We start from the raw sequence: 118,148 nt of genomic DNA on the forward strand, positions 1-118,148 counted from the left end.
GGGTAGGCTGACAGAAATGTTAAGTGTTAGATGTTAAGGCTGACAGAAAGAGTGGGGATTTGAATCCTGGTCTCCCAAAAATCCTAGTCCAACACTCTTTAGCCACTCTTTAACCCCACACATGATAGACTGCATCTGGAATTGGAGGCTTCAGCACCGGGGCTTGAAGATAATTTATCTCTGTCACAGGATCAAATCATCTTAAAAGCCCCAGCGTTCCTTGCATTAAAAGTGGGCAGGTTTCCTTTGTGACAGAAAGAAGGGACTGGTTAGCACTCCCCCTTGGTATTGACAGTCTCTGCCAGGTACATGTCAGGCCCCTTCCGCACATGAAGAATAATGCACTTTCAAAACACTTTCAATGCACTTTGCAGCTGGATTTTACTGTGCAGGACAGCAAAACCCACTTGCAAACAATTGTGAAAGTGGACTGAAAGTGCATCATTCTGCAGGTGTGGAAGGGGTCTCAGTGTCCCTTGCAGGGGGTCCAGTGTTTCTGCCCCACCCCCACCCAGACCAAGGACAAGAGAACTTCCACAGGCCTTCATGCCTGGCCAGACATCCACCACCAGCAACAGTAGGAACCAAGCACAGTAGGAACCAAGAAAGGGGTCTTCCCAGCATTTATTTGCCATCTTTCATTTCACATTCTTGGAGTGGAAAAAATGGCTAGGGGGATCAAACCGGCTCAGCCGGCTTCCTGAGACAGATGACTTTATTCTGCCCTCAAGAAACCTTCCTGGTCGGCTGTCCAAATGTTAAGGCAAGAGAACTGATCAAGCAAACATCCTGTTTGTTTTTCCCTGCCCAGAAAACCAAGAGTAGCAGTTTTTCTCTAATAAGGCCCCTTCCACACAGGCAGAATAATGCACTTTCAATCCACTTTCACAATTGTTTGCAAGTGGATTTTGCTATTCCGCACAGTAGAATCCAGCTGCAGAGTGCACTGAAAGTGGATTGAAAGTGCATTATTCTGCATGTCCGGAAGCAGCCTAAGAGACATCCAATGGCTTTTGTACTACAAATAATAGTAAAAATAATATGCTGCACTTGACACACCTTCAAATTGACAAAATCAACATCTGCTGGATTCAGAAGGCAGCCCTGCTGGGATCCTCATGAATACTAGATACATTACAACTTCCTAGGCCTCTGGGTGAGGCTCAAATTGCAACAAAAAGGCCAACAACCATCTAAAGAACTGGCAGCTGTGATATTAAACAAAATGTAATCATCATCTAACCAGAAGGCCTTTTCAGGAGCTCAGACTTAAGGTTAGGGTAGAAAGTTACTACAAGAGTCCGGCCTTTTCCTGGGGACCCTGTTTTGTGATACCCAAATACAATCTTTTTAGGGACCACCATGCAAAGCTGAACCACACACCCTTTATCATTCCAGAAGGATTGTCCCGTCAGCCTGTTGCAGCAAAAGTTAAGCACAAGTGCATTTAGCACCTTCAAAACTAGGGTCCCTTCCGCACACGCAAAATAATGCGTTTTCAAACCACTTTCACAACTGTTTGCAAGTGGATTTTGCCATTCCGCACAGCTTCAAAGAGCACTGAAAGCAGTTTGAAAGTGCATTATTCTGCATGTGCGGAATGAGCCTAGCATTATTCCAGAATGAGGGAGCCATCGGTCTCTTTGTGTGTGGTTTTTTTAAAGTTCACCCTGCAATGTGGTTGTTGAATCATAACTTTCAAAAATAAATTTAAACTGACTTGACAAAGAAGGCTCCCAGTCAAACGGGTGGGGGGGGGGGGGCACATCCTGTCTCTTTAACCAAGGTCCACTGGGATGTTATTTAGACCTGAAAGCTTTAACTGCCCTTTCCCCCACACACTGAATTTCTATGTTTCTCCAGGACTGTTGGCATCCCTGAGGACAAGCTGCTTTGTGGCCAGGGTGGCTTGGGAAGAGGGTTCCAGCGACTCCCCTATCCCAGACCCCCCCAGACCTCCTCTGCACTCCTGACGTATCTTAAAATGTTCCCCTCTAATACACTGTGCACCAGTGCAAATAAAATAAAATTACAACCTCTATGACAGGAGTCTGCAACCTGCGGCTCTCCAGATGTTCATGAACTACAATTCCCATCAGCCCCTTGGGGGGGGGGTGGGAGGGGGGGGGGGGGGAGGGGGGGGGGGGGGGCGGGGGGGTGGGGGGGGGGGGGGGGGGGGGGGGGGGGGGGACAGGGGGGTGGTGGGGGGGGGAGGGGGTGGGGGGGGGGGGGGGTGGGGGGGGGGGGGGGGGGGGGGGGGGGGGTGTGGGGGGGGGGGGGGTGGGGGGGGGGGGGGGTGGGGGGGGGGGGGGGTGGGGGGGGGGGGGGGTGGGGGGGGGGGGGGGTGGGGGGGGGGGGGGGTGGGGGGGGGGGGGGGTGGGGGGGGGGGGGGGTGGGGGGGGGGGGGGGTGGGGGGGGGGGGGGGTGGGGGGGGGGGGGGGTGGGGGGGGGGGGGGGTGGGGGGGGGGGGGGGTGGGGGGGGGGGGGGGTGGGGGGGGGGGGGGGTGGGGGGGGGGGGGGGTGGGGGGGGGGGGGGGTGGGGGGGGGGGGGGGTGGGGGGGGGGGGGGGTGGGGGGGGGGGGGGGTGGGGGGGGGGGGGGGTGGGGGGGGGGGGGGGTGGGGGGGGGGGGGGGTGGGGGGGGGGGGGGGTGGGGGGGGGGGGGGGTGGGGGGGGGGGGGGGTGGGGGGGGGGGGGGGTGGGGGGGGGGGGGGGTGGGGGGGGGGGGGGGTGGGGGGGGGGGGGGGTGGGGGGGGGGGGGGGTGGGGGGGGGGGGGGGTGGGGGGGGGGGGGGGTGGGGGGGGGGGGGGGTGGGGGGGGGGGGGGGTGGGGGGGGGGGGGGGTGGGGGGGGGGGGGGGTGGGGGGGGGGGGGGGTGGGGGGGGGGGGGGGTGGGGGGGGGGGGGGGTGGGGGGGGGGGGGGGTGGGGGGGGGGGGGGGTGGGGGGGGGGGGGGGTGGGGGGGGGGGGGGGTGGGGGGGGGGGGGGGTGGGGGGGGGGGGGGGTGGGGGGGGGGGGGGGTGGGGGGGGGGGGGGGTGGGGGGGGGGGGGGGTGGGGGGGGGGGGGGGTGGGGGGGGGGGGGGGTGGGGGGGGGGGGGGGTGGGGGGGGGGGGGGGTGGGGGGGGGGGGGGGTGGGGGGGGGGGGGGGTGGGGGGGGGGGGGGGTGGGGGGGGGGGGGGGTGGGGGGGGGGGGGGGTGGGGGGGGGGGGGGGTGGGGGGGGGGGGGGGTGGGGGGGGGGGGGGGTGGGGGGGGGGGGGGGTGGGGGGGGGGGGGGGTGGGGGGGGGGGGGGGTGGGGGGGGGGGGGGGTGGGGGGGGGGGGGGGTGGGGGGGGGGGGGGGTGGGGGGGGGGGGGGGTGGGGGGGGGGGGGGGTGGGGGGGGGGGGGGGTGGGGGGGGGGGGGGGTGGGGGGGGGGGGGGGTGGGGGGGGGGGGGGGTGGGGGGGGGGGGGGGTGGGGGGGGGGGGGGGTGGGGGGGGGGGGGGGTGGGGGGGGGGGGGGGTGGGGGGGGGGGGGGGTGGGGGGGGGGGGGGGTGGGGGGGGGGGGGGGTGGGGGGGGGGGGGGGTGGGGGGGGGGGGGGGTGGGGGGGGGGGGGGGTGGGGGGGGGGGGGGGTGGGGGGGGGGGGGGGTGGGGGGGGGGGGGGGTGGGGGGGGGGGGGGGTGGGGGGGGGGGGGGGTGGGGGGGGGGGGGGGTGGGGGGGGGGGGGGGTGGGGGGGGGGGGGGGTGGGGGGGGGGGGGGGTGGGGGGGGGGGGGGGTGGGGGGGGGGGGGGGTGGGGGGGGGGGGGGGTGGGGGGGGGGGGGGGTGGGGGGGGGGGGGGGTGGGGGGGGGGGGGGGTGGGGGGGGGGGGGGGTGGGGGGGGGGGGGGGTGGGGGGGGGGGGGGGTGGGGGGGGGGGGGGGTGGGGGGGGGGGGGGGTGGGGGGGGGGGGGGGTGGGGGGGGGGGGGGGTGGGGGGGGGGGGGGGTGGGGGGGGGGGGGGGTGGGGGGGGGGGGGGGTGGGGGGGGGGGGGGGTGGGGGGGGGGGGGGGTGGGGGGGGGGGGGGGTGGGGGGGGGGGGGGGTGGGGGGGGGGGGGGGTGGGGGGGGGGGGGGGTGGGGGGGGGGGGGGGTGGGGGGGGGGGGGGGTGGGGGGGGGGGGGGGTGGGGGGGGGGGGGGGTGGGGGGGGGGGGGGGTGGGGGGGGGGGGGGGTGGGGGGGGGGGGGGGTGGGGGGGGGGGGGGGTGGGGGGGGGGGGGGGTGGGGGGGGGGGGGGGTGGGGGGGGGGGGGGGTGGGGGGGGGGGGGGGTGGGGGGGGGGGGGGGTGGGGGGGGGGGGGGGTGGGGGGGGGGGGGGGTGGGGGGGGGGGGGGGTGGGGGGGGGGGGGGGTGGGGGGGGGGGGGGGTGGGGGGGGGGGGGGGTGGGGGGGGGGGGGGGTGGGGGGGGGGGGGGGTGGGGGGGGGGGGGGGTGGGGGGGGGGGGGGGTGGGGGGGGGGGGGGGTGGGGGGGGGGGGGGGTGGGGGGGGGGGGGGGTGGGGGGGGGGGGGGGTGGGGGGGGGGGGGGGTGGGGGGGGGGGGGGGTGGGGGGGGGGGGGGGTGGGGGGGGGGGGGGGTGGGGGGGGGGGGGGGTGGGGGGGGGGGGGGGTGGGGGGGGGGGGGGGTGGGGGGGGGGGGGGGTGGGGGGGGGGGGGGGTGGGGGGGGGGGGGGGTGGGGGGGGGGGGGGGTGGGGGGGGGGGGGGGTGGGGGGGGGGGGGGGTGGGGGGGGGGGGGGGTGGGGGGGGGGGGGGGTGGGGGGGGGGGGGGGTGGGGGGGGGGGGGGGTGGGGGGGGGGGGGGGTGGGGGGGGGGGGGGGTGGGGGGGGGGGGGGGTGGGGGGGGGGGGGGGTGGGGGGGGGGGGGGGTGGGGGGGGGGGGGGGTGGGGGGGGGGGGGGGTGGGGGGGGGGGGGGGTGGGGGGGGGGGGGGGTGGGGGGGGGGGGGGGTGGGGGGGGGGGGGGGTGGGGGGGGGGGGGGGTGGGGGGGGGGGGGGGTGGGGGGGGGGGGGGGTGGGGGGGGGGGGGGGTGGGGGGGGGGGGGGGTGGGGGGGGGGGGGGGTGGGGGGGGGGGGGGGTGGGGGGGGGGGGGGGTGGGGGGGGGGGGGGGTGGGGGGGGGGGGGGGTGGGGGGGGGGGGGGGTGGGGGGGGGGGGGGGTGGGGGGGGGGGGGGGTGGGGGGGGGGGGGGGTGGGGGGGGGGGGGGGTGGGGGGGGGGGGGGGTGGGGGGGGGGGGGGGTGGGGGGGGGGGGGGGTGGGGGGGGGGGGGGGTGGGGGGGGGGGGGGGTGGGGGGGGGGGGGGGTGGGGGGGGGGGGGGGTGGGGGGGGGGGGGGGTGGGGGGGGGGGGGGGTGGGGGGGGGGGGGGGTGGGGGGGGGGGGGGGTGGGGGGGGGGGGGGGTGGGGGGGGGGGGGGGTGGGGGGGGGGGGGGGTGGGGGGGGGGGGGGGTGGGGGGGGGGGGGGGTGGGGGGGGGGGGGGGTGGGGGGGGGGGGGGGTGGGGGGGGGGGGGGGTGGGGGGGGGGGGGGGTGGGGGGGGGGGGGGGTGGGGGGGGGGGGGGGTGGGGGGGGGGGGGGGTGGGGGGGGGGGGGGGTGGGGGGGGGGGGGGGTGGGGGGGGGGGGGGGTGGGGGGGGGGGGGGGTGGGGGGGGGGGGGGGTGGGGGGGGGGGGGGGTGGGGGGGGGGGGGGGTGGGGGGGGGGGGGGGTGGGGGGGGGGGGGGGTGGGGGGGGGGGGGGGTGGGGGGGGGGGGGGGTGGGGGGGGGGGGGGGTGGGGGGGGGGGGGGGTGGGGGGGGGGGGGGGTGGGGGGGGGGGGGGGTGGGGGGGGGGGGGGGTGGGGGGGGGGGGGGGTGGGGGGGGGGGGGGGTGGGGGGGGGGGGGGGTGGGGGGGGGGGGGGGTGGGGGGGGGGGGGGGTGGGGGGGGGGGGGGGTGGGGGGGGGGGGGGGTGGGGGGGGGGGGGGGTGGGGGGGGGGGGGGGTGGGGGGGGGGGGGGGTGGGGGGGGGGGGGGGTGGGGGGGGGGGGGGGTGGGGGGGGGGGGGGGTGGGGGGGGGGGGGGGTGGGGGGGGGGGGGGGTGGGGGGGGGGGGGGGTGGGGGGGGGGGGGGGTGGGGGGGGGGGGGGGTGGGGGGGGGGGGGGGTGGGGGGGGGGGGGGGTGGGGGGGGGGGGGGGTGGGGGGGGGGGGGGGTGGGGGGGGGGGGGGGTGGGGGGGGGGGGGGGTGGGGGGGGGGGGGGGTGGGGGGGGGGGGGGGTGGGGGGGGGGGGGGGTGGGGGGGGGGGGGGGTGGGGGGGGGGGGGGGTGGGGGGGGGGGGGGGTGGGGGGGGGGGGGGGTGGGGGGGGGGGGGGGTGGGGGGGGGGGGGGGTGGGGGGGGGGGGGGGTGGGGGGGGGGGGGGGTGGGGGGGGGGGGGGGTGGGGGGGGGGGGGGGTGGGGGGGGGGGGGGGTGGGGGGGGGGGGGGGTGGGGGGGGGGGGGGGTGGGGGGGGGGGGGGGTGGGGGGGGGGGGGGGTGGGGGGGGGGGGGGGTGGGGGGGGGGGGGGGTGGGGGGGGGGGGGGGTGGGGGGGGGGGGGGGTGGGGGGGGGGGGGGGTGGGGGGGGGGGGGGGTGGGGGGGGGGGGGGGTGGGGGGGGGGGGGGGTGGGGGGGGGGGGGGGTGGGGGGGGGGGGGGGTGGGGGGGGGGGGGGGTGGGGGGGGGGGGGGGTGGGGGGGGGGGGGGGTGGGGGGGGGGGGGGGTGGGGGGGGGGGGGGGTGGGGGGGGGGGGGGGTGGGGGGGGGGGGGGGTGGGGGGGGGGGGGGGTGGGGGGGGGGGGGGGTGGGGGGGGGGGGGGGTGGGGGGGGGGGGGGGTGGGGGGGGGGGGGGGTGGGGGGGGGGGGGGGTGGGGGGGGGGGGGGGTGGGGGGGGGGGGGGGTGGGGGGGGGGGGGGGTGGGGGGGGGGGGGGGTGGGGGGGGGGGGGGGTGGGGGGGGGGGGGGGTGGGGGGGGGGGGGGGTGGGGGGGGGGGGGGGTGGGGGGGGGGGGGGGTGGGGGGGGGGGGGGGTGGGGGGGGGGGGGGGTGGGGGGGGGGGGGGGTGGGGGGGGGGGGGGGTGGGGGGGGGGGGGGGTGGGGGGGGGGGGGGGTGGGGGGGGGGGGGGGTGGGGGGGGGGGGGGGTGGGGGGGGGGGGGGGTGGGGGGGGGGGGGGGTGGGGGGGGGGGGGGGTGGGGGGGGGGGGGGGTGGGGGGGGGGGGGGGTGGGGGGGGGGGGGGGTGGGGGGGGGGGGGGGTGGGGGGGGGGGGGGGTGGGGGGGGGGGGGGGTGGGGGGGGGGGGGGGTGGGGGGGGGGGGGGGTGGGGGGGGGGGGGGGTGGGGGGGGGGGGGGGTGGGGGGGGGGGGGGGTGGGGGGGGGGGGGGGTGGGGGGGGGGGGGGGTGGGGGGGGGGGGGGGTGGGGGGGGGGGGGGGTGGGGGGGGGGGGGGGTGGGGGGGGGGGGGGGTGGGGGGGGGGGGGGGTGGGGGGGGGGGGGGGTGGGGGGGGGGGGGGGTGGGGGGGGGGGGGGGTGGGGGGGGGGGGGGGTGGGGGGGGGGGGGGGTGGGGGGGGGGGGGGGTGGGGGGGGGGGGGGGTGGGGGGGGGGGGGGGTGGGGGGGGGGGGGGGTGGGGGGGGGGGGGGGTGGGGGGGGGGGGGGGTGGGGGGGGGGGGGGGTGGGGGGGGGGGGGGGTGGGGGGGGGGGGGGGTGGGGGGGGGGGGGGGTGGGGGGGGGGGGGGGTGGGGGGGGGGGGGGGTGGGGGGGGGGGGGGGTGGGGGGGGGGGGGGGTGGGGGGGGGGGGGGGTGGGGGGGGGGGGGGGTGGGGGGGGGGGGGGGTGGGGGGGGGGGGGGGTGGGGGGGGGGGGGGGTGGGGGGGGGGGGGGGTGGGGGGGGGGGGGGGTGGGGGGGGGGGGGGGTGGGGGGGGGGGGGGGTGGGGGGGGGGGGGGGTGGGGGGGGGGGGGGGTGGGGGGGGGGGGGGGTGGGGGGGGGGGGGGGTGGGGGGGGGGGGGGGTGGGGGGGGGGGGGGGTGGGGGGGGGGGGGGGTGGGGGGGGGGGGGGGTGGGGGGGGGGGGGGGTGGGGGGGGGGGGGGGTGGGGGGGGGGGGGGGTGGGGGGGGGGGGGGGTGGGGGGGGGGGGGGGTGGGGGGGGGGGGGGGTGGGGGGGGGGGGGGGTGGGGGGGGGGGGGGGTGGGGGGGGGGGGGGGTGGGGGGGGGGGGGGGTGGGGGGGGGGGGGGGTGGGGGGGGGGGGGGGTGGGGGGGGGGGGGGGTGGGGGGGGGGGGGGGTGGGGGGGGGGGGGGGTGGGGGGGGGGGGGGGTGGGGGGGGGGGGGGGTGGGGGGGGGGGGGGGTGGGGGGGGGGGGGGGTGGGGGGGGGGGGGGGTGGGGGGGGGGGGGGGTGGGGGGGGGGGGGGGTGGGGGGGGGGGGGGGTGGGGGGGGGGGGGGGTGGGGGGGGGGGGGGGTGGGGGGGGGGGGGGGTGGGGGGGGGGGGGGGTGGGGGGGGGGGGGGGTGGGGGGGGGGGGGGGTGGGGGGGGGGGGGGGTGGGGGGGGGGGGGGGTGGGGGGGGGGGGGGGTGGGGGGGGGGGGGGGTGGGGGGGGGGGGGGGTGGGGGGGGGGGGGGGTGGGGGGGGGGGGGGGTGGGGGGGGGGGGGGGTGGGGGGGGGGGGGGGTGGGGGGGGGGGGGGGTGGGGGGGGGGGGGGGTGGGGGGGGGGGGGGGTGGGGGGGGGGGGGGGTGGGGGGGGGGGGGGGTGGGGGGGGGGGGGGGTGGGGGGGGGGGGGGGTGGGGGGGGGGGGGGGTGGGGGGGGGGGGGGGTGGGGGGGGGGGGGGGTGGGGGGGGGGGGGGGTGGGGGGGGGGGGGGGTGGGGGGGGGGGGGGGTGGGGGGGGGGGGGGGTGGGGGGGGGGGGGGGTGGGGGGGGGGGGGGGTGGGGGGGGGGGGGGGTGGGGGGGGGGGGGGGTGGGGGGGGGGGGGGGTGGGGGGGGGGGGGGGTGGGGGGGGGGGGGGGTGGGGGGGGGGGGGGGTGGGGGGGGGGGGGGGTGGGGGGGGGGGGGGGTGGGGGGGGGGGGGGGTGGGGGGGGGGGGGGGTGGGGGGGGGGGGGGGTGGGGGGGGGGGGGGGTGGGGGGGGGGGGGGGTGGGGGGGGGGGGGGGTGGGGGGGGGGGGGGGTGGGGGGGGGGGGGGGTGGGGGGGGGGGGGGGTGGGGGGGGGGGGGGGTGGGGGGGGGGGGGGGTGGGGGGGGGGGGGGGTGGGGGGGGGGGGGGGTGGGGGGGGGGGGGGGTGGGGGGGGGGGGGGGTGGGGGGGGGGGGGGGTGGGGGGGGGGGGGGGTGGGGGGGGGGGGGGGTGGGGGGGGGGGGGGGTGGGGGGGGGGGGGGGTGGGGGGGGGGGGGGGTGGGGGGGGGGGGGGGTGGGGGGGGGGGGGGGTGGGGGGGGGGGGGGGTGGGGGGGGGGGGGGGTGGGGGGGGGGGGGGGTGGGGGGGGGGGGGGGTGGGGGGGGGGGGGGGTGGGGGGGGGGGGGGGTGGGGGGGGGGGGGGGTGGGGGGGGGGGGGGGTGGGGGGGGGGGGGGGTGGGGGGGGGGGGGGGTGGGGGGGGGGGGGGGTGGGGGGGGGGGGGGGTGGGGGGGGGGGGGGGTGGGGGGGGGGGGGGGTGGGGGGGGGGGGGGGTGGGGGGGGGGGGGGGTGGGGGGGGGGGGGGGTGGGGGGGGGGGGGGGTGGGGGGGGGGGGGGGTGGGGGGGGGGGGGGGTGGGGGGGGGGGGGGGTGGGGGGGGGGGGGGGTGGGGGGGGGGGGGGGTGGGGGGGGGGGGGGGTGGGGGGGGGGGGGGGTGGGGGGGGGGGGGGGTGGGGGGGGGGGGGGGTGGGGGGGGGGGGGGGTGGGGGGGGGGGGGGGTGGGGGGGGGGGGGGGTGGGGGGGGGGGGGGGTGGGGGGGGGGGGGGGTGGGGGGGGGGGGGGGTGGGGGGGGGGGGGGGTGGGGGGGGGGGGGGGTGGGGGGGGGGGGGGGTGGGGGGGGGGGGGGGTGGGGGGGGGGGGGGGTGGGGGGGGGGGGGGGTGGGGGGGGGGGGGGGTGGGGGGGGGGGGGGGTGGGGGGGGGGGGGGGTGGGGGGGGGGGGGGGTGGGGGGGGGGGGGGGTGGGGGGGGGGGGGGGTGGGGGGGGGGGGGGGTGGGGGGGGGGGGGGGTGGGGGGGGGGGGGGGTGGGGGGGGGGGGGGGTGGGGGGGGGGGGGGGTGGGGGGGGGGGGGGGTGGGGGGGGGGGGGGGTGGGGGGGGGGGGGGGTGGGGGGGGGGGGGGGTGGGGGGGGGGGGGGGTGGGGGGGGGGGGGGGTGGGGGGGGGGGGGGGTGGGGGGGGGGGGGGGTGGGGGGGGGGGGGGGTGGGGGGGGGGGGGGGTGGGGGGGGGGGGGGGTGGGGGGGGGGGGGGGTGGGGGGGGGGGGGGGTGGGGGGGGGGGGGGGTGGGGGGGGGGGGGGGTGGGGGGGGGGGGGGGTGGGGGGGGGGGGGGGTGGGGGGGGGGGGGGGTGGGGGGGGGGGGGGGTGGGGGGGGGGGGGGGTGGGGGGGGGGGGGGGTGGGGGGGGGGGGGGGTGGGGGGGGGGGGGGGTGGGGGGGGGGGGGGGTGGGGGGGGGGGGGGGTGGGGGGGGGGGGGGGTGGGGGGGGGGGGGGGTGGGGGGGGGGGGGGGTGGGGGGGGGGGGGGGTGGGGGGGGGGGGGGGTGGGGGGGGGGGGGGGTGGGGGGGGGGGGGGGTGGGGGGGGGGGGGGGTGGGGGGGGGGGGGGGTGGGGGGGGGGGGGGGTGGGGGGGGGGGGGGGTGGGGGGGGGGGGGGGTGGGGGGGGGGGGGGGTGGGGGGGGGGGGGGGTGGGGGGGGGGGGGGGTGGGGGGGGGGGGGGGTGGGGGGGGGGGGGGGTGGGGGGGGGGGGGGGTGGGGGGGGGGGGGGGTGGGGGGGGGGGGGGGTGGGGGGGGGGGGGGGTGGGGGGGGGGGGGGGTGGGGGGGGGGGGGGGTGGGGGGGGGGGGGGGTGGGGGGGGGGGGGGGTGGGGGGGGGGGGGGGTGGGGGGGGGGGGGGGTGGGGGGGGGGGGGGGTGGGGGGGGGGGGGGGTGGGGGGGGGGGGGGGTGGGGGGGGGGGGGGGTGGGGGGGGGGGGGGGTGGGGGGGGGGGGGGGTGGGGGGGGGGGGGGGTGGGGGGGGGGGGGGGTGGGGGGGGGGGGGGGTGGGGGGGGGGGGGGGTGGGGGGGGGGGGGGGTGGGGGGGGGGGGGGGTGGGGGGGGGGGGGGGTGGGGGGGGGGGGGGGTGGGGGGGGGGGGGGGTGGGGGGGGGGGGGGGTGGGGGGGGGGGGGGGTGGGGGGGGGGGGGGGTGGGGGGGGGGGGGGGTGGGGGGGGGGGGGGGTGGGGGGGGGGGGGGGTGGGGGGGGGGGGGGGTGGGGGGGGGGGGGGGTGGGGGGGGGGGGGGGTGGGGGGGGGGGGGGGTGGGGGGGGGGGGGGGTGGGGGGGGGGGGGGGTGGGGGGGGGGGGGGGTGGGGGGGGGGGGGGGTGGGGGGGGGGGGGGGTGGGGGGGGGGGGGGGTGGGGGGGGGGGGGGGTGGGGGGGGGGGGGGGTGGGGGGGGGGGGGGGTGGGGGGGGGGGGGGGTGGGGGGGGGGGGGGGTGGGGGGGGGGGGGGGTGGGGGGGGGGGGGGGTGGGGGGGGGGGGGGGTGGGGGGGGGGGGGGGTGGGGGGGGGGGGGGGTGGGGGGGGGGGGGGGTGGGGGGGGGGGGGGGTGGGGGGGGGGGGGGGTGGGGGGGGGGGGGGGTGGGGGGGGGGGGGGGTGGGGGGGGGGGGGGGTGGGGGGGGGGGGGGGTGGGGGGGGGGGGGGGTGGGGGGGGGGGGGGGTGGGGGGGGGGGGGGGTGGGGGGGGGGGGGGGTGGGGGGGGGGGGGGGTGGGGGGGGGGGGGGGTGGGGGGGGGGGGGGGTGGGGGGGGGGGGGGGTGGGGGGGGGGGGGGGTGGGGGGGGGGGGGGGTGGGGGGGGGGGGGGGTGGGGGGGGGGGGGGGTGGGGGGGGGGGGGGGTGGGGGGGGGGGGGGGTGGGGGGGGGGGGGGGTGGGGGGGGGGGGGGGTGGGGGGGGGGGGGGGTGGGGGGGGGGGGGGGTGGGGGGGGGGGGGGGTGGGGGGGGGGGGGGGTGGGGGGGGGGGGGGGTGGGGGGGGGGGGGGGTGGGGGGGGGGGGGGGTGGGGGGGGGGGGGGGTGGGGGGGGGGGGGGGTGGGGGGGGGGGGGGGTGGGGGGGGGGGGGGGTGGGGGGGGGGGGGGGTGGGGGGGGGGGGGGGTGGGGGGGGGGGGGGGTGGGGGGGGGGGGGGGTGGGGGGGGGGGGGGGTGGGGGGGGGGGGGGGTGGGGGGGGGGGGGGGTGGGGGGGGGGGGGGGTGGGGGGGGGGGGGGGTGGGGGGGGGGGGGGGTGGGGGGGGGGGGGGGTGGGGGGGGGGGGGGGTGGGGGGGGGGGGGGGTGGGGGGGGGGGGGGGTGGGGGGGGGGGGGGGTGGGGGGGGGGGGGGGTGGGGGGGGGGGGGGGTGGGGGGGGGGGGGGGTGGGGGGGGGGGGGGGTGGGGGGGGGGGGGGGTGGGGGGGGGGGGGGGTGGGGGGGGGGGGGGGTGGGGGGGGGGGGGGGTGGGGGGGGGGGGGGGTGGGGGGGGGGGGGGGTGGGGGGGGGGGGGGGTGGGGGGGGGGGGGGGTGGGGGGGGGGGGGGGTGGGGGGGGGGGGGGGTGGGGGGGGGGGGGGGTGGGGGGGGGGGGGGGTGGGGGGGGGGGGGGGTGGGGGGGGGGGGGGGTGGGGGGGGGGGGGGGTGGGGGGGGGGGGGGGTGGGGGGGGGGGGGGGTGGGGGGGGGGGGGGGTGGGGGGGGGGGGGGGTGGGGGGGGGGGGGGGTGGGGGGGGGGGGGGGTGGGGGGGGGGGGGGGTGGGGGGGGGGGGGGGTGGGGGGGGGGGGGGGTGGGGGGGGGGGGGGGTGGGGGGGGGGGGGGGTGGGGGGGGGGGGGGGTGGGGGGGGGGGGGGGTGGGGGGGGGGGGGGGTGGGGGGGGGGGGGGGTGGGGGGGGGGGGGGGTGGGGGGGGGGGGGGGTGGGGGGGGGGGGGGGTGGGGGGGGGGGGGGGTGGGGGGGGGGGGGGGTGGGGGGGGGGGGGGGTGGGGGGGGGGGGGGGTGGGGGGGGGGGGGGGTGGGGGGGGGGGGGGGTGGGGGGGGGGGGGGGTGGGGGGGGGGGGGGGTGGGGGGGGGGGGGGGTGGGGGGGGGGGGGGGTGGGGGGGGGGGGGGGTGGGGGGGGGGGGGGGTGGGGGGGGGGGGGGGTGGGGGGGGGGGGGGGTGGGGGGGGGGGGGGGTGGGGGGGGGGGGGGGTGGGGGGGGGGGGGGGTGGGGGGGGGGGGGGGTGGGGGGGGGGGGGGGTGGGGGGGGGGGGGGGTGGGGGGGGGGGGGGGTGGGGGGGGGGGGGGGTGGGGGGGGGGGGGGGTGGGGGGGGGGGGGGGTGGGGGGGGGGGGGGGTGGGGGGGGGGGGGGGTGGGGGGGGGGGGGGGTGGGGGGGGGGGGGGGTGGGGGGGGGGGGGGGTGGGGGGGGGGGGGGGTGGGGGGGGGGGGGGGTGGGGGGGGGGGGGGGTGGGGGGGGGGGGGGGTGGGGGGGGGGGGGGGTGGGGGGGGGGGGGGGTGGGGGGGGGGGGGGGTGGGGGGGGGGGGGGGTGGGGGGGGGGGGGGGTGGGGGGGGGGGGGGGTGGGGGGGGGGGGGGGTGGGGGGGGGGGGGGGTGGGGGGGGGGGGGGGTGGGGGGGGGGGGGGGTGGGGGGGGGGGGGGGTGGGGGGGGGGGGGGGTGGGGGGGGGGGGGGGTGGGGGGGGGGGGGGGTGGGGGGGGGGGGGGGTGGGGGGGGGGGGGGGTGGGGGGGGGGGGGGGTGGGGGGGGGGGGGGGTGGGGGGGGGGGGGGGTGGGGGGGGGGGGGGGTGGGGGGGGGGGGGGGTGGGGGGGGGGGGGGGTGGGGGGGGGGGGGGGTGGGGGGGGGGGGGGGTGGGGGGGGGGGGGGGTGGGGGGGGGGGGGGGTGGGGGGGGGGGGGGGTGGGGGGGGGGGGGGGTGGGGGGGGGGGGGGGTGGGGGGGGGGGGGGGTGGGGGGGGGGGGGGGTGGGGGGGGGGGGGGGTGGGGGGGGGGGGGGGTGGGGGGGGGGGGGGGTGGGGGGGGGGGGGGGTGGGGGGGGGGGGGGGTGGGGGGGGGGGGGGGTGGGGGGGGGGGGGGGTGGGGGGGGGGGGGGGTGGGGGGGGGGGGGGGTGGGGGGGGGGGGGGGTGGGGGGGGGGGGGGGTGGGGGGGGGGGGGGGTGGGGGGGGGGGGGGGTGGGGGGGGGGGGGGGTGGGGGGGGGGGGGGGTGGGGGGGGGGGGGGGTGGGGGGGGGGGGGGGTGGGGGGGGGGGGGGGTGGGGGGGGGGGGGGGTGGGGGGGGGGGGGGGTGGGGGGGGGGGGGGGTGGGGGGGGGGGGGGGTGGGGGGGGGGGGGGGTGGGGGGGGGGGGGGGTGGGGGGGGGGGGGGGTGGGGGGGGGGGGGGGTGGGGGGGGGGGGGGGTGGGGGGGGGGGGGGGTGGGGGGGGGGGGGGGTGGGGGGGGGGGGGGGTGGGGGGGGGGGGGGGTGGGGGGGGGGGGGGGTGGGGGGGGGGGGGGGTGGGGGGGGGGGGGGGTGGGGGGGGGGGGGGGTGGGGGGGGGGGGGGGTGGGGGGGGGGGGGGGTGGGGGGGGGGGGGGGTGGGGGGGGGGGGGGGTGGGGGGGGGGGGGGGTGGGGGGGGGGGGGGGTGGGGGGGGGGGGGGGTGGGGGGGGGGGGGGGTGGGGGGGGGGGGGGGTGGGGGGGGGGGGGGGTGGGGGGGGGGGGGGGTGGGGGGGGGGGGGGGTGGGGGGGGGGGGGGGTGGGGGGGGGGGGGGGTGGGGGGGGGGGGGGGTGGGGGGGGGGGGGGGTGGGGGGGGGGGGGGGTGGGGGGGGGGGGGGGTGGGGGGGGGGGGGGGTGGGGGGGGGGGGGGGTGGGGGGGGGGGGGGGTGGGGGGGGGGGGGGGTGGGGGGGGGGGGGGGTGGGGGGGGGGGGGGGTGGGGGGGGGGGGGGGTGGGGGGGGGGGGGGGTGGGGGGGGGGGGGGGTGGGGGGGGGGGGGGGTGGGGGGGGGGGGGGGTGGGGGGGGGGGGGGGTGGGGGGGGGGGGGGGTGGGGGGGGGGGGGGGTGGGGGGGGGGGGGGGTGGGGGGGGGGGGGGGTGGGGGGGGGGGGGGGTGGGGGGGGGGGGGGGTGGGGGGGGGGGGGGGTGGGGGGGGGGGGGGGTGGGGGGGGGGGGGGGTGGGGGGGGGGGGGGGTGGGGGGGGGGGGGGGTGGGGGGGGGGGGGGGTGGGGGGGGGGGGGGGTGGGGGGGGGGGGGGGTGGGGGGGGGGGGGGGTGGGGGGGGGGGGGGGTGGGGGGGGGGGGGGGTGGGGGGGGGGGGGGGTGGGGGGGGGGGGGGGTGGGGGGGGGGGGGGGTGGGGGGGGGGGGGGGTGGGGGGGGGGGGGGGTGGGGGGGGGGGGGGGTGGGGGGGGGGGGGGGTGGGGGGGGGGGGGGGTGGGGGGGGGGGGGGGTGGGGGGGGGGGGGGGTGGGGGGGGGGGGGGGTGGGGGGGGGGGGGGGTGGGGGGGGGGGGGGGTGGGGGGGGGGGGGGGTGGGGGGGGGGGGGGGTGGGGGGGGGGGGGGGTGGGGGGGGGGGGGGGTGGGGGGGGGGGGGGGTGGGGGGGGGGGGGGGTGGGGGGGGGGGGGGGTGGGGGGGGGGGGGGGTGGGGGGGGGGGGGGGTGGGGGGGGGGGGGGGTGGGGGGGGGGGGGGGTGGGGGGGGGGGGGGGTGGGGGGGGGGGGGGGTGGGGGGGGGGGGGGGTGGGGGGGGGGGGGGGTGGGGGGGGGGGGGGGTGGGGGGGGGGGGGGGTGGGGGGGGGGGGGGGTGGGGGGGGGGGGGGGTGGGGGGGGGGGGGGGTGGGGGGGGGGGGGGGTGGGGGGGGGGGGGGGTGGGGGGGGGGGGGGGTGGGGGGGGGGGGGGGTGGGGGGGGGGGGGGGTGGGGGGGGGGGGGGGTGGGGGGGGGGGGGGGTGGGGGGGGGGGGGGGTGGGGGGGGGGGGGGGTGGGGGGGGGGGGGGGTGGGGGGGGGGGGGGGTGGGGGGGGGGGGGGGTGGGGGGGGGGGGGGGTGGGGGGGGGGGGGGGTGGGGGGGGGGGGGGGTGGGGGGGGGGGGGGGTGGGGGGGGGGGGGGGTGGGGGGGGGGGGGGGTGGGGGGGGGGGGGGGTGGGGGGGGGGGGGGGTGGGGGGGGGGGGGGGTGGGGGGGGGGGGGGGTGGGGGGGGGGGGGGGTGGGGGGGGGGGGGGGTGGGGGGGGGGGGGGGTGGGGGGGGGGGGGGGTGGGGGGGGGGGGGGGTGGGGGGGGGGGGGGGTGGGGGGGGGGGGGGGTGGGGGGGGGGGGGGGTGGGGGGGGGGGGGGGTGGGGGGGGGGGGGGGTGGGGGGGGGGGGGGGTGGGGGGGGGGGGGGGTGGGGGGGGGGGGGGGTGGGGGGGGGGGGGGGTGGGGGGGGGGGGGGGTGGGGGGGGGGGGGGGTGGGGGGGGGGGGGGGTGGGGGGGGGGGGGGGTGGGGGGGGGGGGGGGTGGGGGGGGGGGGGGGTGGGGGGGGGGGGGGGTGGGGGGGGGGGGGGGTGGGGGGGGGGGGGGGTGGGGGGGGGGGGGGGTGGGGGGGGGGGGGGGTGGGGGGGGGGGGGGGTGGGGGGGGGGGGGGGTGGGGGGGGGGGGGGGTGGGGGGGGGGGGGGGTGGGGGGGGGGGGGGGTGGGGGGGGGGGGGGGTGGGGGGGGGGGGGGGTGGGGGGGGGGGGGGGTGGGGGGGGGGGGGGGTGGGGGGGGGGGGGGGTGGGGGGGGGGGGGGGTGGGGGGGGGGGGGGGTGGGGGGGGGGGGGGGTGGGGGGGGGGGGGGGTGGGGGGGGGGGGGGGTGGGGGGGGGGGGGGGTGGGGGGGGGGGGGGGTGGGGGGGGGGGGGGGTGGGGGGGGGGGGGGGTGGGGGGGGGGGGGGGTGGGGGGGGGGGGGGGTGGGGGGGGGGGGGGGTGGGGGGGGGGGGGGGTGGGGGGGGGGGGGGGTGGGGGGGGGGGGGGGTGGGGGGGGGGGGCAGCCTGAAAAAGTTCTAAGAAAAGGAAAGGAACTAAGGTAAGTGTGGGAAGGGGGGGTGCTGTGGAAGGGCACTGCAGGGGGGGCGCGGGGGAAGGGCCTGGGGGCGATTTTTCAGATGCTCCCGGGCGTGCACCTGGTGCACGGTGCCCCCCCCCCAGCCCCCTTGTAGCTCTGCCACTGATACACTCTCAGCCTAACTGACCTCACAGGGTTGTTGTGAGGATAAAATAGAGTTGAAGTGAATTATGTAAGTCAGCTACAGCCTCTACTGGGGAGGAAAATGGTGTATAAATGAAGTAAATAACTCAATTTAATCTTGAATTAGCCAGATTTCAATCACTACACCTCCCTGGTTCTCAATGAAAACTACTGTGTTAAATTAGTTTCAGTCTACATAAATGGGTGAGATTTGTTTGATCAGACTATGCCAAAAGAAATCTCTTTCAGAAAAACCAAAGTGAAAAAAGGGCACAATCTTAACTCTTTCTCATTCTGTTCACATTTCTTAGGAGAAAAGAAAAACCATAAGTGGTGCTGAAAAGAATTAGAAAAAGAATTGAGGTTCTCTTCTAATTAAACGGGGTTGATATGACTATGGCCGTGGTGGCGAACCTTTGGCACTCCAGATGTTATGGACTACAATTTCCATCAGCCCCTGCCAGCATGGCCAATTGGCTATGCTGACAGGGGCTGATGGGAATTATAGTCCATGACATCTGGTGTGCCAAAGGTTCACCACCACGGGACTATGGTTTCATGAATAATAATATTACAATGTAGCATTTATGAAGCACCACCCAAAGCAGAGTTACACTGTTCTAAATGCTAGATGTCAATGGGCTGTGAAAGGTGGTACTTTCTATAAGATCAGGACTCTATCAATCTAAAAACTGCATGGTAGTAATTACTATGGTTTTTTTCTCAACATAATTTCACATGGTAGGTGAAGATTATGTCCATTTTACAGTTGGAGCAAAACAGGGAAGGGCTGGCCTGTGGACTTGTAAGACTTCTACATCATAGTTCCCCCCCCCCCCACCCCTTTGCTTTGGGTTCCAAACTGATGCATTTTCAAAGGTCCCACCTGCACTATTTTCATGCAGCTGGTCTCTCACTGGTAATTGCTATAGCACTATAATGCAACCATGCTAAAGCTCTGATACTGTAGCAATTAGCAGTTTTAAGATAAGTCCCCAGAAAGCCCACTGGGGTGCTATGGTGGTGAGGAAATGGTGGCTGGCAGAGGGAAGTGTGAGAAAATTCTTGGGCAGATACTGCATTGCCCATGTGAGTGGCTGCGCATGAGCAACAGAAGAGGAAGAGAAAATGTTACCTTCTCACCAAGCGGAAGCATCATAGGCATTTCCAGCTCTCTAATCAGTAAGTGCCACTGATTTGTCAAAAGCTGGAAGCAGCTTGGTTATGATGTATCACTGATGGTGCTGTATTTGTTGCTATATCAGCACAAGATATCAGTATGAGGGTGTATCAGCCACTATCGCGTCACCGCTGCAGCAGTTGAGAAAGCAGCAAGCCAAGTCTCCCATACCTCGGTTTATTTATTTATTTTGTTTTGTTAAATTTATATCCCGCCCTATCCCCGTTGAGCTCAGGGCAGGTTACAACATAAAATAAACAATGGATAAAATCATTTAAAAAATTACAATATAAAGATAAAGATACAAATATTAAAACAATAAGCTCCAACTCCAATTAATAGATTCAGATGACTAAGTAATACAATCCCCAGTCTCCTCCCCCTCCACTCCTTGCACCCCTCCAACCCCCCCACCCCACCCCCAGGGCTGAAAGGAGATGATCTTCATTATTCAAACTGGCTGGCTAGTTGGAAAAGCCTGGTGGAACAGCCAGGTCTTACAGGCCCTGCGGAACTGCGGAGCAGCAGTGGCGTAGGAGGTTAAGAGCTCGTGTATCTAATCTGGAGGAACCGGGTTTGATTCCCAGCTCTGCCACCTGAGCTGCGGAGGCTTATCTGGGGAATTCAGATTAGCCTGTGCACTCCCACACATGCCAGCTGGGTGACCTTGGGCTAGTCACAGCTTCTCAGAGCTCTCTCAGCCCCACCCACCTCACAGGGTGTTTGTTGTGAGGGGGGAAGGGCAAGGAGATTGTAAGCCCCTTAGAGTCTCCTACAGGAGAGAAAGGGGGGATATAAATCCAAACTCTTCTTGTTCTCTTCTTAATTCCTGCAGGGCTCTCACATCACTTGGAAGCTTGTGCCACCAGGCTGGAGCCAGGGCTGAAAACCTTTTTCAACCACCTTGGGAAGAGAAAAACGCAGCAGCCGGCCACCTTGGCACTCCATATGTTATGGACTACAATTCCCATCAGCCCCTGCCAGCATGGCCAAGGCAGGGGCTGTTGGGAATTGTAGTCCATAGCATCTGGAGTGCCAAAGGTTCGCCACCACTTAGACTATGGATTGCTCACTACAACTGGGGAAATGGTGCCTCATGAGAGTGGGAATGTCCAGAAATCCACAGGTTCCCATGGACCCCTACTTCAAGAAAGACAGGAAGAAATTGAGAAAACCCTAGCAGGAGTCAGAGGTGGAACAGATGTGCAATGCAGTCATCAGGAAGCTCCAAGAAGAAGTGCAGCATGTTGAAGGCAATATGTCGTCCCCGTGGAAGAAGGCTTTGTGCCTACAGCTAATGGTTTGCATTTAGGTTTTGTCTGGTCAGGGAACAATTGCTTTTAATGCTCCAGCCATGAGGACATTAGCGTTGATCCAGCCAGCATTTTTTGCTTCTCACCACAGTTCCAATCTCAAGCAGGTTTCGTGATCCTCAGCAGAGCCTCTTTGTGTGGTCAAAGGGAATCACCCCTCCCTTCATCACCAGAAGAGAAGCTGGTGGCATCCAACCCATTTACTGCGAAGGGAGCCCCGCTGGACTTCGCAGTGCTGCTGTGTGAACTTGTTTAGGATTATGCAGCATGGCCAATATTGTTTCATTCCTCTCCTCAGCATGGTGTCATGTTGGATTAGGATCTGGGAAGACCCAGTTTCGAATCCCCCACTCTGCCATGGAAGCTTACTGAGGGATTTCGGACCAATCACTCTCTTTCAGCCTAGCCTACCTCACAGGTCTGTTGTTGTTGTGAGGGTAAAGTGGAGGAGGGGAGAATGATTTAAACTGCTTTCAGACCCGTTGGCGAGAAGAGTGGAGTGCAAATAGTTCAGTGATGCAAGTGACACTTTTTAAAAAGAGTAATTTAATGTATGTTTTTATTGTTTATAATATGTTTGGAAACCTCCTTGAGCCCATGAGGGGAAGGGCTGCATACAAGTTAAATACAGTAGAAAAATAAAATAGTGTTTCCATGAAATGATATCATATAAGTAATAGAATATGGTAGGCAACGAGATTGACTTTCAAACACTTGGGGCAGAATTGTTCAAAATATCTATCATAAATGTATGAGCTTTGATGAGGGAGGGGAATATTCAGTAATATAACATACCAGCTATGAATATTTATGTCACTGTATATCATTTTTCCTAATGTTGTTTTTGGCAACCTTAAACTGGAGAGCATTTGGCAAGTCTCCCATTTACTTACGTATCTCATTTATAGTCTTCTGTACTCACTGAGACTCGAGCCGGGTTACAGAATTACGACCCCAGGTTCTACTGCAGCAAAACCAGACCTATTCTGCTGTGTCTCCATGACATTTCTCTTATATTATCTGTTTTGATTACCTACAAGGTGGCAGGGCTGCCCCCACTTGCTCAACTAATTAATCTAAGTAGTGCCCAATGAATCTGTCAGCTAATTGATTCAATTTAAATATAATTCCATATGATCAACAATTTACTGTGACCCCCTTTTGGGGGATACTGAAGGAAGTACATAAGAACAAGCCTGCTGGATCAGACCAGAGTCCATCTAGTCCAGCACTCTGCTACTCGCAGTGGCCCACCAGGTGCCTTTGGGAGCTCACATGCAGGATGTGAAAGCAATGGCCTGCTGCTACTGCTGCTGCTCCTGAGCACCTGGTCTGCTAAGGCATTTGCAATCTGAGATCAAGGAGGATCAAGATTGGTAGCCATAGATCGACTTCTCCTCCATAAAACTGTCCAAGCCCCTTTTAAAGCTATCCAGGTTAGTGGCCATCACCACTTCCTGTGGCAGCATATTCCAAACACCAATCACATGTTGTGAGAAAAAAATGTTTCCTTTTATTTGTCCTAATTCTTCCCCCCAGTATTTTCAATGTATGTCCCCTGGTTCTAGTATTGTGAGAAATAATGTACAATTTAATAATGCATAGCACTCCTGTTATTCAAATGAAAGGTCATCTTTTTCATTCTCTGTTGTTGTGAAGGTGAATGAAGTAATGATTGTGAAGCTGCATGCTTAGAATTGCTCCAGGAATGCCCATAGCAAGATATGAAGGGAGCTGAATAAGTGAGATGAGAAAATGTGTGAAATAATTTTTAGGAACAGGACTGGGTAAAATTTCTGTGTGCACTCTTCAGCCTGCTGGCCTCTGATTCATGGAGGTTTGAAATAATGTACAAGAGATTCTTTTTGACGACATACAAAAATGGGAGACATGAAAATCTGACTTTTGTTATGTTTCTTACTCTCTGTGGAGTAAATTAAAAACATCCCTTAACAAAGGACCATTACACTCACACACACAGCGCCCACCATAAACAATAAATACTACTAACATAAAAGATTGCACTGCATTTTATGATCCAACTTGTACATAAACCCTACACTTGAATACATGCACTTGGAACAAGGACATTTTCTACCAACAACAAAATGAAACTTATTCACTGTGCATCTGTTCTCGTCTTTGGCAGATCTGTTAGAACTTCATGGAAATCTATTTATTGTTTTACAACCGCGTGATCCTCGCCATTATCTGAGCAGCTTTGCGAGCCAGCAAGAAATAATTTGGGCATGGAGAAGGCAGGAAGATATATGCCAAGATATTTGATGAAACTGACTTTAAACCTGATTTTCAAAACAAATGGCAAAAATGGTCACAATATGTACAGAAACAACGTTTGCATTAATTATATAGCTTGTGAAATTCCTTTTTCAAATTAACATTTTTTCCTTTATTAAAAAAAAAGAAAGAGGGGGAAAAGAGAAGGCAGGAAGTATGAGCTGAAGGTCTAGCGCCCCTAGTGGCCACTGCTGCCACCACGGATATTTGAACGGAATTCTTTCGCAGGATTTCAGTGTGCAGATCTGGTTTTTCCTCTGGGCTTTTTAACCTTGCCCTCCCCCGCACTGCAGAAACAATCCGGAATACATTTGTACCCCGCCTGGAGTCCCTCAGGAGGTTGGCGGGATACAAATTGAATGAATGAATAAATGAATGAATGAATGCCTTAGTTGGAGGGTTGCTGTTGGTCTGAGGTTTACAAAAGTGGAGAATGGGGCGGGGGGATCAGACGCAAATAAGATTTCAGAAAAGCCACGTGGCAAGTCCTGTTCCCCAGCAGTTCCCCTTCCTCCCCTCCCCCTTTTGGGGAAACCAGAAGGCTCCCCTCGCATCTTTCTTCTCTGCCGTCAGCCCTCAAGTCAAGCGCTTGGTCGGAGGCCATTCGACGGCGCGTACGTTTCCGTCTGTGCTTTCTGGCGCAGTCCCAGCTGGCCCCGGACCGCAGCTAGAGGCAGCCAGAGCTGCTGCCGAGCCAGAAGCGCCCACGCAGCGTGATTGATGAACTCTCTAGCCGGCCGGCCTCTGTGCCCGGCGAGCTGCCCCTGGCAAGCGTGAGAAGACCTGTTGCAGCTCCTTCGAGGGTTGACTCCCCACTGGGTCCTCTTGGATGCAGGCCAGAGCCCAGAGAAATCCGAACTCCGGCCCGGCGGTCACAACTCCGCCCCCCCCCCCACACCTCCCAAAGCGGCGCAGACCTCCAGCCCTTGCGTTGCGGGCGGCCGTGCTGCCCAGAGCTGGCTGGGTTCTCGGGGCGCCCCCGCTGTTTTCCAACCAGCAGTGGTGCAATGGTTAAGAGTGGGTGCACTCTCATCTGCAGAAGGGGGTTTGATTCCCCGCTCTGCCACTTGAGCTGTGGCAGTTTATCTGGGGAACTAGATTAGCCTGTGCACTCCCACACACGCCAGCTGGATGACCTTGGGCTAGTCACAGTTCTTCGGAGCTTTCTCAGCCCCACCCAGCCCACAGGGGGTTTGTTACGGGAGGGGGAGGAAGGGAAAGGAGATTGTAAGCTCCTTTGGGTCTACTTGCAGGAGAGAAAGGGAGGATATAAATCCAACTCTTCTTCTTCCTCCTCCTCCTCCTCCTCCTCCTCCTCCATGGGCTATGAGGGCCAACAGGGTGAAGCTGAGCCAGCAGCCTCCAGCTATCCTGGCTTTCTTTTCCCTTTTGATGCCATCCAGTCACAGCTGACTTATGGCGCCTCCTACTAAGGTTTCCAAGGCAAGAGAGGCTGGGAGATGGTTTGCCATTACCTGCCTCCACCTCTCGCCCCTGGTACCCCTTGGAGGTCTCCCAACCAAACACTAGGCAGGTTCCAGGCTGAAACTATGTGACTGACTGGCCCAAGGTCACCCAGCGAATGTCCATGGTGTGAGTGGGACGTTTCCCAGATCCTGGTCTGACACTTTAGGATCCCACTGTCGGCCTGGTTTGTTTTGTTTTCATGCCACGGCTGCAGCTCCATCTTCTAAAGGATGACTCTGCAGAGTGTCGCAGGATGGCCAGCGAGGGTTAGTGCTGGCCAAAACTCATCCATTTATGAAAAATATTTTTGAACCATTCTGCCCCCAGTGTTTGAGGGTCAATAATAATTTAATTTATTTATTTTTAATTGTTTCCAACATATTCTTTGCCTTTCTCTGGATGAGCTGCTGCATGCAATTTATGCGCTCTGTACAACACCTAAATACATTTGTGAGTCCCAACTCACTTTCATGCAGATAGCGGAGGAATGAATTGTGACTCAAGAAAGCCCATACGAAGAAGTCCTTGCTATGAATCTTGAAAGGACATTTGTTTGGCTAGGGCTGACTAGCGGGGCGGGGGGCTCCTCTGTCTTCTGGGTCATGTGAACCTTCCCAGCCAGGGCAGCCAACATCAAAGAGCTTCCGGAGCAGGGCTTCATGCTCTGTGTGAAAACGCCCCTAGAATCTCAACTCTGACCCTTGGAGCCCAGCAACTGAGGGGAGGACCCTGCTGGGCCAAAAGGATGGCGAAGAAGAAGAAGAAGAAGAAGAAGAAGAAGAAGAAGAAGAAGAAGAAGAAGAAGAAGAAGAAGAAGAAGAAGAAGAAGAAGAAGAAGAAGAAGAAGAAGAAGAAGAAGAAGACGCAGAAGAAGAAGAAGAAGAAGAAGAAGAAGAAGAAGAAGAAGAAGAAGAAGAAGAAGAAGAAGAAGAAGAAGAGTTGGATTTATATCCCCCTTTCTCTCCTGTAAAAAGCTTCAAACGGGCTTACAACCTTCTTTCCCACCCACCCCTCACAACAAACACCCTGTGAGGTGGGTGGGCCTGAGAGCTCCCGAAGAACTGTGACTAGCCCAAGGTCACCCAGTTGTCAAGTGTTGGAGTGAGTGCACAAGCTAAACTGGTTCCCCAGATAGGCCTCCACAGCTCAAGTGGCAGAGCAGGAAATCAAACCCCATTCTCCAGATTAAAGTGCACCTGCTCTTAACTACTACCACCACACTGGCAATCAAGGAGAGCCGAAGAAGACACCTTGGTGAACATTCTTGGATGGCCAGGAAGAGCGTTGTGGTGGAGCAAGAGGGTTACTGGTGACAGCTCCTCTTCTTGGGTCACAATAAACCAGTTCCTTTTAAAGGGATCCCAAGAAGGTTCTGGCTTGATTAGCTGCAGCAAAGCAACCTTGTTCTCCAGGGGCGGGGCAGGGGGCTGCGAGGCCATTGAGAGGAGCATGTTGAAAGTGATAAAGCAGCGGATACTCGAGAGTAGACTACTTTGTAGAATGCAATGCAGAAACAACTGACAGGCACACAGTCAACGGTGCAGAAGTTCTATTTATTGCTACAACTATCAAAGTGCTTCGCCAGACAACAGGTGTTTGCAGGCACCCTCCTGAGTTCTCTGTGCCAACTATATACAAAACAGGTACCAATCAGGTGCACTGGTCTTATCAGTAATGCACACGTTACTAACATTGCACACGACGCTGATTTTGCACTCGGCACTTGTCTAGGGGTTGACACATCTGTCATGTAGATTTTGCTCATCTACACATGTCTTTTTTGACAGGTTCTAGCAGAAAGTCTCCCAAAGTGAATATCTGTTCAGGAGTTGAAGGCTTCAGTCTGTTCCCTGGGAAAACAGCTCTTCTGAATAACCTGGGACTTCTGAGTAGTCTTTCCACACATGCAGAATAATGCACTTTCAATCCACTTTCAATGCACTTTGCAGCTGGATTTTACTGTGCGGAATAGCAAAACAATTGTGCAATGAAAGCACATTATCCTGTAAGTGCGGAAAGGGCCTTAAACTGGGCTAGGTCGTCTTCTCGTTTCAGACTAATCTGGTAAACTCCTCCAGAATTCTTGTGTCCCTGCGGTGAAGCTGGACCCAGGGGGCGTCTGCTGAAAGGCTGCAGGAAGGGTGGGATCCCTTGAACAAAAGATTTCCTTGGAGTGGGGGTGGGGGGGAACGCAAAATGACCCTGGTAACTCTGGAGGAAATACCTCAACCTGTCCTGACCCCAGCAGAGTCTTCAAGCAACGCTGAAAGGGAAAATCGCTCCCCCCCCCCGCCGCCCCCTTTAAAACTGTTCTGACCTTTAGTTATTATCCTCCTTTCTCACTGAGACTCAGATATAGTCAACAGGACTGCACGTGAAACAGCTGAGACAAAGCCCAGCCATTTGAACGGGACACAACCGTGCAGAAGTTACATGTGCCTGTTACAAAGAGAATGTGGTGGCAGGATCTCTAGAGTGCAAATCTTGGGCAGATTCCACCTGGGGCAAAAACAGCAGTGTGAAAACGGTGTGAAAACAGTGTGAAAGGGTTTAAAAACGGTGTAAAAGGGTCTACACAGTTTTCACACCACTGTTTTTGGCCCATGCGGAATCCGCCCTAGATTAATTTTTGAGGAGGCCCAGGCCAACACACTGGGGTTTCCTTACGAGTAAAGATGTAGCAGATCGGCATGCGCGTTATTTTGTAGGACTCTGCAAATTAGAAGAAAGAAGGTTTGAAAGTGGATTTTGCTATTCCACACAGCTGCAAAGTGCATTGAAAGTGGATTGAAAGTGCATTATTCTGCATGTGCGGAAAGGGCCTACATTTTTTTCCTGAGACTACTGGCGGGCAGGGGCAGGGGGGAATTCAAATATCTGGAAGGTGAAGCGGCCCAGTTTGGTAGAAGTTTGTAAAAAGTTTAAGCGGCGCAGCCTAGTTTTAACACTTGGAACAGAGACCCAGAAAAGCATCTCAAAAGCCCCCCCCCCCCCCGCGCATCTCATTACTCTTGGCAATAATTCACTTGGCGGATTCCAGCGCACACGCGCCCCATTGGGCTTTTCCTTCTCTCCCCTCCTACGCAAATAACTTCAGGGGGAGACTTACCATGATTGACAGGTTTCCCCACCCCCCTCCAGCGTCGACTAACCTCTCTGGCAGCGTCCGAACGGCAGCAGCCCCTCTGCAGAGCTTGGCCAAGGCCGCCCCCTTCCAAGCGCCCGGTTTTGTTTGGCGGCTGTGCTCAATGGTTTGGAATAGATTTCGGTCTCCCCCGTTGCACAAAGCCTTTATCCTGTCCCCTTCGGCCTTGCCAAATCTGCCGCAGCAGAAGCAGCCGGGTCGGTTCGAACGCCTCCAGCGGCTCCTTCCAGCAGCCCTTGGGGGGCAGAGAGGCCAGACAGGAGAGGAAGGAGCGAGCCAGCCAGGGCAGGAGGCCAGAGGGGTGCAAGTCTGGTTTGGTTCCGCCTCCCCAAACCCGCTGAAATGATTTGGACAACTTCCGAATACAAGTGTGGAAGAAGAGGAAGAGGAGGAGGAGGAGGAGGAGGAGTTGGGTTTAATATCCTCCCTTTCTCTCCTGTAAGGAGACTCAAAGGGCTTTCAAACGCATTTCCCTTCCCCCTCCCTATAACAAACACCCTGTGAGGTGGGTGGGGTTGACAGAGCTTGGAAGAACTGTGACTAGCCCAAGGTCACCCAGCTGGCTTGTGTTGGAGTGCACAAGATTCTCAGGTTCACCAGTGGCAGAGCGGGGAATCAAACGCAGTTCTCCAGATTAGAGTGTACCTGCTCTTAAGCACTACACCAGGCTGGCTCTGGAATGCTTCCCCCCTCCCCTCTCCATCCAACCCCAAAGGCCTTGCCTACGGTCAGTTGACTCTTCGGATGTTTACTGAAACACCCCCCCCCCCCCACACACACACACACTCAAGAGTTCAGCCGGGCAAGAGCGCAGGCTGTGTGCTTCCGTGTGCTTCTGAGATCCACAGGACGTGTCAGTCTTTTGATGCTGCCTTAGCGGGAAAAGGTAGAGTCACTTCGCAGTCTAAATCATCGCCTTGCTGCTGATTTTTCAGGTGCAGATTCTGAAGAATACAAAGGGGACCTTCCCCTGAGTAAACGAGCATAGACTCAAGCTGGATCTGCCAGACTCCTAAATCAGTAATCTAATTATTCCCCACCTCTCAAGGGGAGCAGAGGCGCTAACCTGTCTGACTCCTATCCTGCCATTGCAATCCTAACAGAGCCTGCTGTTGACTGAATCTTTAATCGTGTGTTAGTTGAAACTTCCTTTGACCTCAGCGTGTTTCATATGTGAGCTTTTTTAATCGACTGTCTGCTAAAGGTAAACATTGCAAAGATACCTTCTGATTTCCTGAAGGAAATGAGATGAAGAGAAGCATCTCCATTGTGAAAAAATGAAGATCCTTCTGGGGAAAAATCCTAAACATAGGGTTAGCAGAAGGGGGCTGACATCTTACCAACATCATAATTCCAGAGGGTTACTGGGTGAGTCTGTATTTGCAAACACAACAGGAATCTAGTGACATCTTTAAGACTATCCTTCCAGAGACAGACACATCTAATTAAGCGAGCTTTAACTCATGAGAGATGGAAAAAATGCTGTTAATCTCTACAGTCCTGCAACATTTCTGCTCTATTTTCCAGTCTTAGATCACTTTGCAACCATGTTTCTATCACGTGTTTTCATCACAACCAATAGGTGGAAGAAGAAGAACAAGAAGAACACCAGCAAGAAGAAACTGGTTATAGATGCCTTATTGAGAGATAGATGAGATTGGTTCTGGTGGTTTTTCCAGCTGTGTGGCCGTGGTCTGGTGGATCTTGTTCCTAACGTTTTGCCTGCATCTGTGGCTGGCATCTTCAGAGATGTATCACAGAGGGAAGTCTGTTACACACTGTGTCCAGAGAGAAGGGAATGTTTGGGGTATATATTGTCCATGTCCCAGGGTGGGGAACCAATCAGTAAGTGTTTGCGTGGAACTTGTTATGCAAAGATGTGGTTGATAGTATTGTGTTGTGGGTGAGGCTTATCAGTCCAGGGAGTGAATCACCTTTTCATGCCCTGCAGCAGCAGCAGCAGTATTGATGAATGCAAATCTGGTGTTTGGGTGGAGTCCATTGTTCATGAACTTATCATGCCCTTGGGGTTTGCTTTTGGTGATTTTAAGTACTGGTAGTCAAGCTTTGCTAATTTTCAAAGTCTCTTCTTTCTTATTGAAGTTGTCTTGGTGTTTGGCTTCCCTGTGCAGTCTGACAAAGTAACCTTCTGGATTGACCAGAATGTTAGCGTTTTCAAATAAGATGTTATGTCCAGTTTTGTTTAAGACATGTTCTGCAACTGCAGATTTTTCAGGATGGTTAAGCCGACAGTGTCTTTCGTGCTCCTTAATACAAGTTTGAATGCTGCATTTTGTGGTTCCTATGTAGACCTTTCCACAGCTGCAAGGTATGCAATAGACTCCTGCAGAAGTGAGGGGGTCTCTCTTGTCCTTTGGTGAGTGTAGCATCTGCTGTGTTTTCCTGGTGGGTTCTAAATATGGTTTGTAGGTTATGTTTCTTCATCAGTTTCCCTATTTGATCAGTGATTCCCTTGATGTATGGTGGAAATATTTTTCCTGTGGTGGGCTGTTTCTCCTCAGTCCTCTGGGTTTCTCTTGGTCTTAAAGCTCTTCTGATTTCTGTGTGGAGTAGCCATTAGCCTGCAGAGCCCAGTCTAGATGATTGATTTCATCATGGAATTTTCAACTGGACATAACATTTTATTTGAAAACACTAACATTCTGGACAATTCAGAAGGTTACTTTGTCAGACTGCACAGGAAGGCCATTGAAATTCACAAACACCAAGACAACTTCAATAAGAAAGAAGAGACTTTGAAAATTAGCAAAGCTTGACTACCAGTACTTAAAACCACCAAAAGCAAACCCCAAGGGCACGCTAAGTTCATGAACAATAGACTCCACCCAAACATAGGATTTGGGTTCACCAATACTGCTGCTGCTGCAGGGCATGAAAAGGTGAATCACTGTCTGGACTGATAAGCCTCACCCACAACACAATACTATCAACCACATCTTTGCATAACAAGTTCCACCCAAACACTTACTGATTGGTTCCCCACCCTGGGACATGGACAATATATACCCCAAATATTCCCTTCTCTCTGGACACAGTGTGTAACAGACTTCCTTCTGGGATACACCTCTGAAGATGCCAGCCACAGATGCAGGCAAAACGTTAGGAACAAGATCCACCAGACCACGGCCACACAGCCCGGAAAACCCATCAGAACCAGTTAAATCCGGTTGTGAAAGCCTTCAACAATACATAGATGAGATTGTTTACAACATTTCCACAACCAGAAATACCTCCTTCATCTGCAGTTAAGGCAATCAGTTGCTTCTAAATGATGGCTAATAGAAAACGAATTTTATGTGCAAAGAGTGGGGGTTGGGATTAATAAAGTGGACTGGGCATTGACATCCTTATTGGCTCAAGAGTTGGGATGAGTCAGTGGCCTGAATTCCAGATGATCTCACCTGATCCTTTTAGCTCCGACTGTGGGTGCAGATGGGTCCAGTGTCATTTCTTTCATGCATCCAGCGCAGAAAGCTTATGCCAAAATAAAATGTGTAGCCTAGGCACGTTGTTGGCTTGGGTCCAGTTGGCTGTAACATCTCTGTCTACTGAACCCCGCTGTGATGTATCTACCTGATGTCAGGTTTCTCATCCTACCCAACCTTGTGTGGATTTTGCTTTCCAAACCGTACAGATCACAAGGAGTGGGGAAAGTACTACTAAAGAGCAAAGAAATATGGACATGTTGCCAGGTTTGTTTAACCAGGAAGTTTTCACCCTCACACATACATACAGAGTTACTGGATCTGAAATAAAAGAGGGAAAGTTTTTTTTTTAAAGACACCCAGTGTGGTGTAGTAAATAAAGTGTTGAACAACATGGGAAAATCAGGCTCCAATCCCCACTGTGCCATGGAAGCTTGCTGGGTTACCTTATTCAGGATAAAGATGACACCAGATCTGAGGATTCATCTGCCATTTCCTGACCCATGTTTGTTCCTGAATACTCTACTTGGGTTCTAGTGCCTTGGGGACAGAACTAAGTGGGCACCGGGACCCCAACAGAGCATTCTAGAACAAAGATGGTCCCAAAAATGGTGGATGGATTCTCAAATCTGATTTAATATTTGGATTGGCAACCTCCAAGGAACATCAGGTGCGTGATGTGAAGGTAAACAGTGGCAAACTGCTTTGAAGGTCTCTTGCCTAGGGGATCACTATAACTCACCTGCGACTTGACAACAAAAGTTTTGTTATCCTCAGAAAAGAATATGACATTTCAGCCTGGTTTTCATTTGAGAATGAACCTGTGAATCTTTATTATATGGTTTTAATTTCCTGAATTTTGTCAAACCAGAGTGTCCTGTAATAATTTAATATACATCCGCCCAACAGCCCACCCAGATCGCAGGCACAAGATCCATTGACTTCAATGGAGCACATTTTTTTCAAACAGGTGTTTTGCTGTGCAGTTTTAAACATAGTTAGGCCTGACAAAGTCAATTGACCTCAGTGGACTTAGAAAAGCAGAACTCTGCTTAGGATGGTCCAACGGATTGTGCACCCAGGGTGGGCGTGAAATAAGGCTCCACTCTTATGCACCTTTATTCGGACTCGGTGGGACTCCCTCCCCAGTGCTGGATGGTCAAATGGAAGCGTCCTAAAAATATACATTCCCCCCCCCCTTTCCGTCACTGCGCTTTTGGAAGGAGGGGGGAGACCATTTGGATATCTTCAGTGGCGGTCACGTTATGTTGCTTTGACCAGAGGTTTCCCCCGTTGGGGGTGGTCTTGAAGCCCATCTCCCTCACCCCAGGCTTTAACTCTCGACCCTCGTCCACAGACCCCGCGGCGGAACCAGCCCGTGCGCCCCGCAGCCGGGAGGAACCTCTTCAGAGGGCTCCTCTTTTACGCATCTGGCGAGCGCCGCCTGCAACGCCTGGCGCGCAAATGGCTCCCCGGCCCCTTTGTTTGAACGCGGCTCTGCTCGCCGCGGAAGAGAAGCGAGGTGGGTGGGGGGAGGCAGCCGGCAGCAGCCCCGCCCGGCCAATCGCTCCGGCACAGCGTCTCCCCCCACCCCCACTCCCACTCCCACCTCCTCGAGTGGCGCCTTACCCGCCGAGGTTGCTTAGCTACAGCCTACAGGGCTGACTCCAAGCCAATAAGGGGGAAGGCTGGGAGGAGGAGGAGGAAGAGGAGACCAGCTCTCGTTTCTTTACCTAAGTGTGGGAGTTATTATTATTATTATCCCCACTCAGGGCTGGCCGGCAGGAGAGAATGCGGGCAAGTACAAGGGAAGCCCCCCCCCCCCCGCCTTTCTTTTGGAGAGGCAGAGCCCTGACCTATCAAGGGGTTCCGGATTGGGTTCTTTCACTTTTAACAAAACCCTTCGCAGTTTGCTGGAAGCTGGCTAGCCCATTCCTCAAAACAAACGACCCCTGGGAAATTCGGACTGTCCTGTTTTGGATGGGTTGCTTGGTGAGTCTGGAGTAGCAGAAAAAAAAAGTTCCAGGCGGTTCTGGCTCGAATTTTTGATCCAATAGTCCTGGAGCCCCGTTCTTCCTTTGCGTGGGATTTTTTCCTAGCTACCGACAGACAGAAAGACAGACAAAGAAAGGGAGGGAGGGAGGGAGGGAGAGAGAGAAAGAGAGAAAGAAAGCTAGAAGGCAAGAAATAAATAAATAAATCTCTTTTGCAGTCAAATCTGGACACTGGAGATATATTTATGCTTTCTTTTCATGCTATATTTATGACATTGCCCGGATAATAGCATTTCTACCCCTGTTGTGGCACCACTGGGGTCAGGCAGGGCTAAACTGTGGCTGAGATGAGTCTGGTTTGACTACAACTCTAAAGAGAAGCTGGAGCTACACCTGAGGACTTACAAACAGGCTTTACTTAGAATTTAGTCCCCTTAAAGCCAGATGGGTAATTCTATAGAAACAAGTTTATTATATTTCTGCTGTTGGGGAAGGCTAAGGTAACATTCCTACAAGACATAAAGGTGAAGGGTTTGAGAACTATGAATCAAGGACGTCACACACACACAAACATACACTTTCCAATCTAAAAGTCAAAAAAATCCAGAATCAAGTTCACCTTGACACTTTGGGATCCAGGTTAAAAAAAAGGTAAAGTTTCCCGTTCAGTCAGTCTGTGTTCGACCCTGGGTACTACTGTGAGCAGTGATTTTATAGGCAAGCCTCTTTGTGGGGTAGTTAGCCATTGCTTTCCCCTGCTATTCTTTACCCCCTAGCTATGAGCTAGGTACTCATTTACTGACCAAGAAATGGATGGATGGATGGCTGACTGTGTGAGTGGCAGTGCAAGCACTCAACCACTACTCCACACGGCTCCTTTGGGATCCAGGGTGGAAGTCTAAATAAGCACCATTTCATAAAACCATGGCTGATAGTGACCCTCTGACCAGTTTAGGATCCGGCTTCTCCTGCGAGAGGCCAAGCCAGGCACAGCCTTTCCAAGTCTTCTCAAAGTGTCCTTTCTACCCCAGGGTTGGACCTGGCCTGTGGAGAGGCCCGCTGCCTTTCTGAAAAGGTGCAAGGGAGGGGAGCCAGGCCTGTTTACAGCACATTTCATTTTATGCAGATAATAATCCAGATGCACAGGCCAAGGGAGCTGGGGGTTTGGGGTTAGGCATGAAACTGGGATGAAGTTGTGAAGACAAGGGGTCAAAAGCAACAACGCTTTGTGCCACCTGTCAAAATCTTCAGGAGTTTGGCCACCAGCAGCAATAGAGTGCATACCCCTCCCCCCACCCATTGGCACAGGTTCCAGAGCAGTTTACTTGGAAGTAAGGTCCAAGGAACTCAATGGAGCTTTCCTGCCAAGTAATTTGTTTAGCTTCAGAATGTTGAATGGCTGGTCTCATGCAGAAGGAGGGGGAGGGGCAGGAAAAGAGCCAAGGGAGAGTCGCCTGCGATAATTGGACTCTGGCTAAATGGAGGAGATCTTAGAACATCTCCAGCAATACATGCCCCCCCCCCCCCCCCCACCACCACCACCTCATGAAAAAAGCTGAATGGGAGACTTGCATCCTAGTAGAATGTCTGATGGTGTCTGCCATGCTGGTCCCACCCCGTTCTATTCCATTGACTGCAAAGAGATGACAGCAGTTTAGCTGCGACCAGAATTGTGAAATAAAATGTTCTGAAGTCACTCCGGATCCTCTAGCCTGCCTTGCAGTTCCCCACCTCATCCTGACCACCATCATAATCTTTATCGTTTTGCAAAACAAGTCCCTGTCCCTGCCCTGGAGGGAGTTTTTATAAATTCTCTGTCCCCTTTCCCTGACTTTGAGAGAGAGTAATCATGCAGGCGGGCTCAGACCTCCATAGACCATTCTGGTGTGGGTTCCATTCCACCCGGGCCTCCCCAGTCCTGCAGACTCAGCAAATGCCCACTGAGCAACATGCCACACCATAAAGGGCCTACTAGGTTGGAGTCCTAAGGCATTGTTTTGATTTCTAGGAGCTGAAATTAAAATAGGCCCTGGAATAAAGAACAGTAAAAAAAAACCCGTTGGCTCTCCTGAGTGTTTCCTAGAAATAATTTCTTTTCTTCTCCCTCCGAAGCTCCCCCAGTTGTGTGAACTGATCGTCTTTGTCCCCAGTACCAGAGGAAACCAATTAGGTCATAGGGAAAAAAAGAAGTCGTTTTTAGATCCAGAAGTGGTTAAAATATGCCTTCGTTTGAAGCTGTTTATTCTGTTTTGTGTACAGATCTACAACACTTGGGTAAAAGAGAAATTTAAACAAAATGAAAAGGATTACATTTCTCTCTCTCTCTCTCTCTCTCTCTCTCTTTTCTCTCATTTGCTAACATGGCATTTTAAAAGGTACCGAATGGGACTCTTGTATATGTCATCATCATTGTCCAAGCCAGACTCGAGTGTAGGAGTTAAGCTGCTCATACAAAAAAAGAAAGAATTGCAGGAGTCGCCACACAAATGGAGCTGTATTATTAGTCAAACAGAAAAGTGAGATTTCCTTAGAGTTCTGCTGGGAATTCAGAAGCTCTGGATCATAATGGAAGCCTTCTTTTTAAAAGAGAGAGATAAGGAACGCTTCCTCCTGGATTAATGGGCATGTATCGTTTCTAACATGTACCTAATGCCACTTGTAGGTTGAGAAAAGCTTTATAAATCCTGTAACAGATTAAACAATAGGGTATAAATAAAGAGGAGGGGGACAGGGGAGATGTTTGTATTTCTTATCCCTTAAAAGGCTAGGGACAGAAACGTTTGTTTACGCCAGGATTGTACCAAATGTCTGCTATCGAAGACTATATTAAATATTGATAGAGCTAATTTCCTAGCTTGCAAGACATTCTGAGCATTTCAGAAGGGTTTATTTGTCTACAACCTACAGCACTCTGTCCTTTGTAGATAACTTGATTGTCAATATTTCATTCAAGGTTTTCTTTTTTTTCCCCCTCTCTCTCCTTAACCAGCAAAAGTAAGTTTGAGTCTCCAGTGACCTGTGTCCAAAATGGATTTGTTAGCATAAATAAATGGTAAATCATAATTATTATTCAGTGAAATGGACAGTTGCTTGCTGAGTTGCTATGGAAATCCTAATTCCATCCACACTGTTGTATTGTTCAAAAATCTTATAAGTGTGACAGTTTTACTTTCCTTTAAGGGGGGGAAACCCCAGAAAAAATAGGTTTTTTGCAACTTGCAAGAAATTGTGTTTTTCACAGTCCCCACCCCCCACCCTCAGTTGTAGACCACAATTCAGACAACTCAGAAGTGACAAATTATTAAGGTAACTGAGACACTCCCAACCTGAATAGGGTTTTTTTAAAAAAGAATTCTAAATGAAGGATCAAAATCGTTCCAACAAATCTGAAATAAATTGCTTTTTTTTTTAAGGTCAGGGCTCCCTGTGTAATGCTTCAGTTTTGTGTTAATTTATGACTTGACTTACAATTTGCTGTTTTACTTAATCCTTACACAAACTACAAACACCAGCCACTGTTACAACTGTTCAAAACTACTCTTTCTATTTCAGACCAAATATACTAAATAGGTGAAAAATGTATAGCCACCAAAGACCTGAATCAATCTTCCCAAGTTGGGGGGAGGGAGGGGGGCAATCGAGAAATTACAAATATCCACATAAATACATAGAAAAAGACCGGGATTAAATAATCAATGATATAAACAAAACCCGAAACAAAGCAAAGAAACTGCTCCTCTTAAAATAATAAATACATCTTATTCGAGTCCAACGCAATCTTTTACATTCCTGAAGAAATGTTTATAAATTAACTTCTGGGGAAATGTCTCCAGTTTGGTCCCAATAGTTGCAAGCTCCTCATCAAGAATCAAATTCTGTGGGAAAAAGGAATACATTTCTACAACTTACCTTCTGGTACTGTCATGACCGGATTATGACTTCCTCGTGGGTCTGTGATCAGAGAGTGTTTTTTGTTTATTTATTTTTTAAAGGCGGAATAATGGATATTGCACTGTCATGATTTTAAAAGGCTTAAAATGCAAAAAAAAAAAAAAGAACCCTCCACAAATAATAATAATTTTCGTCAACCCAAGAGTCCCCAAAGAAGAGAAAAGATTGTGTCTGGCCGTTTACTGAGGAGACCCCAAAATAAATCCACTAATAGGCTGTTCAAAGTAATGCTTGTGGGGTGGGGGTGGGGGCAGTGAGGTAATTTAAAGGAGTACATGTCAAAAACCCTTGCTTCCTGACTCTCTCTCATTCTCTCTCTCTCTCTTATTCTCTCTCTCTCTGTCTCTCACTCTCTCCGAGAACCCATTCGGGGCTACTACAGATGCGTCAGTTTGGGGGCTTCCTGAATTCTTCCCTGAGATGTATGATGAGAAGTCAGATCTGTGTAGGTGGGGTGGGGGTCGCAGGGTCCGTGGTGGTGGTTCCCGGGGATCTGAGCCGCGCAGCTGTAGTCCACGCTGGCCGAGGACGGGTGGGGGAGGTGGCTGATGTTGAACATGGGGCCGGAGGCCGGCATGGAGTCGACAAAGTTCCCCCCGACGTAGACGGGGCTGCCCTGCAGGCTGGGGTTGGCGAAGCCCCCGTTGCTCTGCATGGCGTGGTGGTCGTACTCGGCGCCCGGGTACCTCTTCTGCTGGGGGGGCAGGCAGCTGCCCAGCGGCGCCGTGTAGGCGGCCAGGCCGTACATGTTTTGCTGGGACTTGGCGAAGGAGGTGGGCGAGGGGGCGTCGTAGGTGAGGCTGCCCACCGCGGGCAGCTGGCCGGAGTAGGCGACGTGGTTGGGCCCGCTGAGGGGCGGGCTGCGGTCCGGGGACTGGCCCACGGGGGAGTGCAGGATCCCTTTGGCTTTCTGGTCCTTCTTGTACTTCATGCGCCGGTTCTGGAACCAGATCTTGATCTGGCGCTCGGTCAGGTTCAGCAGGTTGGCCATCTCGACCCGGCGGGGGCGGCACAGGTAGCGGTTGAAGTGGAACTCCTTCTCCAGCTCCACCAGCTGCGCGCTCGTGTAGGCGGTGCGGACCCGCTTGGAAGCCGGCCCGGGGGGGCTTTTGTCCTCGCAGTTCTCTCCTGCCCGGGAGGGAAGACGGGGGTGGGGAGGGGAGACAGAAAGAGCAGGTTGGTGGCGAGGTTGATTCACAAAACTCGATAAGTGATCCTGCAGCGGGGGCGGAGGGGGGGGGGGCGTTGCTTTGGCACCCGAGCACGAGCGAGGCTTTTTCATGCCCCCATTTGAAAAATCGCTCTCATTCACCTAGAGGGAATCAGGCCACTCATGCACTGAGTTTTTGTAACAAACGACCCCCCCCCTCCCTATAATAGGTTCTGTTTCTCGCCATTCTCGGGCAGTCTTGTCCTGTTACACTCCCCCACCCCCACAAACACCCCTATCCCCCACAAAAAAACCTCCCTTCAGCGCTGAAGTTCGGTATGCAAACCGAAACTCGGTTGCAAGCCTCTCTGGGAGATCTCTGCCAGGCAGACAGGCAGGAGGGACGGAGGAGAAAGCGGCTGCCCCCAAACCTTTCTAAGCCGGGGCCTCCACCATCGAGAGATCGGCGACCCCACCGCCCACCCCCCATCCCACCCTGCTACCCCCAGTGCGGAAGAGGAGAAGGGATTCGGTCTCCCTCCCCGGGGAAAGCATCCGGAGGTGCGCGGGGACAGGGAAGGTACATTTGGAGACGGGAGAGCTGTAAATCATCGCCTTTAATTGGACGGGTCGATCGATCGATCCCTGACGAAGCTCGGGAAAGGATCCTTGCCCGGGCCGCGGGACTGCCGAGACAATGGAAGTCGTCGCTCCGGCGCTGAGCAGAACGAGCCGAGGGCCCTGCCGGCCTTTGTTATCCCTCTGGCGATGCTCCTACTACAGCCCCCAAAGAAGACCGGGCAGCCCCACGGGACAGAGCAGCCCGCAGGATGGCGAGGTTGGAACTACTCCCTGTCTCCTAAGGCTGCAGCCATTTCGAAGGCAGGGAAGGCAACAGAGATGGTGGACTTTCCCCATCTCTCCCCCCCCCTTTTTTTTTTTTTGCTGGTCAGGCGGATTTAAATAAGGGAAGGAATTTGGCCCTATCCATGGCCCTATTTGAGTTGCTGACAGACACCTGCCCATCAAGATGTAGCCGACTCTGGATGGGGGGGGGGGGTTGGCTAGAAGAAAAAGCCCACACTGAAATGAATGTTGTTAGTCTGAAGGTCCCACCGGCCTTTTGTTGCCACAATGGACTAACAGGGGTACCCCACTGGATCTGACATCTTGGCAAGGATGAGTAATACTTGGTGCCCCCAGATCAAAAAAAGATTTTAAAGAGACACTTGGGTGCAGCGGAGTCTGATAGAAGGCTCTGTGGAGGTGTGAATTGTGGAAATAAGTGGCATACCGAATGCTCTTTGGGACATCTGGCTACCTTCTGTGAATAAACTAACACCTTGCCCTGACTGAAGTTTGAGATGACAAAAGAGAGCACCCCCAGCTTCCTTCCCCCTGCTTTCTTGCTTTCTTTCCCATTCTCCATTCCCAAAGCATGGGCATTTACTCCCATGTATTTAACTGAGATTCCCATGTATTTAATTGAGATTCACTTCTATACAAATCAATTTAGGGCCACTTCTTTGCATACATGAAGTCTCTGAAGAAATAAGCTGCACTGCCTTCAACAGAATATCTTTCCTGTGGGGATGTACAGGCTTTGAAGGAAGGCTTGTTTGGGATTGTGTAGATTTATGGGCCCATTCTTTCCGATTCTGGCCTGTTCCATCTCTAAAGCTCCAGAAAAGCTTCACTTTTTAAAATAAATCCAGCCAAAGTTGAGCAGTAGAAGAAAGTGCCTCTAAGGTGTTTGCTTGGAAAGGTAGGATGTCAGTATTATTTTATTTAGCAAATGTCTAACGGGCCTTTTGGTTTCCAAGAACCAGTGAAACCAACTTGTGCTTGTAACTCAGAAAGGGAGCTTTGGGGTCACACAGGAGACTTCCCCAAGTAGAACATGCAATTGTTAAACTCTGGAGGTCACGCAGGAATCTTTCAGGGGAACCTGAAAACCCTGCTCTTGTACTCCCAGCATTCCCAGGTCTGCAAGATGTCTCCTCTGCCTTTCAGACCTTGGAGAGCCCAATCAATGTTTCCACTTGGCTCAGCCTGTGAGACTCCTGTGCCTTCCTTAAGACCTTGGCTGTGGATCAGACGGGTGTCCCAAGCTCCGAAGTGCAAGGGGACAGTAGCCCTGTTCGTTGTGGCAACATAAAACAAAAGTCCAGCACCCAGTTTCAGAAATCAATTTGTTTTATTTCCAGATGAACCTTCTTCCAGACTTTGTTTTATGGGTGCTGCAACAGAACCGGGCTACCCCCCCTTTTGGAGCTCAGACCTTCACACTGCAATGTGGTCCAAAGAGCCCGCGCCTGCCTGTCTACTTGTGTATATTGGGGGGGGGGGGGGGCACAGTCTTTGGGGGGGGGCTCAGGCGCCCCGAGGTCGCCCCGGAGCCGGGCCGGGTACCTGCGGGGGCGCAGCTGTTCTTCTGCTTGGAGTTCTGGCGGGACTCCTTCATCCAGGGGAAGATCTGCTTGCTGATGGCGGCGGCCGAGGCGTTGGGCCCGCATTTGCCCTTCTTGGCCGGGCCGGCGTGGGCGGCGTTGGCGCTGGGCGGGGAGGCCGAGGGAGGCGCCTGTGGCGGCTGCTGCTGGGCCTGAGGCGGCGGCGGCGGCTGCTGTTGCTGCTGTGGATCGCCCAGGCCGGGGGGCTGCGGAGGCCCGGCCTGGCTGCCGCCCCCTCCGCGCATGCAGCTGGCTCCGAGGTCGGCGCTCTTGTGGGCCTGCGGCGGGCGGATGGGCGCGGCGCCCTGGAGGGAGCAGGCCGCGGCCGGGTAGTCGGTGTCGAGGCCCGGCTGGGCATAAGGCTGCGGCGGCGGGGCGGAGGTGTAGGCGTAGGCCTCGGCCTTGCCGTAGGCGCCGTAGCCGCCGAAGAGCGCCGCGTTGTCGTAGTAGGCGGCCTTCTGCATCTTCCGGGCCTCGGGCGCCCGCTCAGAAAGCAGCGACCGCCTCCCCCCTTAGGCGGCAGCTCCCGCCTCACCGTCTCGGACCTGGGCCGGTCGCTGCCCGCGGAGCCACCTGAGGAAGAGAAGGAAGCGGGGAAAGGGTGTCAATGGCGCGAGAAAAAAGGGCCTAGGCCATGAGCCTGAGGGGGAAGAATGATTTATGGGTCATACATATATGAAGAAGGCCTTGTAGATGGAAAACACGAAGAGCTAAACTGGAAGCTTTCCCTCTGAAGTGCTTTTTAATTTTTACACAAAACTCTAGCTTCAAGTAGCACCATCCCATCTGGCAAAAATAAACATCTTTGTTCTACAGGCTGGGTCTAACTGCTGTATTTGGCTTGCACCATCCGTTCTTTGCAAAGCATATCTTGACTTGACTAATGGAACTGTCCTGGGCAGAGTTACACATTTCTAAGTCACACATCGAAGAGTACAACTGTGCTTATGGTTGCACTGTAAATGATCTAGCCCAGGGGATCCAGTAGCACCTTAGGGTCCAACAAGATTTTTGGGACACAGGTTTTGCAAGAAGCAAAGCTCCCTCTCAGAGATACAAAAAATGAATGGAGATATCCTGAGGTGCTACTCGACTCAGAAGTAGTTCATCTAGTGCAGACCAAGGTGGCTACCCAACAAACAGTGATTCCGCACAGCATGTATATAAGGAGTTGCACTTGTTATAAACGAACTAGTTTCCCCTTTATAAGAAGGGGAAACATTCATGTATAACGAATGCAACTCGTTATAAATATGTTGTGCGGAATCACTCAAAGTTATGTATTTATGATATTTATAGTCTTGCCTTTCTCATTATGACCAAAGGTGGATCATCCAGTGCAAGTCAATACGGTGAACATACAATAAACATACAATAAACAAAGTTTGGATTGCAGAGTTTGGATTGCAGCAAAATCTGAAATGCAGCTGGAACAAATGTTAAGCATTTAAACAGGACCAGATATGACCTTTTTGAGTGGTGGGAGTTTAAAATAGTGACCCCACTTCCCCACTACAGTCTGAAGTAGTATTGGTATTCTTCTACCTCTTTCTGCATTGGCTAGAGCAAATCCTATGTGGAGATAATGACTCACAGAATATTCCATCTCCTTGGGTATTGGTATGAACCAAGCATATACTATCTTCTCCCTGTCACACAAACTTCACTCTGACAAAGATACAATGCATACATACAAGCATGTGGTTTTAGGCTATGTGACCGTACTGGGAGCCTCAACAACTCTTTTCCTTACATACCAAGGAACAGGCACTTGAGGACAAGCTGGACAATAATTTAACAGTGGGCTCCACACCATCCAGAGGAAATCACCCTTAAAGGCCACCTGGACAAGCATTCTAGGCAATGGCCACATACTTTTGCTTTTGTGAGCTCATGCTATCATCAGTCACACTCACAGTGACAATGGGATCTAGTACACGAGGACTTAAGCTAGAATTAAAATGTGAGTTTTTATAATGTTGCAAGATTTCCTGTTTAGGTTTGCTCTTAAGACTTTCCCTCACCACATACAATGCACAGAAGATTCCTAACGGAGTTGTGATATTGAAATTGCTCATCTCAACAAAAGTTGCACAGACCACGCACTCTCAGGAGCTGGTGGTCTCTGATAGCTATATTTTCATTCAACAGTTGCCTCTGTTTGCTTCATCTTTCTCATGGATGCACAGAACCCTGGACTTTCAGTAAACACTTAGCACAATCACATGGAAATTCAAATGCCTGCAATAGCAATTGTGCATTTTGTTTCCACATGCCTCATACATACACAGCAGTGCAAACACATAAGACATGCATACTCCTATTTATCCCCTTATCACAAATATTGGACCCCATTTGACTTCCTTCTCATCTCCCCTTCTACAGAAATCCCATTTATTGACTTCCAAATGGGCGTGTTGTTCTGAGATTCGCACCTTCTCTCACACACAATTTTACTCTCATCCCCCCCCTCATATTTTTTCATCACTGACTCATAAGGTCTCCAGTGGTCTTTACCCATTATTACTATTCTGTCCCTCAGAAAGACATACCAGATCAATTTCAAACAGAAGTCCAGTGTAGCACTTTAAAGACTGATACAATTTATGCCAGCATCAACTTTAGTGAAAGTTGCAAACAACTCATTTTGACCAAAGAAAGGGAGGGGGGAGGTTTCAAGGCATGATACCAGGAGAAGTGACTTTCCATTGTCTTTTTCAGCATAGCAGTCCCAGTTTTTCTTCGAATACATAGACTTTAAAGTGCAACTGGACTCTTGTTTTATTTTTGCTTCAACATGACATACCAGATAAGTTACAACACTATCCAAAGCAGATTCAAGCCTTTTGAAGACCATTGACCTTAATGAACTTAGAACAGTGTAGCTGTACTTCGATCTGCCCTTGAAGCCTGTTTATTGGTACCCTTCCTTACATACAATGACTGTACAATTATGGTGTTTCTCTACCAAGTACATGTGTTGTATACTGGGTTGCAAAGGGAAGAATATTCCATGGGTTGGATATTGTCCACCCACTCCATGGTCTTAACCAAGGATGGAAACTTAGCTGAAATCTCTGGGATGGACCTCTAATTTAAAAATGGCAGCTCAAGGGACTATACAATTTAAGATGACAATGAAGTTGAAACCAGAAAGAGTGACACAGAGGAAACCCTGACACTGTAGGTAGATTTTTCCTGTGTGTTCTTTCTGAGCAGAATTTATTATCTCTGCTTTGTCCATCATCAAGATCAGGGAAATTTATTATCTCTGCTTTGTCTGTCCATCATCAAGATCAGGGAAATATTTATCACTCTTCCCCTGAAAATGAAGAGTTTTTAAAGGATGACTTTTCAAAACAATATTAAAAATAACCCTGTCAATACTACAGTTATATTTGGAGGTGAGGCTGTTGTTGAAAGAGGAAGCCTTCAGCAAGCAATGCATGCAGTTACATTATTCAGTCTTGGCACGTGAAACTACCCTGGACAAATTGGTAAAAAAGACTGGCAGACTGAAATGACTGAATTGGTAGTCTACAGTTTATTCTGTAAATGTTTTCTTTTGATAAAAACGAAATACAAAAATGAAAACGGAATCCCACTATTGCCCATATGATAAATTATTATATTGTTTCATACAAGCATTTATTTGCTCTCTATGTTTGATCTCTGTGTCATTTTGGTATAAATATTAACTAACTTTGTTGTTGTTTTCTTGCACTCCCCTCCCCCCCCCCCCATTTCCCCCTGCAGGTCACGCATGCGCCTGAGTATTTCTGAGCCTGGGGTGACATGATGGATTGAACCAGAATTGGAACCTGAAAAACCAGAGAAAATTCCATCTCTATTGTAAATCCTGTCTCTTGGTGTTTTGTTTTGTTTTTCCTGGGAAGATTTTTCAGAAGTTAAAGTGTAACTAAGGGCATTCAATAACTTTCATTTGCAATACAAAGGAGAAATACATAGGTCAGCTACCTTGGTCTTAACAGCCTAACAGACATCATCAAAATATTTCAGACAGGACTTATGTGTTATTTCTCACTCCAAAACAGTATCAAGTATAGGATTTGTTTTACTTTGCCAAACTCTCAGAGTTGTCTATTACCATGCAGAAAAGATTTGACCTTCAGGTTATAACACAAAAATTAGACAATTCCCCAAGTTACCAGTGGTATGCTATGTTTTCTGCCCTTTGGTGACTAGAACGAACCCTGAATTCCATGCTGAAGGAGACTTTTCTTTTAATGCTGCAGTCAGGCCTAACTCTACTGATTTGTGCCAATTTGGCCAAGATTATTTATCCAGATACTTATGCCACTCCCCCCCCCCCCACTGTGGGGTCCCAAAATTCATCACTTTTCACTCCTGCATTGTAACTTCACCATAACAATCCAAAGAGGCAGGTTAGGATGAGAGAGAAAGAATAACTGGACCCTAGTTCACCCAGCAAGCAGAATTGCAGAATGAGTATTCCAATCTAGACCTCCCAAATCCTAGTCTAACCATTACACCCCACTGGCTTGATTTCTGACATATTTGGAACAGAGTTGAGCTTGGTAAGTACCAGGTTTTGGGGGTTGTTGTTTTTTTAAACTGAGAAGCAGATAGAGATCTCAATCTGTAGATGAATACATTGTAATAAGTGCACAATACAGATTCAATCTAAAGAAGTTCCATTTTTCTAAAACATTGTACAATCCTAAAGACCTAGAAGGGTATTAACTCTCTAGGACCTCTGTGTTAGTTTTCTACCTATTGCATTGCTTATTAGATGCTCCATTCTATTGATTGCCTTCGGATATGCTATAGAATCCACCTTGAGTCTCAATGAGAAAGAGGGGCTATAAATAATGTTAAGTAAATAAAACAGGAACTTAAGTATTATTAGCCATCATGAAGAATCAGGTTTCTCACACTTCACTGCTGACAATATTGAGTAAGGCACAAATGACCCAAATTTACCTTTTTTTTTTTTCCAGGCAAGTAACAAATAGCCTGAACCTATGTGCATTTACTTAGAAACAAGTCACTGAGTTAAGTTTTAGTATCCCAGCCAGCAGCTTGCCCTTCCTAATAATGAAAGAGTTCTCTGTCTCCAGAAGTGGTTTATTCCAGTGATGTATTCCACCCACCTACCCCAATTCATTTCATTCTTTGGTTACAGCTTACAATTCCTACTGTTTGGATCCTTAAATAAATCCTTGTGCAAACATCAGCAATCTGTGGGAGACCGACTGGTTGCCAGTGCATCCGAACGTTTCTTTCCCAATAAATCAGCTTAGCTTCCGGAATTCCGTCATTTAAGCACCTTATGAAAATTATACCACCAAACAGCCACTGGGCTCTCTCACCGATCCCGCCCCTCCAGAACAGTAGAGGATGGTTAAAGGCCAAAATCATATCTTATCCTTCATTTTACATTTCTGCCTCCCCAGTAATCAACTCCCCAGTAAGGAGTTGGTGGATAAACTCACCATACAAAATATGCATCATGAAAATATTCTTAATCTACTATATTTCCTCTCCATCTTTATCATAATTTGCCGTCCTCAATTTAGCCCATAAATGTCTTAGCTTTGCACATTTCCCTCCTGCATCTTGAGGTGTGTGGGGGGGCGGGGGGGGGGTTGGATGACCAAGTGTCTCATTCTATGACTGCAAGGCTATATATGCTTTCCGGGAGTAACCCCATTGAGTAAAATGGGACTTAGTGGTAAGACTGCACTGTATGTTTTCTATAAGATTTTTTTCAGGTTTTCTATCACAGATCCTTGAATAGAAAATTATTAAATACATGTTAAATTATTAAATAACTGGACAGGGGAAAGGGAGGTGTTCGTCTTTTGTAAAAGCTGTAGGAATCCCTTCTACACTTTTAACTATGCTAATGTTCATTTATTCACAAATGACAATCTATATTCACATAGATCAGCCTCTCTGATAACCTGCACTTAAGGGTGCTTTTTTCTCTTTTGCTGTTATTTTTTTCCCCAAACCAGCCAGAGCATCGCTGCTACATTCACCAAAACCGGAGCTTTCCCAAACAACCCGCAAGGTCCTTCACAGAGAATCCTTGCTGCAAAAACTGTGAAGCTTTATTTCTTTTCTGAAATGCCAACTGCTTGTGAACTCTGCTTGAACCTAAAAAGGAGGAATGGGGCCATAAATCACACGGACAATGTTCTAGTGTTTGGTGGCTCATCTTTTAGATCTCCCTCCCACCCACCCCCCCACACACAGAGGCAAGCACATGCCCTTCCGACACTTTCTTTCCTCCCTTTCTTTAAAAAGGGTGTGTGTGGGGGGGGGGGGGAGACCCTAAAACGTTTTACCTTTGCATGGTGGAGTGGTTTGCTTCAAGGGTTTGTTTCAAGGGGGGGTGGGTTTGTAGGTAACGCCAAAGCACACGCACTCATTCACTGGGTGGCTTGGCAGGCACACACATGCACAAAAAGAAGCGTTTGCAAGCCGTGTAGGAAGCAGAGAAGAATTCACTACGACGAAGGAAACCACAAAGTGCTTTCGAATTGCCTTTCCAAGCTCCTGCAGGGGTTAGCCGTGCCTGAACCGCGGTGCCTTTTGCCAGGGCAATGGATCCCTTTGTTCCCTGGCTACTGAGGAGCCTAATCTCTGGAAATCAGCCTGGGGACTGTGTGTGGGGGGGGGGGGGAGGAGAGGATACGAGGCCCAGCCACCCTCCCCTCCCCTTTCCGTCTCTAGGCTTACCACCACCCTGGCGCGCACCAACCACCCCGCCTCACACACACACACACACACACACACACACCCAGGGACCACAAACTCCTTCCTGACAAGTTCCCATGACTGGGCGTCCCGTTTCGATCCCCCGCGAATATTCAGACGCAGCCAGTTCTCGACTAATGCGCCCACTACACTTAATTCTGCCGGGGAATCAATATCTAATATGATCCCGAATAAATAAAAGGCAGTAGGAGAGGCCGGCGGAGTGGTTATTAAGCAGGCCGAGTTCTCACGGTGCATATCAATGCTCCTGTCACGGCGGCGTGTAGCACAATTTATGACTCCTGGTGCTGGGGCAGTAAACGCTCCAGTAAGGAATGGCGGTGGGGGGAGGGGGGAAGGGAGGAAGGAAGGGAGGAAGGAAAGAAAGAAAAGAGCCGCTTCCCAAGATCTGGGCCCGGCAGAGTGTAAAACAGGCTGCGTAGGAGGGAGCCCGGCAGAGAAGGCCCCCCAGCCCACCCCATGCCCCTGCCCTGCCCTGCCCTGCCGCTGCCCAAGGGGCATTTGTATATAAAGAGACCCGTGGCCCGTCTCCCAAAGCAATGCTGAGACGCGCTGGGGAGAGGCTGGAAGCGCTTTGTGGCTACCGAGGGGACTAGCCGGGTCGCCGTCTTGGGCTGGAAGAAAAGCCTGCAGAGTAGAGAAGCGCCGCAGCCCCCAAGAAGGAGCCTCTTTCGGGGGGTAACTGGGGATGAGATGGAAAGGTGGATGCCAAGAAGGGACCGTGGCTGCCATATTGCATCCACGCTGTGTGGTATCACTGAGCAATTTAGGGGGGGGGGGCGCATGGATGCGGGGTTGGGGGGAGGCTGCTGCGCTGTAGTGCAATCCATATCGATACCCTTTTCTGCTCGCGTTCATCCTTTGGCCTCCCATGCTTCTTCGCACTTTGGAGCCCTCTACGTTGCAAAGGGCCCCTCTGAATTGGTGGGAATGCCACAAACTGTATTATTGGAAATAACTGAGGTAGAAGGGGGCGCGATCCGGTCACAATTAAGCACTGTAAAGCCGGTTTGAAAGGGTCGGCGGGGGGGGGGGTGTGTGTCATTTCTCCTCGGGTTTTGGTGGGGCGGAAAGGTGCCGATGGCCTTCTTCCAAATTTTGATTGCAGGGGGGCCACTGCAGTCACGTTTCAGTTTGATTAGATCTGATATACTTTCATTGAAAGCTTATCCCCCCCCCCCCCAACACACACCTTTAATTACGATCTATTCAAGCGGCCTGATAGGACATCAATTCCGCTTAACCAAAAAAACAACCTTCATTTGTAAGAATCTTATATCTGTGTGCTAGGAGTAAAAAGGCGTTGAATGTGAACTTCTTTTTTTTAGAAAAATCGATGGTAAGCTACATTATATCCCGTGTTTTGAAGCTGCTGAGGAATCAGGTGTCTAATTCCCTCCTCCTCTACTTTAATAAATCATCTGTGGACAAAACTTCAGGTGTAACAAATGCAGGGGAAACATTTTTTCAAAAAACAAAAAAACAAAAAAAACCCAACTTACCACGCTTATGTTTTTTCTTTAATTTTGTCCGTAAGCCTTTTGGTAGTATCCTCAGGTTCCTTTGGATAAATCGCTGAGAGGTACCTGGAACAAAGGGGAAAATTCAGTGGAAGCCGGCCTCTGGTGGTGGTTGTTTTTTCCACTTAAACAAAAAAAAACTCTGAAAAGCCACCTCCAGTTCTGTACTTCATAATAATGACGCTATTAAACGCAGCAAAGAATAAACTGAATATAATAGGAATTAGGTAAATGTGGTTGTAGCCCCCGTGTACTATATGATATTCAAATGTGAGCCCATTTATTCTTTGAAAAATAAAAATTCTTTATTTGTGAATTTGCTCAGCGAAACACTATGAGGACTGTTCTAGTCTTTGAACATTAAGAAAATTACCAAGACTGCAAATCAACATAATGGGACCCGTTAGATTTGAGTCCATTAGCGCCTTAGAGACCCACAAGAGATTCGGGGTGTAAGTTTCCCCATTTGCAGCCTTATGGGGAAACCAGTCACTACAAAAGATGGTATGGAAATTCTGCTTTTTGAAATTACTCCATTCCTAGGGAGCAAAGTCTCCAAGATCAGGTCGGGGGGGGGGGATTTTTCTACAGGGGGGGAGAGGAACTGCAAGAAGACTTGGTGAGGAATAACTTCCTAGATCACATAAGAAAGAGTCGGGTTGTCCTTTCTCTAGCTAGATACACCCTGATAGCCAAATGCATCGAAGACAAGAGAAGCATGAAAATCAAGGCGCCGCATTTTGCTTGGAAAGAACGGGGTGCGACCGGCAGACACCTCCCCCCCTCCCCGCGCGCCATAGCCGGAGCAAAACTCATGCATTATGTATAGGCTGGCTCGGTCATGCCAAGCAGCGCTCGGCCTTCGCCCCCTTTCCAACAGCACAGCGGTCCTGGGGCAGATTCCGGGCCAAGAAAGTCCCACCAGGCAAAAGTGACAAACCTTTGCATTTCTTGAAGAAGCCCCCAACATCCCTGCTACCTGCCCAAGTGAGTTTTCGGGCACCGAAGGTGAGACCTTGGACAATTGTTTGTTGGGCTTTCAGGTGCGGCTGGACTGGGGGGGGGGGGAGAGAATACCCACACCCCTAACCCTGCTCCAGAAAATTAGCCCCCTGTATTGATCCCGATTGTGATTTTGGCTCTGCTGAAGAACTTTGAAAGCCCGCACAGTGCAAGAAGCGGGGGGGGGGGGGAGGAGAGGAAAATCTCCTCCCAACGCAGCCCATGTCATTATAAAGAGAATATCTAACAAGCATAAGCCTTTGAAATGACCTTTGGCTCCCACCGCCATAACTCACCACTTAATGAACAACCAACGGAAGCCCCTCCGAGGGCTGGCAAGGCACCCCAGCTCCCACAACTTTCTCCGCCGTCCCCAGCCGAGGCCAGCTGGGAGGCAGCCGCCTTCCTGTCGCTTCGCAGCCCCCCTGAATTTATGCTTCAAGCAAACCGGAGTTGGGGCAAAGCGAGCAGGCTGGCCGCACGCGACGCTCTGCCTGGGTCCCGGGCTCTCCCGGGCCTGTTCCAGCGACGCCTTATCTCATGCAAAAGATTCACGTGGGCCGACGTCAACTTTAAGGGGACTTTAAAATATTATCTCCCCCCCCCCCGTTTACAATGGAGCTGGTTTTTTAAAATTAGCACTGAGTACAGCGTTAAGAAGAAAACTTAATCCTGGATTTGGAGGGGGGGGGGCATCATAGACGCTCCTGAGTGGAAGAATCAGAGTTCGGAAAAGGCCACCTCTTTGATTAACGTGGTAAGTTTTCCCCCCTCCCTTTTCTTTCTTTCTTTCCTTCTTTCTACATCTAATTAATTATAATCCCTCCTTCAGAAGAAGTACAATGCCTTTAGGAGATCCTAATTAGGAGGAAGGAAGAAAGAAAGAAAGAAAGAAAGAAAGAAAGAAAGAAAGAAAGAAAGAAAGAAAGAAAGAAAGAAAGAAAGAAAGAAAGAAAGAAAGAAAGAAAGAAAGAAAGAAAGAAAGAAAGAAAGAAAGAAAGAAAGAAAGAAAGAAAGAAAGAAGTTTGGATCAAGTGTCATCTTCAGATAGGAGAGCCACCAAAGTTTCTTCTCTTCTTCTGCCTAGTCTTCAGCCTCACCGGGTTTTTTTTTAAGGGGGGGGGGGGCTTGATCTGATGAGGTCCCCTTCAACCCAGATATTGACGACTGGTCCAGACTGGGGCCCCCAAGACAGTGGGGATGGAAATTTTAGGCGAAGTTCCAACCAGGAGTCTTACCTGTAGTGTAAGGAAATGAAGTGCTGTTTGGCCCTAATTGGATTCAGCTGACGAACTTGTCAGGGTCGCAGCTTGGAGGCAAGAGAGCCGAAGAAAGGTTATGGGGGGGGGAGGGGGAGAACCAGTGGTCAGTTCTGCGCAGCTTCTGCCGAACAAGCCCAGCACAAGTCACTGAACAAAACACAACTTGTGCTGAGGCCTGGCTCCGGCTTACTTAACGCCAGAAAGAGAAAAACCTAAAGAAAAACAATTCCTCCTCTCCAAGCATCCAGATACACAAAGTCTAACCCTCCAGCGCCCAGGGGCTGGGATCCTCTGCATAATTAACAGAAGCTCAGGAGACTTACCTCCAAGTAAACATACGTGCGATCAGGCCATACATCACACTCCTAAGCACACTTAGGAGGTGGTAAGTTTCATTGAAACGGATGAGATTTACTTCCAAGTAAACGCGTTTCGGATATTCACAGCAACAGAGCAGCAATATGTTAACCACAACAACTTCAGCCAATTCCACCGAAATCAATCACTCCTGAATAAACATATTTAAAACGGGAGTTGCTTTTAAGCCTGGCGCTTTAAACAAGATGGGCATTTATTTGGCTATCTTTCAAAAAGCCCGTGCCAAGGAAAACCGAGCAAAACGCTGCGATGATACCTGCCTACTAGATATTTTTAGAAATGTGATCTCTACTTGATAGTAAATTGGCCACAATCCAACGCACAGTCGGGACACACACAATGCAACCCTGTGCAGAGATACTCCACTGGGATCAACTGGATCGACTCTGAACTGACCAGATGCTATCCTTATCAGGCTTAGCAGAGAATAAAATTCCACTGAATTATCCCTAGGAAACATGCAAAATATACAGTTGCATATTAAATATTGAGAGGGAGGTCACCGGCATGCTTGATTTCGTTAGGCTGTCCAGCGTGTATTCACACACAACACACACACACACAACACACACAGTCCTAGTAAATCTGCCTCCAGATGAATCAGTGCAAATACAATAGAACTATAGCAAACCAAGCCTGGTCAGCGATTCTATTCGACCGCGGGGCCAGAGAAGTAACTCAGAGAAGAAACCAAAAAAAAAAAAAAAGATATTGGGGGAGGGAGCAATTCGCTTCTCCAAAGAGCCCCCCAGAAACAATATATAGCAATATACACCACAGCCTCTGGGTGTCTTTAAACAAGGACTGCCTTCGAAGGTCCGCATGGGGGTCGCTGCCTGCCAGACTCCCCGAAGAGGTAGGTGAAGCCCAGTCGGAAAAGGTGGGTACAGTCCATAGCCACCCCATCGCCTGGGGGTGAAGCCCATTCCAACTCAGCCGAACTTGGATCACCCCAGGAGATCTACCTTCCGCCCCCCTCCCCCCAGTCCAAGCTCCAAGGTTTGTCTTTTTTTTTCCCCCAATGGAGAGATGCTAGTCTATGTATTCCAATCAAGTCTCAAATACCTGAATTCTCAGCCAGAAATGTCAGGGCTTCCAGACGGCTACGTAGGTTCAGACCCTACTCTGACCTGCGTATTACCAATACACGGTATTTCAGCTGGCCCTCCAGTCCATTGGGAGGGGGGGGGGTGAGATGTGGGTGGGTGGGGGTCAGCGGCGGGATCCCAGAACGGGCGAGGTTCATGCAAGTGCTTACCTGCGTCCCTGCTTATGGCTAAAAGTGTCTTCCCGCTCTCAAAAATCTCTGGGCTGGCAGGTTCGGGGCTGCGTGCTGTCACCTTTGTTCTGCAGACAATACTACCCTAAACCTGATCTTGCGCCTTCGCACAGACATTTCCATAGACCAAGTATTCCCGATAGAATAGAAACTAGGGATGGAGCTCCAATAAAAGAAGGCGAATGGAGTTCTGAGTTTGTCGGACTTAATAGGGGAAAAGCGGGGGGGGGGGGGGGGGGAGAGAGAGAGAGAGAGAGAGAGAGAGAGAGAGAGAGAGAGAGAGAGAGAGAGAGAGAGAGAGAGAGAGCTTTCCACGATCAACCCCACGGAATAAGAGGCGCCAATTGGCTGGCTAAGGCTTTCCGTTTTTTGTAAATAAGAAGCCAGGAGGCCAAAGAAGCACCATCGCTATAATTGCAACAATAATTTTGATTATTGCTATTATTTAAAAAGAGCAAGCCAGGCAGCCTCCTGTAATAATAAGAAATGCCCAGGCTGCCTTACAACGCAAGCATATTTGTTCACGTGATCCTGAGAGGGAAGACGATTTTGATTAAAGCTGCTGCTTTGTTTTTCTTTTTTTTTTCTCCCATTGGGGATCCTCTAGAAATTCCCCCCCAAGACCCTCCATTTAGGTGCCTCTGAGGCTGGGTTGGGCTACCCCCCCCCCCAAGGGCTCACAGAGCCCCCACCAAGCTTCCTATGGAGAAAAGCAATGGATTCACCCAGGCCAGAAAGGGAGTCAAGCCAGTGCCGGGGGGGGGGGGGTGTCAGGGGGGAGCTACAAAGGTTCTTGGCCAAGCTCGGTCCATCCAAGCTCGGTCCATCCCGCCAGCTCCAATGCTTGAGCAAAGTATTTCGGGGGAGGATGAGAGACAGGCCAAAAAAGGACAACCCCCCCCCCTCCCAGACTTTGTCGGAAATTCGTGACAAATTAAACCAAAGCGGCCAATCTGGCTCAAGAACCGCTATAAGATTATAATAAACTGTAAATAAAACAAATTTGGAGTGGGGGGGGGGAATACACACACACCATGTCAATGACAGGGGAGGGGCTTCCCCCATCGCTCCTCAAAATAATTATGAGTTTAAAGCTTCAGGGTGACATGAAGAAGAAATGTGGACCTCTGTGGCGGTTTATGAGTTCTTCCTTGGGAGTGATCGATTTTTGTAAAATCCAATGGCAACACGGGATGGCCGCAGTTTTGACCAAGTTTTACATTGGGGGGGGGGGGGATATTCTTCGTCTTTTCTTGTGTGTTTAAAAACAGGGGGAGAAAGAGTTAGGTAAAGACGGGTTCGGAATGGAAGAGCTAACTCCTGTAATGCCTCAAAATGCAAACCCTTCGTGGCTGGCTGAGTGGTTCGAACCTTCTTAGATCCAATATGATAAGCCAAGCAAAGAGGTTCGGTACTATAGGATGATGATTCCTAGTGCATATTGTAGCTCCTTTGTCTGGTGCCTCTCCAGTAACTTGGCCCTGGAAAAGCACCCTTCCTAATCTAGGATCTCCCAAGATTTCATTACCACCCACAGCAGGAAGACCTGACAATAATTTATGGCTTTACAATACTCCCCATAAGTGTTGGGGAGCATTTATCTAAATTACTGCGCTTTCGCCTGACTTTGCAAACCAGGTATTTTGTTTTGTTTGTTTTTAAAAGCAAAACAAAAAACAAAAAACTGGAGTCAAGCGCTTATCGACGTTCAGGAGAGACTCCGGGCTGAGAAATGATTTCCCTTCGGTGATGCTTATACCACCTTTCTGGGCTGGAGAGACGCAGTTCATCGTTCGTGCTTTCCTTTGGCCCAGTCTGACGCATGCTGGTTCGAAAGGAAGCCTCACTGCCTCCAATGGGTTTACTTCCAAGTAAGCGGTCTGAGGACCTTAGCCTATCGATTTCACCAGAGGCTGCGTGTTCCTCGGTCCTTTCTCCTCTACTCCTGTTTTGTATCCCCTACCACCGTCCGTCATGGAAAGACAGACCCACATCACATTGAACCTAGGTGGGTGAGAATCTTTTCCTCCGTTAAAACAAAACCTGCAAAGCGGATCATCAATCAAATAAAGATTTTTTTTGGGGGGGGGGGGAGTGGACAATACTGAAGAAGGGGAAAAAACCAACACAACCACCCCAAACTTCCCTACAGAAACAACTTTTCGACTCAGGAACTCGCACGTTTTCAGGAGGGCCGGCAATAAATTGTGCGCTCCGCAAACAAGCAAGGAACCAAAACTCCGGCTAAAAATGCTACGAGCCAAGTGGCGCGAACGGCGGGGGAAGGGGGGGGGGAATCCAGTTTGGCCGAGATCTGTCTCCGGTGAAGGATCTAAGGCTTTTCCCGTCTCAGCATATGTCCACACAGCAACAAAACCGAAAGATTTACGGTCTTTGCCAGGCCTCCTTTCAAGCTGCTACACACACACATACACACACACACACGAAGGGACACACAAACCACCTCCTCCACCGCCTTACACACACACACACACACACTGATCAGCTTCGCACCCTTCCAGGAATTACTTACGATGATTTATAACTGCAAAGCCGGCAATTGTCAAACTGATACAATATAGTGGGGCGATATGCAGGGATCAGCGATATCGTGGAAGGGCCCCCTTCGGCTGCAAGGGCCGCCAGCAGCTTCCCCCCAAGTCTGCCGCTTTCTCCTCTGGGGCTTTTGGGGTCCTTTCTGGGGCCACAAGAGCGGGAGAAAGGGGGACTCCGTACACGTGTAGCAGCCAAGGAGGCAATCTGTCCCTGCGAGTCACTCTCCCCAAACCATAAACATGTCTCATCTTTGAATAACTGAATCGATGCCTTATGGTTTGACTGTAGAAATGCGCAACGCGGGAAACTCTGCCTGGCTTTATTTTATTTTATTTTTAAGTCTCCAAGCGAGGTCTCCTAGAGGCGCCAGGGGTTTCAGGGAAGGTGTCCAAATGGCTGGAAAGGACCCCCCCCCCCAAATGACGGGAAGGACCCTCGCTAGGTTTGGGGGGCGCACCCCTCCCCTAGACACCATATCCATAGGTGGGTGCAGAGGCACACAAAGATCACGGCTCGAAATCCCTCTGCCACTTCAGGCAGCCCTGAAGGAAAAAAAACTGGAATAAATGCCGGTCGCAAGGGCCGGGGGTTTCCTTCCTCTCTTTCCAAATCCTCTCCATCCCAGTCCATCTTTTGTTTGGGTCCCCCCCCCCCCCCAAGTAACATCTAAAACAAATCTCCGCTTCTTTGTACACAGCGATCACGGCAGCCTCAGCAAGCTCTGGATTGGGGCGGGGGGGTGTAAAGGACCCTTCGAATCCATTATCTATTGGGTAAAGTCTGCCTTGGGTGAAATTTCAGCTCCGTTTTATAGCCTTCTATTATGACGGAAAGGGGGGGAAATTTACGACCTTTGCCTGAAAAGCAGTTCAGGGCCTTTTCTCGGCGTTTCAGAATTAGGCAGCAGATGCCCTGACAGCCCGCATTGTTCCCAGTAAGATATCAACAACCAGTAAATCTTCCCCCCAGTTCCCCACACAAGCATCTTCCTTGGCCAGACCTTCCCATTCTCTCTCTCTCTCTCTCTCTCTCTCTCTCTCTCTCTCTCTCTCTCTCTCTCTCTCTCTCCTTTGCTCTTGCCCGGCATCCTAATCTCTCATAATAGGGTAAACATTGGGGTGCCCGCCTCGCGCCCCCCCCCACATCTCCAACAACGCATACCCCGTATGCCTCGAACAGCTTCTGACTTAGAGCATGGTTGCAAATCAGCCAGAGAAAGGGGAGCCTATTTGTCAAGCGGTTGACAGCTAAGTTCATTAAGTATCTCGAAAATATAAAAGAAAAGAAAGAAAAATGTGTACATACCAAGCTTCGCTTTCTTTCTTTCTTTTATTATTAGTAAGGAAGAGGAAAAAAAGAAGATAGATATAAAATTTTGTTTCCTTCGGCTGTGGCCAAAAGAGCTAGGTGTGCATAGAAAGAGTCTGAGCCCCTTTGTATATTATATTCTTGGGATCTCTTCAGTTTTCAGGTCTGATAGAGTCCTTTCCTTGGCAGATTAATGACGACTCCGTGTTTCTTAAGGGACGCGCTGAATTAATTATTTCGCCCATCACGTGGTCAGGACTTGGAGAAAAATCTATTCTTATCATCTTCCCTTGCACTTTGAAAGGCTGTCTGCGCTGGCTCTCCCCTGGCAAGATGATTTGAGTCTACATGGTTATATTTAAACCGCTTCCACCTCCGCCACCAGCAGCCCCCCTCCCCGCGCCTCCCCCCGCCCGGAAAAAAAAGAAAAAGGGAGAAAAGGAGAAATAAAAGCTTTAAGGGGGAGGGTTTGGCAAACATGGCCGTTGGAAGCCAAGCCGAGCAAGGCGCTCCATTGGAAAGAGTCCCCTTTTTACTGTACTGGAGAGGGAAATGGGTTTTTGCTCTGGATGTTTGTTTGCTGGCTGGCTCCTTGCTTCTCTCCCCCCCCCCCCCCACTTTACCATCACAATGAGCGGTGAGGCAATATACAAAATGGTATTGATGTCTTTGGAGGAAGGGGAGCAGCCATTCTGCAGAAAACTCCGGGAAGCCTCATCGTAACCAGATTCCCCCAACGTTTGGGTCCCGGGTGGCGCGTTCTCACGAGCAGAAAAGCATTCAGTCCCAGGTCCTCCTGCAGCTTGACCAGGCCAGACCGGTAGCCCTGTCAATCAGCGGGCGGCAGGAAAAAAAATAAAACACAAGTCCAGCAGCACCATCAAGATGCCAAAATGGGTTCTGTGTAGTCTTGAAGGAGCCACAGATATTATCTGTTAAAGTTATCGTGCCTTCATGCAATCCACTGGTACCTCTTCCCAGCGAGTCACCTTTGCCTCAGACACCCTGGTATTCTTCAGAGTAGACATGCCAGGAACACACATATTGTGCCTGTATATGTGTCAGAGTGTATATGTGTCAGGATACCCACAAAAAGATCAGGTAGATTGGAGTCCGGTAGCATCTTGGGGACCTGCAAGATTTTGGGGGTATAAGCTGAATCAGACTTCCCCGGCCTTCCCACTGAGGGAGCTCCGACTGGAAAGCTTATATTCCCCCCTACCCAAACTCTGTTGGTCCCGTTAAGATGTTACTGGACTTGAATCTAAGGCTCATTCTGCACATGCAGAATAATGCACTTTCAAACTGCTTTCAGTGCTCTTTGAAGCTGTGCGGAATAGCAAAATCTACTTGCAAACAGTTGTGAAAGTGGTTTGAAAACGCATTATTTTGCATGTGTGGAAGGGGCCATAAGCTGATTCCGTAGGGGCCAAAAACAGCAGTGTGAAAACGGTGTGAAAATGGTGTAAAGGGGTTTAAAACGGTGTAAAAGGGTTTATACTGTTTTCACACCGTTTTCACACTGCTGTTTTTGGCCCCTACGGAATCAGCCTAACTGTTCTACTGCAGGCCAATAGAGCTGCCCTGTTAAACTATCTACACAGAGAGATGTCACTGCTGACCGTCTTGGATGATAGAAGTTCACAGGAAGTTTCCCAGAAATTCTCCAAGTGTCTGCATGTTGATCCCTTATTGACTGGACAAAGAAAAGGCCTTGTGCTACTTCAACTGCCCTTACAGCCTGGATCAAGTCTGAAACCACTCATGTACACAGCAATTACCTGATCCGATAGGCCATTTACTCAAATGCCCCAAGGATGTTCCTTCCTGTCAATGGACCCGATCCTTGCTCTCCAAGCAACTCACTTGCAGCAGGTACAAGTGCTTCTTACTGAATTGTAAGAAGCAGAAGAAGAGTTTGGATTTACACCCCACATTTCTCAACCATAAGGAGTCTCAAAGTGGGTTACAAACTCCTTCCCCCTCCTCACAACAGACACCTTGTGAGATAGGTAGGGCTGGGAGAGTTCTGAAGAACTGTGACTAGCCCAAGGTCACCCTGCAGGCTTCATGTGTAGGAGCAGGGAAACAAATACAGTACACCAGATTAGAGATGTGGAGGAGTGGGGGATCAAACCCTGTCCCAATCAGCACCTTGGTTCTGGTCAGAAGCTACTATCCAATACATGTTTTCTTCTGCAATGGATTCATTTCTTGCCTGGATGGAACCACTGCTGAGATAGAGGATACAGCCCAGCTCCACCAGGTCTATTTTTTATCCTGCCACAGATTTCAATGGAATATAAATGGTACTTATTGTGCATAAAAAATGACAAAAAATGACAAATTCCATTGAAACCAGTGGTAAGCAGAGTTCCAGATCGTGTTCATAGTTATTCCAAAGTCAGCATCCTTGGGGTTCCTGCTTTCACAATAACCAACAGGAATGATCAGCTCAACCCTTTCCTGAGTGTAAGCCACATTGGGTAGACTGCAGTATGAATTTTTGGTAGACCTGCTTGGGATGGCAAAGTAAATACTCCCCCCTACCCAAACTCTGTCAGGTGTTACTGGACTTGAATCTAAGGCTGATTCCGCATGGGCCAAAAACAGCGGTGTGAAAACAGTATAAACCCTTTTACAACGTTTTCACACCATTTTTCACACTGCTGTTTTTGGCCCATGCAGAATCAGCCTGTTCTACTGCAGGCAAAGTAAATCCTACTCAGTTGACCCTGGTTGATTGTGAAGGGAACGTGCCAATTAACAGGGCTGGCTGTCATCCTGCAACTGAAATGACAGTCAGGATTCTTTAGACTTGGAGGTCACATCTTTGTTTGGAGCTTCTGAGGAGCTGTGCGGCCACTGTGGGCTGTGTACCTGCACAACTCTGCACAGCAAGCACGAGTGAGCTCAGGAACCGGAAGTTCCCGCCAACTCATTTTGGGGGCCTCTGCAAGCCACACTCTCTCACCCTGGGTCTGCAATCTACAACAAAGGATCAACCTTGCTGACTTGTGTGGTCAGGATTACAAACAGAGGTAGCTTAGCTGTGCCATAGGCATGGCAGTAAATGTTGTTGTTTTTTCAACATACACTCTTCCTTCTGAAATTAGCATTGACTTAATGTGTGGTTGGTAGTTACTTGGCTCCTGAATATATTGGCTGGAATTCAATGTGCTTCTCTAAGCGTACACACAAGCCCGGTGGGATTTCTCTTTACTGCTGATGGTGTTTTTTGAACAAGGTTCTCTCCCCCATGTCCCTGGCTGCCTCCCTCCCTCTCCCCCCCCTCTCTCTCTCTCACACACACACACACAATCTGCCTTTGAAACTCTTCTCACTCTGGAAAGCAGTTTGATAGGAGCCTTGGAAAGCTATTGTTTGACAACCCAAGATTCTTTGACACATGGAGAACAAGATTCAAGTTCAGTAGGTGCCACTGGACTTAAATCTTTGTCTTCTACTGCAGACCATCATGGGTACCCATCTGAAACTATCTTCATAGTGGGCACAGAGACCCCTGCCATTCTAATCAGAGCTTTGTAGGTCCACTGGCTTTGATGGATTTAAAGAGGAGTAACTCTACTAAGTTCATCACAAGGTTCTTTGGATCCCAGCCAACACTTGGAAGCAAATCCTGAAATTATTGGGCCTTGTTATGTTCAGGATCAGGGTGTTGGATGTATAAACACAGAAGGTCTAGGACTCAGGGGTCTGCAACCTGCGGCTCTCCAGATGTTCATGGACTATAATTCCCATCAGCCCCTGCCAGCAAGTCCATGAACATCTGGAGAGCTGCAGGTTGCAGACCCCTGGTAGATACAGGGTAAGAGAAAATCAACTAACATCATGTTTACCTAGGCAGTTTTAGGAATAAACTTAGGCATTTGTTTAGGAATAAACTTCAGGTGAAATTTAATTCCCAGTTCAGTTGCAATGCAAACCATCTGTACTTGGAAGTAGCTGGCTAAGATTTGTGCAGATTGTATCTGAGTATATAGACTTAAGGCTGGCCTAGACAACTGAAGTCCCTCACATACACAAAATTGACTCTGAAGGAAGTCCCACTGAATTCAGGGCTTGCCAAGTGAAGATGTTAAGTGTGAAGCTTATTTGAGAACAGGCCCAGCTGAACTCAGTGAGCCTTACCTGTGCATGAACATATCTTTGCATGCACAACTGAGTCTTTCACTATGAGAACATTCAGCAGAATAGTTGTGGTCAGGTGGATATCTGGTCATATTCATTCACAAAGCGGCTGCAGCAGAGGTTGGCAGACCACACATATGGGTCATTTGAGTGCCATTACAAACACATACATGTACACACACACGAACTTATACTTTGAGATGGTCTTTTTACAGAAGAGTCCGAGTCTGCTAAGGTTTCACCAGGTGAGGGTCAATACTCAACCTCAAGCATGCTGCTCCCATCCCACTTTTTACATATTTTATTGTGACACAGATAAAAAAAGGGACCACACCAAAACGATTTGTATAAATAACATTTTAATCAGAGGCAGCAGAACAAAAATTTTGGCAAAGTCTAGAAAACATCCCACAGTTAACAACAGAGAACTGCCACAATGCAGCTTTATCGCAAAGGTTGTGGTATACAACTTGGTACCCAGGGGGAAAAAAAACAATATAAACTTCTTCAAGGATTCTCTCTCACCCATCGTTCAAAGCAGGCTTCTTCGTCATTATGACCCCCACCCCACCCATCATCTTCATCCCCTCCCCAGCCAAAGCGAGATGATAGGAAATGAATGGTGTCTTCCTTTTTAAAACTCATCCTTGGCCAAATGTTCACTCCCAACCCCCTCAAAGGGGAAATCTCTTTGATACTCGGTCACTTCTACCATCATCTTTCAGAGACTGACTAAAGGTAGCAACAACCAAGATATAAGACTTCAAAAAGGGAGCTCAAAGGGACTTCCTTTCCCTCCTCCTGCATGACTTGTAAGGCTCTGAAACCAGGGGGATAAACCACATTTGTCCAGAGGCCATTAACATTACAAAAGAACTTTGGGTCAGTTCTGTTGTCTTCACACTTCTGTAGCTCACTCCATTTTAGGCTGGGGATGGATGGGTTACACTGCGAAGTCGAATTTGTCCTGTTGGCTGTCCCCTTCCAAACTAGGATTACTTTCAAGTAAATCTTACTGTGTTCAACCGGGTTTGTTTCCTCCTTTAGCAGCATTTGGTCTTCCCAACCAACCCTATGTCCACAATTGGGTCCAGACATACTAGGGTCACAATCCCAGTGGAATAAGTGGGAATTGCTTTTGAGTAAATGTGAGTGGGGTGATTTCATTCAGTTCTATTGAAATCAAGGAGACATAACTTCTCAGTAAGTGTCTTTAGGATAGAGCAAATGCCAGATTTCTCTCCCTTCCCCTCACCCGCCTCCATTTTCTCCTGCCTCCTCCCCCTCCCAATACTGTGCAGGATATTACTGCAGTCCTTAACACACTTACTAACAATGCAATCCTATACCTGTTTTCTCTGAAGCAAATCCCACTTTGTTCAATGGGACTCCCTTCCAGACTGGCATAGGGTTGCCGCTTCAACCTGTGGGGATTTGCTTCTGAGTCAGTATGGCTTTAGACTGAGGGTTGAGGAAGGTGGGATTGTTGGTAACATGTTGTTGAGGGGTACAAACAACTCATCACAGGCCTTCAGTCAACAATACCAATCTCCCTTTCCTTAAGCCCAGAAATGTAGAACTTTTAGAGAGACCAAAGGGTGTGTTTTTTTTAATAAAAAAATCTATTTATTTTTTTCTGAGAGCAGCCTTTACATCCAAGGCCAGAGTTTAGCTTTTGAAATCAAGATTTCAAAAAGCAGCTCTGAAATTTCGAACCAGGGGTTGCCCAGAGGCTGCTTTTCTGTTCTGGAGAAAAGGAAAAGGACCGGGGGAGTCCAAAGGTTAAGGGTTTAGAGGTCATCCTCCCAGCTGAAATACGACTAATGGAACAGAAAATTTGTCCCCCGGATGAACCTGTTTCTACAATTTAACCGAGGTTCAGTTCCTTTTAAAAAAAAAAAAACCCACCTTTTCAGCTTCTCAACGTGAAGGCGTCAGAGAAGAAGACATCTTCACTGTGCCTGGACTCGGTGCTTTTTGTCATCCACACAATGACACAAATAATGCCGGAATATCCATCTTTAATATCCCGACGGGCAGATATTCAAGGGAAGCCCCGGGGCCAGGCCGAACTCTCCAAATAGAACAAAGGGAGAAGGGATCCAGGACCCGGCAGACAAAAGAGCTTCTGGGATCCAGATCCGAAAGGCCTGGATCCAATTGGAGGGTTAGCGGTTGGCACAGACATCCATAAGAACTAGCCTAACCTGGATCACGCTTTAAGCGGAGGCAACGCGGCTCCGGAATAATAAATGCTTAGCTCTGGCAGAGCTCTTCGATGTTCTTTCGATGTAGCCTTGCCATGGTGGTCTCTGCCCCCTTCTCCTTCTTTTCCTCTGCCCCTTCCTTTCTCAAGCAAGAAAAGTCCAGAGACTTTCCGGGCACTCGAGAAGGAATTTGAAGATGTTATTGGGGCATTTTGAAGGACCCCCGCAGACAGCCCCATTTCCCCTGGATCCGAAAGAGCGCGCATACCTCGGAGCCGGTCGGCTAAAGTCCGCTGTGGTTTACTTCTGGGCAACGATATCCAAGCCAAAGGACAAACCCCTCTGCTTTTTCCCCAGTGACCACAAGCTCTTCTGTGTATATGCATGCATACACACACACACACACACACACACACACACACACACACACACACACACACACACACACACACACACACACACACACACACACACACACAGCTTCCTTCCTATCCTAAAAGAAAGGGGCTACTGCTTTGGTTCTGGTTTATGCGAACTTTGCATTGCCGAGAAAGCTGGTGGTAGCTCTCAAAACGCCCACCACACCGCAAGATGCTCCGGGCTTTAAGTCAAGGTCTGACTTCCAGACAGAGTTTCCCCTTCCGTAAGCATTTCCTTTGAAATCACTTGGAAAACAAAACTAATGACCAACCTCCTCCGTTCTGGGTTTATTGGTCTGGGTCAAATGAAACACGCAGCCCGCAATATATGCAGTCCACAAAGGAAAGAAAGAAAGAAAGAAAGAAAGAAAGAAAGAAAGAAAGAAAGAAAGAAAGAAAGAAAGAAAGAGAGAGAGAGAGAGAGAGAGAGAGAGAGAGAGAGAGAGAGAGAGAGAGAAATTTAAAATCGAATAGGTCGGGAAAGAACAAGAAACCACAGTGTGATAGAACAGGAAATACACTTCCTGGATGCCACAAAATCCCTTAGAATAATCGTTTGATTTTTGTCTTCTTTTTCTTTACTCAATTCTTTCTGGGGGGGGGGGGTAGATTCATTAGAAGATCTTGGCTCAAAATACGAATCAAAGCTCTTTCTCACCCTCAGTTAAGATCTAGAAAGCATTTCCATATTTACACAATCCGAAAACTGGAGAGAAAGTTCTCTATTATTATTATCATCATTATTATTCACAATCTCAGCAACACGGAGGGGGAAGGGAAGACCCTTTTCCATTCTTTTTGGTTCGACTGTCTGCTTCCTTCCTTTCCCCGCTTGCTAGCCAACCAATAAATAAATACACTAACAACCATGTTAAAAAAATAACCCGTTTTCCTTTCATGTTTTTTAAAATATTTCCAAGATATTGAGGGGAGGGGCTTTTTTAATGATCAAGCAGCAGGAGAGGGTGGGGGAGGGAAAGAGCTCGCGCTCTTCGGCTCAGATTTGGGTTTGGACTCACCCAACCAAACGCCCAACCCAGAAGGGGTGGGTGGTGGGGAGGGTACGCAAAAGAAAACAGCGCCCTAAACCCAGAGAATCCAGCGCCTGAATACCTTCCCCTCCGGGTTCCAGACAGGAGGCGAAGGGTTTGGGGCGCCCTGTTCGTGCCTGCAGGAAAAGTCTTATTAAAATATTTCCCTTTTATATATCTCTATCGATTCCTCACCAGCTGGACGCGCACTTTGTTTGAATGGATGTAGTGCTGTTCAGTCCCTATGAAGTCCACAGTGGCACCGTCTCCAAAAACCTGAACCCGGCCACTCTGGGAGTCTTTAGCTGGTATCTGCAGATTTCGGCTGGGCCGGCCTGGGCGTCCTTGGGTGCGTGTTTGAGACAGAAAACGTGTCTGGGGTCGTCTGTTCAGAATAGTTCCGCTCCGAATCCAACCGGGCCTCTTTGCGGGTCTCCTATAAAGCGATCAAGTCCGTCTGGTGCTCCTTCGAGATGGTCTGTAAACGCTGGCTGGAGGAGGTGGTGGAAGTCCCCGTGGAGCGGCCCTTGGTGTTGGGCAGCTTGTGGTCTTTCTTCCACTTCATCCTCCGGTTCTGGAACCAGATCTTGATCTGGCGCTCGGAGAGGCATAGCGTGTGGGCGATTTCGATCCGGCGGCGCCTGGTGAGGTATCGGTTGAAGTGGAATTCCTTCTCCAGTTCCAAGACCTGCTGCCTCGTATAAGCTGTTCTGGACCGCTTCGGCTCCCCGACGCCGCTGTAATTGGGATTCACTGGGGGGCGGGGGGGGGGGGAGGAGGAGAAGAAGAAGAAAATCAGAGGCAGAACTTAACTACAATCGCCCAAATAACCCCCAAACCCTCTTTCTTAGCAGACCTTCTCCAAGCGAACCAAGGCATCATGGTTACGCATGCCATGTGGCGCCTGTAAAACCAAACCAACCTTCCTTCCTTCTTTCTCCTCTTTCTCCCTTCTCACCCCACATCGGCAGGGCCCTTTTCAATGGCCTCCCAAAATGGATTCTCCCGCGCCCACCCCCCTCGCCTGCCACATGGCCAAGGGCCTCTTTCAACCGCAATAAAAATTTATGGCGAGTGTAATTGACTACCTCGCTTTGCAACCTCGCATCTCTCCCTGGCAGACGACTTCGGAGGGGTGGGGGAGAGGAGGAGAAAGAAGAGGAGGAGAGAGAGAGAGAGAGAGAGAGAGAGAGAGAGAGAGAGAGAGGCGAAGAGAGAAGGGAAAACGAGGCTCACCCGAGTTAACGTGGACTTTCTTCATCCAGGGATAGACCACCGCCGGCTGTTTCAGCGCCGCCGCCGCCGCCCCGTTGGGGCTTTTGAGATGCGGCTGTTGGTTGCAAGCTCTGCTGGCGGGCAGGGGAGGCGGGGGGCAGTGGTCCGCTTGCCCGGGGAAGTGGCTCGCTGGCCCGGTGGGCTCCTGCCCGTGACCCCGCGGCTGCACCGCAGAGTCCGGGGCCTCCCCGCAGCCGAAAGTCTGCTCGCTGTAGTTGGCCCGCGGGTAGAGCCCCTGGTGCGGGAAGTCCGAACCTGGCGCAGCAGCCCCGTAGTAGTCCGCGCTCTGCTCGCCGAGGTAGCTGCTCTGCAGATACTCCTCGCAAGGAGGGAATTTGGGGTCCACATACTTCGAGTTGACCATGTAGGAACTCATGGCCATTAATTTCGGGAAGGTGGAAAATACTAATTTTTTTTTCTCGTGTTGTCTTTTTTTCTCTCCTTGCACAGAGCCCTCCTACTTGCTGTCAACTGAATAAAGTTAGGCCCCCACGTGACCGGCTGGGCCAATCGGGGCGCGGCGTGGTTGATCACCGGATTTGTGCGCGCACCTGATAATTTCCACCAATTTCACTAAATAATAACACGGGGGGGATCAAGGGGACCCAACACGCGGGCTGAGCCCCTCCCCTTCCCAAGGAGACGCGAACACGATCAAACACGCTTCACCAAGCGAGGGTGCACAGTGAACACCCCCTTCAACCCCCCCTCCCCACACACAACATCTGCCCCCCTCCCCCAGGTAAATCAAAGGCTTTTGTCTCTGCTGACTTTTTTGTTTAACCTTTGCTGTCCTTCTCCGTCTAATTTTTGGCAATCCCGCGCCAACGTTAGTGGGTTACTTTTCAGCCCACGTGGGGAAAGGGTTGCGTGCAGGCAGAGGAGGATGCAAAGGACCGAAGCAAGCTGCGGGCAAAACTCAGAGGGTGGGGGGTGGGGGTAAGAAATCAGAAGGCGGCATCGAACCAGAGGGGCGATATTGACGCACAATAGATCTGCCCTGCCTTTGTTTGGCTGGGGTCAACTAAAAGTTACCAGAACCTAGCTGGGCAGAATCAAATCAGACAATGAGTAACTAGCTTCGAATTTACTCCCGAAAAATTAACACTTTTGTTGTTGTTGTTGTTGTTTTAAAAGCCATACAGAAAACAACGGTTTGAGATCTTCTGGAGGTAAAACGTTCAACTTTAGAAGAAAATTTACATTTGAACTTTTAAAAAATATGGTTAATAAGAGAAAGGCAATATCCTATTTTTTCCTAGCTTCTCCCCCACCCTCCCAGAAGATGTAAAATGGACCTGTTTCCACCATGAAGTCTGATTTTAGCGGGAAAAAGATATCGAGGAAATTGTGGGATGAGGATGAAAAGGAATCTCTTCTACCAGACAGTTGTTTTAAGCATCTTTTATTCTGTTTTTTTATTTTTTTAATGATCTAACCAGCAACCATCCCACCTCGTTCTTTAATTATATTTAAATTAACAAGTTGGTGATGGAGTACGCTCCCTAAACATTAAATCCCAGCCTCGGAGTAGCACGAGGTAATAATCCAGCATGCAAATATCTTTAGACATCTTATACCTTTGAAACGTCTAACAATTTGTAGAAAGGTGAAGTTTTTGCATCGACCATATATTCCCCTAGAATCGAATCTGTGACTATGTAAATACCACACAAATTCGGTTCTACAGGGTATATATAGACAACGTAATAATATTCTGGTTTCCTCTATTGAGGGTAACAATAAGGCAGTGGTCGATGTAATGCTGGAATCCCTCTAACACTCTTCCAAGGACTGCAAACCAACTCAGTGGAGGCAAAGTTCCGAAATTATGGATTCAAAGAAGGTGAGGGTTTCATAGGAACACAGACAAATTATAGAGAGCTTAGTTTGGAGTGGCAGTGATCTTTGGAACGATTATAACGACAGGTTTCAGACAGAGCGGGCTCCAAACCTCATGGATGTTCAGCATTTAAATAAGCACAGAAAATGAATTAAATTGCATTTAAAAATCGAAAAGAATTGGTGTGGAATCTCGGCTGATTTAAGTCTGTAAACCGATAGCAAATCTTCACGTCCCCAATTTTTTATACATATAAACTCTCGTGATCGATAAGGCCATTCCTTACAAGAGAAAAATTATTTTCCCAAACGAATAAAGCCTAATTTGTGTTTTTGCCCCTGCCTTGGCTTGAAGACATTTCTCCAAATAACGAAGATTCCTCTCTTTTTTTTAGAAAAAAAATCACTGTTTCCCTCGCAGTGGCGTTTATGGTGAAGGGCAGGGCAGGAGGTCATTCTAAATCATTGACAAACATTTCCCAGCGTTTCATTATTTCTGCTTTGTCGACAGAAACGCAGAGGAGTCCCAAAGTTCACGAATTGTGGCTGACCCGGTTCCCTCTGTCTTGCTTTGCCGTCAGCTCTTTCGTTTCGCTGGGCTCTTCTAACTATGAAACATCGGGACAAATGGGGAGGGGGGGGTCTTACGTATCTAAAATGTGGAGGGCTTTCTGGATCTGAGAGTAAAGGGCTCTTCCCCTACAATTAAGGATTTGCATTGTTCTAATTTTTAGCAGTAGTTATCTGAAGGCGGAAATAGAGGAGAAAGAGGGATCCAGCACATTTTAAGGGGTTGCTGCATCCATATCTATTTTGGGGGGTGGCTGAACAGGCATTATCATTTCTAATTAGAAGTGGGGGAGAAGGATGGGTTGGAGGGTCTCTTTCTCTCTCTTTCTCCCCCCCCTTCTCCTTTGATGAATAAGGATTCCAGAAACATTGAATAGGTCAATGGGCCAAAGCAGCCAACTCTAAAAGGGATACATTTTTTCACTTCCCGCAATAAAATTTATTTTTATTGGTGAATTGGGGGTATGCAGTCTTTGTGGAAGAGGGAAGGTCGATAATACCAGGGAGATATTTTTTTAAAAATCTCTCCAATATATTGTGCAATAGCCCACATTTTCATATTTGTTAGACGCGGTGACCTGCGTTTCACCTTTATGGAAAGGATTGCGCAGACAGGTCAAAGCCAAAGGAGTTATTGATGAACACAAACGTTAAATATTCACCTCCTGCTTAACTGCCCATACAAATGCTTTTGATCCATTGGGCCCTCTCTCTCTCTCTCTCTCTTTTTTATCCCTGGGTCATAATCAGCAGAGTTTAAAGGAGACTTTTAAAAATAAAACTAAAAAGGTTTATTTCTTAAGAGAGAAATTTGAGGGCTTTCGAAGAAAACTCAGGGGAAAAAGCAAGGCAAGAGGGGGTTTCAGAAACAGCAAACGTAGTTTAGAGCCATCGAAAGCAACAGACAAACAACATTGCAATTTTTGGCTTTTGTTGAAATAGTAAGACTGAATAGAGCAGCCGGGAATTTAAGGTTAGCAAGCTAGATTTCCCAAAAGAGAAAGGGGGATGGGGGAAATATAAGCTGAAGTTTTGCTGAACAAAATCAGGTTTAGAGCATGCTTATCGCAAAGAGTTGGCAGTTTTATTTCTCCGTTTAGGAAAATCACACACACACCCGCATTTCAAAACATAAGAATAAAACTGAAGTGACAATGTCCTGCCATATATGTTCCCCGTGAGATTCTTTCTTTCTTTCTTTCTTTCTTTCTTTCTTTCTTTCTTTCTTTCTTTCTTTCTTTCTTTCTTTCTTTCTTTCTACTATTAAAACTCCCCCCCAATAACAGAGAATAGCATGGTTTCATCCCAATTCATTTCAGCGTCTCCTCAGAGTATCCCCGGAAGGCTTCCTTCCACAATCACCACAACAGTTACATTAAAACAATCCCAAGGACCAACCCGGATCCCAAACTCATTGAGGCGGGTTGGATGGTTCCATTGAAAACCAGAGGTCTTATTTCGGAGGTGTTCGGAAGAGGGAGGAGGGAGAAGGGAATCCACACATAGGACATTATTTTATTCCCAGAAGCCGAGGAATTAGGCCACGAAGCGCCTCCGCCCTTGGAGTCTCTGCCCTTGGAGTCTCCCCCTCTGTGTTGCGGAGGTGATACATTCGATGTTTGCACAGGGAGAAACTGCAGAGCTTTAACCTGTTCGAATGCTAATCCCGCTCATTAGCTGGAAAGTACTTAGGAGCATCAGGGAGAAAAAAGTAGCACCTTGCACCTGTGCAGTCCTGTCATCATATCCCCAGAAACTGCCCTCAGGACCTGCAAGCGCTGGCAAGAAGGTGGATGCCACAAAGTAAAAGGGAAGCCTGCAGAGGCCTACAGATATTACACCAAACCTTGAAAGCTCCTCCAGAAACCTCTAGAACGTCTTCTTCTCTGGCCAGGTAACAAGTGAAAGCCCAGCAAATGTGCCATTCCCCCCCCCCTCCAAAAAAAAAAAAAGAAGAAGAAGAGTTCACTTACTGGAGATGGGCAGCCATGATCCGGCACCTGTTGCAAGAAGAAGGTTTGGGATGGTTATATTTCAGGTCAAGACTGACAATTCTCTTTGGGGGCCTCTGCAGAAGTATCACCAGCCATGTAGCAAACACATTTTTTAAAGCAGCAGCAGCAGCACCCCTTTCTCACTGCTGATTTCCCTTCCTTTTTCATAGTTCCTTTTTAATTGTTGTTTATCACTTTTGGGGGGAAAATCCACAAACAATACATTCGGTCATTTGGACTGTTTAGTGAAAAGGCAGCAGGCGACGTCAGAAGGACTTTGGTCATCCCCCGATTTCAGCGCCGAAGCCATCGGCACAAAACATCTGACTTGGGACCCCGTCCACCTGGCTCGGCCCCTCCACCCCCAGTATCTGAAGAGACGCCCTCTGAAGCAGAAATCTCACCGTCCCCCCCCCCTTTAAATCAATCAAATGAGGCGAATTCAAGTAAGACTTAAGCAGAAAGGCCGCTTTCTAAACCCATGAACCTGACCACAGCCTAAAAGACCCTACGTGCCTTCGCCCAAATATCAACTTCTAGCCATGAATAGTTTTTAACTACGTGGACTTGAAGACCTCCCCCCCCCCCCGCCCATTGATACAAACAAAGGCCTCTGGATCGCCCACGCGCGTAAAAGCAGACGCTGTGTTTTGTTTTGCTTTTTAAAAGAAATCCGTGTTGAAGATAAAGGCACCCGCTGATTCTTCTATCAACGTTTCTTCCCGCACATTCATCCTTTCCTGAGCGCGCCCTGCTAGGAAAGGAGTCCTTATAAAGCCAGTGCAGCGAGGTTGGTCTGTGGTAGGGCTACTTCGGTACCTTCTCAGGGGTTTCTTCTGCCTCCAGACCTCCCCGTGCCCAACAGGGACGGCGTTGCAGGAGAGGCAGAATTCAGCCAAGGGAAGCCCCAGCCACCAAGCGCTCTGGACTTCGGATTCAAGCTGGATTGGATCAAGCATGGAAAAGCGCTTTCCCTGCCAACTCTTCAACCGCACAACCCCTTGCTGGCATGCCCCGGTTTGGGTTCCCCGCTCCTGCGTCGCAGCAGGAGAAGCGAGAGGGCAAGAGACGGAGAGAAAAAGACTTACTATGGGGATTCCCAAAGAGAGAAGGGAGAGCCGGGCGCTGAGATGGAGGCAGGCGGCTCCTTTCCTCCGCTTTTCCTCGCGGCTGCTTCAAGGAAGAGTCAGGCGTCTGCACTTGTGTGCTCTTAAACTAATTTATGGTGGGAATTATATTTTGGCTTGTCAACTCTCAAACCATAAAACAAAGTTTATTGGGATCACGTGCTCCGAGAGAGCCACTCAGGACCTATCTGGGCAAAACAATAAATAACCTCCGGCTTTAAACTTTTATTCACTTAAATAAAAGAGGGGCCTGGATGGAAAGGAGAAAAGGGGGGGGGGTGCAAGGAGAAGGTGGGGAAGGAAAAGAAGAGCCCGTGTTGTATGAAATTTAAAGCAGTCCAAAACAGCCAGGCTCGGCCGTGTGCGCGGGGAAAGCGGCGGGTGTAGCGGTTTAGGGATGGTTTGGTGGTGCCCGCAAAGTAGCCAAATGGGCGCCTGGGAGCTCCCCCCCTTGAGTGCTTTTGAGGAAAGGAACGTGTGAATTTCTCGGTGAGCCAGTGAGTACCGATTCAAAGTTTATCTGAATGAATATGCATGGGGAGGACAGGGGGGAGGGGGAGGGGCGAAGGGGCATTTTCAGCAACATGAAAGGCCGTCAGGTTTGGGAGATCCTCATAGGAACCCCTCACGGGAGCGGAACTTAGGGTGGAACCCAAACACCCCTTTGCTGGAGAGAATAATTCCGGTCTGGGCAACCGGATAACGTGGCTGCAGGGGAAAGGGTCGGGGAACTGTCCTTGGGAAAGAGTTGGTGGATTCCGTTTGCCAGTAGTGGGAACACGTCGGCATGGGGGAGCTATCATCCCAGATGAATCCTCCACGGGCCGAAGCAGTCTACCTCTGCATGCTAGCCAACGTGTTTGGGGGTCATTGCTAAGTGGCGAGTTTCCAAGAGTTATCTGGGTGGCCTCGTTGGAAACAGAAGCACGTGGGCTTTGAGTATCAATCTGTACCGTCGTTCTTCCGGGGGGGTTGGGGGGGGGAAGGCTTTGCCAGTGGCCAAACTGTTTCCAAGCGCAGAAAAGGGTGCTTGACTTGTCAGAAGAGGCAAAGCGGCTGAGCACATCCTACCTCTCCACCCACCCCAAAAACTTTGATTGCTGACAAGGAGTGCGTTAATAAAACCATAAAGGCCGTCTGGTGCGAGCGGGGGGGGGGGGGGGGGGGGGGGGAAGGGGGCCGGATAAGCAGCGTGGCTATTGTGGACTCCTCATGCTAAACACAGGAAGGGAAGTTTTCCTTGGAAAGGAATCCCCCCCCCGCCCCTTTTGCGCAGGGGGAAAAAACTTGGGAGAGTTTGCAATGGCGGGTGAACGTTTCTCTGTTTCGTTCAGTCTAATGGACAAAATTCCTGATAAAATGATTCTTTTAAAGTTTTGTTTAATACACCCGTAATATCAAAAGGGACAAGCAAAAATTAAAAATAAAAAGGTGTGGAAATTCTGCAGTCTCCGCTTCCTCTCCCCCCTCCCATCCTGCGGACAATCTCATTAGCGCAGGGAAATGATTTATGAAAATGATCCCAAATTTAAACAGAACTGATGCTTTATGTGCATTGCTTTTGTCCTGACCTCAAGCGGAAGCCAAGCCTTGGGAATCACCACAAATACGCCCTCAAATATCTCTCTTTATTTGCAAGAATAAAATTGGACTCACTGGGAGACCCTGCAGTATGTGTCAATCCACTAGCAGGACCCACAATTCAATTCGAAGTGCCAAGGCCTTTACCTGCACCTAAAGCAATGAGACCCCCACAGGAGGTCGGTTTACTGGCTCCATCCAAGGTCCCTTCCACACATGCACAATAATGCACTTTCAATCTGCTTTCACAATTGTTTGCAAGTGGATTTTGCTATTCCGCACAGTAAAATCCATCTGCAAAGTGCACAGAAAGTAGATTGAAAGTGCATTATTGTGCATGTGTGGAAAGGTTGGATGAAGCCAGTAAAGTGCTGACCGGGTTCTGAACCCATGGATGGGGGACATATATATAGACAGTTTCTCAGTCCACCATTTGTTTTAAGGAGCTGTTTCAGAAATCCTGAAGGTATAGATCCCCCAGAAGGCAGGCTGTCTGAGACCCACTCTGTTTTCAAAAGGTAGACTGAAAGACCTGCTTTAGGGGTTAGAGCTCTTGCAGGTGGGGGGGGGGGTTAAAGCTCTGGAGGATGGGGGGAAGCTGAGCTCTTTTTCTTCTTCCTGATAGCTTCTGATTTACCAGGGTTTGTAACCCTCTCAAAAAAACTTAAGATAGAACATCAAACTCCCCCCTCCCCCAAAAGACCAATAAGTGCTAAAGCAAGACTCAAACAGATATTTTCTGGTACGGATTCGGATCAGGAAACTGTACTGAGGTTCTGTGGTATGACATGTCACTGGCATGCCAGAATGATCCACATTGCTCTCATAAGCTGAATCATTTGTATTGAAGCCCATTTAAACATGGCCTGTGAACCCCTTCGATGACCCACCGACTGGTTGGGTTTGGATGGAATATTTCAACAGACTCAAATAACTGAAGTTAAAGTGAAGTTTAGCCTAATTCAAGTGCTGCGGAATAACTGATGTATGAAAAGGGGCATTTTTGTAGTCCTATTTACCATTCTCCCCAAAGGGGCTAGCATTCCAGGTTCTAAAGTTTAAATGGTTTACGAACTAAATCTGAAATATTTATCGACAAGAACACAGACAAAGGGTGGAGAATTACCTGGCTCGCCTTGACTGCCTTCTCATGTGGCCCAAACAGAGGCAGAAAGACTCAAAGGAAGACTTTCAAAGAGTCCTATCTCATTGGAAGTCCCTTGGAAAAATTTAAGTTCCAAACGAAACCAGAACATTTGCAATCATAGGGAATTGCAATTTAGAGGCCCCTTCTGCACATGCAGAATAATCCACTTTCAATGCACTTGGCAGCTGTGCAGAATAGCAAAATCCCCTTGCAAACAATTGTGAAAGTGGATTGAAAGTGCATCATTCTGCATGTGCGGAAGGGGCCAGCATTCTGACATGTCATTGAACTCCTTCGGATTTACCCAAGGGGGAAGGGCTATAGCTCAGAGGTTGTACCTCAGTTTGGCAGAGAGAAGGTCCCAGGCTCAATCCCAGCATCTCCAGCTGAAAGAGTCAGGTGCGACCTCTACCTGAGATCCTGGAGAACCACTGCCAGTCTGAGTAGAGAAAACTGACCTTGATGGACCTTGGTACAAGCCAACTTCAAGAGAAGTAACTATGAGGTGAAAATCCAACAGCTATCATGTTTAACCTTCCTTGGGGAAATCATAGGATCAGTTCCCCACGTATTTTGACAGTGGGATACAAGATGCTATGCTAAAGATTTCTTTCCAGAGATGCCAAAGACAAGCTGAAGGAACAGGGTTTACACGATCTCCTCCCCACCCCCCACCCCCAATTTCAGTGGGATTTATTCTAACATGGAAAATTTTCAGCTGGGCTGGACCCTTCGAATTAGTCTCTGCTGAAGCTTTAGACACTGGTTCCTATCGCTTTCAAGGAGTTCTGCTTCCACCGCATATATTGACTGCAAATGGTTATAAATCCTAGTACTCGTTCTTGTCTGGGTTATTGATCTGGATTAGATTCCTGGGGAGACAGGAGGGCTTAGTTGGTGGCGAGATCTCAGTGATGACTTGATGGGACCTTGTGTTCCTGTGTTGGGCACAAATATTAAAAGGAAGATCACTGCAGGATCTTTATTCCGATATTGGGATGCTGCTGTACTGGGTGGCAGCTGTCTTACCAAAGAGCCTGTGGTTGCTTTCCCTTCTGGTTTAGTTCAGCTCCCGTTGTGAAACGGGTTTAAACTGGAGGGGGGTGATGGTGGTTGTGTCCTCATCATGGCCTAGATCTTACCAAGGTGTTCATCCACATCTGGGCTGTGCCATTTCAGACTGAATTTGGGGGCAAGCCGGGAAGTCTCAGTGCTCCTTTGTACCAAAACAAACAAACAAAACCCTTCTGTGCTAGCTGATCAGGGAGAGGACTGGGCCAGAAACCCTGATGTGAAAGTTGTGCTGTTTGTTTTATATGCTACCATCCGCAGTCTGAAGTGAGATAGTTTGGACACATGTTGACCAGCTCAGTGTGATCTAGACCAGGGGTTTGTAACCTGTGGCTCTTCATGGACTACAATTCCCATCAGCCCCTGCCAGCATGGCCAATTGTAGTCCATGAACATCTGGAGAGCCACAGGTTGCAGACCCCTGATCTAGACTAATGCCCTGTGCTTGAGCTGAGTTTCTGGTACTTTTTAGGAAACAAGACAAAATACATAGTCCACAGGGTCAGTTTTCCAAACAAGGAAACTTTTGAAGAGGGCATTTCCATACGAGCCTTTGATCTGACCATCAAACTCTTTCCATAAACCTTGCTTAATTGCTAGAAGTGGAATCTCAGGCTTCATTATCTGGGCTCTGGAAGCTTGCCTCACTCCCTCAAATCTGTTCCAGCTTGCTAGTTGATACGCATTCCTGAAGGAAAATACTCTGCACATGCTCAAATACCTACTAACAGTCTTGTTTTCCTGCCTTGACCCTTAGTATAACAAACTGCTTCAGATGGAATTCTTTGTGGAGAAAAAAAATAGCAGGCAAGTGTCTGTGCCTACACTAACTTAGAAGCAGCCTTTATTCAAAACAAGATTTTAGTTTGTTTAGTTTTGTTTTTTAAAGGTTTCTACTTGGATCCCACCATTAGGAGATTGGCAAAGCAATGTGTGTTAAGTAATAAGAATGCTAACACAGGAAAGAGTATGGAAGAAGCGCATGCACAAAGAAAGGCTTGGGAGTCCAAGCAGAAGTTTTCTTTGGCAGACAGGAAGAAATTCATTAGGAAATAAAGATATTTCTGTCTAAATCAGGACAGACTGGTAGCTGGTCGAATGCCAGTTCAAATGGCTTAGTCATTTCTTAAAACCAAAAGCGCGTCCAAGGACCGCCAGTTCGGCTCCTTTGCCCCAAGCCACTCAATTTAGGATAAAGGCGTTCAGTGGAAATTGGCAAGAGGCTTAATGCCCTGAAACAAACCACAAAGAGGAGGAAATAAGGCAAATGGGCTGTGGGAAGGAGCTGTCATTAATGTGGTGGAGGAGCGAGCATCAGAGAGGAAAGGTGGGAAATTTCTCAGGTGAAAAATTACAACTTTTGAAAAATGATTCCCTGGTAAGCAAATGAGGGCTGCGAAGCCCTTTAAAAAGTCTGGCCTTGAAAAGGCACCTCGGAAATACAGATGAGTCTGGCAAGAAGTGTTCAGAAGCAAAACCTTTTTATATCCGGGTGTAGTAAAATCAAGTTAAGGTCAATCAGGATTAATGGAAACAGGATTCCAAGCAGAGAGGAAGCTGGTCTCTGGGCAAGTTTTGCAAGAAACCTGTTTTGAAAAACTGATGTCTGGATTCCAAAGAAATTTGCCTGGAAAAAGGCCAATGGATTTTGATAGCTTGCTTTTCTGGAACTCTTGTCGGTTTGGATCTTTCCCACAGAGATATGACTAGTATATGGAAGTCAGGAAAAAGTCAGAAGTATTTTGTCTCCCTGCATGACTTTGTTTCAGCTGTTACCTTGGAGCATCAAAGCATATTATTTGATTCACTCATTAATTCAGTTTTACACCTGCAGTCCCATAAAGATACTTTCCTGAGAGCAAGAACCATTGAATAACACTGGACATCCTTCTGAGTATATCTGCTTATGATTGCTCCCTAAACTGCACCCATACCATAAAAGCACCATCCTACCAGGAAAAAATGGGATAGCAAAATGGGATTCTGCTTAAAATGGTCCTGTCAGATCACCTGGTAGAACAGGGCTGCCTTCCTAAACACATATACTAGGGAGTAAATGCAATGGAACACAGTGGGACTTAAACAATGCTCATGTTTCTGCTGCCCCACTGTTGTTCCATGTAACTTGCCTCCGAATAAACTGTGAAGTATTGAGCAGCAAGTAAGGCTTCCCTATTTATTCATTTCTTTCTCCCAATGGAGACCTGAAACCTCTTACCTTGATTCACCCTTTCTCCATTTTGACCTCACAGGAACCTTGCACAGTAAATTAGCTAGGATAAGACTGTGTGAGGGGCCCAAAGTTACCTGCCATGGCACAGTGGAGATTTGAACCTGGGTCTTCAAGATCCTAGTCCTACACCCTAACCACTACACCACCCAGCTCCTACATAGGGATGAAGACACATTGGGTCAGGAGGCAAGGCTTATTCTGTGAGATGCCATTGGGAGTTCCTGGTCACATTTGGAAGGTCCCAAATCTTTTATTCATTGCAAGAATACTTTGATAAGATCAGAGTAATGTTATAGATACCAAACAATATTGGAGGGGGCATCTTATAGCCCATGTTGTGTTTCTCCTGGAATGAGCTGAAAGGCACTGGAATTTCATCTTGTTTTGCACACAATAATTATCGCTTTGCTGAAGCATACCTTTAAGTGGTGGAGTCTAAGGTTGCAATTGCGAGGTTCCAAGAGTCTTTAAGGCTCTCCCTGGTGGTACACATGAATATCCTGCCTCTGCACATGGAGGTTCTGATTATTCACTGTCACCAGTGAAGCTGGTTTCCCCCTACAGATGGACAGTTAGTGGGCATGTTACAAGTACAGATATTCTGGAAAATATCCTTAGACAGCTAGGGACACTGTTATAATTGGACTTTTATTTGGGACCCACAAGAAATCAGGACAAGGTCTGGAATGGGTACTTTTGAAGCAGGTGATACCATCTAAAGGTGGTCACCTGAAGACCTGCCCTAAAGATTCATTGTGGCCATCAAGTCGCAGTTGACTTAGGGTTTTGGAGGCAAGAGACATTCTGTGGTAGTTTGCCATTGCTTGCCCCTGCACAGCTACCCTTGTGTTCTTTGGTGGTCTCCCATCCAAATACAAACCAAGGTGGCCCCTTCTTAGCTTTTGAGATCTGCTGAGGTCAGGCTAGACTGGTCCACCCAGGACAGAGCAGATACAGGATACAGAGTCTGAAATAAGGGGACACCTCCACTGTATACAGCCACAAGTTGAAACCAGTAAACAGCATTGGAGCTCAATGGACCTGAGCTTAGGCAAGAGAGTAAGAGATCGGCTGGGCAATAAGAAAGAGAAGGGTGGTCGATGCTAGCAGAAGGTCAAGCTTGGGCGAGCACTTGTGGCTTGACTGTGGAAGGTGAACCTTGAAAGAATCGGATGAAAGACCGTCAGGGTCTGCAATTCGTTTTTATCACCTCCTTTTGGCGAGACAAGGAACGCAATTGTGTGTGTGGGGGGGGGGGAGATACTAGCAAGCTATGCGGAGATGGGGGCTTTATCGCAGAAGGCCAGGCTGCCATTCCAGGGGCTCGGAAGAGATCAAAGGGGAAGCAGAGAGACATCAAAAGACCAGACAGAGGATGATCCCGAGGAATTAGGAAGGGCGACCTACTGCGTGTCCCACCCTGCACAAAAGGCCGTCTGGATAGCCTCATAAACAGGTCCTGCCCTTGAGGAGATTCTAAAGGATACCAGGTCTGTGGGGACCCTGGAGAGCCGAGCCTTATGAGGGGTCATTTCAACATTGTGTCTGCAAAAGCTCTTTCCTCTCACCAGGGACTTTCCTGGGGCCCCCCGGGGGGGGGGGGGCACAGCAAACCAGATGAGACAGGCCCTGTGCACATTTCCATGGGACCCTGGGAACTTCAAGGAGTTCACCTGGAAGTAAACTCCAATAGGGTGGGGCATCAAGAGCTGTTAAAATCTCTCTCACAGAACCTCAGTTCCCAGAATCTTCAGCATGGAGCAGGGGGTGGTGGTGGGGGACATCAAATATTCACCCCCACTGCCACACCATTTTAGATCCGTGCTATGGACATGAAGCCAAATTAAGACATTTATGTCTACCAATCTGCTCTCTTGCGACCCTTCAATGATTGCGGGGGTTGTCTCCAGTTTTTTCCCCAATAGAGTCTGGGGGCCTCTGACAGACTAACAGACCAACAGAAATCCCCGTGGGCTGTTTGGGAGTCCATTTCACGTATCTGTGGACCGCACCAACAGGAAACTTTGGTTCCATGTATCTGTCAGCAGTCAAAGGCGCCACCGCATCCTTCTCTGAGTCCTCAATCCACAGACTAACGAAGTCACTCCACCTGGCCGGAGTCTTAGGGCTTCAAGTTCGTTTCTTACTGGGAGGGTCTGAAACGGGTTGGGGGGGGGGGGGGGGATCGGACGTGCCCTTGAGCGGCTCAGCTCCGCAGCGGTGGAAGATGCAGGGTTTCCTGAATGGGCTGAGATCCGCAAAGCCATCGCTTTGGTTTTCCGGCTGAGGGCAGGTCTTCAGGAGTCGCCACCGGCGTCGCCTGGCTTGTCCTACAGCGCCTTCTCCTGGACGAGCGGCCCGACGACAAAGCTCTCTTCCTAGCGAGTGGGGGGGGGGGAGAGAGAGAGCAAGCTCTCCTAGAGACAGGTTGACAGAGATGGTTGGGAGGAGGGAGGAGGAAATGGGGGGCGGCGAGAGGAAACAGATGCTGGGGTTTCCCAGCCTCTCCAGAGAAGGCATCCGTCCAAATGCCACTCCGGCACTGAGCTCTGGTCATCTCACACGTCCAGAAGATAATAGGACGGCTTCAGTGGTCAGGCTACTGTCCTGAACGCAGCCCCAGTCCCATTAATCCCGACGCCTGCAGAGATCTCCCCCCACCCCCCTCCTTAACGCAAACTGCTTAGGAAGTTTCCCCATTTCCGCCGATGCTCAGCACTGTTTCGGGGGTCCAGGAATGGCCTCTCCGTTTGTTCCTTAGAATAGCTGCGCTTCGACAGGGCGCTGAGCCAGAACCGTCCTTGCTGGGTGCGAGGTGGATGCCTCTTGGGGATCAGGAGTGTTCTGGGAGCAGCTGTGGGCTTTCAGGTTGTAGATCTGGAGTTTGACGGGGGTGGGAAGGGGGCGGCAGCAGCTATGGCTCTGATCTTTCCTCAAGTAGAAGGAATATCAAGGAGTAAACAGGAAGGCAGGAGAGGGGCGCATTGTTTCAGGCGCAAAACGGTCTCCAGACCAACTGCTGGCTCAGGACAGGCAGTGAAATTCTGGCGTCTGTTCTGGGCGCTGACAGAAGTCCCAAGAGCGGTGCTCCTTCTAAGATCCAGGGAAGTGCTGTGTGGGCACTTTAGTCCACCTTAAAAAGGCACATGTAGCCCTCAATGGTAAAAACGCAGAAACAAGCCACCGAACGCCAAACAGCATAGGAGATTAAGTGGAAAGTCATTCCAAGGAATGGTTACCTACACCGGGGTGTTTGTGTGGTTTCCGGTCTGCATGGCCATGTTCTAGTAATCTAGTAGCATTTTCTCCTGACGTTTTGCCTGCATCAGGAGAAAATTCTACTAGAACGGCCATACAGCCCGGAAACCACACAACACCCCCGTGATCCCGGCCGCGAAAGCCTTCGACAATAGGTTACCCACACTGTTTTTAGCCGTAGCACGCATGGGCGTCAAGCTGAGGTTACTTCTGCACTGAGGCGCAAAGCCTGCAATTTTGAAGCTACCCGCAGGCGGGAAAATCCTCCGAAATCCACCCACAGGTCAGAGTTTGCAGAACTGCAGTCCCAAATTTCTTAGTAGCACCACCTGGCTAAATAGCAGCTTTTTAAAATAATCATGTAGTCCGACACAGATGTCAAATTTGCGGCCCTCCAGATGTTATGGACTACAGTTCCCATCATCCCTGCCAGCATGATGATGGCAGGGGATGATGGGAACTGTAGTCCATAACATCTGGATGGCTGCGAGTTTGACAACTATATTGGAACAAGGTTTGACTCTTTGAAAATGGTCTAGTTATAAGAAGAAATATGGTGGTGGAGCTTCAAGGCAGAAGTGATCCTGTGTGTGTGTGTGTGTGTGTGTGTGTGTGTGTGTGTGTGTGTGTGTGTGTGTGTGTGTGTGTGTGTTGGGGGGTTTTCTCCCAAGCTCAGCTGACTGAAAAAGTCTACACCATTCTTCATCCCCCATAATCTTACAGCCCTAAAATCGCTTACTCTCCAAACTACTAATCCTGCTTGTGTTTTACGCACCTTCAAAGAGTTAACCCAGGAGATTATTGCCACTACCCTGACCACTACCCATGTAAAAAGAACCCAACTAAGTAGCAAATACTACCTAGTATTAACTGGTGACTATCTTAGACGCTAACCCCAAGTGGCTCACCCCATTCAGCCTTCTGATAAGCAAGCATCTATTTTCGCCTAAACTGTGTAACCTATCCAAGAGAGAACTGAGCGACAATATGAGAGGAAAGTGCAGGATTTCGTCACCCAGAGCTCTGAAACAAGGCGGATTTCCCTTCTCCCTGCTGTCTAGTTACTCTCAACGCCTCCCCCTCCCCTCCATTTGGCAAGATCTGCCATCCGTTCCTTCCCCCGTGGGAGCTGCTACAAGCTTCACTTCCCTTCAAACGATTCTCCCCCATAGGTTTGATTTCTTGGAGATTGCCTGCGCAGCTTCCCATGTGGAAGATTTGGCATGGGAACGACCCCCCCACCCCCCACCCCCAATCTATCCAGTTAAACTAGCCGTTTGATTACAGGAATGCACAAGGCTCGTTTGGCCCAAAGCGCCCTGGATCCACGAGATCTTATCTGGAAACAAGTGCTATTTTTCCCCCTCCTGGGCTCTAGCCCATTGAGCAAATGAAAACGTTTATGGCGGCTCCTCTTTTTTCCCCCTTCACTTCCTGTTCTTAACTCCGACGCAGGAGCGCCATTGAGTGCCGCAATGCAGTAGAGCTGTAAATACCTTTAGCAGCTGCCTGCCAGCCAAGGAGTGAAATACGGTCTTTGTTCGGATTCTCCCACCCTCCCCAGTTTCCAGACTTCATAAAGCAGGCCAGGAGAAATACATTTCACCGAGGTGGGAGGAAAAAGCCTGTGATTAAGCAATAAACAGGGTGGATTTTTTAAATGCTAAGGCTCAGACGAAAATGCAGATGTTTAAAAGCGAATAGATTGCGATGCCTGTTAATCTCCCCGCCCTCAGATGCACAAAATATGGGCAGAAAGCACAAAAATCTATGAGACTCTTGCAGCAATTAAAGGAACTTTCGTTTTTTGTTTGCAGATGGCTTGTCCTTTTACAGATGGGAGAATGAAATTATTTAACCAGTTTACTGGAGTTTGGATGAGGATGGGGTTCTAGTTTCCGTGCTAATTTTAAGGATTCTCTTTTTCCTTTGAAAGCTGAATCAGATAGGAAGATAAATCAGAAAGATTAATCAGATAAACCCTAAACCCTGTGCCCTCTCCAAACGCAATTGACTTCCATGAAAGCTGAAAGCGGGCGACCATTACATTTAATGGTCTTTTGGTTCCAAATAGTCATTCCTAGGATGGTTAGGCTATGAGTGTGCTTAGGATGGGAGACCAAGAAAAAGGCAACGTTTTGGTTGGTATTACTGGACCTTCTTCCAACGATTGTGTCCAGAATTTTAATTCTGGAAGCCACTTTCTTTCAAGCCTATGTCCAACCCATTTAAGCCAAAATATCTGGATCTGTTCTGTTTCCGCCCTCCCGAAAGGTTCGATTAACACCTAAGTCTTTTTTACTTCCTTACATGACAGACAGGGCAAGGGAATCAATCCCATTTTGGAACCTGCGTGAAGTCTGAAGGACAAATACCCAGAATGTGTCGTATGTTTGCAACAGAGCCCTAACAAATGTAATCCAGGGGCCAGGGAAGGAAGACAGCAGAGGGGGGAAAGGGCGGTTTTATATCTGCACCTGTGCGTATTTTGATGAGGAATGGTTTGTGGTCTTCTGAGAGGAACTGCAGCTAATCAGCTGCAGAGCTCTGACCATCTTGCGGTACTAAACTCCATGATGGCGACTGATAGTTCAAAAACTAGGCATCCATTAGAGCAGGTTGGAGGCCAGGCAAGGACTCTCAGCCACTCTTGAAAAGGGGTACAAAAATGGACTCCTCGTGCTTTTCAAGGATCTATGATGAATATTCCTAACATCGCGAAAAGTTGCTGTCTCCAATGAGTTATTTGAGCACCATTTCACAAACCTATCTGCCTAGAGCCAAATAAAACGACCACAATTGTTTAAAAACACGACTTCGGTCACCTTGTGCAAATCTGTTTGCAGGAACGCCTTAAGAAAACCTGTACGCTCCCGCCCCTGGAAGCAAAAGTCATCATTTTTTAAAAAGCAACATTATTTTCTGCTAAAACATGATTCTTTGACCAGCCTGCATTTTTCTAAATGGAACGGAAACCAAGGGCCACCTGAAAGACTAACAACATCCATTCTGAAGGAGCCGAAACTGAAGGTTCCCCATCTTAAAACGCAGGAAGCTGCGCTGGGCAACTTCCAGGCAAGCTTAATTTAAAACCATCCTGCATTTAAAAGGGTCGACTTCCTTTCCAACTATTGGCTTACTGCCAAGTAAACAGGGCCAAGACTGGATTCATGCCCCCCTCCCCCGCGCAGTTATTAAAATAAACATAATCCATGCATTTGTCCACCACCACATTTCCCCTCTGGGGATGACAGACAGACAGACAGACAGATAATGCGGTTCAGAAGTATTTCATTCATTATATTTATTCTGAAAAGCTTAATACCGATATTTGCCACCAACATTTCTCCTTCCCTCCCCGTGGTTCCCAAGGCATTTATTCCAGAGACAGCCACGATACCATCTGGGCAAGTGCAGAAAGGTTCGCCGCCATATTGGCGCTGTGTTTTGGGGGGCGCACAGGTATATGCTAATCGCTTTCCTATGGCTGACGGCAGTAGAACAAGGAACCCTCTTCCGAATATTGTGTCACCTGCTCCGGAGCTTTGCAAACGACCGAAACCAGCTACAAACCACACAAACGTCTTAAAACAGCCTCGCCATATTCGAGGACGGGGCATGGGCTGGACCCTCCCCCAAACGCTGCAGCCCTCCTCTAGTAGTTCCTCTTTCTGCTTTTACGACTGTGAAATGTTGGCCCTCTGCCTTGCCATTAACAGGTGAAGCTGGGCAGACGTCCCGGCTGCGTTGTGGGAGGGAGGGGAGGATTTGTGAGTTCGCTGATTCCTCCATGTCAACAAAGGGAAATGGTTTGGGGATGGACGGCAGGCGTTGAAAGAAGCCAGCCTCGGTGTAGAATTCCGCTCATGACCCTGATGGGAACCGGGGAGGGGGCCGGGAGGGGCTGCACCTGTTGTTGGCCCCGGAAGGCATGCGGGGGAAATTCTAGCATTGGGATAAAAATTCGAGATGGCCATGGAAGAGAGCCAATGTGAGAACTGTAGTTTGGGAGATGTTCCGTTTGGGGTGGGGGTTAGGACCCTTGGACAGCTTCTAAACCCCCTACACCACACCACCCCCCACACAAACACTCAGTGTTTCAGCAATATCGAAACGCGCTTTCCTTTGCAGAGTGGAAACGGAGAGGCGAACGCCCCAGAAATGGCCAGACAGGTGGCCAAGGATTTCCCAGTCTCTCTCTACCCACCCCGGGTCTCTGGTCCTCCTCACTTTCTTTTATGACTTCTGGAGTCATTCTCCGGCGCCTAAGCCGGGCGGGGGGAGGGGGGAGGCGAGAGAAAGAGACGAAGCCCTCGAGCGATGCGGGCGAGTCCGACATAAATATGGAGGAAAGAAAAGCCTTACCCGTCGGTTGCCTGGGCACGGGAGCGCAGCGCCGAGAGGCATCCCGGTAATCCATTGCAAAGCAATCCGAGCTCCTCTCCCAAGCGGAGAAGCCAAAGGCTGCAAGCAGGTAGCGGGTCTGGGGTGGGAAAGGCGAGCGGCTACCAGGGGGAGGGAAAGAAACTCAGCTGCCTGGCTGGCGAGGGGAAGGAGCTCTGTCCGCCCCCCCCCCACTCCCTCCCCGCCCCACTCCTCGTCTCCCTTCTGCCTGGGAACTGACAAGGTAGACGGCGGCGGGGGGGGCGGGGGGCGGGAGGGGGGAGGGTGTTTGTTTTGAAGAGCCCTGGGCCGGAGGGATCGGCACCCAGGCATCCTCGCCAGGTTAATACACCTCATCGGAGACAAAGGTTAGCCAAAGAGGGCTGAGGAGGCTCTGGGCAAAGCAGAATGCAGGGGGAAATTCGCCAGGGAAATCAAGGGAGGGGGGGGGCGGCATAAAGGCCATGCAAACCTCCCGCGCTCGCACATGACCAAGCGCAGCCAATGACGTGCCCAAATAGGTCATAAAAGGTCTATTACCGAGTTGTAAATTGTCTTCAAACAAAAAAGGGATTTACTGCAGTTCCTTGTGGATCTCCTCCCCGCCCGCCCGCCCGCCCCCCCACGCCCCCAATGCTCTGGCTTGCTACGAGCTCCTTGTTTCTTTCCCCCAAAATCTCCCTGTCCCCTCTTCCCCCTTTTCTTCCCCGACTCTTATCACACCGCCGCCCCCTGCCCACTTTCGTTTTCCTCGGCCTAGAGACTCCCATCTGTTGAGGTTTATCCCTCCGGGCTGCCAAAAACTCCAAGGAAGACGGGGGGGTGGGGGCGTCAGTAGGGGCCAGACTGCAAAAAGGAGATCCTAGTAGGGCTTTCGCTGCTCGGCCTAAACATAACATTCTGGACCACCACCACCACCACCCCTTTATTTGCAAGCAAGACTGTCTCGGAAATGTACCCCCCTCTGTTTGGTGCAGTGCGAAAGAACGCGGAAATCTCTGCCCTCCATAGCTACTGTTCATGTCCTTTCATTGCTTTTGGCTGGAGGGAGGGAGAATTATGGCCTGCTTCTTTGCCCGGTTTTTCCAGATTTGAGGTCATAGAAATTGGGGAGGGCGGGAGCCAGGGCCAACCTCAGACCCTCGTCGGCCTATATCCACTCCCTTTTTAAAATTTCAAATATTAACAATTCATCCTGGGGGCCCGAGCCGGGAAGGGGGGTTTCTTCTGACTGTCCTGTTCTTCTGTGTTTCTCAGCGTTTCGCCAGCCTGCCTTTGGAGGGGCCCCGAAGAACTGCCCCTCTCCCCAGGCCGATGTATGGGGCGTCTTCGTTGGGCCGGGAAGAGCTTTCGCAGGATCTTCCGGCCCTGAGATCGACTTTCCTCGACTGCAGTTCCACCTCTGTGTGCGCCGAGGGGTTTTGTTTGCTGCAGAGTTCGCAAGGCGCAGCTGCATCGACCACTGCAAAGAGGCAACAAGGAAAAACAACAACTCCTCTCCTGACTCCTCCTAAACTTTTAACGCATCTCCTTCCAGAGGGGGAAAATATGTTTTGAGACCCAAGACCAGGATGTTACCTTTGCATTTTATTTTTCCTCCATAGCACGTGGGAATTGAGACCCTCAGTTCTATGTATTAAAAAGCAAGTAAAGACTTGGTCGCTGGTCGACATTTTGCTGTTGTAGAGCCGACAGGAAAAAATGTTATAAAAGTGAGTTACATAATTTGAAAGGATGACTGGGATTTTCTCCAGTGTCCCCCTCGGGAAAAAAAAACATACCCTGCACAGTCTTCGCTTCTATCTGTAGATGCAACAATTCAAGAGGCCCAAAATCTCCGCTGCTGCCCATTGTAAATCAAAGGGCTCTTTTTCACAGGGCGATTTCTCCCCATGATATTTATAGTCCATATTATGGGATTAGTTAGTAATGTTTCCTACTTCCAACACCAGGTTCCTGCCCTTGTTGCGGGTTTCCACGGCTCTAACTGGATGAGGGGTCGGTTTCTATTGTTTTATCAGATCCCGGTCGAGGCGTTCTTGGAATTACTGCAGAGCCGCTCCTGGGGTAAAATGTCCAAAGAGGTTTCCAAAATGGACGCTTTGAAAGAAATCGACAGTGTTTTTGTTTTGTTTTAGGGGCGGCCCGTGTGTATTCGGCGCTTCAGACCATCGCAGCTGTTTAGTTATCGGTGAATATATGGAATAGTTACATTGTGACGTACATGGACAAATTGTTTCCGGATAATGTATTTTTAAAAGTAGTCCACTTTCACACACATAGACACACACACTAACACTCTGCGTTCAGGGGGCGAAGCATTAGATAGTTCATAGTCATTTCTTACTGTGGTTACAATAACTAGTCTGTTTGGAGAAGTTAAAAATGGCCTCCACCTGTGCGCAAAAGCCCTTCTTTGGCCAGAAGACAAAGATCTGGGCATAACGATCAAAATATTTAGGATCTGGGCGCCTCGCCCTAAACCCTTTTAACCTTTTATCTCTCTTTTGAAACCTTTATATGGCCCCAAGGACGACAACAGCCAGGTCTTTGCTTCTGCGGAGGATTCCCGAGCTCTGGGTCCACGGCGCATCAACCGCTGGGACGTTTTGCCGCATTTATGCAAATTCCTGCGCCAAATTGTTTGCTTCCCCATTTTTGCCGCAGTTCCTCCACGTGCTCGCCTCCCCAGCCCGCCCCGGCGCTCCTTGCGGCACTGCGGTCCAAGGCAGGAATCTCATGCGGGGAGGGGGGTTGCACGACAATGAGGAAAGAGCGTAGGAAATAAGCCTGCTGCCCCCCCCCAAAAAAGTAACTCTTTCATCTCTAATAGAATCAGCTTATCACCGAAGAGAAGAGGCATTTTATTGAAAAATTGGAATGCAGATTTATTTATTTTTTGCTATTGTTGCTCTTTCCGAGAAAAAAAATAGACATTCAGCTGATCTAGTCCTTGATCTGGATGAGTTCGGCTTCTAGGCCCGGATGAGTTTTAGACTTTTTTCTTTTCCTGTCCTCTCCTATATCAATTAATGAAGTAGAACAAGAATGGGAGAGGTCTGGTGAGTATGGGGGGGGGGGGATATAGGGGAAATAGGGAGGCATATACTAACACGACTTGCGGGAGAGGGGGCTGCTTGTTTTAACAATTAGATTCTCCCTGCCAGGGCCTTTTCATTAAGCTCCCCCCCCAATGAAATCAATAAAATCATACCTGGCCTCCCTGCCCCTTTTTCTATCCCTGCCCCCCCTTTCTTTCTTTTCCCCTCTCCCATCTTCATTCCCCGTAGCCAGGGATGGTTTTAGGCCGTTATCAGGAGACTGATAATTGATTCTGATTTTAAATATGAAGTTTGTTGTAAGCAGCCCACAAATAAGGCTCCATTTTTTGTCAGGTTTGTGTATGCTAAGGGGGCATACAAATGTCTGGTCTTTGTTTTGAGAAGTCACTTCCTGATTGTATCAGAGGGTGGGCCAAGGGGGCCCCTTTGCTCTACCTTCGTCCAGAGCACCTCAGAGTAAGGACTGTTTCCAAAGGAAGGGCTTCTTCTGGGTTGGGGTCATGAGAGCAAGCTCAGCAATGGCCTCTTGAGCCAGAAGTCCTTTGATGATGTGGTCGGTTGGAGAAGCAGGGTCCTTCTTCCGGTGTGAAAGGAACCCAGGAGAAGGAAAAATGAAAGAGAGGTGGTGTTGGGGGGGAGGGGCTGGAACAGTGTGGAAAACTGTGCTCCATCCTTGGCAACTCAGCCGACTCACTGTTTGGCTCAGGGCTGTAGCCAGGTAATACTTACATTAGGAGGGGCCAAACCTTGGAATAAAATGGGGTTTAAAGAGGCTCAGAACTGCGCTCAAGACTGCCTGGAAAACGGTGGAGGATAGTCAGGTCTCAGCTTTGCCTTTTGTATTGAAGAAGACGCATCCCTTCCCCTTATTTCTTTGCAGGGGGAAAGCGTGCAAAGAATAATGCAAAACAAATCAGCTGCTATTCAAGCAACCACACGCATGCTTTTGAGGACAGTACCAAACGAGACGCCTGTTGTTTTTATTTCTCCCCCACCGTTCATTATTCCCTGAAAACCATCGACAGTTTTGTTTTATTTGCAAGTTTCCTGGTTGTGTATCTTTTTAAAAGTCTGAGGCAGACGCTGGACCTGATCCAAGTGAATCTGGAGCTAATGAAACTCCAGACGCACAGGTGGGCTGCATGCGGGGCCCACCATCCTGCAGAGAAGAGCCACTCTGGAGGCCTGAAATACACTGACCCCTCCCGCACCCCCAACGCCATCCTTCATCCATTCAATTTATGCCACATTTGCCTCAGCAATGAAGAAAGCTGCTCAAATTTAGCCTTAAGCTTTTTTTAAAAATCTGCACTGATTCCAGCATTTGCTGTTCAGGTGTTTGACTCGCACTGTGGTGAACCTATAAAGCCTGTCCAGTCGAAAATGGCACCTCTCTCAGTCCTCCTGTCTGTTCTATGGAGATAATGGCACCATCTCACCTTACAGGGATTTCTAATGACGCAGGTGAAACATCCGGAAATACTCAGGGCTATATTTCTGCTAGCACCAGGACCATTAAAACTGCTACCAGCGCTGCTAATAAGCATTGTTATTGCTGTTTTATTGTCGTACACACAGCTGTATTCATCTGAAGAGCTATTTCGACTTATCAGAGCGGGTTTTGTTCAACAGATTTAGGTTTAGCACCCTCTGTCGCACCAGTCCAGACACTGGAGATAAAACTGGAAGGGCAGCTGCTGGACTAAAGTGTAAAAACAAACAATAGTACTTACTAGGGTGTTGTGGGTTTTCCAGGTTGTATGGCCATGATTCAGTAGCATTTTCTCCTGACGTTTCGCCTGCATCTATGGCTAACATCAATATAATAATTAATATTACTAATTAATAGAAATGATAATTAATACTAATTGTTAAAGCCAACAGCAGTACACTGAGGCTTTCACAGCCAAAATCATTAGGGTGCAGCCACAGATGCAGGCGAAACGTCAGGAGAAAATGCTACTGGAACACAGCTGTACAACCTGGAAAACCCACAACACCCTAGTCATGTGATTCTGGCTGTGAAAGCCTTCGACAATACAATACTACTCACTGTTAGCAATACTTCAGTGCACTTCTATTGCCTTTAAAAATTAGTATTAATTACAATTCCTATTAATTAGTAATACTGATTATTATATTGAAGGTTTTATAATGTGGCGTAAACAATTTTGGGGGAAATTTTGAGAGTTTAACTCGTGGTTTGAACCAGAATGCTTCTTAGTCAATTTTCCATTTCTGCTCTAATGAAAACCACCCACACATACGTTTTAAATCTATATCTTCACATACTGGATGGATGACGATCTGTGTTGGTGGATCAGCCAAAGACTTCGCCTAGCGGAGCAGCCCGGCTCTAAAACCGCTCACCAGCGGCCCTAGAACCCGTACTGGAGACAGCGATCCAATGCAAGTTATTGCTAGGGTTGGTTGCTGGGGTAGACTGCTCCTGGTTATAGAGAGCCTCTCATGGTCAACAGCCACAGGCAGACAAATCTTGAAAAATGAACAGAGAATCTCCTCTCCCCCTTCCATACATGCTGGAAAGAAAATCTGACTAGGTTTGATTGAGGCTACTCATGAGTAGCTGACCGCTTGGTCTCACGGTTGGCAGTAGAGAAGTCAGATTCTTAAGGTGTTTACTGCAAAGCAAGACCCATCGAGTCCAGTGGTGCTTAGTCCATTGTAAGGGTGGGCAGGATGGCCGTCAGAATCAGCACCAGCATCCTCTGGATCTGAGTCGCCGATCAATTAAATGGGGGTTTAATTGGCCAGCTGGGTGCTGAACTGACCTCCAACTTAAAACCTGTTGTTGTTGTTTTAAACACACGCTCACACAAGCTCTCTGGGAAGAAATACCTTTGGGATACATCTGAAAAGAATTCTGCAGCATTTCAGCCAATGCGACTGCCTTCACAGAGAACCTGTGGGGTTGTTCATGCTCGTAGTCTCCTATAGGGCCCCTGGACCTGAATTTCCCCCCATATTGAACAGTGTGTGTGTGTGGGGGGGGGGGGGCATTCAAAACAACCGCAGACCAAAGATTCTCCCTGCTCTGACGTTGTGCTCAGATTCTCTGCTCTGAATGCTCAGATTCTCTGCTCTGAATGTCGAAAACAAACTGATTAAACCATCCCCTTTCTCAAAGACAGAGAAACACAGAGAGAAGAAAAGCGTGACTTGTTTGCACAGGAATAAATCTTTTGTTTTATTTCGATAACTTACTGATCATTAAAAAGGTTTCATTGTATGGTAGTTCTTTTGGGGGGGGAATCATTTAAATCTGTTCATTAATTTACAATTAAAAAAATAAGTGGGAGAGAAATTTCGAGATAAATACAGGTGCAAAACTTTGCTGATTCGATTCTTAAAATAGATCTGACAATTCGTCCTCAGAGCAGAAGAGAAAATCCCCCCTCCCCCCCCCGTAAGAAAACCACGTACAAAATCGCTAGGTTGGGTTCCTTTAAAGTTGTCGAATTCCAAATGAAGAAAATAAGGTGTGCAAAAGTTGATTGGGACTCCGGAGAAGTCGCAGGAGCAAATCAAACAAATTCTCGCCTAGCACAGGACTGTCCTAGAAAGACAAGGTGGGATCCTTGCGTCAAAGGTGCCTGAGAAGCCACGGGGGCGGCCAGAAGCTGCCCCCCACCCCGTTTGTGCCGTTGTCCTTAAGCCAAGGTTCAGAGGAGGGGGGGGGGCTTACTTGGTGGAGCCATCCCCTCTGCCTTCTAGATCTTCCTGAGTTTCCTTCTGCGGTTCCCCGCCTTCCTTTCCCTCTTGCCTGGCCGCTGGGAATTTGTCTTTGCTGTTCTCTTTTTTCCATTTCATCCTCCGGTTCTGAAACCAGATCTTGACCTGCCGCTCTGTGAGTCCCAGCGCGTGAGAGACCTCGATCCGTCTCTTCCTGGTCAGATAAGGGTTAAAAAGGAACTCCTTCTCCAACTCCAGAGTCTGGAAGCGACTGTATGTTTGCCTTCCTCTCCGCCTACCAGGAGCTGCTGTGAAGGGGGGAAAGATAAACATACACACACGTATACACACACACAGAGAGAGAGAGGGTTTACAAAAGGGGAAAAAAAGATACCAAGACGTTCACTATCTCGGGTCCCCATGGATTTGCTCGACGCGAAAATGAGTCTGGGGAGGGGGCGTCTTTGGTTGGCACGTTCTAGGGGTCACTTGGACTGGGTGGAGGGTACGTTCAGCGCTTAGACACCCGTGGTCTTAGGCCACTGTATTCAGGAGAGTGTCGCAAAAGGCTCGTCCTCCGCAGTTGCTTGAGAGTAAACCCGGTGGGGCAGTCAGAAGGACAGGCCGGGCGAAGGGAGTTCGGCCTGGCCGTTCAACCCAGTGGTCTCATCCGGCTAACTTCCGTCAAACTGAAATGCACGCGGGGGACGAGGGTCGCTCCTGGGCCCTGCCCGAAGGGACCGCGGATCAAATAAACTAATTCGGAATAGGAAGGCGGGCGAGAAGCATCGGCGGCCTTGGGGCAGAGCGACGTGGGAAGGGACTGTACACATTCTGAGCGGGAGGGAATAACAGCCACACGAGTATTTATATTATGTTCACAGTATGTATACAATAGTCATAATAAGGGAAAGAGAGAGGGAGAAAGAGGGAGGGAGGGAAAGGAAGCGAGCAAGAAAAAAGAACGGGAGGGAGAGAGAGAGAAGAAAGAAAGAAAGAAAGAAAGAAAGAAAGAAAGAAAGAAAGAAAGAAAGAAAGAAAGAAAGAAAGAAAGAAAGAAAGAAAGAAAGAAAGAAAGAAAGAAAAGGGTGGGAGAATGGAAAGAAAGAGAGGAGAGCAGAGGAGAGCAGAGGAGAGGAGAGGCCAGAGAGAGGGCCTGCCAGAAGGGCCCTGTGGCGGCTGCTGCTGCTGCTGGCGCCCAACCTTGCGGTCTCATCCAGGGGAAGAGGGGAGCCGGCGACGCGCCCTGATTTAAGCGCTCTGGTTCCTCGCCAAGGTTCGCGCCGGACGATTTACAGTCCGCGTAGTGGACCAGCTCGGCCTCTTGGTGTGTCGTAAAAAGCGCCTGTCGCTGTAAGTTATCGTATCCGTAAAACTTGGCCGGCTCCCCTGGACAAGGCGGGCCGGCGCAGGGGGGCTGCGGAGGCGGCGGCGGGTAGGCTGAGGGGGCCCCCCCGGCCAGGTGCTGCGGGGGCTGCGGGTGGTGGTGCTGGTGGTGCTGGTGGAGAGGCTGGTGGTGGTGGTGGTGGGGATAGAACTCCGGGCCTCCGCCGCCGCCGCCGCCGCCTCCTCCTCCTGCTGGGCCCGGGCCGGGCGGGGGCTGCTGCGGTGGCGGGGGGAAGCCGGCGGCGGCGGCGGCAGCGGCGGCAGCGGCGCTGTTCCCGTAGAGCAGGGCGGCGGCAGCGGCGGCGGCGGCGGCGGGCGCAAAGTGACAGTCGTAGTACGCGGGATTGATGGGCGGCTCGTCCCCGCCGGCCGCCTTGTACTTGGAGTAGAGCGGGTTGACGAAGTAGGAGCTCATCGGAGGGCGGGGGACCAGCCGAGGCGCCGCCGCAGGAGCCGGAGCAGCAGCAGTAGGAGGAGGAGGAGCAGGGCCGGCCGAGGCCCCGGGCCGCCGCCTGGCTCGACTCGCGCCGCCCTACTCACAGCTTACTCGCAGCTTACTCCGTCCCCGGACGCTCTGGCGGCCTCTGCACTCAGGGCAGGAACAGAAGTCTGACCTGCTTGAGCGCTTTTACTATTTCCTATTAGGCAGCCCCCGACAGACCCGCCGCCGCGCACTCACTCGCTCGCCCGCTCGCTCGCTCACATGGGCCGGGACTTCGGGGCCGGGCAGGAGCGCCTCTTGGCTGAGCCTTTCGCTTTTACCTCCCCAGGCAGGAAAAGAACCACAACAAAACAACACAGAGAGAGAGAGGGGGGAGGGGGGGACCCTTCCCGGCCTGCCAGCCAGCCAGCCAGCCAAACTACCCCACCAGCTACCCAGACGAGCAGCCTCCCCCCCGTCCCGCCTCCCCTACGGCCCCCCGGCGGTGTGCGCACTGGCTTGGAAGCGCCCATTTCTCCGCGGGCCACTGAGTCGAGAGAGACGCGCAGAGATCCGGGCCAGAGATAAGAGAGAACCGGCTGCAGCTGCGAGCCACACAGCCAGGCCAGGCCTCCTTGGCCCTGTGTTTAAACTCCCCCCATGGCCCGGCTCGCCTCAAGGCTCAACATGGAGGGAAATGGAACAGGTTTGGGGCGAGGGGCGAGGGGCGAGGGGCGAGGGGCGGGGTTAAAACCCGGAGCCAAAGCCCCAGACTCGGTTCTAGGCCGCGAGTTCGAGACCTGGCCGGGGAGGGACTTCTGAACATGTACAGAGACCTCCAAAGTACAACTGGAAGACTGGGGAAGAGGGGGGGCTTTCTCTTCCGGGTCAGAGGGCCCGGCTTTGGGGGTAGCTGTAAAGGCACCAGGGAGGTGCTTTGGCCACAGTGGCTCCAGTGCCTGCAAAGGGCAGCCTGGAAAGAGACGAGGGACAGAAGCCAAGCAGAGCCTAGCACGAAAGGCCCAAAGGCCAGCCCAGGGGGACGGTCCGTGGCTTGCAGGGGGGATTCGGGGTTCAGGCGGAAGGGGCGGCTGATGCTGCCAGCCAGGAATCTGTTGCTCTGTATTTCCGGGGGGGGGGGGAACCGGGAGGGAGGAGGGGGGTCGGTTCCAGGCCAGTAGGCCGGTGGCAAATGAGATGCACATTTCCCCTTGACGCAGGGCGCGCTTGGCTGCAGCTCCCAGATTAATTGGTACTTAATGGAAATCATGACCATGAATAGCCTTCCCTGCATTTCGCCCTGGGTGGACGTCATTAGCCAAGTCTGGGGGGGGGGGGGAAGGGAGGGGGGAGAGAAAATACTAATATTGGGTTGGTAGGTGGGTGCGCGCTGGCATCGCTTGAGGTCGGGATTTGCAAGAAGGAACCGGGGACGGGATAGGACGGACGGACGGACGGACGGGTGGCACCGTCCTTTCTGTGGCGCCGGACTGTACCCTACGCGCCGCTGCTCACCTGGAAACGTCTTATTCCTTGTCAGAGTCGCCGAAGACTTGACCTTTCTTTGCTGGGGAAGCAGGGGAAAGTTGTGGGGGGGGGGGGACTCCCTTCGAACCCACCAAGGCCGGCCTGGGCTGTGAGGGGCGCAGAATTGCCGTGTATTGAGGACTCGGGGTCAGTTCGCAAGAATCCCAACGTGTAACCCCAACCCTTTGTTAGACATACAGAGGATAGGCCTTCTCGCGAGCAAGTTGTCTCATCTGGACGGTTCCGAGATGCAATAACGAATGGCCTTACCTCCAATATTATCGGGGGGGGGGGGGATGAATGGCATGTATTTAAAAGAGCTTCTGATTTGCAAGGACAATACAATTTATTAGAATTTTATCGCCACAAGAAAGGATAATATTAACGAAATACCTCCCTCCAGTCAGACAGAAGCACATGGTAGACAATTTGGCGAAAATACTCCTTCTTTCTCTCTTTGCTGTGCTTTAATTTGGGGAGGGGTTGCTTTTATTTTTAAAAAATCCCAAGATTTAAAAAGAAAAGCGAGTTTCTCCCAACACCACCCCAGTTTATTTATTTCTCCTAACCTAATTGCCTCGTGGAAGAAAATTTATACTCTTGTTCCGGGGGAAACTGGTTCCACTTTGCAAAAAAAACAACAAAAAACCACCAAGGGGATCTCTCTTAACAAGGCAGGCAATCTTTCAGTGGGGGGGGGATCATACGAATTCCCACCCACCCCCTAAGCACCCGACTTCATCCCACTTTTAGAACTCTGCGTTGTACCGACATGTTTGTAGGGGTGCTGGTCGCTGTTGGGGAATTGCGGTTTGATTAGCCGGCCGCTGCTGGTTAAACTGTGAAATTTAAATTTCTTCAAAGCCGCAGCATCCCATATGAGCAGGGAATTCTTTTTATGTCTAGAGGTAAACCCTGACTTGAGAGTGTTTTTCTTCGCTGCTGGTCCACGGAAGGAATGCTCGAAGAACTGGAAAAATTAAGGCCTCGATATTTGGACTCCACAACCTTTGCGTTGATTTCAGATGTATGGAAGCCAAGCTGTCCCCAGAATCCATCCATCCATCCATCCATCCACCCCACCCCCACCCTACAAAGACACACAGAGGCACACACCTGAATTCCCCTTAGGGTGATATTCCTGGAGCGAACAATGCTGTACTCGTCAGAGAACTTGGCGTTTGTGGGTTGGTTTGATTTGGTTTAATTTCCTTAGGTTGGCTAAATATAATAAAAAAGATGCGCCTTGAAGAAAACGTGCCCAGGCATTACAGCAAACTCAAAAAAAATAAATGCTTTTACTGAGCAAGTGTGTGTTTTTACTGAAAAATATGACTTGGTTCTGAGTCCAAAACCCAAATGCAAGGTTAATGGTTAATGCAGCAGAAAATCCTTTTGTTAATGTTGAACTTTTACATGCATACCAATATACATTTACATGTAACCATTTGTTATATAGAGAAAACTATTGGTTCCCCAGAAAAGACAACTTGTTTCTTTTTTTCATCTTTCCATATTTTAATTAATTCCTAATATTTGGTAATGTGTTAGTGATAGTTTGGGGTGTTGCATATATCTACTAACATATTAAAAGGTTGTTTTTTATTTTAAAAAAAGAGACCCCTTTAAAGAAAACAGCAACAAACTTACCTTTCTTAATTATGTTTCCCTACACAAAGCAGAGTTTATTACATACTTGTATAGGTTTTGGGAAAACAGACCAAAATTTGCCAGAAGCAGTCAAAAGCAATTTGGAAATAAATGGTAATAATAATTACCCATACACCGTTGCTGTTACTGTTTCCTTAAGAGTTTGGATTAAAATTGTTCATTTCTTTTGTGTGTGTGTTTTGTTAAGCACTGTAAAGAATTTTCACCTTGAACTTCCTGTTGTTATTTAAAAATTTTAAAAATGGCCTGGCCTTATCCAGATACAATTTTTTTAATCCGCCTCTGGTCTGTAATAATTGAATGTAGCGTCATAAGCAAATTAGTAGGGGAGGATACATTCAGTAATTAGTTGGATCATAGCAAAAAAATCCTTCATTAGGTCGCGCACCTTTATTTTTAGCCACAAACACCAAAATCATGGATATATATATATTTTAAAAAACAGCCTGTATATATTTAATCAACACACAATCCCGGTCAGATGCAAGGGGGGGGGGGGGATGAAGATCTCTAACAATGGAGCAATACCGCCCTCTAGTGGCAATGTGAAATCTTGAATCTTGTGGCACGTCATGATTATGTTCCTTCTAAAAGGAATTCGAAAGAAAATGATTTAGCAGGACTCCTCACTTCCATGGGTTGCAGAAATACCGCACATTAAAAAAAAAAATTTGCTAAGATGACTAAATAAGTCGTGCAACCCCCACCCAAAAGCTTCAATGCGCTTGTAATTATTACAAAGAATTTACAAATACTCTCGACAAATAAAAACTAGGGCACACCGTCCTAAATCTTGAGTGTTAAGGCATAATTCCTGATCCATATACAGTGTTGACCCTTGTTGGTGAGGGCATGGGCTCTCTCATTCACCTGCGTTTTAACAGAATCATGTTACAGAAGGAATTGAAACGGTCCACTCGCTGCTGTTTTAATATCGAGCGTGTGACTCCCCTACATTTACAAGCAGCCTAAACAGGCCCACTCCGAAGTAAATCCGAATTTCTTCCATGGGGCTTATTCCCATGAAAGTTGTTGTAGGACTGCAGCTCCGGCTTCTTTTTGTTACTTTTGTTTCGTTTTCAGGTTCATAACTATGCCGCCTTGAACTTGCCTATTTCATTATATTTCTTACCGCAAGAGATTATCAAATCTCGATCAACCATGCCCATTAATTTTGGGATTCCCCATTCCTGATTCACCCAAGGCTGTTTAAAAGGGAAATATCAAAATATACCTCATGCTGCAAAGGGTATGTTCTTGCTCCCTGAATTCTGTAGAAACTATAGAATATGTGTTATTAAAATGCCCCCTCTATGAGTAGGCCAGGGACAAATGCCTGTCACCTCTGCAACATGACATATTGTTCTGATAAAGTTTGTTGTGACAAAGCGGAATGCCATATTCAGATCATGTTTTTTTCTTTTTCATAATGAATAAGCAGAACTTGGCTACCGGTTCAGTAATAATGTCCTTTTTATCTTGTAATAAATTGTGCTGTTTGGTATTTTGGTGCTGTTTTGGTATGTTTACATTGTATAATGATATATGTATGGATGTCGCTGGAGGTCTGGAGAGAGATCTGCATTTGCTGTTTTGTTGTAGATGTTTTTGCTGTATTAGAGAATTGTACTGTATTTGGTCACTGAACGTAAATAAAGACAACTACTGCTACACCCAAAGCAGGGAGGCTTCTCTATTACAATACAACAAGTTGCACACCGATTGCTGGAAGTGTGCGTGGGCTCCTGCGTTTTCTTTGGAGCCCCAGAGCTCTCTGCAGGGCCAGTTTGAAATCAATAAACCTGGACTTGGGGCTGGGAGAACCTCGGCAAGTTTACACTCGTTTAATTCCAAAGTGGGACTCAAGTCTCCTTGCTCCTGGGGGCCTGCCTCCAAGGTCTATGTCCCCACAAATCTAGCCCCGCTTCCGGCCTCTTTTCTCCAGCCCCACGTCCATAACCTCATTCATTACTTCCAAAAGAAACTCCCGCCTTTCCGAAACAGCGCCCAACCCCACCCGGGCAGGTTTGAATCCTCTCCATTTTTACGGGCTCCTCCCGCTCCCCTTGACTCTCGTCTGGCCTCCTCGGGTGGCAGGTCGACATTTACAGCCCAGGTTTTAAGACCTGGGCTTTGTCTGCAGGGGTGTTTTATCCCAACAAACACAAACATCAAAATAAGATGGGTCCCCAAGAATGAGCCATTGCATATCGTAAAGTCATTAGGTCCAGACGTCTAGCCTCCTCAATGGTTTTATGGTGCCCCGGTTCTTCCTGTTGTGTGTGTGTGTGTGTGTTTTAAACACACTTTCCCCCCCCCCCCCCAGGCCTTTATCGCTGTTGTGTGTCTTGGGGTGGGGAGGCGAAGGGGAAAGGGCGGGCAGAGATGGCACCGACAGACCCAGCGGGGCCCCAGATCAGGGCTCTGCCGGGGTGTCCTTCACAGTTAGATCTTCTTTCAAAACGTCCTGGATGCGGGGGGGGGGGGTTCTCAAAAGTCCCCTTCTCTTTTCTCCAGCTAATTCGGGGCTGCTTTCCTACCTCTTTCGCCTGTAATACGCACAAACCCCCGACTGCCTGGTGGGCACAACCCAGAACCCCCACTGCCCCAGCCAGACCCGTTCACTGCATGAGCAGAGGTGAATGAATGGACCGGGCTTGGAAAGAGTGCGAGAGGACTATCTCAGCGCGCTGGTGGGTCGCTCGTCCAAGAGCTCTCCTTCCCTTTCGTGTTTGGCCCGAGTCGTCAGAGTTCATAAATGCTTAATGGAAGAGGGTTTGTTATTAAATGCCCATTTCGAGCACTGGCGGGTGGAGGCCGAGTCCAAGAGGCTTCTGTCTAGCCAGTTAAATTTTTTTTCCAAGAGATCGGGAAGGAGGGAATGCTCCAAAGGACAGCCAGAAGGCAGCGTTCATCCTGATGAGCCGGCCCTGTTTGAAGGTGTCTCGACCTGCCAGGCAAATTCTCGGAGCTGAAATTACTGAGTTGAATGTGTGTGTGAGAGAGAGAAAGAGAGAGAGAGAGAGAAAGACAAAAACAGACAGAGACAACGCGGCTTTGTGGCTCGAAAGGCCATAAACTCCCCACCATGTGCAAATGCAAATCAAAGTTCATGATGCCCTCAGCAGCAGAAGGTCGAGGTCTACAAGCCCGTGGCTTCTAGAACGTGACTTTAGAAGGCCGAGTGTGGACCTAGAACCAGTTTTCTTCCCAAACTCGCCCCCGCCCCCTTCCCAGTCCCCGGGAAACTACTCCGAGGCTCCTTCGGGTTCAAACAGAAAAGACTTTCGCCAGAGAAAATCCTCCACGCTGTTGAAGGCCTCTTACTCAGAGTCCAGTCGCTCCTCTCCGGAGTGAGGAAAACCTTCTGCTTAACGAATCGCCCCTGTTTCTCCGGATCAATGCAAACGCTCTTTCGTCTAGAAATGGCTCCCCGCTGGCCGGGCACACAAACACACACAGGGACGAGTGGGAGGCCGTGAAGAAATCCGACTTTTGTTGCGGTCGGTGTTTTCCCTCCCAGCACCAGGCAGACATGTCGGCCTGTCTCCGCATTGCCTGGAGGAGCTGCCCCACAAAAGACAGACCCGACGTCTCCCTCCCCCCCCCTCAATCTTTGGGGCGGGCAAAGAAACCTTCACTTGATTCGATCCATTTTTATTATAACCGTTACAAAAACAGAAATGTCCTTAGGTAGAATCGCAGGGATGGCGAGACGGGACGGGCGGGCCCCCAAAAGGGCCAGTAGTCGCAAGCGGTGCTCGGGGCCTGCTTCAGGTAGCCGCGAAGAAGGGAGGGGGGGTTGCCTCTTACGTCCCCCCCTTGTCCTTTGCAAACAAAATATACCGAAGGAAACAACTCCTTTTTTTTCCTTTTCAGGAATCCTGGATCACAGCGCTATTGCCGTGAAAGGAATCCGGATTAGAGTCAGTATTAAATGTCTTTGTCGTCGCCTTTGCCTTTAATAGTTTTTTAGAGGGTGGGGGGAGACCCCTTTGCTCGCTTGTTCTAGATTAGGTCTCCTAGAAGAAACATGTCCCACACTGAATATTTAGATTAAAAAAAAAAAACCCTGGAGCGTGCACCCACCATATTTTGCAACCAAACAGGAAGTTGGGGAGGCATGGAATAACCCTTCAAAATACATTCTCCAGCAAGGCAGACACCTCTCTCTCTCCCCCTTTCCTCTCCCAAAAAAAATACCTGACACGGACCACATTCACTGCTACCATACAATAATAATAATAACAACAACAACAACCCGAGCATTTAAAGTTCGGACTCAACGCACCTGGGGAAATAGAATAATATTAACAGTAATCATTATCGATAGCCGTATGTGCGCGCGATGAGAGAAACCCCAGTGCATTCACTCACTCACACACACACACACACACACACACACACACACACACACACACACACACACACACACCCCACCACACACATTCCGTACAAACAGACCAACCACCAAACAGCCAAACCAGCTAGTCCCCTTTAGCGCTTTTCTCTTTGTTCATCTTTTTCATCTTCATGCGCCGGTTCTGAAACCATATTTTGACCTGCCTCTCGGTCAGGTTTAAAATCCGGGCCACTTCGTACCGGCGGTCCCTGGTGAGGTACATGTTAAAGAGGAATTCTTTCTCCAGTTCCAGGGTTTGGAATTTGGTGTAAGGGCACCGTTTTTTCCGCGTGGACCGGGCGTGGATCCAGTTTGCGGCGGGGTTATCTGGAGAGGGGGAAAGGGTCAGAGAAGAGGAAAGGAAGATGAAAGAAGGGGGGGGGAAGAGAAGGGGGCGAAGGCTGAGCGGTTTGGCTGGGTGGGGCCAGCCGCTGGCCTGCTGTGTTCGGCTGAGAGAAGGGACGGGCGGGGGACGGGGAGCCGTCCAGATTAATCTCGAATCGGCCTTTGCGCAACTGGAGAGGGGAATTCATGCATAAAACCCTGTAATGGGCCGGTCTGTTTACTGTACGAATGATGCCTTCCTGATGGCGCGGCGTGGTTATAGGGGAGCCTCTCTCTTTCTCTCTCTCTCTCTCTCTCTCTTTTTTTTTTATGGGTGCTCGTAGCCGGCTTGCGCCCGGGTAGGCAGCCAGACGTTTTTATAGGTTAGTAAAACTATCAGTTTTGCACATTGGAGCCGTACAGATTTCGTGCCATAAATCAAAGCGCGCGCGGGGGGGGGGGGGGGTACCTTTTTTTTCCCTTTTCGCTCCCGCTCGACTTCCCCCCCCCCTTCCTCTCTCTTTCTCTCTCTCTCTCTCTCTCTCTTTTAATATAACTTACTTGGGTCAAGTTGGTGCGGCTGCTCTTCCTTCAGATCGCTGCTCGGGCTGGGATGGCGGCTGCAACCGGAGGCGGCCTTGCTGGAGGAAGAGGAGGAGGAGGAGGAGGCGACGGCGGCGGGGGTGCTGGGGACGGGCTGGGGTCCGTTGCCCCCCGCCGCCGCCACCCCGGCCGCCCCTGCGGGCTTCTCTCGGGTTTCTGCCAGGAAGGGACTGCACGTGTACTCGGGCCCGGGGCCGGTAGCGACCACCGGGGGCTCCCTCGCCCGGGCGCCCTCAGTCCTTTTGGAAGGAGAAGAGGAAGAGGAGGAAGAGGAGGAGACGGCGGCGGCGTTGGAGGCCAAGGGGGCCGCGGAGGCGGCGGCGGCTACGGCGGCGTTTCCTGCGCCCGTCTCCGGCTTGACGATCCCGTAGTGGCGCCCGCCGGTCGAGGAGCTGGCCCCCGGGGGTGCCCCGCCGTGGTGCCCGCCGTGGCTGGGGCTGCTGGGGAAAGGGGAGAAGGGCTCGATCCAGGAGCGCACGTATCTGCCTGCCGCCGCCGCCGCCGTCGCCGGGGCCCCCCAGGTGGGGCTGGGGCATGTAGGGGTGGTAGATGCCCGGGATGGCCGCCGACGGCTGGGGGTGGACGGCGGACCAGGAGGCGGAGAAGACGGCGGCGGACTTGGGCGCGAAGCTGCAGGAGGCGAAATCCGAGCCCTCGGCCACCGCGGAGGCCGGCCGGGGGGTCGCATGGTGGCCCCCCTGCAAAAACCGGCCGCTCCCCCCGCCGCCGCCGCCGCCGCCGCCGCCGCCTCCCCCGTAGGCTTCCTCGCTCTCGTGGCCTATCAGGGAATCCACGTAGTAGTTGCTGAGGGCGCCGCTGGAAGACATGGTGGAGGAGGAGGAGGAGGAGGAGGAGGGCAGGCTGCGGCCGGCGTGGCAGGGCATGGGGGGGCCAGGCAGGCGAGATCCCTGACTCCGCGCGGCGTGGAGGATCGCCGGGCCCGCCGAACGATCCCGGGATTTTGCGGGCTGCCCGCAGCAGCCATTGGTCCCGCCGCCCACGTGATCATATTTACCAATACTCGGAGTAAATCAATCCGCTAAATGGTGCGGTGGGGGGGAGGGGGAGGGCGCTGCGATTATTTTTTTTAAAGAAATCCTCATCAACAATAAGGGAAGACGCCCACCCCCTACCCCCCCCCGCGCCATTAAAAGAGGGGGGGGGGCAAATCAAGACCCACCGCTTCTTCTCTTCTAACCCGGGATACTTCCACCCGGCACAGGACTCCGGGCGGGCGTGGCCCCAGCAGCAGCCGCGGCGGCAGCAAGTGGGGGGGGGGGACTATTTCTTCACCCCCTTGGCGTGGGTTCTGCCATTCATTTTCTGCAATCGGCCCCCAGCGCAGAAGTTGTTCACGCGGGCTCGCCTGTGCTTGGCAGGGCGAGCTGGCTCCCCGCCCCCACGCAGAGGGAGGGAGAAAGGCAAGAGCTGGGGAGATCCTCGCCTGTAAAAACAAACACTGCCAAAAAAAAATATGAATGAATGAATGAATGGATGGATGGAAGGGAAAAGCCTGGAAGTGTATAACGACTCCTCGTAAAACGGGAGAATGTTACAGTAAAAGAAAGAAATAAAACGAGAATGCACCACAATGCGGGGAGCCGCCAGTCTTTCAAGATCGGTTTCACTTTTCCTTTCTTTTTTTTTTTTTGACAAAGAAAATGACATCGATCAGTATGGAGTGATTGAAAAAGAGCCAAGCAGAGAGAGAGAGAGCGAGAGAGAGAGAGCTGCCCGTTGTGTTGTTTTAAAACAGGTGGAAGACCTCTCCGCAATGATTTTATGCCTTTCAATAAAAATTTTATGAGGTGCATTTGATTATAGATTAATGTGTGTCCCTAATAAAACGGACGGATGCCACACGCGGAAAGAAAGGAAAAAAGAAGTCTATCTCTCTCTCTCTCTCTCTCTCTTGTTCTTCTTCCCCTTCAGGACTGAAGTGAAGCTGGATACCAAATCCCGGACTAGGGGTGGAAAGTTTGGGTTCATACGGAGAGGAAGTATGCCACAGAGGGAGGGAGGAAGGAAGGAAGGAAGGAAGGAAGGAAGGAAGGAAGGAAGGAAGGAAGGAAGGAAGGAAGGAAGGAAGGAAGGAAGGAAGGAAGGAAGGAAGGAAGGAAGGATCTCCCGCTCCCCCACTTCAATCAGGTCTCCTGATCGCTGGCTTTGTGCAAAGGAGACCAGACTGGCAATTAGAAAAGGGAAATATTTTTTTTCTCTCTCTCCCCCCCCCCTCCCAATTTCCAATGCAGTTTGCTCCAGAAGGCCTGGATTCCTGGCCCCTAACTATACTTACACCTTCCTCCCCCCACTCTGATTGATGCTGGCACCCTTTGACTGTACACACGCACACGCAAGCGCACACGCACCCCTCCCCCAATAATCACGCGAGGAAAACTCAGTCTGAACGAACCACCTTTATTTTGTACACGCATCAGGGGGATTTTTCGGGGATGCTTTTCGGAGAGGAGCGAAAGAGTGGTGGGTGGGGGCTTCCAGGCAATGCCCCCCCCCCGTTAGACCCTGGGAGTGAACTCTTTCTCTTCGCCAGCGGTTCCTCTGACTCCGGAGGAGGCAGGCTGGGCAATGGGTGTGTTTGGATGGGGAGGGGGCGCCCACGGTTGGGGAGATTACACCAGCGGCCCGGCTAGGAGGAAAACAAAAGACCCTACAGGCTGCAGACCTGATTTTCTGCATTCAGCCCCCGCAAAAGAAGATATCTGTAATTCCCAAGCAGGTCAAGGCGGGTCGTCTCGCCGACTCTTCTTGGAGATTTGCTGGAAACTTGTGTCTGGTTTTCTCTAAATGCACCTGGAGCCCTTCGGGCGAAGGGATCTCACATACCCGCTCCTCCGCAGACTGATAAGTGTGCAACTGTGCATATACAAATGCAACACGATAATCCGCAGACTTTTACATACTAGAATATGCAGGCACACTCCTTCGTATTCATTACAGGGATCCCGAAGCAGCACTGTCCAGAGCGACGTCATTTTGGAAACAAATAGGCTAGCTTATCTGCTCCAGATACACTAACGGAGAGGTCCCTTTTACGGGGAAACGACATCGACTTCGCGATTTGTATCAAACAAGGCGCGAATCTATTCCCTGCACCCAGGCGCCAAAACATGATTCACACAGGCAGACAGGATACATGTGTATATATGTGTGTGCCTACCCCACACAGATCTTAGAAGCGTGTGAATATATGTGTGTGTGCCTATATATGTGTGTGCATATATACATATATATACTTATATATGTATACTTACACACACACACACATATAAGTATACATATATAAGTATATATATATATGTATATATGCACACACATATATAGGCACACACACATATATTCACACGCTTCTAAGATCTGTGTGGGGTAGGCACACAAAGACACATCGACAGAAATTAGGTGTTCACGTGCGTAAGTGTCCACTGAAGGCCTCCTGGAAGCCATGCTTGGACACCTAGCACATTTCCAGACCTGGGGCGTGTCGTGCGTGCCTGCGCTTCCACGCGATGCCACCGATTCCTTTACGAACTGCCTTTGTGCCATTAGGAAAAACAAATGTTTTCAGCGAGTTCCCCGGGCGATTTCCTAGTTCAGAAGCCGGGCCGAAGGGGGGTTTGCTGCAGGGCAAGAGCCGGCGCTTCTCGCTTCTCGGCCCTGGTTTGAAGGTTGAAAGCAATCCCAAGCATTTGGACTTCAGTTTGGGAAGTCACGTTCATTTGCAAATCCCCTTTAAACGCCGTTTCTGCTCCGGACTCCCCCGCCCTCCCACCCACCTCTACCCCACCCACATCCAGCCCCCTAAAGCAGCTACTGCCCATATATACATGTACATATAGATATATTTTCAGCTGTGCCCGGAATGCAGGGGTTGGGGGCCGGTGAACTGCATTTCCTGGATGTTTTGCTGAACTTACAAAACCAAATCAACAGCAGAAGGGCAGAGGCCAAAGGCAAGGGTGGAGCAAAAACGAAAACGGCGAAGGGGGAGCTCAGTGCGGGCTTTTCTGGGTAAGAAAGCGCGGAAGGCCTGCTCCAGGTCTAGCAGCAGAACGGCTTCTTGGCTTTTCCAAGGACTTTAAGAAGCAAATCGCGGGCCTGTTCTCCTTCCTTTGCAAACCTGGATTTATCTGAGAACGTGGTTTGTATTTGGAGAAGCCTGCACGAGGCAGAAACCAGACCTTGGCCGTAGGAGAGGTTTCCTCAACCATGGAGATTTTGTTTTTCTGTTTGTTTGAGTCTACATATCTTTTGTATCAGCAGTTTCAGAATTACATGTCTAATCCCTGACACCTTCCTTTTCATTTTGATTCGCTTACCCTTTACGAGCGGGTAGAAAGACGGTTTCTGGACCACATCCTAATTTGTTATTTTTTTTAACAAACGTTTCTGGTGTCGTCAGACCTAGCCAGCAACACTGGGCTCTTTCCCCACGACCTTACAGGTAACCATTATTAAAGAAAGTATTGCCCGCCCTTACAAGCTCTTTCCCTTCCAAATGCAGGAGTTCATTCCCAGAGAGGAAAGAAAACTCTCCGGCGTAGAGAGAGAGAGAGGCCGGCCTCCTTCAAAATGTAGGGCTGCTGGTGGGTTGACGAGTTTCTCGAAAGACCAAAGGCACCTCATGACTTTACAGAGTTTATTGCATTATACATGCGAACAGGACATGCACAACGAAGAAGACATATTGCTTGTTATACGACTAAGATTTCCACGTATGCACCACAAGGGGAAAGGAGGGGGGATGAGAGAGAGAGAAAGAGCGAGAGAGAGAGAGAGAACACACTGGAGGAAGAATGGAAGATTCCATCTCACGAAGGACAAATCGGACGCACGCGGGGAAAAAGAGCAGAGTTACATCATAAAATGTGCTTTCTTGCTTTATTTCTGCCCCTCCCCCAGGAGGAATTCCCCACTTTTTTTCCCTTAAGAAAAATAATAATTCCAAAATATTTTATATAGTCAAAATGTCATGGCCCGTGTCCTAACCTCCCCCACATAAATACCACGTGGTTATTTTTTTTTTAAAAAAAAAAGAAGACGACGACATGGGGGGAAATAAAAAATCACATTTTCCGGATGTTCGACAGCTCCAATAAGTTAAGACCGAATGACCGAGTTCAATCAGAGTTTACCCTGCATTACTATGAGAAAAATAATAATAATAATAAATTACACGTGCTAGACTTTCTTTTTTAATTATAGATATATACATATATACTCGTCGTAGGAACATACATAGACACTTGTAAGCACTAAAGAGAATGACAAAAAAAATCACATTCTATCAGAAATAAAAAATGGAATTGTATCAAGGGGTGTAGTTTTTGTTGGTTGGTTGGTTGGTGCCCCCCCCCCCCCGCCCCAGTCTTCCCTACAGGGATCACAACTGGTGGTGACTCGTCTTGGGCCTCGACTCCAGGCCAGCCCCAGGTGAGCAGTTTAAGAAAAGGTCAGATTAGCGGTCAGTTCTCGGATTCGGTTCTCCCTGCTCATCTTCTTGAGTTTCATTCTGCGGTTCTGAAACCATATCTTGACCTGCCTGTCAGTGAGGTTAACGCTCTTACTGATCTCTAGGCGGCGCTCTCGAGTGAGATACATATTGAACAAGAACTCTTTCTCTAATTCCAGTGTTTGGTGCTTAGTGTAGGGGCATCTCTTCTTCCTGCCACTCTTTGCTGTTAACCAATTGCTGGTTGGAGTGTCAGACTTGATTTCCTCTAGCCAAGTGGAAGGAGAAGAAAGGAAGGAAGGAAAAGAAACACACAAAATAAAAAAGGAAGGAAAATAAAACAAAAATAACCTCAGTCTGTTATCCTGTACCCTTGGCCATGAACCCACCTCCATTGTGTCTGGAAGATATGGTGCCCTGTGGGTATTAAAGATTGCTTAATGGAGGTGGGCGGGCTGGAATAATGCGCTTTCCCCCCAACACTAACATTCTCACTTCTACAATTCGAATTCAACAATACCAGCACCATCCCCGCCATCCTTGGGGGTTATTGGGGGTTATTTCGAGAGCTTTTCTGTACGTCATCTTGATACATTCTACAGACTACAATATACACATCCCACCTAGCTCTCAACACAGGGAATCATATTTACTCTGCCATCTTTCCATGCTCACATTTTAGCCAGTCCGGACTCAGTTTTTCAAATATGACCCCTCTTCTAAGAAAAAAATGGTCCAGTGGAAGAACTCAATTGACCCTACCCACTCCCCAAAAAAAACTCCCATTTTGACTCGAGAGACCCTCCTTTGGGGTAACTCCAAAGTAAACCAAACATAGAAAACCAAGCTGTGGTCAGAAAAAATCAGGCGGCCTTTTGCCCCAAAGGATTTTTTCGAAAAAGGAAGAAAACTAAGCACCATCAAATAACAATGATATCCTTTTCCAGTTCTCCTTTGGGAATACTGTCTTCCCAGCACACTAGGGGGAATTTTTGTCCCAAGTTTTATTTCACGTTTGCCTAGAATTGTTCCACACCCACTTAGTATGTACAGAATGATCTGACTCGCATAGCAGGCATTGCAGGGGTGAAACGTACTAAGGCCATTCCCCCCGTTTTCGCTGTTCTGCCATATTACATTCACCCTCTACAAAGGAGTTATTTGACGCCCCCACCCTTAAAGGACAATGAAGTCAACATGCTGCACTTCTACAAAGAAAACAAGAATCCACCAAACCAACCTCCCAATCAAAGGGAACTTTGAGGGATAAAAACAAGGCTATCGAAAGTACAGGCTTGGCCATTTTAGGCTACAGGAGCTATCAAAGAAAGGGCCATTCCTTGCGCTCCATCTCTTCAAACTTTGCACAGCTGCGGCATCCCACCCTATCCCCTTTTCTTAAAAATAATAATAATAACACAACAACTTTATTTTGACTGCCAGGTTTAGCAATCAGGAGATCCACTGGAAAGATCTGGCCCCAGTGTGACCCTGGACATTTGGCTGTCGTGCAACCATAACAGCTATTTGGAAGGTGGTGCCCAGACATGGAACGAGGCGGGCTGGTCCACAGGAAAGGCAAGCATCTAGGAGACGATTCGAGCTTTAGATCTCTCTAAGAGTAAGGGGCCATAATCACTGGGGCAGGATCCCACCCCCCACCCTCTTTCCTAAAAAGCCGCAGAGAATCCAACACCTGCATGGACCAGAGGGGGGAGGGGAGGGAAAGAGATAGAGAGAGAAGAACCCTTTTTTTCTGAACAGTCATGGCTGCGTTTAAGCCTGAGCTGGCGTGGTTTCCCAAGCTGGGGTGCCCCGTTTCTACTGCCCAGTACGCCTGCCACCTTAGGATCCCCCAACGCTGGTCTGGTTTTGGGCATCATACCGACCTTTGCTTTCTTTCTCTTGGGTTTCTGGGCTGGACACCGAGGCTTCGGCCAGGCAGCTCCTGTCGTCTTGAAGGGCGGACTTGGCCTCGGGACTCTCGACTTGGGCGACTTTGGTGGAGTTGTCCGGGTGGTGGCTGTTGCCGCCGCCGCCGCCGCTGCCGCCGTTGGGGGTTTCATTCATCTTCTTCTCCATGGGAAGTTGCGAGGCGAGCTGCGGTTTGGAAGAGCCGCGAGGGTTTAACTGCAACATGACAGTTGAACTCGATTCGGGGCTGTTACTGTACTCTTGGGCTTTCCCCGAGGCGTAGGTCTGGCTCAGCCTGAAATATCCTGGGACCGGGACTTCGGGGTTTTCGATGGGGCAGGAGTCCGAGACCAGCCTCTGGTAGGAAGGGACCTCGGACGAAGACACCAGCTTGGAGCGCTTATCGGAATACATACAGCAATTCGTTTCCTCCTTAATATTGGTGGTGAAGGAGCAAGTGGGGACCTGCTGCGTAACAGGTTGCTCTAGCCGGCACGACCTGTTCGGGTCTGTCCAATTGTCTACTTGAGGTATATACGGATGTACATTCATACCCATATTTTGATGGTTAACTTCTCTTTTGGCCAGAGACGGTAGGAGTCCACAGGTTTGCATCCCGTAAGTCCCAATGTCTGTGCTAGGAGGCATGTACATGCTGGCACTGTTGGAATAAAAACTGTCACTCCTGCAGGCGCTGATCAGAGAATCGACTAAAAAAGTATTGGCGGCAGGAGAGCTGTTGGGAAAGGACATTTTGGGGTGGAATTTGAAGAAGAGAGATGGTCTCCTTTGTAGGCTGACATCTCTACGAAAACATTCCCTGTGTAATTGTGGATGCCTCTGCACAACCACATGACGGCTAAGCCAATGAGATTTGAAAATGGCCTTGAGCTGCTACCTCCCCGCCGGTCACGTGGTCCCCGGGACACTCCGAGCTGCGGCACAAAGGTGGACAATAGCGACACCTAGGACGTCCGGGCGAAAGTGCGCGGCCCCCTGCCTGGGCATCTCCAGCGCGCGGCAGCAGCAGCAGCAGCAGCAGCCAGAAGCAAACCTGCTTTCTTTCCTCTTTCTTTTTTCCTTCTCCCCTTTCTTCCTCTTTCTCGCCTTCCCTTTCCCTCTCTTCCTTTCCTTGCAAAAGTCAGTCCTTGCGCGCTGCACCGACTTAACGCCAAGAAATGCACCCAATAGCTCCTCTCCCTTCTCCTGTTATTTTGATGTTTTATTCCAAGTGGTTGCCCCCAAACCAGCCTGATCCTGACAGCCCCCTGCTCTTTTGCACCCAAAGAAAGACGAGGCAGGTCCTCCAGCATTATAGTCCCGGCGGGTTTAACGGGGAGGGGAAGGGAAGAGGGACCAGCAGAGGCGAGCAACCAGGAAGCCCGCGTGCCACCCCACTGGGTAAAATAGGGGGCATTTTCCTCAATATTCCTGCCCTGGAAAAGAAAGCTCTCTCTCTTTCTGCCCCCACCTGCAGGATTCTCCAAGATCCTGTTGGGTTTTATAAACTGATAGCGACAGGAACTATTCCCTAAAGCTGACCCCAGGAGACACGGCTTCCTTCATCCCTTCCTGTCCTACTTTCTTCTGTTCTTCTTGATCCAACAGGAGTTTCAAGAAATGGCATCCACAGACAGTGCCCGACGTGCCCCCCCCCCCCGAAAAAAGTTGAGAGCTGTTGGCTAAGTCTGGAGTGTAGGTGATCTTCCGAAAGGGTCCTGTTTTGGGCACAATACAAAGGGAGAGGAGGGTGGGTGGTGGGGAATAATGTTTTCCTTTTATGGGTTTTGTAAAAGCATCGCTTTCCTGACAAGTGCAAGGTATCAAAGGTTGGGGGATTTATTAATACAGATTAAGAAGAATCAGGGGGATCAATGAAATCCTCATCTGCATTCTTCGGCTACTTGGTAATTTTCTCGCTTCTGAGGCTTTTTCAAGAGTTATACCCTCCATTGCCACACACGGGAAGATATTTTATGAACAAATCAATCGAGACTTTGTAAAGGATAAGATTAATAGTTAAGCTTTAGCATAATGGTGTTCTCGTTATGAATTATTGAAAATTATACTATTGATTTCTCTCCCCCCCCCCCCTACTAACCACGAAGGTCAATTTTTGTTTTAATACAAAGCGTCAAATATTAAAAGCTGGACTTTCACTCCAAGTTTCGTTTTCGATGAGACCAGATCCCTAAAATAAATCAATCAATCAAAAGAAGAAGACGAAATAAATAAATACGGGTGGGGGACCTCAGTACCCTTTTTCTTACTCTATCCATGGACAAAAAATCCTTTTGCCCGTGAACATGGAAGGGACTTTTGTCTGATGTGGCGCTTTTCAACTTCCCAAAGCAAGATTCGCCCCTGACTTTGCCAAAAGTGAACCAGGATCCAGCACTGACTGTCCAATATGGGGAAAGACCTGAACCCAACTCTCTCCAGTGTGATGAAATAGAAGGTCCTACTACCGAGAGGGGACATCTTTTTTAAAATGTACTTCCCGAGTTTGATGCGCTGTGTTTCTCCCTCCTCCGCCATGGCGCTTACTTGCATTCAACCACCACCGACTGTTTGGGTTCGGGTTGTTTTTTTCTTTAATTTAACTGTCCTGGTATCTCTCCGCTCCTGGTAAATATATACACATCTCTCTTTTTTTAATGCTCCCCCTTTTAAAGATGGGCTTGGAGGGACTGGAGGTCTGGAGTCACTGAGTGATGCTTTCAGCTCCAGCTATTTATTTGGGGCCTTGGGATCTTTCACGTTTACCAGACCCTCCTGGTTATTTTCAAAACAAAGTCAGGGACAGTCAGAAAAAAAGACAGACAGACAGACAGACAGACAGACAGACAGACAGACAGACAGACAGACAGACAGGAAAGAAAGAAAGAAAGAAAGAAAGAAAGAAAGAAAGAAAGAAAGAAAGAAAGAAAGAAAGAAAGAAAGAAAGAAAGAACCCTACACACACACAGCGCAACATTCTTGCAGTTTTTCAGTGGCCCCACTGATTTGCTACCAGAGGAACACTTGGTCCAACTACATTTCTCCCGGGTTACCCCTACCCACTCCCCAAGCTTGGCCAAGTCTTTGTTCACGTTTTCAGTGCCCCCCCCCTTTTTTTTTTTGCTAAACACTGCAAAAAACACCGCCCCGCTGCAAAATCTTGCGATGGCCGTGAAACAACCTTCCCCCTTGCAAACCTTATCGCAGTTGTTCAAATACAACATCATGGCCACGTTAAGAACCCGCGCCTTTGACGGCTTCTTGTCTGCAGCTTCTGCCTTGTCCAAGTGGTTAGTTCTGCCTGCCGAATATTACCTACATTTCCCCCACCAGACCACTGGCCAGAGATCTTTCTTTCTTTCTTTCTTTCTTTCTTTCTTTCTTTCTTTCTTTCTTTCTTTCTTTCTTTCTTTCTTTCTTTCTTTCTTTCTTTCTTTCTTTCTTTCTTTCTTTCTTTCTTTCTTTCTTTCTTTCTTTCTTTCTTTCTTTCTTTCTTTCTTTCTTTCTTTCTTTCTTTCTTTCTTTCTTTCTTTCTTTCTTTCTTTCTTTCTTTCTTTCTTTCTTTCTTTCTTTCCCCCTAAACCCCTTCGAATCGAAGGCTAGCTACAGCGATTAACTTATCCTGGATTCCGGGTTGTAATTAAGGTGCACCACAGGAAAGGGTGCCTCTCTGTGTGTCTCTGTGTGTAAAAGAGAGAGAGGAATTTTGTGTGTCTTTCCCCCCCCCCCCTTCCTTCTATTTAAGATCATTATCAGAGCCATTGCTAAGATTTTGTCTGAGCCAGGAACAAAACAGAAGTAGAGGTCAGGATTCCTCTGCTGGGGGGAGGGGGGGCTGGCTCCCCCCCCCATTGTGCCTCCCTGCAATTCCTCCACACACACACACACACTCCCTCCCTCCAAACAAGACGCCAGACAGCCCACTGAGCTTAAAGGAACCCCATAATATTTCCCTAGTCCCTGTTTTAATGGCGAGATCTAATCGGGGATTTTATTTCCCACCGAACGGCCTTGTTTGCGCTTCTAAGAAGTGTCCCAGATATAGCCCCGTGGGGACATCCCTCCTATTTTAAATATATATATCTTTATCTTTGGCTGCAACATCGCCCAGTTGTAAAGTTAAAACAATAGCCCGGACAACACAAGAGTCCTCTTGGCAGCCCTTGAGTGGGCATTGTTTAATGAAGTGATTCTGAATCCCAGACCTGCTTTGCGTGGATGGACGGGGCCAGAGAGGAATCCCACAATCTAAAATTACCAGCTCTTTGCTCAGCAGGTCCCACTTAACGCTAACCAACACATCAACTACTTTTAAAACCAAACTTGGATTTAGTCCGGCTTTTCGCCAAGGAGAAAGATTGGGGGTGGGTGGGTGGGTGGGAATAGAACAGCCAAAATTTAAAATTTGTTGGGCACGTCTAGAGGTTGAATAAACACCTCTTTGGGGAAATGAGTTACTTAGACCTGGCCTGTTTAACGCCACCACAGTTTTCAATCATTTTAAGATGGAATTGTAGTAATTAACATTAATAAATAAATCAATATTGCGCCATAAACGAGATATATAATCTACATTAACGTAAAGGTTTTTCCTCTTTACCGTCCCATATTTTTTTCCTCTAAAGGGGGTGGGCCGGCCAAAAAAAAAGAGATCCATTTCCAACTCGATTACTATTTGCAATAAAACATATGTTGACACCTCCCTTTTCTGCCTTAATAAATAATAGAAAATGAAAGCTGGGAAGCCGAGTCCTTCTTCTAAAGTTTAATTGTATCTTTATTCCACATTTCGGTTCCGTTTGTGTGTGCGTCTGCGTGTATATACCCACACACTCTGTCACGCACACAAAAACAATGTTTTCTGCCACCCCACGAACACAATATTCACATTCCAAGTAGTTTCTTTTTTGACCAGAATTTAAGGCGACGGTGGGAGAAGAAAGAACACAGTGAAATGGGAAGGGGGTTGTTGATTCAGAGGGACAAGGGGGGTCAAATATCAGAATTGGCGCACCAATATTGTTGGAAAGGCAGGCATATTCGAAAAACAGAAGGCTAACCCTACAGCTTCCCTTGCTCCATCGTGCAAGTATTTGCTCTAGGCTGTTTTTACTGATGGATTAATTCTGTTTCGTGACATCCTACAGCAGAGCTTGGGCTGGAGAAAGTATCCCTTTCATTCTGGGAATCAATGTCACGGCTGGGCTATCTTGTGACTTCCTTTCATCTAACCAGCGCCGGGCAGATGATCCTTCTGCGCTCTCCGCCTCACAGATCTCTTAAGAACAGTCACAGTGTCCACCACAAGTCAGATTTAAAGTAAATAAATGAAAGCAAAATGAAGAGAGCCACGGCCTCGCGTAATAAGCAGGCGGAACACCACTCCCTGATTATACATTTTGTTCCAGAACAGGTAGAGAATAGCTCAACACAGCCTCCCTCCCCCTTCTTCCCCTCATGCAGATATTTTTTATATAGGGCGTGTATCCATAAAAGGATGCCATAAACAAAATTCTCCGCAGAGGACTCGCCTTGCCTATTGTTTCTCCCAAGTTCTTTGTGTTGGGGGAGCACCCAGTTCCATTTCTGTCCCTCTGAGACTGCCCACCGAGGGTCCGGCCCAGCTGATGGCTTTTACACCTTCAAATCATTGGGAACCCTGGATCAATCGAGTCTATTGTGGACTGAAGCGCTCCTGCCCGTCCCAGGTTTATAGATTTAAAAATATCCATCCAGCGGTTCCTTCTCAGGCTAATATCAAGACTGCAAAAGGCCACATCGATTTCAGCCGCCTCCACTGGTAGGTGCCAAAAGGTCCTAGATATAGCTCAGTGAAGCCATCCTTCCTAATTTTCAGTACAAATGTCTTTGGCTGCAACATCGCCCATCTTATGACACTTCCCAGCCAAAAGAAATCTGAGAATTATTTCGAGGAAGAGGTTGAAAGAAACTCCACCAACCATAAAGTGAATGCAAGTTACTCCCCACCCGCAAAGAGAGAGAGAGAGAGAGAGAAAACTAAACAAAATTGAATGAACAGAGCATGCATTCATGTCTGTATACACAAATTCTGTATATGCGTGTATTATGTATGTCTACCCAGACACAAAGACATACTACGCTCATTGCAACTTTAAGATGATGTTTCTGAACACCCAAAAGACACTCCAGACCTCGCTCCTCAGCTTTTAAAAAAAAAAAACAAATCGCTCCTGTAACCATAAATGCACGTTTCTCAAAATAAACCCTTTTTTGTCTATTTTTGATCTGAGGCGCTTTCGCATCCCGTTCAAGTTCTGACGCGACAAACCTACATCAAGGTCAGAATGGCCGAACAAAGCCATGACAACGCGCTGAACCTAGAATATCCCAACAGGATTTTACTTTGTCGGAAGGAAGCCTTTATATAAATGGCAAAAGGAGGTGGAGAAGGTTGGAAAAGGGGGGAAAAACCGCTCACAAATAACACACACACACACACACACAAAAATCGGTGTAATTTTATCTTTGTGCGATATCTTAGGAAGTCTGTGAACGAAAGTCACAGAAACCCTTTCCCTGCATTACTTTGTCTTCAAATAGATTCGAATTACACCATGCCCATTTAGGCTGGATTTGAACCAGAAGAATATTGCTTTGTTTGTCGTTTAGAACCCGAAATCTTGTCTTGAGTGCCTCCTGTTTATTGCAGGCTATTCTAGGTAACAGAAGTAACAATGAACTTCTAAAAAACAAAAAAACCCTCACCAACCTCTGGAAAACAATTGTCTGGGACGCTAATTTCCTAGGAATGACTTTGAATGTGTCTCGTATATTGGACCACACGTTGCCAACCTAATCAGGGGTTATTTTTTGGAAGGGCGGGAGCGGTGAAACTCACCCTCGGAGCTTCTTTAAAATTATCTTTCCAAACTAGTGATTTGGAAGGACCGAACCTCGCCAATTCAGTTGACAATGTCCGAGAGGAAATTCCTGAAAGGACCTTCTGATTTTTATTTTTAAAAAATGGTTTGGGTGCCCTTTAAAAACAATAGATTTCACTTGATCCAACCAATCGAATTTCTCAATTGCGGCTCAAGGGGACGATGGGATTATGACTTTTAAAAATGTTCTAATCTCTGATAAACAAAGCTCTTTCTTGTTTAGAGAAACGGCTGCTCCTCACCATAATACCCCAAATTACCAATGATGCAATTTGAAAAACCTGCAGCATTTTCTAAAATTGTACTATCTGCTTGTATTTGCCTATTCTGACAACGTGATAGAGCGTTCTATGAATGAGGTAGAAGGGATTCGTATTCCTTGAGTGTTGCTACAGCATTTTCAAAAGAAGCAATTAGAATTCCATTCTGCTGAGAAAATTTAAGAGATAAACTAACTCCTCTTTAAAATCTTTTTTTTTAAATCTTATGTTCCATATGGTAACAGACCAAAATCTTATTTTAAAATAAAATACATCTTGGTCATGTCACGGCTGTGAGTTACTTGTTTAATAAATCTTGTATATGCTTTATTTTCTAATTTCCCAAGCCCTGAAATCTTATAGTTGCTTATATATTAGGTATTTTATTGGTAGCAGGATTATTAGGGGGGAAATATACTTGGAACAGCAGGACAATTATGCATTCTGGAATATTAGCGCGCCCTCTTGTGGAATTTGGCCATACAGCACATGGGGATTTTTCAGACTGGCTGCCCTATTCTTCTCCTTTTATTCAGAACCCGTTATTTTATTCTTCTGGAAATAATACAGAGGAATATTAAATTGACAGAACAAAATAACAGTTATAGCTGGTAAATTTGCCTTGGTTTTATTCTATACTAAAAAGTAGAAGTATTTCTGATACGTTCATGTTTGGAGGAGAAATACAGCTCTGAAGGATTGACTCCATTACAAATTCTGCAGTTATTTAATAAATAGAGCTGATACCTGTTTTTTTTAATGCGGTAGATGAAAATATTTGATAACCTCAAGATCTTATTTCTCATGAAAAGGACTTTTTTTTTTCACTGTCTGGAAGAAAGCGAGCCAGCCAGCATTTGTGCAACCATATTTTTGTCAAATTGTTTAACATATACCTCTATCTAACTGGAGAAAGGAAGGAAGAAAAAGAAAATAATCTATATTATCCATAATTCCTATGGAACACAAACGATATTTTTGGTTCAAGCCGCATCCCGTGGTAGAATTCTATTCATAGAATAGAGCTGCATCTTTTTTAAAAAATTAATACTCATCTGTTGCCTGAATTAAGATCACCCAAGTGAATTAATACGAAAGGTTAATGGAAGGGGGTAGCGTGTTTCTAAAACGGAAAAGAAATTAGATAAGAACGGAAGGAAACGAGGAAGATCTTCCCCTATAAAGTAGAGATTCCTGCTGATAAAATGGACCTGAAAGTGTCATTTTAGGCAGGGGCTTATCAAAGGCGAGGACTCCGTCATGAAGGGTTATGTGGATTCGCTGGCGTGGATCGCTCTGCAGTCAGAAGCGTGTTTGTGTGTGTGCATGCGTGTGTGTGGTGTGTGGTGCTTGCAGGCGGTGTATGTGTGTGGGAGACAGAGGGAGGGAGGGAGGGGAAGCCAGGAGTGAGAAACAGGGGGAAAGAGGGAAAGAGACTGGGTGGTGGCTGGAAATCAGAGAGGAACCGTTCACGCTCCTAATTATTCAGAAAGGTTAAAGGTGATGACCTTGACATCTTGGAAGTTCAAAGGCATAGGCTTTTTCGGTTAAAGATTTTTAAAAATTTTAAATTTTGTGGCACTCTTCTTTAGAGGTTGGTGACTTAAGGTTGATTTTGCATAGTCTGTCTTCATTTGATCACTCCGGTTTGGCGTGGAAACCTGCGCAAAACGGAATCAGACTCTTCCTTTTTTTTTTAAGGAACCAAATCTCCTGCCTCACTCCACTCCTTTGCTGCACATTGCGGAAATCATTCTCTCTCTCTCTCTCTCTCTCTCTCTCTCTCTCTCTCTCTCTCTCTCTCTCTCTCTCGCTATTTCCCCCCCTACCATAAGGTGTATAATATAAGCCAATTAAGCTGTTTAGACCCGGGACTTTTATGGTGTCGTCTAGACAGTTCAAGGTTTTGTAAACAGCCTTACTAGGACATGCAACATAAAGCAGAGAGAAAGTCCTCCACCCAATACTTCTCGCCAAATACAAAGTTGGCAACTTAGTTTGGTGCTCCCTTCTGGTAGAGAATTCCACACACACACAGTGGGTTGTTGCTGTTGTTGTGTGTGGGTTGCAGGGTTGACCTGGAAAGAAATAACTTACAAAATATGGCCTACTCTAATTCCCTCACCCGCCCCTGTCCAAATAGGTCGCCTTTTTAAATTAAAAATAAATAAATTTTCAACCCGGTTTATCTTTCCTGTGCGGAATACAAACCGCAGAATGGAATGGGAAGTCGCATCCGGTAGTTTCTTTCTTTCTTTTTAAATGAGCCCTTTTATCGGGATACAAGCTAGACAAAATCAAGGCATTTTTAGCTCCCCTCGATGGCAATGATTTTGAGCACGTGCTTAAGTCTACGGTGCCAACAGGGTCGCTGCCTTTCCTTTTCCAAGATGGGGTGCGGAAAGGTCTCAAAACTGCACGGAAAACA

At 53.5% G+C, this 118,148-nt stretch overlaps 5 protein-coding genes across 10 annotated transcripts; all 5 read right to left on the minus strand.

The window, feature by feature from the left end:
• Nucleotides 1-34,362: 34,362 nt before the first annotated feature.
• Nucleotides 34,363-84,455, minus strand: HOXD3 (homeobox D3). Of its 6 annotated transcripts, none has more exons than XM_048487146.1 (4): nt 84,050-84,455; nt 47,975-48,058; nt 39,667-40,277; nt 34,363-37,232 (listed from the first exon to the last, which is right to left on the minus strand). In XM_048487146.1, exons 3-4 carry the CDS (start codon nt 40,166-40,168, stop codon nt 36,481-36,483), a joined length of 1,254 nt encoding a protein of 417 aa, XP_048343103.1. In that variant the 5' UTR covers nt 40,169-40,277; nt 47,975-48,058; nt 84,050-84,455; the 3' UTR covers nt 34,363-36,480. The 6 variants fall into 6 exon arrangements, with proteins under 6 accessions (XP_048343103.1, XP_048343105.1, XP_048343104.1 ...); XM_048487148.1 differs by lacking the exon at nt 84,050-84,455 and adding an exon at nt 55,775-56,088; XM_048487147.1 differs by lacking the exon at nt 84,050-84,455 and adding an exon at nt 51,893-52,115.
• Nucleotides 60,272-66,478, minus strand: HOXD4 (homeobox D4). The gene is made up of 2 exons (XM_048487156.1): nt 64,823-66,478; nt 60,272-64,339 (listed from the first exon to the last, which is right to left on the minus strand). Exons 1-2 carry the CDS (start codon nt 65,241-65,243, stop codon nt 64,023-64,025), a joined length of 738 nt encoding a protein of 245 aa, XP_048343113.1. The 5' UTR covers nt 65,244-66,478; the 3' UTR covers nt 60,272-64,022.
• A 5,854-nt stretch (nt 84,456-90,309) lies between the features above and the next one.
• On the minus strand, nt 90,310-93,578 carry HOXD8 (homeobox D8). The gene is made up of 3 exons (XM_048487155.1): nt 92,026-93,578; nt 90,836-91,130; nt 90,310-90,706 (listed from the first exon to the last, which is right to left on the minus strand). Exons 1-3 carry the CDS (start codon nt 92,621-92,623, stop codon nt 90,691-90,693), a joined length of 909 nt encoding a protein of 302 aa, XP_048343112.1. The 5' UTR covers nt 92,624-93,578; the 3' UTR covers nt 90,310-90,690.
• Nucleotides 93,579-99,468: 5,890 nt separating this feature from the next.
• On the minus strand, nt 99,469-103,121 carry HOXD9 (homeobox D9). The gene is given in 3 exon segments (XM_048487153.1): nt 99,469-100,556; nt 101,115-101,643; nt 101,645-103,121. Coding segments are annotated over 3 exon segments (1,167 nt in total). The 5' UTR covers nt 102,041-103,121; the 3' UTR covers nt 99,469-100,314.
• A 2,675-nt stretch (nt 103,122-105,796) lies between these two features.
• Nucleotides 105,797-110,387, minus strand: HOXD10 (homeobox D10). The gene is made up of 2 exons (XM_048487154.1): nt 108,513-110,387; nt 105,797-106,891 (listed from the first exon to the last, which is right to left on the minus strand). Exons 1-2 carry the CDS (start codon nt 109,288-109,290, stop codon nt 106,614-106,616), a joined length of 1,056 nt encoding a protein of 351 aa, XP_048343111.1. The 5' UTR covers nt 109,291-110,387; the 3' UTR covers nt 105,797-106,613.
• Nucleotides 110,388-118,148: the final 7,761 nt, after the last annotated feature.

This window comes from Sphaerodactylus townsendi, linkage group LG02 (assembly GCF_021028975.2).
Source record: "Sphaerodactylus townsendi isolate TG3544 linkage group LG02, MPM_Stown_v2.3, whole genome shotgun sequence".
NCBI classification, from domain to species: domain Eukaryota; kingdom Metazoa; phylum Chordata; class Lepidosauria; order Squamata; family Sphaerodactylidae; genus Sphaerodactylus; species Sphaerodactylus townsendi.

Excerpts from the sequence above, each read along its gene's own strand:
- HOXD10 (XM_048487154.1), bottom strand. The coding sequence starts at position 109,290 with ATGTCCTTTCCCAACAGCTCTCCTGCCGCCAATACTTTTTTAGTCGAT. Across the intron at positions 106,892-108,512 it reads CCAAGAGAAAGAAAGCAAAG|AGGAAATCAAGTCTGACACT; the intron begins GTCGGTATGATG and ends CCACTTGGCTAG.
- HOXD4 (XM_048487156.1), bottom strand. The coding sequence starts at position 65,243 with ATGGCCATGAGTTCCTACATGGTCAACTCGAAGTATGTGGACCCCAAA. Across the intron at positions 64,340-64,822 it reads GAAAGTCCACGTTAACTCGG|TGAATCCCAATTACAGCGGC; the intron begins GTGAGCCTCGTT and ends CCCGCCCCCCAG.
- HOXD3 (XM_048487146.1), bottom strand. The coding sequence starts at position 40,168 with ATGCAGAAGGCCGCCTACTACGACAACGCGGCGCTCTTCGGCGGCTAC. Across the intron at positions 37,233-39,666 it reads GAACAGCTGCGCCCCCGCAG|GAGAGAACTGCGAGGACAAA; the intron begins GTACCCGGCCCG and ends CCTCCCGGGCAG.
- HOXD8 (XM_048487155.1), bottom strand. The coding sequence starts at position 92,623 with ATGAGCTCCTACTTCGTCAACCCGCTCTACTCCAAGTACAAGGCGGCC. Across the intron at positions 91,131-92,025 it reads CCCCTGGATGAGACCGCAAG|CAGCTCCTGGTAGGCGGAGA; the intron begins GTTGGGCGCCAG and ends CCCCCTTCACAG.